The sequence below is a fragment of the Hirundo rustica genome, chromosome 4 (genome assembly GCF_015227805.2).
Source record: "Hirundo rustica isolate bHirRus1 chromosome 4, bHirRus1.pri.v3, whole genome shotgun sequence".
Classification (NCBI taxonomy): Eukaryota; Metazoa; Chordata; class Aves; order Passeriformes; family Hirundinidae; genus Hirundo; species Hirundo rustica.
The window spans coordinates 36,546,989-36,671,156 of record NC_053453.1 but is presented as its reverse complement, the minus strand read 5'-3'; the positions used below and the strand labels follow the sequence as shown (position 1 = coordinate 36,671,156).

General features: G+C 38.9%; 1 protein-coding gene across 1 annotated transcript; it reads right to left on the bottom strand.

Moving 5' to 3' along the window:
• Positions 1–17,540: 17,540 nt before the first annotated feature.
• On the bottom strand, positions 17,541–117,776 carry LGR5 (leucine rich repeat containing G protein-coupled receptor 5). Its single transcript, XM_040061939.2, has 18 exons — positions 117,559–117,776; positions 74,416–74,487; positions 59,640–59,711; positions 58,505–58,576; positions 47,429–47,644; positions 44,998–45,069; positions 42,564–42,632; positions 39,997–40,068; positions 39,110–39,181; positions 38,932–39,000; positions 38,731–38,802; positions 35,596–35,661; positions 35,327–35,398; positions 34,418–34,489; positions 32,425–32,550; positions 27,381–27,526; positions 21,792–21,875; positions 17,541–20,154 (listed from the first exon to the last, which is right to left on the bottom strand). Exons 1-18 carry the CDS (start codon positions 117,774–117,776, stop codon positions 19,064–19,066), a joined length of 2,733 nt encoding a protein of 910 aa, XP_039917873.1. The 3' UTR covers positions 17,541–19,063.
• Positions 117,777–124,168: the final 6,392 nt, after the last annotated feature.

Sequence of the window (124,168 nt, the reverse complement as noted above, 5' to 3'; positions counted from 1 at the left end):
AAAAAAAAAGAAAAATGCATTGCTGGGTAATATAGAAGTTCCAGGCAGGCTTTAGTGCTTCCACAGATCTGCCCTTAGCATCGTATCCTCTCCAGGTTCTGATATTCTAGTTAAGAGGGCTTTCTGTTCCAGAAACTAGGGGATTTCTAGCTCTCATTTGCAAAACTTAATTTACCAGGAAGCCTTTAATTTACCAAGGGTATTAATTTAATCTACATACTAGTCTTTCAAATTAGTCATGTTTCCTAAGAACTTCTGTTCTACAAGCAATTTCTGATTACAGGCAATGGTGGTGAAGAGCTGTGAATTAAGGGTAATTCCAGTCAATCGAGCAAACTACTAGCTGCTTAAGAGGAAAAATAAGGGGAAAGCACATTAATTTATACCATGAAGTCATGCTGCTACTTGTTCTGTGCTCAGAACAGCTACTTTATGAAGAGTGGTTTGATTATTTAGTTTTTAATTTAAGTCTCTGTGGAAATAAAGTCTAGATCTTTAATAGTACTGCACCAAACGACTCCTACGATGGTATTTTTCATTTCCTGGCTCTTGCAAAGGCCCATCAGTATGAGCAAAACATTCAGCTGCATTTATTAGGAAGAATAAATGGAAAATAGTGTTTGTTTACCTTCATGTAGGTCTGCATTGAATCTACTAATCTCATTTGGTGTTGGTTATTTTAGTGCTTGCTAGTTCTCATGGGACAGCTGGTCCTCTTACCTGTGCAAAGGTAAAACATGGGTCAGGAGGTCCAGGCAGGTGATCTTTCTCATCAGCACTGACGAAGCCATTCCTGCTGCCATGCATCCTAGTCTGGCTTCCCAGTTGAAAAGAGGTATGGAGTTACTGAAGAGAGCCCACTGAGTGGCCACACAGATAAATAATGGATGAACATCCCACGTATATGGAAAGGCTGCAAGAGGTGGGACTTCTCAGCCTGAAGAAATCTCAGAGGAAGAGTTTCTCAATTTATACAAAAAGGGAATGTAAAGAGCCAAGCTCTTAAGCTCTTTTTAGTGCTGCCCAGTGGCAGGGCTAGAACCATTGGGCATAAATTGAAATGTGGGAGGTTGTGGGTGAATGTCAGGGGACACTTTTTTTTACTGTGAAAGTGACAGCACTGACACAGGTGGCCAGAGAAGTAGTGGAGACATTAAAAGCTCCCTGGATGTGGGTCTAGGCAACTGGCTCTAGATGTCCCAGCTTGAGCAGGGGTTTGGAGCAGGTGATTTCCAGAAATCCCTTCCAGCTTCAGTGATTTTGCATTGCTGTCATGTTCCTGGTGTACGTAAACCTGTGTGTTTTGACCACCTTTGTCTTACCAACCTCACCTTCCACCCTAACTGTCTCTGCTCCTTTAGTCAAGGGCAAAAAGCACAGGGCCAGGCCAGCAGTGTTGGTCCTCTTTGACGATCTCTAGCCAAGGCAGAGCTGTGAGCATGTGATCTTTTGCACTTGTCTCACTTTGTAAACATTTACCTTAGTATATAAAAGAGCTGTAGAGCTAGCTATGGACTTTATAATGTCTTTAATGTTTTTACTGAGGTGTTCTACTGCAACTTTTATTTTATGTAGTCACTGCACTGATTGCAGTTACTGATAGAGACTTCCTGCCTGGTTTTATTAATTCGGGATGACAGTTATATTTCAGTTTGGGTTTTTGTGGGTTTTTTTGGTTTTTTTTATGTAAGTTTTTATTAAGTTGATTGTCAGAAACAGAAGAACGGACAGAAGATGAAGGAGGTATGTTGATCTTGTACAGCAGGTGTTTGAGAGCTTGCCTCATCTCTGAGAGGGAAAGGTGTAGAACAGTTTGCTTTCAAAATCCTTCAGGCATATTCCTTGTGCACCTTCAGTGCTACTGCTGTGCTCAGTAACTACTACTCAAAGAGGCAGCTAACTTCTCAACATATCAATATGGTGGGCAATATCCCACCAAATGTTAGAAATTCACATAATCTTCAGACAAATTAAGGGAAAAGGGGCTGTGAAAACTTCCACATCCTGCACCTTCCCTGAAGAGCCCAATACAGTCCAAACTCCCATACATTCACTGGTCTCTGCTGCTGTCCTGCATGTATACTGTGTCCAACTGCATGCTTGGATCCACTTTCACAATATGCCCAAGGTCAGGATTGTGTTGATACTGAAAGATGGGGTGTTTTTTCCTTGGCTCCCTTCTCTCTTGGATTTTGCTATAAATGTTCTGTGAGATGAGTTTGTGTCTGTGAGGATCCAGAATGCTCACACTGAATTGTTAAGGTTGGAAAATACCCACAAAATCAAATTCAGCCTTTGCCCTCATACCAGCACTAAACCGTATCAGGAAGTGCCAAGTCCATTCATTTTTTTGAACACTTCCAGGGATGGTGACTCCACCACTTCCCTGGGGAGCTTGAATCTCTCCTTATGCCCATCAGACCTTGCCTAAGCCCTTACCTCCTCATAGGGAATTTCAGTTCACATCCCATTAAATGTCATTCAGAATTACAGGGCGGTGAGCTGCATCTTACCTGGGGAATCTAGACTGTGTCCTTACATAACCTGCCATTTCACCTGAGATTGGGAAGCATCCTATCATTGATTTTAAGGAGCAGTCAGAAAGGTGGGAAGAACAGAAAAGGTTTGTTTCCTGCAACAGAGCAGGAGTGTCAGCTTATCCTTATCTGTAAGATGGCTTAATGTTTGCAGGGAGCCCAAGATCAAAATTTGGCTTAAAGAGGATATAAACATTAACTGCTACTTTTTTTTTTTTTTTTTTTTTTTAAATTGCATGCAACTATTTATTATTGTCCTACCAGAGTAGCAGATAATAAAGCAGAGTATGGCCTGTAACTGAAACTTAAACCTTGTCAAGCTGTTAGCAATGAATTACCAATGTGTCTGTTTGTTCTCTGTTAATGGGAGCATAAAATACCACCATAAAGTTTGCACTGCTGCACCTGGGGTACTGGCAGAAGTGACTGTATGATGGCTCAGTAAAATGTTGACAAAGATTAAATGGGAAGAAGCTTTTCAGTGCAGTCAGGAAGGCCTGATCTAGCAGAAAATAGCACAGAAAATACAGTGATGTTCTATAACTTGCTTTAGGGTGAGCTTGGAAAAACTGTATCTTTGGAAAAGGTAATGATTTTTAAGTAATTTCTCACTGCTGCCACAGCATGTGATGGCCACAGGTGATCTGTGAGGAACTGCTCTGTGAGATAATCTTATTGATTTCTATCTCTGTTTTCATGACAGCTGTCAATCTGGCTTTCATTTGTGACCCTTGGAGTTAGGTTTTCTGGTCAGTTTGAGAAAACTGTGTGGCTGAAGGGCTTTTAAGAATGGGTCTTGAGGGCAGTAATGTTATCTCTTGTACTGACCAGAGTTAATATAGCATGAGTAGGAAGACAGAAGAACTGCTTCTACTAGCTTTTATGAGAAAGTTGTGATTTTATGTCATGTGGAAATAGCCCATATTTTTTCAGCACCTACTTTCTGTAATCACATGAGCTCTCACCTTTCCCTCCTGAGGCTTTCTTTGCCCTCTGTGTTGTGATTTATGTCCAGTCAGCCACCAAGTACCACACAGCCACTTGCTAACACTGCTCCCTTTCCTGTTGGGTTGCCGAGAAAAACAGGAAAGAAGGTAAAATCCATGGGCTGAGATAAGAAAAGTTTAATAATAAATAATAGTTTTTATTTTATTTCCCTTCCTTTCTCAAAAGATTCTGCTGCTTAGTGCCTCACATGATTACGTCGTGAATATATTGCAGGTGTTCCAGAACATAGAAGGGGATCCCAGCTATTTTGTTCCCCACCCTCTAATTCCAGGCTCCTAGCCCTGTTACCCAGCATCCAAGCACTCAGGTGATCACCTGTTCACCTGGGTGATGGCTGAAATCTTTTTGCATATCCCTCTCAGAGATAGGGATTGAGTGGTTCCCTCTTGTTCCACCTCTTCCTCCTGTTCTTGCCATGGCCCTGCTGTGTTCTCCTAACTAAACAAGCTCTTTTGTGTCCATTTCTTCTGGTGAAAAGGGGTGACTGATACGGGCAGGGGTTGGTGCTCCGGTTCAGCCACAGGCCCTGGGTTCAGATTGGAGCAGCTGCAGTTCCTGTCACTTTGTCATCAAATCCAGGGAGATTCTTTTCCCCTGAGGATCCTGAATAGTGCTGAACTGGGCTGGGTTGGCCAGGACCCAGCATGTTGCAGTGATTTGTGTCCCTCTGGAACTGCCAGGTTGATGACATCCTTTTCCCAAGTATTTCCCCAGTTTTTCTGGATCCTGCACTTGTTCAGGGGGAAGTTCCAAGATGCTGGAGGTGCCCACTGTCCTAGGCACTTGCCCACACTATCCCACACACCCATTCACTCAGAGCTGTCCAATCTCAGTGCAGATCTCTGGGTGGTTTTTTTAAGTAGTTGTTCAACAAGACCTGGAACAGTCATTAGTCATAATAGTAAAACTGTTGGTTTGAACATCCCAAGGATATTTGAAATTTGCAAGAGTTGTAGTAACTAGCCTGAAGGACAAGAGGAAGACTTAGTAGATGTCTCTCCCATGGATTGGTTCTCTGAGGAGAAAAGGTAAAAGATATCATGTGAATAGTTTCCAATAGATGGCTCACAAAGTACAAAGATGACAGCAATGCTGAGTACAAATAACGGATTCGTTTCATAACCAGCAATTCTGTTATAAGCCAGCATTAAAGTACAACATGATGCAACTCAGATAACGAGCACAACAGCTCAGGGAGCATGTGAATCAACGTTGTGATCAGTGACTATTAATAATGAATGTTTATAACAGGTTTGTTTGAACAAGTTCTACTCATATTTGTCGTTATCTCAGCCCTTCATTGCCCCATGTTGGGCACCAAAAAAAAAAGGGACTGTAGTGGTTTAACACCAGCCAGCAACTCAGTACCATACAGCTGCTCACTCACACCCCCTGCCTCCCTGGTGCAAAGGGGAGGAGAATCAGGAAGAAGGTAAAATGCATGGGTTGGTGTAAGAGCAGCTTAAGTTTAGGAACATATTAATTTTAATAATTAAAATAAAACATGCCAACAATTACAATGACATAGTTATAATGGAAAGGGAGGGGGAAAAAAACCAAAACAAAACACCCCCCCCCCCCCAAAGACCAAAAAACCAGACTTCCCTCCAGACCCCCCACCCAAACTCCCAAGTGACAGTTGCTCATCACCCACTGATTGGTGCCCAGCCCATCCCTGAGCAGAGATCCCCTTGTCCTGACCAGCTACAGTTTTATTGTTCAGCAAGACACCATATGGTCTAGAATATCCATTTGGCCAGTTTGGGTCAGCTGTCCGGGCTGACCACGACAAGCTGAAAAGTCCTTGGCTTTGTAAAGGCATTACTTGGCATCAAACAAAACACCAGTGTGTTTTCAACGTTATTCTCATACTACATCCAAAACACAACACCATACCAGCTACTAGGAAGAAAATTAACTCTACCCCAGCCAAAATCAGGACTTTGAAACATTCTGTGAACTTTGTCTTCTAGAACAGATTTTAAGGCACCTTTCTCTGCCAGGATAGTTTGGATAGAGTTCACTAATTAGGAAAATTAACACCATGAGCTGCATTGTTCAAAACTCCATACAGTCAAGAAAAGTCAAACTTTGTCTGAAAACTCTTGTTAGGACAGCAGGAAAGAGTGGCAGTACATTCTTTACATCACCTGACATAGACCAAAAAGACTGAAGAATGCTTTCAAAAGGGCAGTGGTTCTAAACTGCAATTACAGCTGTGATACCATAACTTCTAAAGTGATTGAGAGAGGATCAACTAAGAATCTCTCTACTCAGAGGAAAAACTCCATGGTTAAATTATTATCACAAAACTCTTAAGATAGCTGAAGCTATGCGTAAAGGCAGCCATGCAGTCTGCAGAGGGTTTAATGATGGATGCAGGAGATGGTGTATTGCAAGACCAAGTCCTGCAGCAGGTGCATACTGTGCATACTACAGTGCTGTGTTGTCAGGAGCCAGATGCAGGAGACTTGGATAAAGCCAAAGACTGAACTATGGGTAACAATCTTGTTCAGACTACAAAGAACTTGGTTTTAGAATGCATCTGTTTGCTTCAGCTGAGAAATGCCAAGAAGTGGCATGTGGTGTTTGTGCACCAGCTCAGTGGAGTAGTTTTCCTTCATAAATAGGAAATCCCGCTTCCATATGTTTTCTGGCTGTAAAGCCTCAGCATAATCTGATGGATTGTCTTGAGATTATTGTGGAGAGAGAAAGATGCAACACCATATATAATGTAAGTGGATTTATAATGACATGATAAGAAAATTACCACTGGAATTCATCTGGGAGGAAAAAAGTAAATGTTTTTTGTCTGAAATCAGCACATGAGAGGGTCAGAGTCTGTAAAGTGGCAATGAAAATAAAGCACTTGCTTTTATCACTTGTTCAGCATAATCCTTCCAGAGTTCTATACTGAGTTAGTTTTGAAGGCCTTGCACCAGGGCTTAATCAGATGAACTGAGAACAAAGGTTAGTCTTGATTACTGTTTTTGTGTGTCTTTATGCTTTTTTTTCTGCCCACTTCTACTAAGCAGTCCAGGGGCTTTATGTAATGAAAAGCTTTTGTGGAAATGGAATAATAAAAACTGTTTCAGCCTGGCCTTCTCAACTAGCACTTAGAGGGGCATAGAACATGCAGGTACAATGCCAGGACCTGAGCTCACTTTGTGTACTGAACATTGATTTTTGATGTAATGGAAGTCCCAAGTTTTAATATGTAGAAATGGCTGCACAATCATCCATAGAAACCTGGAGTCAAGAAGCCTTGATCCAGTCATAAAGCACCCACTGACGAGGCTGACTACTGGGCCTCATCCAGCACTGGGTTTTGTGTTTCCTAGATTGCAGACACCTGGACAGTGGAGTGAACTGGAAAGTCTCTAAGCAAAGTCAAGAAATACATGTAGTTTCCTTGGGAATACTGTAGCCAGTTCTGCTGGACACACTGATATAGTACTAAACCTATACCCCAGAGCTTATCCCTCCAAACCGTTGGATTTGTGTCGGAAACTCCAGAAACATCGGTTGTATTAATGCGATTGGGCGAGACACAGACTTAAACTAAGTGTAATAATTCAACCTGCAGGCTCCCTGCCATGGGTTGGGCCCATACAGCATCTGTCACAGTTTTGTTTGGTGAATTAATGTATAGATCAGACACTGTTCCTGAGATGGCTTATGGACAAGACCATTCTATTTTGGGGGAAAGAAGAATTGAGTGTGTGTAGACCTGGATAATGCTTTGAGGGCAGACAATATCCCCAGACACTTTAATTCACAGCACAGATGTAGCCACTGTGTCTAGAGGCAGATGGCAGGTTGTGTGCTGGGACTCTGGAGCCAGAGGAGCTCACAGAACCAAGCACATTGACTGAAGCCTCCTGGCTTTTTGCTGGATGGAACTGGGATCCTGGAAGTCTTGAGTGCCCAAAATGCTGAAGAACAGATCTGATGCCTTTTGCTGGAGGCAGCAGCTGGGCTGCTGGCACTGCCCAATTGCTCTTTCGACTGAAGCTCTGCAGTGCAACTCCTATCTCTTCCTCTGACCTAGCATGTCAACCTTCCCAGGACTGTAAGGATTAAAGAACAAGTATATAAACAGTTATACAGGGTGAAAGAAGGGATGCTTTCCTAACAAAATTATTATTTTTCCATGAAGCCTATAGAAACTGTGGTGGTGGTGATGGCAATAAGATTCCAGCTTGACTGAGCAGTCAAATGTGTGCAGATTGAGGTACTTTCTAGGACATTTCTGCTCTTGAAGAGTGGTCTTACATCTTTACTGTAATTTGCCCACCTGCACGCTTGCTGGGCTGCAGGCATTTAGGTTGTGCACATGGGGGCAAAGTCAGCTGCGGTATTGACCGTCTCCTTGGCTTCTCCAGCACACTTTCTAATGTCCCGCCTGCTGTATGATTTTGGAATCATGAACTGTAACACATCAATAGATTCAGGACATCCCTGTTCCTATCTTCAGCCTTCCAAATTATCTGGATTTAAAGCTTACCTTTTTAGATAGCTGAAGAAAACAGGGATATGTGCCTTTCATAGAATAATTAATACATAGATATGAATAACAGTGTCAATACACTTTGTTTCCTTGATTTTCTGACCATTCTTCTGTATGGACATGGGAGTGGGAGTCCCCTGCACGTGATTTCTTAGCTACTGTTTTCCCAGATCTGCTTGGCTGGGGTCTGTTTCCTGTGCCTTTGACTTTCCTGATGAGATCCTTTTCTCTTATAACACTTGAGTCCTTGATTAATTTATCAGTTGATCTAGTCTTTGATTGTTTCCCTTCTGCGTGTAACAAGTTTTGCTGTGACTTGCAACCACCTTGCTGATCAAGGATGCTCTGTTTCAGACTGGAAAACCATTGAAGCCAAAGAGCTTCCATTGCCAGCCTTTTGTCCATCTCCACCACCACCAAGGTGGGAAAGGCTGGAAACATGCCTTCTGCCAGAATTCCTCAAATTTGCACAGGGAGTTATCTCAAACTCTCTCTCAGTGCCTTTCAGAAAAGGGAGGACTCGCTGAACCAGAAACTGAAAAGGAAAAGGAGTGTTTCCCAGCGGCCGTGAGGCACACTTGGGCACATGGTGGCACTAAGTGCCTGGCAAAAAAAGGCTGACTTTCTCCTGTCCTGACTGCCTGCGACCTCAGAGCTACATCCCTGATGGAAGAGGTTGAGTACTGCAGAGCAACACCAAGTAAGAAATCTAAGCTTCCAACAGGATATCTGGGAATACTCTCTTTGCAAGTGTCTTCCTCTGTCATCTCTCCTGCAAATTCTGCTTCTGGTCATATTACACCCTCAAATCCCTTGGGGCAAGCTTTTCCTGGAGTATTTTCTCATGTCTCCCCTGCAAATAAAGCCAGGGCACATTTCTGCTACCTTATTAAAAGATGACATTTATTGAAAATCTCACTCACATTTTAAAAATACATTATTTTTAAAAGGTGATGGCTTGCTTTTTAGTCCGGATCCGTCTGAATCTTTTAATGACTGGTTAACATCACATTGGCAGCCTAAACTTCTGAGCCGTAAAATGTGAAACTTTAAAATTTTTTCCTTATGACAGAGGTATTTGGGGTAGAAAATCTGAATGACACAAAAGAAAAAATTTGCCAGGGAGTTCTAAGGGGGAAATAGAGCTGAACAATCTTTTTCTAATTATCGTAATAAGAGAGCCATTATCAGAAATGCTCTGTGCTCTATTGGGAAAGAGAGCTATGTTAATAGGAAACAAAGATATTTGATCCTTCATAGATCAAAGCACTTTTAAGGTGCTGTGTCATTATGAAGGGCTCTTGGTGCAAGAATGGTACTTAGTGGAAAATAGCTCTATTGTTTGTTATTTATTAAAAAAAATAAAAATCAGAACTAATGTTTCATTTATGAGGGCTCAGATTTGATGAGAAATGCTTCACTCTACAATAAGGCAACAGTTTTAGGACCATGCTGTAGCTCACGGCCTACAAATGTGAGAAATTCCACTGGGCAAATAGAAATATTTGGTATGAGAATAAGCACTTAGTGAAATTCACTGAAGTGAAGAAAGCCCTTGGAAAGCTTCTGGATTCTACACTGCAAAGGTCTGTGGGCTTTTTTACCCATTTTCTCCTTTCTCTTTATGCTCACCTGTGTTCAGGATATAGCTCAGAGTGCTTCCAACTATGCTTTTTCTTTTTGTGTTTTTGCAATGTTTAGAGCAGTCAGTTTCTGATCTGAGACCAAAGCTCCAAAGTTCTCTCCTAAGACATATAATAATAAAAGTAGAGAGAAATTGATACCGAGAACAGTTCACCTATGGCTCACAAAATGGATTTCTTACTGTTGCTAAATCCTCTGGGGGTATGGGGGGAAATTGCTAAAAGACCTGGGAAGTCCTACATACACCCACAGTCAACATACACCCACAGCATGTATAAAGAATAGTGTCAAGAGAATGAGAAAAAGAGAGAGAATTTTTTCAAGAGGAAGGAAAACAGTTTTTCTAGGTAGAAAAACAGTATTCAGAGATAGAAACTAAATCATAAATACTGATATTTTACTTTGACTTGTATTTATTTTCTGTCCAGGCTAGTATTACCTATTCCTACTTAAGTGGAGTGAATAGAAGTGTGAAGCTATTTGAATTTTGAATAGTCTCTCAGTTCACCAAACTTAGCACTTGATGAACCCAAGAACCCAACAATTATCTATTGTTATGCTTGTTTTCAACCGTTTCTGTAATACCAATAAAAGGTATAGTAAAATCCTCCCCTGTGTCCAGCACATGGAGCCATACACAGTTTGCCCACTGTCATTTTGGTTTCCCTCTGCTGCTTTTTTGAATGAGAAACTTGATGACCGTGAGATTTTTTTAAGTTCTTTTGCTCTAGCATCTTCAAAGCTTGTCTTTTTTTTTTTTTTTTTTTTTTTTTTTTTTTTTTTTTTTTCCTTCTTCCCACAAAAAGAAACTCAATCTCTATAATACCACCTCTCTATGTTTGGTCTCTTAGATATAGGCAAACATGTTAAATGCTTTGCTTATGGTACTTTTAAGTGCAGAGCAAGGAGGGCTCGTGACTTTCAGTTGCAAAGCAGCTTTTTTCAGGAAGCCACAGAAGCTGCTTTCAACTCCAGAGGTGGCATTTCCTGAGGCAGATATTTTGGCACCACTCACTGCACAGACAAAAACCTCCTACTGGAGAACTTGGGTTGGGGAGCTGGGGCACTTTCTCTGAAGAAAACTCCAAAAGAATATTTTTCTGATATGCAGTCTCTATTTTTTTTGTAGGGTAATTGCACAAGCTTTCTGGCCCACGGTGATCCTGCAGTTTCCAGTCTGCTCTGACTTTACCCTCCTGCCAAGTCAAAGTGTATTTTTCTCCGACAGAGCACATTGACTCCCTGTCTTTGTGATAATGAACGCGTAAAAGTAATAGGGAAACTCTGCTGTCAGTGTTCCTAGCTTCCATCCTGTGTGCTTTATTGCCTTATTTCAGCTCAGCAAGAATGTCATTGTCCCTTAGAGACATATTCTTCCATGTCTTAGGACTTGGAGTCTTTAGATCTCCAAGTCCTCCAGAATAGGATGGAGAAGGCCTCTTGAGTGGCCAGGCTGAGCAGGACTGGCTACCCAGGGGAGTAGAGGCTGTTCCAGAAAATGTCCTGTTGTCCAAATCTACCAAAAACCCAGAAAAAAACACAAACCCCAGCAAAACCCCCCTAACAAAAAACCTATGGGAAATACCAACAAACTGGAGGATTATCTATATACTGGGACAAATATATATCAAATAAAGCAAATCTCCTCATACTTTGCATTCACAGTAAGGCATTCAGTTATGTCAGGAAACTGTTTTCCCACTTCATGCATTAAAATGTTATGCTGCAATCCACTCCATGCATTTAGGGGAATGTTGTTTGATTCACTCTGGATGGTGCACAGGAGAAACAGTAAAATTCGCAGGGGGTTCAATAACAAGCATTTGCTTGAAAACTTTAGAACATTAAGGTAGACTAAGGTACTTGTCACATTTTAAAACCAAATCCAGACAAAGTAATGAACTTCACAAACTTTAGCTTCACAAACTTAAACATAGCCACCTTTAATTTATCCAGTCATAAGAAGGCACTTAGTAAGGCACTGACTAGAAGTTTTTAGTCTGGCGTACAACATATTTTGAGAACAAGTTGGGAGAAGAAAGAGAGAAAAAGACAGTAGAGAGGAAGAAAAAGGAGGGAGAAAGGTATACAGTCACCATCCTTGGATGCAGTGATCAGACTTGATTCTTGCAATTTAGATGTCTGTTGGTTGCAGTGATGGTGGCAGCCTTGATCTGCCAAGGGTGGGGGAAGCCCATGAAACACAAAGTCCAGCATGTTAATATATGCTCAGGCTCAGAGGGAACGCCCAGGTACCTCCTCTAACAGGGCAGTTTTACACGATCTGATGCAACATTGTGGATCACGTGGCACTTCAGGGGTCTTTGATGGTTTATGACACCTTCTAAGACATGACAGCTGCCTCTCACATCAGCAAGTTGAGCCAATTATACCCCATCACAAGGGATGAACCTTCAGACCTACCTGTAAATGTCCCAGTATCTCTCTCAAAGGGAAGTTTTACACCTGAGCCAGTTATGTAATGTAGGACACTGGCATGATAAAAAGCACTACCCCATCTCGCAGGATCTGCTTCCTATAGGCCTCTTCCCTTCCCTTGTCTGGCTCCAACCCCTGTTTGTAACCTCTGGTGGAGGGTGTGCATCCCCTCTGCACCTCGGCTCTTCCCTTGCATTTCATCACCGGCAAAGTATTGGCTGCTTTTGCAAATGGCCAACAGTTTGAGCCATTCACCACTAGCATTTCAGTGTCTCACACTGAAGCACTGATTTCATATTCTCTGGCCACACAAAGCTCTCTGGAGTTCATTTTCACAGTCAACCAGTAAAGAGACCTAGAAGGACTTTGCAGAAGGCTGTGGCACTTCCTATGGGAGACGAAACACCTGCTTTGAGTAGAACAATCTTACCTATTACTTTTTTCTTAGAAGGCTGGGAGAACTCCTTCCTCCAGGAATAGATTCATTCATAAATGGGAAATGCTGATAATAACTGCAGTGACCTCTATAGATAGTCCTGAGAAGCTATTCTTACATATGGAACCAAATTAATAACTGCAGACACCTGTAAAAACAGTGATTATGTATAGAGAATGACACCAGATGCAGGAGATGTTTGAAACTTCCTTCAAGAATTAGTTTTGAGTCCTGAGACCTTCAAGGCTGGCTGCAGAAGACTATGGTATATGCATGCATAAAACTAAGTATTGAATATGGAAATATTTAGATTCATAGATGGACAGTTTTCCTCTTGTAAACAAAGCATATTTTTTACTTGACAAGTGGAAGTGTTGCCACCTGTGAAGAAATTAAATAGGGATTTTGAGTGGACTCTTTGTCTGTGACTAAGATTTTTAGAAATCCTGGCTATGGGCCAGCTCTCAAGAGGAATATTCTTAATGTTTGTTTTTTCTTATGACTGAGATCAGATCTTTAGATAAGTTTGACAATGCCACAACAAATTTTTTTTTATGGAGAGAACATTCTCATGTTTCCTATGTCTCCAGAGTCACTGGAGCACAAGTCTGTGATTTTCATTATATGAACAAGATGTTGCTAATGTTGATACTGCCTTTTCTTTCCAGTATATTTGCCAGGGTTAGGTATAACACATGGAATCTCTTCTGCTTTATATATTAGCATGGGTAAATTTGCATTTTCCTTTAAAATTTCTAATCACATGTAGCTGGGATTCTGTTCAAGCAAAGAGATATAAAGAGCTCAATCAGTCTTCTAGGCTTAGTTTCACGTTATTTTTCACAATGACATTGTCATAGAAGGACAGGCTTGTCCCTTGTTTGGCACATGTTAATGAATGAGAGCATGAGATGCTCATTGTGGCTGGTGGAGATACTGGTCCCTCTCTTGCCGGTGAAAGCAGTACAGCTCTCCTGGAGTTTGAGAGCTGTCTCCTGCAGCATCTGAGCATCTGCACAATTACTGTCCTCCATGGATCTGGCAAGAATTTTCTGACACTGTTGCTGCTGCTGTTGTGATCCTACTTCTGTTTTTATATTGTTAGCTTTTTGTATCCATGTTCTTACCCTTCACTACCTTGTCTTCCAGTGTTTTCCTAAAGGAAAACATTACTTTTGCTACATGTTTAGTTATTTGAGCCCTTCTTAAGTGATTAATCAATGAAATTTTCAGCACCTTACCTTTCATATAGCAACCTAGAAGACAGAGAAATGTCTGATCATGGTATTTTTATTACAGTGTTTAATATAACAGTCAGAGGAAATAAGTGGTGCCCCTGATAAGCTGAAATTCCTATTACAGATGATTTCGATAGGAGATAGTTTGATACTTTTTATGGTAGCAGCTTTTTCCCTGTCTAGTACATATAGGTCACTACTACTGTCTGGTGCATGTAGGTCATAGAGATAGGAAGTAAATATGGAACAGCAGCAACAGCAAGGACTGCACAAGTGGCTGGTCTCCATTTGAGATCAGTTATGATCACCAGATCAGGGATGTTCTCCTCTCTTTTGGGGCAGAGACTGAAGCTGCATGCCCACTTGGTACAGCACTGCTCATGTTGTGTCATTCTCTGTGCTTATCTGCTAGTGCCTGATAAGGCTTGGCCTTTATTCCCATCCATTATTTTACAGGCGATCCCATCTCCTTTATGGCTTTCACTGTCTCTCTGACTAGCTCTCTTTTCTTGGCCTTCTGCAACTTCTCTGAGGACTGAGTTCCCAAGTAAAACTCAATAATGTATCTAGTGAGCCAAAGTAGTGGCATGCTCTGTCTGGTCTCCTTAAATAACCTGTTGCACAAGCCTGCAGTAAACTCTCCTTCAGTTGTTACTGCAGAGAACACTACAAATCTGGCACGAGTGCTTTTAGAGAGAAGTCCCCTGTGCATGTATGCTAGCACATTACCCAGAACACTGAAGTTGTGACCTGAGGCACTACTGCTCACTATTTGGCACATAAATTAATAAAAATCTTTCTTCCATATATCAAGATGTATAACCTTGGTGCCTGTTCTTCCCTTCTGCATCAAGACTTTCACCAACCCACTCATTCTTCCTTCGTAGGTTCTCTTTCCCTTCATTACTAGAGTTGTACTATCTTCCTCCTAAAATAATGCAATATCATTCTTCTTCCTTATGGTTCCTGTCTCTAATATTGCTTACATTGTCTGGTGCACACATGCATGTGAATTCATCTTTACTTGCCTGTTTTCTCACCATTTCAATATCCTTAGCCATCACAACACTTCCATCTTTTTGTATCCACTCTGAGCTCCCCATCCTTCACAAAACTCCATCATGCTTTTTAATACTTCAAAAGCTCCACTCATTTGCATCCTGCCTCTTGAAGGCCTCTGTCCTCCCTGAGCTATGTCCTCCCCTGTGCTCTTTGTCATATTTCTGGCTTTTCTCTTAAAGATAATTAATGACTTTCTTATTCCCATTCTCTGCTGATCCTGTCCTATCCCAAGAAGACTATTCTAAAACTCACCCAACAAACTTATTTCTTCTGCACAGGACTTTCTGGCTGAAATGATCTTCCCCAAAGAAGCCTCATCTATCCTGAGAACCTGCATGCTATTCTAAAATCCATTTAAATACAGGACAATTCTACTTTCTTTTAAAAAAAAATTTGTAATTCATTATTTGCCATATGAATTCCTGACTAAACAATTGCTTTCTGAGTTTTTGCTTCATTGGTATTTTACCTCTTTCTCTCAAGTACTTCACAGAAATCACCGACCATCACCATCTCTGAAAAACCAAGCACATGTATGTAACTGTCCTGTGCTGCAGTCTCTTAACAAATATGCACACACTGTTTCACCCATTCTTGTTGTGTACAAAATGACATGGCTGTGCTTAGCTGCTGCTTGCCTTTAACTCAGCTGAGCTGGAAGTTCTGGTGCAGCCTGAAGAACTTGGCTCTTGCCAAGTCCTCTTTTAAGCCCCACCTTTCATTTGCCCTTAGCACCTCCATCCATTTGATACCTGATGGTGCTGCTGCCCCTCTGCCACGTATCAGGTGAACTCTGCCAGCTGTTTGGTTATCCTCTCACCTGCTTCACCTGCCAGATTAGGGGTCAGAGAGAAAATAAGGAATGATGTGGAAGAATTTGCTGTCTTATTACATGCAGCAGCCCAGTGCAGCTGAATTCTACCTCTCTCATGTATGGTGTGCAGGTTGTGGGTAACTTACGCCTGACCTGATGTACACCCCTGTCACACAGCTGGAGGAGCTGGTGTCACCTGTGGCAATTGTGAGAAGCCATCAGTGGCACACAGCAACACGCACAGGGAGCAGGATCCGCTCATAAGGGTCTGCGAGTGAAGTTTTGGTAAAAGGTTTACTTTGTGTTGAAATGAAACACTGCTATTATTATTATTATTGATTTTTTTTTTTTTTTTTAACAGCACACAACCTGTAACTTATATTTTGTAAAGAATTTCAGACACCTAGGGAGGTTAGTGTAAGTATTACAATAACTTGGAAAGGATTAATTGAGAATGCACACGATTTTGTGAGGTGTTAGGTCATGATTAAATACTCTTTACTGTGTAGTCACATTTTATTACAACTTACATATGTTCGGAACACTGATAGAAAAGAAAGCATGTCACCTATTTACAATCACTACACATTTACATTATATTATTTACAGATAATGAATCTAGTAACATATATAAGCAGAAAATATAGCAAATATCAATATGAAACTGTACAGGGCTTAATCTCATGTCCTTTACTATAGTTGCATTTCACTGTAATAATAAATACAGTTCTATATTTACACATTTTACTTTAAAAATCTATTAAATGAATTTTAACAATTTCAAGTTTAAAATATCTGATCAAAATATTTCAAACATGCTTATAAAAATAAGACACAAAGCTTTTAGGACCTTCTGCAAGCTAAAAAAGTTCTGATAAAAGAAGCTTCAACTAGTTTTTAGAATTATAACATTATTTTGCTTCTCAAATTTCTTTACAAACTTCTTAAATATAGCAAGCTGAAAGGAACCTCACTGACATTAAGCAGAGCAGCACAGATGGACCCCAGTTAAATTAAAGCTAAGTAAACATGGTAATAGGTATTGTGCAATGGTTGACTGATCCTCTGTTTAATCCAAAGTGGTTTCAGGCATCGTTTTTGCAGCTGTGTGCTGCACTGCTTCTAAAGCCACAACAGATAAAGGATTAAGATAAGTACCCAGCTGACTTTATCATACATAATTTCAGAATTGGTTCATTTTTTTCCCTGAAGGATGAACATGTCAGCCAAAGTCAACTGATGCCATCTGTTACTGAAAAACTAAAAATATGCCAGTGTGAATGGACAAGAAAATTAAGGCATATGCATAGTTGGCAGCAAATTCTTCATTGTGAAAATCCATCCTTGGAGTCTCAGGAAGTTTTATATACAGAAACAGATGAACAACAGAGATCATCTGTAACGAATTTCCTTAATTGCTGAGCCTAGCCTAACCTTCCTAATATTAAAAAAATTAGTCTCATTCACCTGGAGGTTGAGTGGTCATTAACTGAGCAGTGAATACTGGGTTATTAAATGTTACTTCTCAGGGAGTTCTTTTTAACAACAAAAATAGGTAAATTTGTGCATTTTTCTGTCTTAAACGATCAGCCTGCTTACACAAAAGGTGCCAGCTCTGAGAAAAGAATACTGGAATATCCCCTGATGGCTTGGATGAGGTCAAAGAATTACATTCTAGGTGGCTCTGTTGTCTGAGATATTTTAACAGTAGACTTGGCAAAGACCTGAAGTCTCTTCTTTCTAACTAGGATTCTTCTGATGTGTAAACATACATGCCTCGATTCAGCAAAGTATTAACATATTTAAAGTCAGAGAACTCTGTTAACCTAATCAAGCCTTTACTTAACTAAAGCCATCAGAAGTCCCTGAATTTCAACAGCTACTCCAGTATCTTTTTTGGCAATATATCCAATATGAATGTAGAGATTTTTGGTGACAGTATTTTCACTAGCTAATGACCATCTCTGTCAACTATTTTCACCTTTATTCCTATACTGCAATATGCCTAATATCAATATCCAGTTGACCATACCAGATTTTTCTCCTCTCAGATGAGTAGTCCTCTGCCTTCAAACTTCTGTATTGCAGAAGCAGCTACTTATAAACGCTGATCAAATAATTTATTTCTTAAGTTCTTTTAAATTTATGACATTCATACCCTCTCCAATTTCACAATATTCTTTACAACATGTGAATGCTATAAGCATTTGAAATATCCCGGGAGTGCTTGCATCAGTGCTAAGAACGCAGATTACACAATCTCTTCACTCCTACTTGATCTTGCCTTAGCTAAGGATATTGGCTATCCTTATCCAAAAGGACACAGTAACCTCTAAATCTTAACTGACTAGATACTATGAACTAGCAGCTTTCTAGAATCACTCTGTCTGATTCATGAGACAGAGATCATGCCATGAGCAGGATTACAGTTTTTGTTCCTAGACAAATTACCTTAAATGAACGTTTCTGTCTGAGTGTCTTTGGTGTCCTTTAATAGTTCTCAGCATGCCAATTTTTTTATATTGATGACTTTCTATGTAGTAATTTCCACCTTCAGATTAAATGAGTCATCTGCCAATTTTATCAAAGTAATTCTGGGAGTAATTTTACTGGCATGAAAGCAATTCAGGACCAAACTGTGCAGAACCTCATTAGAAAAATACTCATGTGACAATGCCTTGCCATTTACAATTATATTTTAAATGCTTAACAGGGTTTTGATTAACTTCTTTCACATCATGTTAATTTTTTAGCTTCTGCTGACAATTAAAAATGTTTTGTCAAGTTAGAAGACTTCCGAACCCCAAACCCAATGCCAGTTAAACCATTTAATCAGCTTTATCAAACATGGAACATCATCAAAGGGTATTCTGCAGAAACCTTTAGGACTTGACCAGGACGACTCTTCCGCTTAGATACTTTGCTGAACAAAGGCCAAACACAGATGCTTATAAAAAACAATCATGGCACTGAAAAACTATAATTAAAGCCAAATTGCAATAAACAGGGAAAAATAACCCAACCTCTGAAAACATCAGGTGATGCTTTGAAAAAATGTTACAAATTTAATATGCTATTTTTGTTCTTGACCAACTTGATGTCCTTTCTGAGTAGTGCCACTTTAAAAGAGAGCAGCTGATACAACTGCACAAACTTCAGCAGCTTTCATTTCCTCTCTTTATTTCAGCATTTTGGGAGCAGGCTGAGCAGGCTCAAGTACTGGATTTTAGGCCTGCTGCAAGTTTTGTCATCAGCTGTTTTCTGAGATGTGTCAATAATTTAGAGGCACTCTCTACACTCATACGCACACATCCACGCTTACTTTTGGGATTGAAAATTTTGTAAACAGAGGTATTTTCTGTACTGTTTCTGCAACTAGCGACAGGGAACAAATGCAACTGACGAAAGGTTGCAGCCTTCTGTCATTTGATAAGTGGGTGGCATTAGCGAACTGCTGGTGGGCATGTCATATGATATGCTGGCACTAGTGAAGGTTACCAGTGCCTGTGTTGAGTCACAAGATTGTTTTTCTATGTCTTCTGAATTCACAGAGATCAGACTAGCATGTTTTGATCTCCTCCATATCAAAGTTTGCTTTCGCAGACTTCCCAAATCCTCCTTAAAATGTGGATTGAAAAGTATATAAAGCAGTGGGTTTAGACATGCTGGCAGTGGGACAATCACTAGAAGTATTGACTTAATCACTTCTGGGCTGATAAAAGTGAGGTTTAATAAGGAGGAAAAAGATAAGAAGGCCACAGGGCAATAAAGAATGCAATTAGTAAAAAGTAGCAAGGCTATATGTTTGACCATAGAGCAATCCCAAATGTTGTCTAGTTCTCCCTTTTCTAAACTACAGTAGAGCTTTGTATAAGCAACAGTCATTACCAGAAAGCAAAGGGAGTTCAGCAATACCAGTGCTACCATGTAGCCCATAGCAGTGGACTCGCCGAACGGGAGTGGCAAACAAAGCGGAGAAACCCCATACTCACTTCCAGTGAGAAGAGGTATCACCGCAATGATTAGTGCCAACATAAAGCAAAAGAAAATGGCAATTTTTACACTAGCAATGGAGGATTTTGTTTCAAACTTTGTAGCATGCTTTACAGAGAATGCACGTTCGAGCGCAGCTAGGGTAAGGAGGAATATGGAAGCCTCTGAAGCAAAAATGGAGAGAAGGCCAGTTATTTGGCAACCAATTCCACTTTCCCACTGTGCTCCATACCGAGCAAAGCTACCAAAAGTGGATGCATCCACACTAGCCAGTACTCCGCTTGCCAGACCCATCAGGGCATTTACAATGGCTATTAAACCAATCAAAAGTTTTATGGAGGACATATACAATGGAGATCTGAAAACTGTAGCAGACACCAATGCATTGCAAATAAAGGTCAAACCCACTATGGTCCACACTCCAATTCTGATCAGCCAGCTACCAAAGAGATGGTCACAGGGTTTGAAGGGACCTGAAATGCCAAAATAAAAAGGGTAAGGGAAGCCCATGTAAACAAAACCCCTTGTGTTTTCTAAGACACTAAAGTTCATCCTTCTTGCAGATTCTCAGCACAACCAAAGAATGAATTTTAGTCTAAAAAGGGAGCTGGAACTTTACTCTTTCTTTGGAATAATCTGAGACCTTGATAACATGCTGCTAAACGTGTGATGCATATTGACTCATGTGCACATGAGTCTTTGCCCCTCATGCACGAGTCTTTGTCCTTCAACACGAGTAGTCTGTGGGTTTCTTTGTGTGCCTGGCAGTACTCCTGCAATGCAAATGTCAGCTCTTGTAGTTTAAGAAATGCTGTGATATTTGTCAGTGTGTGAAAAAAGCTGAAAATGTTACCTCTCACTAAATTAAAACAGGTTCCTAATGAGTCCTGGTGAAGCGTGATGTAATGGATACAGACAGGATTACTTTGTCTACCTTATAAAATGCCATTACACAGTCTAAGAAAATTGTGTCTCTCTTTGCGTTTGGGAGTGCTGCCTTTTTGGATCTCCTGTGTCTGAAGTCAGGTCATTCTGACTGAAGTTTGCTATCATTCTCATAGAATTAAGGTGCATATGCTGTGCAGTTGAAGCTGACTGCCCTGTGGTCAGAGAAAAATTACATGTCTTGGTATGAGCCAGGGGAGCAAGCCCCTCACAGTAGCCTGGGCTTTTCCATGAAGACATAAACCCTGCAGCTGGAATGACAAACCTATAACCATGGCTGTTGCCATTAAGTAAGCATAAGGATCTATTGTGTCAGTTTACAAGTTTTTCTAAGATACTGTTTGAAAAATCCAAGCTAAAATTTCTCTCTTTACCTTGATGACAGCAATGTCTTAATGAACCCAGAACTTATATTTAGGCCTTTGGAGAATATGTGACAGTCAAATAACTCTTCTTTGGCTTCCTGCCTTTTTTATTCCTCTTTATATAACTTTAAAAAATTACTATTAGTTACTGTTGCAAACAAGAATCATAGCTTAAAACGAATGCTGAAGTACAAGTTATCAGTTGGGGTTTTCTTGTTCATGTTTCTCAATGAAAGAATGGCTAGTGAAAACATTTGCTGAATCAAACAACCAAAACTTATGACCATGACTGGCTATAATCTACAAAGAAAATGACAGTGCTGGGTGTCCTTTGTGAGGGACTGTGCACATCAGTGCAGTAGTATTTGGTATTTCCTAGACATAGAACTAAACTGTGTGTTGTTCAAGTTGCTCATGTGTGTTGAGAAGAATGACTTTAGCTCTGCAAAAGACTGAGAGAACAAAGATTCTGCTGCCGTTACAATCTGTATCTTAGAACAAGAGTCTTTCCTCTCTCATTTTCTTGACTGGGTATCGATTCTGGTTAAGAGTGGTCTAGAGTAAGGATCTGCTTGGTGACTGGGCCAAACTTTTACTACATGCATACAGGAATATAGTGGCTGAACAGTCTTCTGGAATTCAATGCAAAACTGCATATTATTGTGCAATGTATTTGTATTACACTCATCAAATTACTGCACATCATGTTGCTATCCTAGTACCTGATTCACAGCTTGTTCTGCATCTCGAATATCTACTAACACTGTCCTTGAATTCCTATCTGTCTGGCAGTTTCATACCTGGGGAAGGTGAACATTGCACTGAATGGTGAGATTTCAAATCTTCTTCAAAGTCAAGAAAAAAGTCCTCAAAATCACGTTCATCTATTGGGGAGAAAGAAATGTTACTGTAATTTTCAGGTAAAGTTTTTTTTAGTAAAAGTTGCAAAAATGCCTGTGGTATTTAAGACCTGTTCTTGTCAGTTTGCCTGCCAAACTGTGAGCAGAAGCAGGCATATGCCTACTTGGTTTTGAATTACTGTACTCGAGATTACGTTAAAAGTTGGCATCTTCACTTCTCTGAAAATAATCACTTACAGGTACATTCTCTATTGCCTAATTTGCAGTGTGATGACTGCCTAGGAAGGAGTTTAAAATATGAATTCTGCTGTTGTACCATCCTACTAAGAATCAAGCAGGTGTCATGGGTTGGCACAGTTTTGTTTCTAGTTATGGAGAAATGTGGAATGTATTTCCTGGTCAGGACCTGGGAATTGCTTTTGAAAGGGCAGGGACCTATCAGAAGGTTAGCTGGAATATTGGCCTCTGTTTTGACCACTAAAAATATCAAATGCGACTTTGCGAAGTATCCACATAAAACCCCCTGATTTCCTGCAGGTCAGCCTCTTTCCCTTTGGCCAGAGAGACAGGTAACATCATACAGCAGCCAGGGGTCGGCCGGGCCCCGCTGCCCTGGCCGGGGCGGGCTGAGCCGGGCCCAGAGGAGCGGCCCTGGCCGGGCTGTGCCTCGGGCCCGTCTGCTGCCAGCACGGGGCCGGGCAGGCTCTGCCGGCCGGGCCCTGATACCAGCTGCGGGCCTGGCTGGGCCGGGGCCCACCCCGATTTACACTGAGGGGTGGGGAAAAAAGGCATTTATGATCCTGCCTGGTTTTTTTTTTTTTTATTCTGGACTGCCCTGGTACTCTGATCTCTGATGTTTCTGCTTGAGTTCTTTCCCCAGTTCTTTCCACCAGCACGGCCTTGAAAATCATAACACCATGAGCTGCAGCGGGAGAGAAAAAGACTGCAGATATAACCCTTTCCTGGCAAAATGAAGCTTCCAAGGCCTAACCCTTCCCTGAGAGAGAAAAGAAAGGGACAGAGAGAACATAGAGAAGAAACAGCATGAAGTCAGTGGAGCAAGAGTGAAAAAACTATTGGGACAGGGTTGATGAGTTTGTCATTCCATTCTTACTGAGCCATGGAAATGAACTTTATATGTAGATTATCCCTTTAAATCATGGAAAAGATATGCATTTGGGGAGATGATTGTTAAGATTTGTATGTGGATTTGAGCAAAGGTGTTTGTGATGGACTAAGTGATATTAATCCCATAAGATGCTTGAACAGAGATAGAGATGAGAAGCCCTGTGAGCCAGTGAAGAAGTGAGAAGATATCTCTGTACCTTGAGATGAAGAATCCTTTGCCTTTGGAGTAATTAATCTTTAAAAGGTGACATCTGAATATTCAAAAGTCTAAGACCCATGACCCAAAAGCAGCTTAGGAGACTGCTAATGGGATGGGTCACGAAAGCAGATTTCCCCAGGTGGCTGTTTTCGTGACAGTTAAAACCCACAAGAGAACTGTTCTAGGTTGTCAGTGGGATCCATGACTCTAAGAGAAACTCCTCTCCTAAAGATTGGTCAAAGACTGTTTTCAAATGGTGAAACTGACTGAAAATCACAAGTTTTGTCTCTTTATCACAGAATCACAGAATTTTTTAGGTTGGAAGAGACCTTCAAGATCATTGAGTCCAACCCATCTCTAATACCTCAACTAGACCATGACACCAAGTGCCACATCCAGTCTTTTTTTAAACACTTCTAGGGATGGTGACTCCACCACCTCCCCAGGCAAGCCACTCCAGTACTTTATCACTCTTCCAGTGAAAAACTTTTCCCTAATATCCAGCCTATATTTCCCTTGTTGCAGCTTGAGACTGTGTCCTCTTGTTCTGTCTGTTGTTGCCTGAAGAAAGAGACCAACCCCCAGCTGACCACAGCCACCCTTCAGGCAGTTGTAGAGAGTGATCAGGTCACCTCTGAGTCTCCTTTTCTCCAGGCTAAACAACCCCAGCTCCCTCAGTCATTCCTCACAGGGTTTGTGTTCCAAGCCCCTCACCAGCCTCGTTGCCTCCTCTGGACACGCTCAAGCATCTCAACGTCCTTCCTAAACTGAGGGGCCCAGAACTGGACACAGCGCTCAAGGTGTGGCCTCACCAGTGCAGAGTACAAGGGAATAATGACCTCCCTGTTCCTGCTGGCCACACCATTCCTGATCCAGGCCAGGATGCCATTGGCCCTCTTGGCCACCTGGGCACACTGCTGGCTCATGTTCAGCTGCTGTCACCAGTACCCCCAGGTCCCTTTCCTCCTGGGCACTGTCCAGCCACACCATCCCCAGCCTATAATGTTGCAGGGAGTTATTGCAGCCAAAGTGCAGGACTCGACACTTGGACTTACTAAACTTCATCCTATTGGACTATGCCCATCCATCCAGCTGTTCCAGGTCTTTCTGCAAAGCCCTTCATCCTTCCAACAGGTTGACACACGCTCCCAGCTTAGTGTCATATGCAAATTTACTAATGAAAGACTCCATGCCTTCATCCATGTCATCAATAAAAATATTGAACAGAACTGGCCCCAGCACAGACCCCAGAGGGACACCACTGGTGCCTGGCTGCCAGCTGGATGCAGCACCGTTCACCACTGCTCTCTGGGCCCAGCCATCCAGCCAGTTCCTAACCCAGCGAAGAGTGTTCCTGTCCAAGCCACGAGCTGCCAGCTTATTTAGGAGTATGCTGTGGGAGACAGTGTCAAAGGCTTTGCTGAAGTCCAAATAGACAACATCCACAGCCAAATAGACAACATCCTGCATCCACCAGGCGGGTCACCTGGTCATAAAAGGAGATCAGGTTGGTCAAACATGACCTACCTCTCCTAAATCCACCCTGCCCATCCTGTAAGTTCTGTGTGATGGCAATTAATATAAACTGTTCCATTATTTTGCCAGGTACTGAGGTCAGACAGACTGGTCTATAATTACCAGGATCCTCCTTTGCACCCTTTTTGTGAATGGGTATCACATTGGCCAGCTTCCAGTCGTCCAGAACCTCACCAGTGAGCCAAGACTGATGGTGGATGATGGAGAGTGGTTTAGCAAGCTCATCTGCCAGCTCTCTCATCACTCTGGGATGGATCCCGTCTGGTCCCATGGATTTATGGATATCTGGGTATTTCAGTAGTTCTCTGACTGCCACCTCTTTGATAATGAGGGGACCATTCTGCTCCCTGACACCATCTACCAGCACAGGAGGACAGTTGTCTTGAAGGCAAGTCGTCTCCTCACTAAAAACTGAGGCAAAGTAGTCATTAAGCACTTCTGCCTTCTCCTCATCTGCAGATATTAAGTTCCCTCCCTTGTCCAGTAAAGAACAAAGGTTGGTCTTACCCTTCCTTTTAGCATTAATATATTTGTAAAAACATTTTTTATTATCCTTTACAGAAGTTGCCATTCTAAGTTTGAACTGAGCTTTGGCCTCCCTAATTTTTTTCCTACATGCTTTAGCAGCTCCCTTAAATACCTCCCGAGAGACCTGACCCCCCTTCCAAAGCTGATACATCCTCTTTTTATTCCTAAGTTCCTCCAAAACCTCCTTGCTCATCCAGGCTGGACGTTTACCCTGTCGACTTACCTTTCAGCACACAGGGACAGTCTGTTCCTGTGCCCTCAGAATCTCTGTTTTGAGGCAAGCCCAGCTTTCCTGAACTCTTGTTTTTAAGGGCTGCTTCCCAAGGGATGCTCTGAATAAGTCTCCTAAACAGGCCAAAGTCTGCCCTCTGGAAGTCCAATGCAAGAGTTTTACTGGTGCTCCTCCTGACTTCACCAAATATTGAGAACTCTATTATTTCATGATCACTTTGCCCCAAGTGACCTCCAACCACCACATCTCCCACCAGTCCATCTCTATTTGCAAACAGCAGATCTAACATGTTGTTTTGTAGGAAAGTTAACAGTTTGTAAGGGGAGGGAAGAGTATTTTTGGAGTTTCATTCTATTTTGTTTTATTTTTTTGCCCAACTTTCTTTTTCCATTCTTTTAGTGAGTGTTAATAAAACTATTTATTTATTTTTAAGCTTGAGCCTGCTTTGCTTTTCTCCTAATCTCTCGCCCACAGAAAAAGAATAAACACTAAGACCACTACAATAAATTTGGCAACCAGAATTTGGCGAGCGTGAAACCACTACATTAATTAATGTTTCCACCCAGGAAAATTGAATCAAAACCATTATATCAGGTTTTCTGTGTTCCTTATGTCATCACTAGCTTCTTGCTGAATTCTGAGACCTACTGGTTTGCAGGAGTAGAGATAGCACAGAAAGTAACAGGGTGGTGTAAATGTATGTGTACACCTACATAACAGATCAAGTAACGGAGAACACATGCACTCTCTGGTGACTGTGATAATGTGCATAGATTGGGGAAGGAGAGGCTGGAGAGCAGCCCCACAGAAAGGGACCTGGTGGCCTGGTCCATGGCAAGTTGAATGTGACTCAGCAGTGCCCTGGCAACCAGGAGGGTCAGCCCTGTCCTGGGGGTATCAGGCACAGCATCGCCAACCAGGCAAGGGAGGGGATTGTCTTGCTCTGCTCTGAGCTGGGGCAGCCTCGCCTCGAGTGCTGGGGGCAGGTTTGGGTGCCACAATATATGAAAGATATAAAGCTAAAGATATTAGAGAGCCTCCAAAGGAGGGCTACAATGATGGTGAGGGGCCTTGAGGGGAAGTGGTAGGAGGAGCTGAGGTTATTTGCTTTGTTCAGTCTGAAGAAGAGGAGACTGAGGGGAGTCCTCATTCGAACCTTCAACATCCTTACAAGGGGAAGCAGAGGGGCAAGTACCAAACTCTTCCTCTCATGACCAGGGACAGGACTTGAGGAAATGACATGAAGCTGAGACAGGAGAGATTTAGGTTGGATATCAAGAGAAAGTTCTTCACCCAGAGGGTGGCTGGGCACTGAACAGGCTCCACAGGAAAGTGGTCAGAGCACCAAGCCCATCAAAGATGAAGAAATGTTTGGACAATAGTCTCAGACTATTCTTGGGGCTGCCCTGAGCAGAGTCAGGGAGTTGAACTTGATGATCCTTGTGGGTGCCTTCCAACACAGCTTATTCTACAATTCTACGATTCTATGAAAAAATGTGCCAAAGTAGCCACATATTTTGGCTGTTACTCATCCTGAAGTGTGTGGGTAAGCCTAGGATGTGTTCCATTCTGAGGCTGGCAAGAAACTACATCTTTTCTGGCCTGCTCTTGTATGGAGTTACATACCAGCTGAACCACCCTGGCTCTTATATAAAGGGAAGATTTAATTTACCACATTATTATAGCTATTATTTGGATGAAAAGATGAATGCGTAAGTGAGTGAGATTTTTGAATGGCAGACCTAAAATAATGAGTTTGCTAAGCACAGGAATACTTAAATAACATATTATTGAGCAAGAGACAGGGAGAGGCCACCTCTGTGACTGCAAAGATTATTGGATTTTTTTAAAATCAGAAGTTGATCACAGCCTTCCGGTAGTCTTAAAAGCCTAAGATGATGGTTACCTTGAATTTGTAACAGTCCAGCATCCTTTCTATGAAAGTCATCAATGCTGCTATTATCATCTTTGTTCCATTGGCTGGAGATTCTGTAGTGGTTCTCACAAGCTCCAAAGGCACAGCATTGATAGGCATAAGGCATTTCCATAACCCTGCAGAAGAAAGAATAAGGCAGCATTCCATGATACTGGTTAAGCACTGGAGTTACTGGACTGTACTGCTCCTATAGAGTTAACACAAAGGAAATAGTATAAATATACACAACCAAAAGTAAAAACAACTCTAGGTAAAAATCAGTCCTGATAATACAAAATGAGGATTAGCAAATAAAATTCCTCATTGGAAATGCAGGTGTTTTCTAGGCCAACTTCAGAAAAGGCATACTGAAGTTTTCTTATGTGTTTTCATAGGAGACATGAAAGTGAGAGATCTATGTCTTGCTATTGAGTGAATGTTACTCAGAGCTGTATTTCTGTTTTTATGATTTTCAATGATTTTTCTGTGTAAATCAATGGTTTCTCCATCAGTTACTTTCTTAATGGTCTCTCTCTCTCTCTCTTTTTTTTTTTTTTTTTTTTAAAAAAAAAAAAAAAAAAAAAAAAAAAAAGCAGCACATCCAAAGATCACAACCTGCCTACCAGGCAAAAACAAAACACTTCCCAAACTGAATTTCTCCACTTCAGGGAGAACGAGATATTTTGGAAACCAAGTTTTATTCACCTCTTTCCACATTCAACTCATTTCACAGTAAGATGGAAAAAAGAAGACTGTTTCTTGTGCAGAAGATCAAGAAAGCAAGTGTTCTAAACCAAAAGGTGAGTGAATCAGGCACTGTGTGTCAAATGTCACTGAGAGAAAGGTTTTGCTTTATTAATTGTCTTAAAACTGAGAACAGTCATTGCAGGACACAGGATACTAACTAAATTCTTTTAAGTTCACTGTTATTCCTAAAACATAACAATATATGCCAGTGAGTTCCAACAATTATAAAGGCTCCTGTTGTCAGAAAATTGCACATTTCTGGTAAACTGTGAATTTAATTCCTTTGGGCATGTGCAAATTCTGAGGGAGCACAGAACTATCTGAGTTCTATAGACTATTTTGGTTCCACAGATATATTCTATGCTTTGGAAGTAGAGCTATTTAATTTGCATAGTTCACCAACACAGTAAAACCTAACAACTCACCTTAATTCCAAAAGCCCAATAAACCAAAAAGTTCAAAGATAAAGAGGTGATTAGAAGTTATTCTGAATTAACTTAAAAGGAATAAATTAGAACTAGATCCTCCTATCAGATTACTTTCGACATGTTAGTCATGTAAATTAACAAAATGAGTGTAATAAGTAATAAGCAACCTCCAACCCCCTGGGAAATCTGCAAAGAAATCAAGCTGAATCAGGCCCAGTGCCAACAGGACTTAAACTTGTGCACTAGCCAAAAGTTTGGTACAAAGGGGAACAAATGGAATCTTAAGTTCTAAAGTGATTTTTTAAATTAGTGCATGGTGGGGCATTTAGATTCTAAAACCTTACATTTCTGTTGGAAATTAACCACAGTAATCTGTACCCTTGTACCCAATACAAAATTTTTAGGGTACTCAATAGAAGTTCAAGATAACCAAGATCTAACTGTCAAGCAACCTCAGGCAAGCAGATTTAAATATTTAATTTCTAACTCATTCATCTGCATGCCATCTTTTAACATAAGAAGAGTATATTGATTAAACATTTTTGAACACATTTCCCAGAAGCCCTTCTTAAATAAACTATTATTAAACCCATTGATTACTAGACTAGCCCATAGCTAATCATCTGGAATAAAAGCTATCCCAATCCCCAAAGAGCAATTACCTTCTTTTTTGGAACAACAAAAAAAAATCATCAAAAGTAACACTGACAGTTCTGCCAGGTGATCCCTGCAACTTGTGACTTCAGACCTTTGGAAGGACATTGATATAGCTGGGGGAATGAAGAGTTAGTGGATATTTTAGGCACAAGAGACTGACAGAAATGTATTCTATTTTCTGATTATTCCAACAGCTCTATGACAGATTTCCAGATGTTCTTGGGCTTCTCCCAGCCTGCTGGCCTGTCCTATGCTGGAAATGTGGACTTCCCACATTGTACTGGTCTGCAGCTTTGATGATGTTTAGGAAAACATCCATGGCTTTTAAAAGATATTTAAAGAGCAAGATTCCCATTTCTTATCCTCTCTGTACTCTAAGCATCCATTTTTAAATCTGAACAGTTTATGCTTGTTTTTTCCCCCTAGCCTGTGTTATTAGGATATATATATAACTCTTAAATCAGCAAATGCTGCTTAATCTGTGTGCAAAAGCCCAACTCCACACAATGGCTGCAACTCAGACCACAGAAGACAAAACATACTTTTAAAGCAGGGAAATAAGTATCAGATCTTCCTGGTGACAGAGGAGTTTTTTCTCTTCTCACAAAAGCTCCATTTAGCACAAAAACCCCCCAAAAAGCCAAACAAAAAAAACCTCTCAGGTGTACAGTGCTGGAGGCAGTCCTTTTTATGGCTGGTGCTTATTTGATGTGGGCGATTAGATTTGGACTTTGTCAAATTAAACTCTCTTAGAAACACTGGCTAACTTTATTTTTATATACTCCTTATCTTACTAATGATATCTGTATCCTTGATAATTTTTCTTTTCCTTCTAGCAAGGAATGCCTCTTTTTTCTGTTTTCAGATTAAGCAGCAGAGAACACAAGGTCGTTCTCTCCCTCACAAAGGTGTGGAGTTAATGGTGAACAGGAAGGCACAGTTATGATGAATGGAGCAAAGCACTGAGTTCTTTTCAGCACTGAATCAAAGCATCAGATAAAGAAGGAAGGAGTGGCTGGCAGCCTGACTTTGCTCCCTCAAGGCTTGCTGTAATAGGCTGGGCTCAGCTCTGCAAAGTGTACTAGTGCTATTGCTGATGATGGGAAAGGGGATGCTCAGCTCTTCAATGAGTCTGCTTGGAAGAATTTAGATGAGTAGAAATTTTTTATACAGGAATTTGTCTTTAATGTAACCACTGGCTAGTTACAATTGCAAAGGATGAAATTTCATTTTGTTTTAGATCTCTGTTCAGGTTTAGTGCTTTGTGCATTATCTGTGCAGTGATCCTGTGTGAAATCCTGACCTTATTTGGATTTATGGTAAAAGTCATGCAGGCTGTAGGTCAGGATTTTACCCTATTCTCTCCTGACTGGGTATAATTTGTTCTTTCAGATGTTAATTAACTCTAGATATCATACTTTGAATACATTTTTAAAAACAATTAAGTTAGTTTGGCACATCCTTGTTAACAATTTGCCCAGATGAAATACACTGTACTTTCATTTGAGTAATGTACACAATTTTGTTGATGAGAAATTCATATAATTTTGAGAAAAGAATCTAAAAATCTTAGTTATACATAATTCAGTTGAATAATGGATTGTTCTAGGACTACTGCAGCACCTCTTATGCCTTTAAGTCATAGTATATGCATTATTATATATTTGCCAGGTTGGAGTAATCATTTTCTTGTGTTTACATTCTTTTAAAGAAACTTCAGTTGTTTTAGAACTGTCACCTGCCTCAGCATTTGGGCAAAGCCAGTGAAAGAAGAAAAAGTATGGTATAAGCTCAGTCTCAGCCAATCATGATTTTAACGGTACTTGCTCCTTGGCCTCTGAGAGTTATCTCAAGATCTCTAAAGTAAAAGAGGTTTAAGTCCTCTAGTACTTCGAATGTTAATGTTATAGTATCATGCACTTGATGAAGTCACTGCCTAATCTCTGTGACCAACTACCATTTTTGGGTTTTTTAAGACCTTTAAGGCATTGTTTTCTAACCTTGGAACCATTTTTTGCAGCTGTTATCTCAGTTTATAGCAACATGCCATCACAGAAGTGCTCTAGGGTGGATCCTTCAGAGCTGCACACAGAGCCTTAATCAGCTCCACACTTCTGTTCATCATCCCCTTATTGTTAACTCCAAACACTCCAGTCCTTTTTGTTAATGGTCACATCTTGAGCTGTCTGCCTGCTAGGACTCTCGGGCCATTTCCAGTGCACATCTAGTGCAACCATAAAGATGGACTCCCCATCTTTGCAGATACTCAAAAGCTGTTTGGATGTGGTCCTGGGCAATGGCCTCCAGGCGCTTCTGCCTGAGCAGGTGGTTAGACAAGACAGCCTCAAAGGTCCCTTGCAATCTCAACCACTCCGTGATTTTGTAACTATGTGTGCATTGTTTAGGGTTTTTTTATATTTTCTGATACCAAAACTTTACAGTAAAGCATGATGAAGTATATGTTGCACTTGGCATCTTCTAACTAAAATATAAAAATGAAAGAGAGTTAGGGGAAACTCCCAAATATCCTGTAGTCAGAGACAAAACCCTCTTTGCTGTGACCCCGCAATTAGTTTAGTTGGTTATAGCACGGTGCTAATAATGCCAAGGTCATGGGTTCAAGCTCCATCCAGGCCATGGTTATCCAGTGACTGGAAGAGCTGCAAATAATCTTTAGAGGACACTTCCTTCCTGCATCACAGAGGACCCACAGAAATTATTAGTATCAAAGTGTATTAGTAATACTTGCAAAGTATTATCTGATTCTTCATCAAAAAATTACAGAAAAATCATGTTCAAATAAAAGAGGTGAAATCTTTTGGTCTTTCAGCAGTATATTCTTCCCTTGTATTTGCTGTGTTCTCATTACATATAATGGGAGTTCTGTAAGCACAATCCAGTAGAAGAGGGACGTATCACTAAGCTGCCAGCAATATTGTTTTAACAGCTTTTGAAACATATCACCAGGAAGCAGATGTGGCTCGTACTAAGCAAGTACTGGGGTTAATATTTCAAAACCTTCATGGTTTCTTCAGTTGAAAGTGAGCATAATAAAATAAGTCTATCATTTTTATCATATTTGCTTTAGTTTTAATGGCACAGATCAAAGACTGACAATACGAAGTAACATACGTTACACACTGACACACCTTCCATTGCACATGAACACAAATGTGGCTTATTAGTTTTAATGATATACTCACTTGAGTTCTGGAAAATTTTCAGATGTTATCAAACTTTGTAGGGCATGATTTCCTGTTAATTTTAAATGAGTTAAACCATGTAGCCCCGTCACAGGAAAAGAGGACAAAAGGTTGGATGACACATCCCTGCGTAACAGCAAATAAAAATCAGCTTATGGTTTTCATTTTTTTTTCAGCGCTAGAAGTGTCACATTGAAAAAATAGGTTAAAGTTTTCTAACTCAATAAAAAATCACTGTAGTAAACAGAGGCCCCACTGAATGCAGAAAAGCTGCAGCACTGCTCAGGAGTACTCACCTTTATGTCTAGCAGAAAGCTAACAGTAACTACCAGCAGTTAGTTGGGTCTCTGTTCCCAAATTCTGTCTCAAAACATAGTGCCCATTTGGAGACGAGCAAATGAATTTAAAATCTTCTCCCTAGACTGTTTAAATTCCAATGAGCCAGAACAGCTTCCTATAGTTCAAGATTCAGTGGGATGCTACAGGGCATGGATGCCCTGAAATCTCCCCAAGGAGCAGGTCAGGTGTGTGGGGAAGATGTGCTTTTCAGGAAAGGACAGGTCTGGGCTGGAGCAAAGGGAGATGATATTTCTGAGCTGAAGTTTGTCTGAGTGGCTGAGGGGAGACAGAACAGTGCAGATAAACACAGATAGGGTAACTTAGGGAAAGTAAAACAGGTGAATGAAAAAGTGGTAAGTGATCAAGGAGATAAAGCAAAGTAGTGAAAGAGTGAGTTCAGAGGTACTGCTTTCTATTTTGCTCTCTCTCTCTCTCTCTCTGCCCCATTTATTCAATGAAGTCTTTTCAGTCCTCCTCACAGTTATCTACTCTGCAATACTTCAGATGGCCAACAGTCAAGGAGGAAGAGGCAGAGTCTGATGCAGTTGAAATGCTTTTAAGTCCAAGGTTGAAGCGGAGAGTATGGACTATACACTAAGGCCTAGGTATAAAATAAGGTATGTTGATGGACTGGGCTTCTACCTACCTGGTTCAGTGTGTGTTTTCTTGCACACAGCACCATTAAATACCAAAGGTGAAATTCGGGTCCTACTGAAATGGTAAAAATGACCACTGACTTGTGTTGGACCAAGGTTAGAGACTACCATTTGAGGAAACAGTGGTACACTGTGTTACTGTGTTTGTGTTCAAGGGGTTTTTTGTTTAACCCCCTTTGACTGTTGTATGTTATTGTCCAAAGCTACAATTCACTGCTCACCTCACAAAGTAGGTAAGTTCTGAGAAGGGCCCCAAAAGGGATATTATAGACAAGATTGTCTGTGTGGGCATATCTCAGTGCACCATTCAGAGGTCTCTGTGCATCAACAGAAATTAATACCTCTCCAAATTTAGGTTTAGCAGCTACCAGATTATCTGTGAGCAAATGCCCAGCATCATATTTTTGTGACAACCATGCAGCAAGATGACTCCAGAGAAATTTTTTTCACATCTTCCACATACACCCAATGCCTCCGGGATTCATATTAAAAAAGCATTACAGTGATAGCTGGAAGTAGGAAAAAAAAAATTGTAAGCATTGAGAACACAGCCTGCAAAACTGGCTGTTGATGTTTTGACCTCTAACTGCTCTGGCTGAACTTACTAAAGAAGAAAAACTATTTCATCAAATGAGGAACAATAAAATAAAGATGCATTCTGGAAAAAGTTTCTTATTTAATTTTTAATCCAGTTCCTGAGGCCTGGACACAACTAACAGGAAATATTCACTACTGCTACAGCAGATTAACTGCTAATAAATTGATGCACTGATAATCTTCATGGACCCCAAATCACTACACAGTGATGCAGCTTTGCTGTAATACCTACATGAATTGGGGAAGTGCAAGAAAGCAGACATTTAGATATGGATTCAACAGGCCAGATGATTAGAATAGAGAAACCCTCAATTTCTGCTCAGGCACCAAGTTATTAAACTTCTGTATGCTCTTGCAAGAAAAATGCAAAAACTGAATGTGTAAGATATTCAAATACTTACAGTTTGATCAGAGATGGTAGAGAGGAAAAGGCATTGGGGTGAATAATTTTAATTTTGTTCCAAGCTAAATCCCTACAAGAAAAGAGAGTAGAAAATTGCATACCCACTGAGTCAATATGGAAGTTTTCAAACACTTGATTAGGAGGCCCAAATATTAAAAAAGTATCAATTACATGCCAATATTTTCAATAAGCTCCTGCCTATCTCATAGTGCAAAGTATTTTTTTCATTTTTTTGTTAGTCAGTTGTGGTATTATTAAACTGACAACTTAAAATGCCTGCCACAGCCCAAGGCATTTCAGTCTGCTTCACAATCTCCTAAGGCAGCAGAAAAAAGGGTGGGTTATATGAAATTCTTTCATATGACTAAGAACAGCAAACCCATGGTCAATAGGCTTAACTCCCTAATGTCAATTTTTACCACCCCAAAAAGTCAAAAGGACTGAAAGTAACTTAAAAAAATGTATGGCTTCAATTCTTCAAAAAATTACAACCATGAGTAATTTCTTGACAAAATCAGTCCTCCAGCACGAGTCTGTGTGAAAACTGGAAACATGCACATGACTGGACTCCACATCTTAAGACGCTGTTCTCTGTAAAAAGATTTCCCCTAGAGCTGATTATAATGTGACCCTGCCAACAGATACCAGCTCTGGCTCAGGAATTCTCTCCTCTTCCATCAGAAACATTTAGAAGCGACAGTTTTTACGGCTCTAAGCTTATATATTTTAATTCATTGCTGCGGATGCTAAAATTCACATTTGCTTTCCTTTTACCGTTATGAGCTCACAGTGAAAGATCATAGTGAGGAACAACTGAAGTAAGGATCTCTTGGCGTACATCACGAGCAGACATTATACAGCCCATGTTTTTGAGAACCTGTGTGAATGTCTGTTAGGGGGTACTCACAGAGACCGAAGAGCAGCCAGCTGCCGAAACGTGTCTGCTTTGATTTCAGCGATTTCATTGTGATGCAAGTCACTGAAATAGCAATAAGGATCTCCTCAGTTTCAAAAGACACTTGGAAAGCACTTAGGGGTGTTTTAGATTGTGCTTATGATCCACTTCAATAAAGTGTATCTGGGGTACGTCAAATAGGCCAGCAATAACCAAGTTAATTACACTCAAACACATATAAATGCTTCTTTTTAAGCTTTTTAGAGTGGTTTAAAACTTACATTTTTTGCAGTTTTTTACATGCAGTAAAACAGGGTAAATCTTCCAGCAGGTTATAAGACAGATCTCTGAATTATACAAGAAACAAATAGATTAACATCAAAGGAACATTAAAAGAAAAATAGCTTTCATTGTGTACCTTCATGCTCAATTAAAAATAATTTAGTTTTATCCACAGTCACAGAAGAATAAAAGAGTACAAACTCATTTATTTCTCATCTGTCACATTTTGATTTCTGAAGAGTAGAGAGGAGGGGAGAAGGCAAGATATATTAACTCTATATCCACATTTGCAAATTCCTTGCATTGTCTGCAGATTTCCTGCCTGAAGTGTAGACTTCTGCTGAGTGTTTTACAGCAATGATATTGGCTATCTGGATTTATATCACAGACTTCATATTTATCATGTTTAAATTCTGATTAATATTTAAACAATTTAAAATAATCTACTAGGCATACATACTCATATTTTCTCAGAGAAGATCCTGTATTTTTCTGATAGGAATCACAATCAGCTTCCCATTCAACACTTTTAATTAAGCAGTATTGCCTCTGATCCTTAGACTGCTACATCTTATAACTGAGGGAAATGGTCAAAAAATATTGGAAATAACTTTGAAATCAATCACTACATGGGGGGAAACAACTTAAAAAGACTTGAGCCCAAACTCAACAAATTACAGAATAACTGAAACATCTGGACTGATTTACAGTATAATATAACTAATCAAAACCAAGCCCAGGCAATTTTCAGAAACTGAAGGGGGGAAAAAAAAAAAAAAAAGGAACCAAACACCAGTCCCCACCACCCAAGAATCTCATCCCATATATATGTATGTATGTGTGTATGTATGTATGTATATATGTATATGTATATATGTGTATGTATATATGTGTATATATGTGTATATATGTATATATATGTGTGTGTCTGTGCGTGTTGCTCAGGGAAAACTAAATGGGAAATTTGCATGTGAAAAGAACAGAGAAAAAAGCTTAGGCCTAGAATTAGAAAAAATGTCATTTTTCACAGTTATCCAGTATTATCATATGAATGAGATTCACTTTTTACTTTGTGAAATTCTTCTCACTTGTCAAATACTCTAAAACTGGTTCATTTTGACCTATTTAATGCCCCGGTACATCTGCATTTTCACTGTTATTGTTCCGACAGGGGCATTTGGACTATTTTATATTTGATTAGTGGAAGTAGCGCAAGTAATGACTGTGTGTGTCTTTAAGGTATTCTACTCTGATTTTACTCTGTACAAAAAAAAAAATCAATATGTTTGGTGGGTGGTGATTTTTTTTTTGTTTTGTTTTTGTTTGTTTGTTTGTTTGTTTTTGTTTTGTTTTGTTTTAGTGCATGTATGTATGTCTGTGTGTTATGTTTTGTGTACAAAAGAAAGGTATACAGTGGCCCAAATCAGACATTACAGGGGAGGGTTCAAGTGAGCTAGAGGCTTTTAGGCCAAGGTAAATGATGTTTTGTATGTCTGGCTGACACTGGCTATTCTGTCATCCACAGTTTTATCACTTAGGTCTTCTTAAAAATATATTACCAGTTTGAATTTTGTACATACTGACACTCCCTCCTCACATATGGAAAATACTTCTGAACCTGAGACCCTTCTCCCCCTAGTTTCTACCAGAACTCTAGGAAATATTTTATTTGTTTATTTTTAAGGTATTTTTCCCCACTTTCTTCATACATGAGGCTCTTGGCAGCAGCAGAAGGCCAGTGGTTTTGTTTTGTGTCTTGAGGTGCACCCCATCTGTGCTGAAGGCAGCCGCCCAGAGGGCCGCTGGGACCCTGTTCTCACATACACTTTTACTGCAGGTGTACACACACCCAGGGAGCCTCATGTACATTAATCCACACTTGGACCTACTGGTGGCTCAGTAGGATGCACAAATTGCCTTTCAAAGCCATGTGTGCACTTGTATTGTTTGTGAGTGTGTCCGAGCCAGGGAGTCCCCGCAAGGTCACAGTCTCCAAGCAAGGCGTGGGTGGGTTCAGGGCACCATTAACCTCCATGGCACAGCCAGAACTGATGTGCAAACTGAAATGGGGACTCAGCAGGCTTGTTCCAGTCTGACAGCAATGGGAAAAAAGCAGCTCTTGAGTACTTGAAACTGCCAATAAATCAGTTCGCTCCTTTTTTAAGTATCAGCTCTAATAGTATAGGGTAATACTCTAAAAATGTGAATTTCCAATGGACAGTCCTACTCTACTATGAACTATGTAAGTTATTAATTGCTGTATTATTTGTTTGCCCTCTGTTTTGAGGTTATTTGTTGTTTTTGAATGTTACAGGACATATTTAAACTTAATGCTGTGTGTGGATTTTTTTCTGGCAGCAGACTGTCTTTTATCATTCTGGAAATGATTATATTGATCTATTAACTAAAACTTAACTTTTTCTGGACATGTTCTTGACATTCGCTTTGGTATTCAAACAATGCATTATAATTAATGCTATTTCAATGATGGCCAGAGAATTAATACCAAATAGATTCCTAGTGATGTAATACACAGAGGAAAGTGCTCTTGGCTCATTCTCAAAGAAGTGGACACAATGATTACTTTTGTTAGTGATTAAGCAATTTCCAAGGAAATTTCCAAGCTAAAATAATATTGTATGTTTAGTATACCAAATATGCCCAGCTATGTCAAAGAATAGTCTTTTAAAATTTCAGTCAGCTACTTATGTCTGGTTGGTAAAGAAACTAAAAGAGGAGCATAACAAGCACTCAAAAATGGCATCCTTATTTATATTTTCTATTCACTTTAATGAATTATTTGCCTTAGTGAGAAAAAAATCCCAAACTACTGAAGGAGAGACAGAATGAATGAAAATAAGGCAGTTCTGTCTCTTTAAAAACAAAATCAAGAACCTCTTTATCTTTTCCTAAAAATATGCTAAGTAATTATCTTTCTCATTTCCCAATGTACGGGAAATCCCGATTGCTAAATGCGTTGTAAATTTATTTAATAACACAGGAGCCAACTCCCTGACCTGAATTCCTAAGACAGACAGAAATAGCAGTAATTGGGTAATTTTGAAATGATAATAGTTTGATTTGTCTATTAATCTCTTGCATTAATGCATGTTAATAATCTTACTGAAACGTACAGCACTTGGAGATTAGGTAACTGGTCACAAGCTGATTTGGGGAGAGAGGTGATCTGTGCTCCTGTGAGTGTCCTGTTGAAAGAATTTATGAAAAAAAAATAGTTTTTGAAGACTGAACCCCAAAATTTTTTAGGACATTCTTTACAATTAGTCATTATACAAGAAAATAAAACAAAGCAAAAATACTTCTCTAGCACTTACAAGCTCTCCAGGCTTGTAGTCCCTGTCAGATCAGGAAACTCTGTTAACTGTGAAGCACCATTTAAAGTCCTACAATTAAAAAACCCAACAATTTCAATAAAATTACAGTGATGAAACCGTGGGACAACTCTAGTATTGCAATATAAAAAGAAAACTAAAATAAAAAGTAAACACATACAGAGTTCTTAGTTCTGGTAAGTGTTGAAAAGCAGATTTTCCAACGAGCTGGATAGGGTTATCATAAAAATGTCTGGAAAAAAGGATAAGAAGACATTTAATGAAAAATATTTTAAAATATTGTAAATATATTATTATACTATAAACAAATGAGAAAACTCTGTATGATGGATCACAGACTGTGCCCCTCTGGTTGTGGTAGGGGTGAACTTCTGGGCTTTTCTCACCCTCTAATCTATATTCACCAGCCACATGTCACATTTTGAGTATTCAAGTAGTCAGTGTTTTCCTGTTTTAATGCCAGAAGCCAGTCAACAAAATATTCTCTCTTCCTCCCAGGTTTGCAAAGACAAAATTTCACTTAGGAAGAATTTTGTTGTGACCTGAGACAAATTTAAGGATAGCACATGAAGAAGTCAGAACTACCCCTATTCAGAAGAGGTTCCCTTGCCCTTTTGAAGTCATGCTGCTTTTGCTCATGGAATATTACTCAAGATGAGTCATTATTTATCTTACAGTTATTTTGCAATTTTTAAATTTGAAGCTGTCCATTAAGTGCATTGTCATGTAAGACGATGGGAATTCAGACCGGAGTCCATCAATAGCAATTTTTACCAGCTTTCACATTGCCAGTAATGCTAAGAGATTTAGAAGTAACCATTCAAATAAAAAGTCAAAGGCTAGAGACCACTGTTTACTTCCCCTAAACAGGGCTTGAATACTGCCATTCTTTCCATGGAGGTGGAAAGATATGAGCTTGTTTGCATCCATGATGATGTGCTACAAAGTGTACTCACAAGAAAAGCTATGTGACAATTAGCCACAAATATGATACTTAGTTCTACATTCTCTAATACAAGGAGTCATTGAAAAATTCTTATTACTTACATTGTAATAAGTGAAGGATTACCCACAAATGCACGCTCAGGTATTGACTTGATGTTATTGCTATGAAATCCCCTACAAAGAAAAAAACATTTATACAGTAAGAAAAATAAAGAAAGAAAGAAAAAAACAAAACAAAAAGTGAAGACTCAGTCTGTATTCACAATGCACAGTGATTTTTTTTTTTTTTTTTTTTTTTTTTTTTTTTTTTTGATAAGAAAAGTGTCAGTATGTAAAGATTTATCCTTGTTTTCTGGAACAAGACAGAACTGAAAAAAGCAAAAGAAAAAAAAAAGAAAAGAAAAGAGAAGAAAAGAGAGGGGAAGAGAAGAGAAGAGAAGAGAAGAGAAGAGAAGAGAAGAGAAGAGAAGAGAAGAGAAGAGAAGAGAAGAGACAGCAAAATTGCTGAAAATCTGCACTTCTCTGAATGAACAAAACCATTCAGATGAAGTAAACTTTAAAATGGCATTTTAAAATTCAGAGCATATGCATGTATGTATATAGATATAATGTAAATATACACGTTTATGCACCAAGAACATCAATAGTTAGATATTAATAATTCAGTAGCAATATACAGCTATATTTATATATTGCTATATTTCTATATAAAATATATAGAAATATAGCAATATATTTCTCCCTGTGCTTGTTAAACTGCAACTATTTCTTTTGCTGGATGGCAGGAGTTTATCAAGGAAATTATTTTATACACTATATTGTAATACTGATCCTCCCACAACCACCTTTTTGTTGAGATATTTTAAATATGGACACAAACAAAATGTAGTTGTGCCTGCTGAATAGGGAGCCAAATCGTTGTCTCATTACTGGATTTCATTCATATGAGTAATTCTCCATTGTGAAAAACAAAAGGAACAACTAAGATTTCAAAAGAACAATGATGATTTGTGTGGGAAACTCCAATTAGTTCAGTCGGGTATGAAGAAGGCTTCGCAGCTTAAATTTATGCATTACTAAGCCTCCAATTGTTCACTGATGCAAGCACACTTGGCCATTACTTGAACAGGTCCCACACTATTGGTTTCAGTTGTTTAGGCACTGTGCTACTGGTGACGAGCTACAGAGCAAGGTTTTACATGCAGACCTTAAGCAAAATGAGCATCTCATCTAGAACCAGTAAACAGATTGGTTTTGAATGGGATGCCTTGCATGGCAGAAAAAAACCAAGGAGATGGCATGACTACCTCCCAGAGCAAATCTGCTACTAGCTGTGCACAGAAAGGTCACAGTTTGTGTTTTCAGCCCAGACACAAACTCTGAGAGAGACACAAGGTCCCACCCAGAAACACCCTTACTAAGGTGGCCCTGCAGTGAGCACTGGGGTCTCTGTGGGGTTGGGCTCCCGTGTGGGTCTGTGGAAGGCATCGCATCCTTATAAGATCAGCTGCCAGGTCCCACACAAAGCATGGAACCGCATGGTCTCATGATCTGTGCTGGATTTGGGATGTCAGGTTGCCATTTCAGACCCCAAATGTTTCTTGCACGTAGCTGATAGTCAGGTGAAATCCTGCGGGGCCAGTACATAACACAGGTACATCAGGGAGTTTGCTGGTGCATTTGGTGCTAATTGAATTACCCATTTTCAGCTACTGACTCCAGAGGTTATCAAAAAGGTGATCCTTTGAGGTCACTGGATTTCATACCAATTATTTTACGGCCTAAACAGCAGCTGAGAATGTTTGGGCTGTGAAACTCATAGTCCTGCTACCTTTTTCAGAGCTGCATTCTGGCAACACTGGGGGTGCTGAGCAGGAGTCCACAGTATCTGGGGGTACCTGCTCTGCAAAAAACCTCAGGCGGCTACTTAAAATTGGTTTTTAGTTCAGTTTGTGATGTAACAGGGGTACAACCATGTACAACTAGTATGTGATTACTTATTTTTGTCAAAAATCTATGCTGATAGTACCACTAACATGGTAAATAAATCAAATGGAAAGAATTGTGAACATATGCATTAATGTGTACATTGTGTGCATGATGTGTGAATGTAATTTAATGATTTTTAAATAATTCAACCGATTTTCAAAATAAATTTGAATAATTTAATTTCATTGTTGATTTTCTTGACGCAAACTACGCCTGTGCGTACAAAAGTGTTTTATTCACATAATACAAAGAACTGACTATATATATTGAAAAGAAATTGCTCTAATTTAATAGCGGTGAGGGAGGGAAGTTGGTAAAATTTAATTAAACCTGATGGACTAATAAAGATGCCATGCCTTCTTAGCTAGAAGACTAATATCTTGGGTAGTTTGCAAAATATAACTCTTGTCTTTGGAACTAAAAGTCAATTAATTGTGTTTGTTATTTACTGCATTCCAGAGAGGAAGTTCCTGGAAAAGACCCACTGTGCAAGGCAGTTGTCAGAGCTTGAATGGTCTAAACTGAACACTGAAAAATCTTTTTTTTATGTATGTTGGCATGCTTATTGGTTTTTTTCTTGGATATCAGTTTTTAAGGATTACTGATAAAATCACCAGCCTTAAAAAGAAAAATTAAACTAGACAAAACATCCTTCTTCCTAATACGAGCTCAGTACTTACAGTTCTTTTAGGTTTGTTAGTGTCCTGATAGCAGTGGGGAACTCGTCCAGACTGTTGTAATTTAAATCTCTGTATGAAAATAGATTTTATTATTTCAGTTATGCACTGCATAACAGATAACATAGCATTGCTGGCATTTGTAATGAACTATCTTCTTCTACGCATTGAAGAAATACATAGAGCAAAAAGACAGGAAATCCTCAAAAGTATGGATATTTTCCATCAAAGTCTATTTAGAGCACATTATTGTTCCTACTTTTTATCATCATTCTATTTTTAGTTACACTTCAGCTATTCTGTAACAAAAAAATGTAAGTAAATTTGAGTACTACTAAGGGATTTGCTGTTTTATAAATTGCCCATCCTTTGCATTACATTAAAGTATTAACAGGGAAAAAAATCTTTCAAAAGAATATTCAATGACTTTGGTGATCTGCGCTTTACATGTATAATACATTTCTCTATGAAGATTTCTAACTGTATTGCTAATTTTAAGACTTGACAACAGTCAAGAGAATACTAACACACAAATTGTAAAAGTGATAGTGTAGCTACAGTAGTGACCTCTGCTTTAAGAAATGCTCATGCTGCAGCAGTAATTAGACTTTATTCTGGTAGGCTGAATGGATTATAATCCTACTTCATGCCCTCAGCATGACATATGTATCTATTAGCATTTAGGAGATGGCTGAAACTAAAATTGAGATATGCCAGTTTACTGTGATGCTGTCTGGCAATGTTTTGGAGGAAAATAGTCTGAAAAATTGGAGCCAAAGCCTTTTTAAGCAGGCAAAACCCAAGCCACAGTTTACAACAGATTGAAATTGAAATAGTATCAGGCTGAAGTAATGCAGGCAGGAAACTGCTGTCTGAACTCAACAAGGCTTTCCTTCCTGCTTGTAAATCTCTCCAGTTTATTGACAAAAAGAGATTACAGGCATGTACCGTTTGGTTTTGCCCTCTAGTGATATGTGATTTCCAGACCTACGCCTCAATGCAAACAAATTATCTTAAAGCTGGCGTCCATCATTTACAGCAAGATCTCTTCAGATTATCTTGAGACTATCTGGGAACTGGTCTATACATTATGCAATTACTGTGCTTGAGGCAAGTGACACTGTCCTGTTGCAGGGAAGTGGCTGCACCTACATTTATTCCCAGGTTTGTGACTGTCCTCTGTGTTTTCATCTCTCTCATGCCAGGTGGCTGGAACTGGGTTTGCAATTACTTATTCCATTGTTCTGTTTTTCCCCATTTGTGACCAAGTGCCATGTGAATATCACTTAAATAAACAAACCAAACCATTATATTTTCCTTCTTCCTTTCCTGTCCCCCTTTCCGGTGTTACACAGAGAGACTTCCTCGCAACTCACAGGCGGCTAAAAGTCCAAATTGTAAAATTGCAACTCAGTGGCAAGGGACCAATGCAATCAAACTGGTGATAAAAAACCCAAAGAAGTCCAAACCTCCTTGCTTCCTAATCTTAATGAAAGATGAAAGTGGGCAGTACACATGTTTGTGGATGGGAAAGCAAACAGTCACCTTTAGACTAGAAATATCCGTGTCTGAAACTATTTGTTTCTCATAAATGGGTTTTTAACCTCTGTCCTGGTTGAGTAAAACATCCAAAATCACTGAAAACAATGCAGCTGATTGCAGCAGGTGCAGGAGGAAGCACATGCAAAGTTTTACTGTCCCTGTGGCATTTCCGGGGTCTGGATGACCCCAGCGGACAACATCTGTATTTGACTAACTGTAGCAAAATAATTTCTGCTAACCATTAGCACTCTCTTCGTGTTTGGTATTTTATGTAGAATATTTTTTTGCTAGAAAACTCAAGAAAACTTGAATTGGTCTAAACAGAATTACAGTGAAAACTTGAGAAAGTTTCAGTCTTTACCAGTGCTATTTTTTATGAGAACTCTCAAAAAACAAGAACTTGGATATAATGGAAACATTTCTCCCACTTGTAAAGCACGTGACTAATTTGACTACCTAAACCTTTTGCTTTTTCCAGGTATAAAAAATAAACCCATCTAATTTTATAACTCTGCTCTAAGGTAAGACAGTTTCTTTATGTTAAAGCTTTTCACTGTGACAGCTTCCCAATCTAGCTATTAGCTTTATTGATTGAACAAGACAAAAAAATACTAGGCAACCATAAGTTCATGAATAGTCACTTCTTTTTCTATGCTCAACACAGTTTTCAACCCTCTTTCAAACAATTTATCAATTGACAATGCTTATTAAAAAGGCAAACTAATTTTATAGTCAAAAATAGGATTTACTACATAGAGTCATTGTGAACTATCACTTAGATGCTGTAGCGATTATGCAAGCCCAAACCCACATTTGGCTTTTGGGCTATTTTTATTCTTTCAGAATATTAATGAAAACACTCTAAAAAAAAGAAACAAATAAGAGGTCAACTCACAATGTCTCTAGGCTGTGGAGCCCATCAAAGCATTTCTTTCCCAGGGAATAGATTCTATTGTTATGGAGATGTCTGCAGGGGAACATTAAGCATTCAGTCAGGAAAGCACACTGCATACAGTGGACTAAAGTAAAACATTCTGATGGTTAAAGCAAAATTAACTTATTTTCAGGCAAGCATTGATTATATGCAATCATGCTTTTGCAAGAGCATGTATAGGAGGCACCTCTACCACCCTCCACCCATTCTCCCAATACCTCTCCATTTCGTGTCACAGAGGTGATCTGTTTTAAAACCACCTTGATTGTTCAAAAGTGTTACATCCTGTAGTTCCAGGCCAGGGTTTCCATAATGAATAGACATATTCTCAATGATAGCTAATTACATAAGTAACATGTCTTAAATCTGTGTGTGGGGTGTGAGGTGCATATTTGGAAGATGTATATTCAGAGGGTGTTAGAGGGTATGGCCCAAAAGAGCAGCCACTGAGGAGACTGGTTACACATCAGACAGGTAAGGGGCATTAGGCTTGCAGAACGCAAAATGACACAAAGTCATAACAAAAAGTTGTAGCTTCCCTGAGATGAGTAGACTAAGTAATCTTAGAAGTGCTGTAACTTGCATTTCTTTGAAATTATGAAGATCAATAACTACTTCCTAAAATATTTAGCAATTGAAAGTAATTTTTATATATTGTAACCAAATCTACCCCCCTACTCCCACCCTATCTCAAGACTCTGAGTTCTGCCCATTTCTATCTTTTAGACTGACATGGAAAAAAACCACTCTGAGTGAAGCTCATTAATGTGAGTAGATTCAACTTGTAGACACTTCAGGTCATTTAATTTAAAAATAATGCATTTTCCCCATATTTTTCCTTTTATTTTTTCCTCAAAATCCTACCCCTGTAGTGGAGGGAAACTAAGGGAGAAGAGCTTTAAGAGAAAAGAAAGGCTGTGAATGACTGGCTGCCCAGCCCTTGATTATAGTCTGAAAATATTGTTAAAGATCAGAAGCCCTCTGAATGCTCTGCAGAACCTAGAGAAATTAAGTCTACCTGTCCATGAAAGGCAGGGATTCAGACAGCAAACTAAAACTTTTCTCTGGGTTTTTCCTTTTCTAGGAAGAAACCTAACCAACTCTATATTTTTAATGATTACTCTGACCTTTAATGTTTTAGTTAGCGTGAAGAATGCATCTTCAAATTGCAGTTGTGTTTGGATCTTTAATTATAAATGTCTTGACCTGCTCCAATTGACCATGCACTTTTGCACTGTGTTGAAAATATGCCATACTGTATAGAGTAGCAACCCAATGAAAGCAGAACCACACACAAAGATTTTGATGAGCCAAAACCATCAGCTGTTGTAGGTTGTGATGAATAATTAAATTATTAATCACTATAAAGCCCAGATGATTAGAAATAAGCAAGGCAGAGCTTAAATAAGGAAACCTAACAGAGCAGAAGCAAGCATAGCATGAGAAGAAATTATTTTCTCCTGCATTTAACTGTCCTCTTACCACTACATTTCTGGCAGGGGTCTAGAGAAAAATGTTCAAGACAACCTCTTGTCTTTTCCATTGCTGATATAGGTCTAGAAGGTCAATCAAATCACAAGTCCATCCATTCTTTAACTTGAATGGGATTGATATTCAATGTAAAGAAAAGGCAAAGGTTTTGCAGCACCAGTCCGCTGTTAATCCCCATTTTTGGGACCCCAAGGAGGCAGAGATAGTGACCACAGCTGTCAGTGAAGAACCCTGATGTGTGCCAGGTTCAGTGCTTACACTGGGGCTAGAGTATGCTACAACATGCTTAGTGGTGTACTTAAGACCATGGTTTCTGACTGCCTGTAAATCTTCACCATATAATTATCCCTTTAATAATGCTAATGTTTTCCAAAGCATCCAGAAATTACTTCTCCACTTAAGTTTCACCAGCCAGTCTAGCTTTTCCCACTTTGTACATTCCAAGAAGATAAGAAGCTGAAACCGTGATTCATAGTATGCCTTCCAGATTTTGGTGCCAGCTGTGCATGTTTCAGTTAGTTGAACCGGTATGCAAACATAACCAAATATAGAACTACATATACTTTCTATGACAGGAAATGCATATTTTTTCTACTGGATGGCATTCTTTCCAAGTCCCCCAGAAAGATTTCCATTCATTTCCTGTTTCTAATCTTCCCTCTTTCAATCTTAGACAGCACACAATGTATCCCTTCCTGTTTGTTTTGCTGACCAGATTGGGTGATTTTCTAATTTGCTTGAATATTTTTTTATTGAGATGGAAACTTCTAAGCTAGATCAAAACAAGTAGTTTAGCAAATGCTAGTCAAACTGTACAAAGGATGCAATAAAATCTGTTTCTCCAAGAGGCCAAAGCCCTGCAAGAAGATGTTGTTTATAAAAAGCAATCAATAAAACTTACAGAACTACCAAACTGGAGAGGTTTCCAAAGGCATAGTCTGGTATGTAATGAATTTTATTCAGCGCCAATGTCATTGCCTGAAGTGCTGGTAAACTCCTAAAAGCTTGGACAGGGATTTCTGTCAAGGAATTATCGTCTAGCCACAGGTGTCTAAGGGAGACCAAGCCATTGAAGCAGTTGGGGGGTACATAGTTGATGTGGTTGGCATCCAGACGCCTAGGAGAAAAAGAAACAGAGAAAATTGACTTCAAGGAAAGTGGCTTTGCACAATGGCTGTAAGAAGTTATCACTATGAACATAACCCCACAGGACGGACATGGGTTGCCACTCCCAGTTTTCCTGGAGATTCTACCTTCCCACCCTGCTTGCAGCCTCATCCTTGAGATCTCAAATCATGTTTACACATCTGCTTGACTCAGCTAACTCTGCAGAGACAGCTCTCCTTTGGAGCCATCAACTCACTGAGAGCACACACTGATCACTTTTGAGCAGAGTCTCTCTAAAGACCAGGTATGACTTTGTTTCCTTTTGCAATTGTTTCAAACTATTGAACAAAAAAAGTGCAAGAAACTCATCCAGAGATTCTCTTCCAGAACCTACACACCACTGAGCTGAAAGATAATTTGGATTTCCATATGCTAAACACCCATTTCAAGACCCATAAATAGAACTCACTTCTGAGTCTCTGGAGGTTCCTGATTTACCTTTTCTTAAATATTACAGAGCTACAGAATCACAGAATAAGCTGTGTTGGAAGGGACCCACAAAGATCACCGAGTCTCACTCCTGGCCCTGCACAGGACCATCCCCAAGAGTCGTATCATGTGTCCAAGAGCATTGTCCAAACGCTTCCTGAACTCTGTCAGGCTTGTTGTTGAGAGCACTTCTCTGGGGAGCCTGTTTCAGTGCAAATACTGTTTATCATAATGATTCTTATGAGAACTGAAGTTCACGTATTTATAGCAGTGGAACTTTGTAATGTAATGTTTTTTACCTAGAGATTAGTATTGTCAATGTGATGGATTTGTGATGAATAAGAAGTTATTAAATGCACTTCAGTTTCTCCAGAGCCAACAGAGGGAGCTCAACCACACGTTGTACCTTTGCAGAGTCTGCAGGTCATGCTTTATTTGCTTTATTCTCACACTTGTGCAATTAAGGATTAAATCCAACGAACCTTTTTCAGATGCAGTGCTACAAATATAATGTCATCTACTTACTGGCTTTTGTTTTTGCTGTGTTTTGCTTTTTCATTTTGATTCTTCCAGGGAAAGATTTAAAAGCGCACTTCAGATTTCTGAAACTGTGTGTTCTGAAACACACAGCTGAATATGTGGGTCCCAATACTTTTTCTGCTTTATTGGTTGTGGTGACTTAAAACTTTTCCATAAGATGAATGCTGTGCTCTAAAATTTTTCATTAAATGTTTAGAGAGGAGTAACCAATTGTAAAACAGAAATAAATTTAAATAGATGTTTGAAAATACTACAGAACAAACAACCACACCTGGGGTATAAAGAAATAATTCTGTACAACCTAAATTCAGTCTATTTGAGAGAAATGCAATATTCTTTATGGTGGGCATACTAATCTCTTTATTTAAATCTGCTTCCTCATTTACAGCCATGTAAAATGTCAGGTCCATTCTATCTCCTGTTCCATGCTGGCCCTACCTACTGCATGAGAACAAATAATGACTGCTAAGGCTCCGTGCCAGGCTGGCAAATAACTGAGACAAGGTCAGTTGGAACAAATTTATAAGGTTCAGTGTCAAAGCCCTTGTACAATTAAATTTTCAATATAATAACTGACATGTCAGGCAGCAGAGACAGAGCTTCCAAAATAACTCAGTGGTCTGTCAACAAATGGGTAAGGCTGGAAATGTTTAGAAATACTCATGTTGTTCTTCCTCCTTTCCCCAGGCAACAACGATGTTGTGCCTGTGTTTTCAAATAAGGTATAATTTGAATGAGTAGATGAGGTTTTTTTGTGTTCAGAAGTAAATTTCTTCCCAGGGTGATGCTTGTATGTAAACTAAGAAGTTACAGTTGCCTTAGTTTGACAGTTTCACTGATTAAAGAATGGAGGCTTTATTCAAACTACATGTGCTGCAGTATTGCAGTTAACATCTTGTTCAATAGGAAGCCTGCCTGCACAGCCCTGATGTCCCTGCTTGCTCCGCAGGAGTCACTCACAGGATGCCTGGCTGTGTGGAGAAGCCAACAGTTACTTGTTTGTATGTGACCCTGTGGCTGAAATGGCAATACTTCTGTTCTCGTCAGTGAGACCGGGATTTTTATCTTACCAATATTTCGTAGCAAATCAAGGAACTGATTTTTTCTTTTTAATACCTGAAGTTTCCAAATATAAACCCACCATTGGCTATGTAAACAAAACCCACAGAACAGAAAGAAAAACAGAACTGCTGTACTGTAAATGAAATCTGAGATAGTTGAATATTGTTTAAATAAAGCTTGGAAGAAACAAAAAAGCTACAGTGATTTGTGCTTCAGGTTCTGTAACTGTATTACGTATCCTGCAAGTACTTTTAAGAAGTACTGCCTCAAGTGCTCTTTTGTTATCTAATCTTTTTTAAATTTCCAAGCACCGTTTTCCCTCTTGCAGATATTAAAAGGTTTCAGTAGTGGTTATGTTTCCTGTCATACTGTAGGTAATGCACACTGATGTATAAAGGACTGATCAAAATCACCCTTTTCAGCCAATTGTTTTACATGTGTTGATCAAAGTTTTGGCACTTTGAGAACTAAACCCATTAACTCACAAACATGACCCTATTTATAACTGAAAATATATGTAGATAACATGTGGTGAGTTTGAAAGCTGCTATTATATTCCACAGAGAGCTAATTTAGGGAAACAGAAATACTTGATCTCTTCTGATAGGCAGCATGTAAATAAAGCAGCCACTATGAAATTCACCATGAACTTGCTTAAAATGTCTAAACCTTTCAAAGCAAATGCTTGAGGTATGTGGACTGTAACCCACTAGTATTTCCTGTGACACACTGTGAATTCTGTGACCATGTGCATGAATTATGAAAAGATATTGTTCATGTAGAATGAAAACCTCATTTATTGGTACAGACAAAGGCAGATGTTTGAAAAATATTTGATTTGCATTTTTAAATCAATTTAATATGAATGGAAGCTAAGTTTCATGCCAGTGGTAGGTTTCTAAGGGAATAAATAAATAAATAAATAAATAAAATATTTTTCCCCATTTTCTGTATTACCAGCTACAACCTGGGTGTATCTCACAATCAAGAATTTCCTTAATATCTTCTTGAAGTGCCTTGCTCATTCATTCAGGTTTAAATCAAATGCTAGATAGCAGATCAGGAAGGAGTTTTCTCACAAGCCATTTTTCCATCTGAAATGAACAGCTATTACATGGATTGCCTCATCTTGAATGGATGAGGGCCAGAACACAATTAAAGGACTGAAGATGGAAGCCACAAAGATGGGTAGAGAAGTCAAGGATAACGTGTTTCTTTTGATGCTCAAGTTTAAAGCAGGAGAGGTAAAACCAAAGGAAATGGGACTGTAGGTAACAGGTAGGGGAGGCAGAGAAGTGGGGACACAGAAAGACTGATTTTAGGCACGGTGGATTAAAGAAGGAGTGTACTTTTCCCTCTCATATCACCTTTCTCTTCTCCTGACTCAGCTCTGTTATTCAAGGAGCCTCAGTCAAGTCTCTCCATGAATTATGGAGCAATGATAGGCAAGGGGTTATGGACAGGGCCTGTCTGGGGAGGGCATAAAGGCCAAGAGAGTGTCTGTCACTTGCACCCCACCATCTTTGTTAGCGTGTCAGCAAACAGACCCTCTCAAGGGTTTGTTCACAGGATTGAATAAAGTCTCATTTAAGTAATGGCAAGTGACATCTAAACTAGCTTCAAAAGGTGGATGTAATAAAAATAGAGCTGGCTTTTGTAAGCCATGTTTTTCAAACCTGTTTTTTTAAGCAGGATATCCCCTTCAGTCCACAGGGGAAAATGCTGGGACCATTGTAAAAAGCTTAAGTACAACCCAACAGTCCATCAGTTCTCACATCTCACTTTTACAGGACTGATAGAAAGAACCCTGCATAGAAACAAGAAGACCAAAAAAGACAAATCCTAAGTCATAGTTCAGGAGCATTTGTTTCTGTCCCACTGCTCAGTTTTACATGAGGAGGCTTCCACACTCCTGTGAGTTTCTCAGTCTGTAGTGTTTCTCTTCACATCCAGATGTGCTGCTCAGGGGTACTGGTAACCCTGCATTCAAGATGATGGGTGCTATCACACTGCATACAGACAAGAAGCCAACTGCACTGCTGTTTATACAAAGCTTGGCACTGATACTCGGCATTTTCAATCCCCACAACCAGGAAAAAGCAGGGGCTAGCAGTTGTTGGGTTATCCCAGGAATCTGGCTGCAGATTCAGATCATGACCCCACAGATAGATAGGTGTGTTTGATGTGTCTGGGAACACTCACAAGTCCTCAGCCAAATGGCTCAGAGTAACCTCTCCTAAACTCCCAAGCAAGGTGTCACCTGCTGGGGACAGTCCCAGGGGCATGTCATCTACCAGATGAACCCCAGGAATTCATTCTCCAGTTCAGGGCAATGTTATTTGGCATGGGTCAAAAGTGTGCCAGGGACCCTGGTAACAGCACAGCCGAGCGGGCAGCCATGGCCAGAGCCTGGGAGCGCTCTGAAGCACTGCCTGCTTTGCTTGGCTGGTTGTGATTACCACAGCATACCACTGTATGGCCCCCAGGACCTGACTGGAAATCTGGTGTAAGTCCCTGTACTGCTGAACACTCCAACAGCAGCTTCCCGGCCTCCCACATATCCTGATGGGCTTCAACCATGCAGGATGATTTCTGACTCAGCAGTTCTGAGTTTGAGAAATCTGTCTTGTCTTAGAGATGTGATAAATCCTCTCTCTGTTGAAATTACTCTTAAGACAGGAAAGAGTCAGAGCCTAGTACCTTCTGTTGGATGAAAAAAAACGTCATCTGGTGGCCTGGAACTGCCAATCTAATACAGTTTCTTTGCACCCCACTTTGAGAGCATCTGGCTGGTCGAGTTAGGGACTGCCCATAAAAATAGTAGCAAATGCTTTTTAGGTAACCTTGCACCTCTACCTTCCTCCCCTTGGTTATGAATGCAGAAAAATGTCTGTGACTGAGAGCAGTGGTCTGATACTGTACTACTGCTTGATGTTTCAGTCACTCTTCTGTTGCCCAGATCCCTTGCTGTAGCAGTCCCAGGATGGTAAAGCTGTGCAATAAAACAAGGAGACTGCAACAGCGAGTTTTGAGATGTCTTTGTGTATGTGTAGACACCTGCATGGGTACAAACAATCTCAATTTCAAATGTGGGAAATTCCTCCTCTGGTACCTCTGTGGGTACCTGTTGAAGTACCAGATTTCTTAAGAAGTATAATACCTTCTGTAGCCTTCATTATAATGGAAAACCACAACTAAGGTTCCTGTCTTTTCATGAAAACAGTTCTCTGGAGAGAATATAACTTCATCAAAGTTGTTTGGTCTTTCAACTAAAAATCAGGATTATAAACAGAATGATCAAGGTGGAAAATAATTGTTCAAATTTAACACTTCTGAGGGAGAAAAAAAAAAAATAGAAGCAGATTCTTAATTTTAAGCCTGAACTGGAAGAATTTCAGAACTCTTTGTCCTCAAAGTCTTCCAGTGCTTGTTTGGGCTAAGCATGGAAACTTTTCTTGAAATGTCAAACATTTGGGGAGTGGGGGAGTAGGGAGATGATGAAAAATCCATTTGCTGACCTGTTCCAGACGGGCAACTACTTAGAACATCTGAGATGAATTCTAAGTAATATTTTGTGCAAAACCTGGTGTCACCATCAGGTGGTCTACAAATACTGAAATACTTTATAAATAAAATATATGAAATCTACAAATTATGTTGGAAAATTCTAAAAAATTTCATTGATACTACTTCATTGTTACTTGTAAAGTCCAATTAATTTGCTTCACTAAATTGCAGCTTTGCAGGTTGTTAAGGGAGAAGAGATAGTTTATTTTTTCCATTTGTCAACTGTTTAAAGTGCTTTGTGGGCTATATCGTCTTCTGCCCTATTTTCCACTATCAAAGTAAAAGTCCTTTAAATTTCACAGGAATGAGAGCAGGTGATACAGTAAATAATGCTTGCTTTGAAATGTTCTTCATGACTGGTGTGGCATGGGCAGTGAGATAGCACCGGACCTGTTTTTAATTCTGACTATTTGTGTGTCTATTTGTGCAGTAAGAGCTGCTTATTAACAGTGACGTCTAAACAAGAAAGTAAATGGAATGAAGCTTCATCTATAGAATTCATTGCAAAGTGTTGTGTTACAATAATTCCAATAAAAGAATAGCAGAAGCATTGCTTTTCCATCTGCAATGCCAATTTCCCTTTCCTTTTTTGTTTAGCAACATTTGAAAATGGAGATCTGCAACTTTTCAGTGGCTAGTAATATAAAATATATCTTAACATATTAAAAAAAAAGTTCAGAAAAAAAGTAAAAAAATGTTTTTGATATGTCATTGCAAGTTTTTGAACAATCCCTGTTCAAAAATACTGAAATTATATGTCAATTCTGGTATATAAAGGGTGTAATTTAAACCAATATGATTGTACTAGAGAAACAAAGATACCTATTTAAACAAATATCTGCATTAAATGAAAAAAGTTCAACAGAAAATAAGCTGCTAATTAAAAATGACACTTAAAAACATATCAATATACCTATGTAGAAAGTTTGGGAACTATACATATATATATATTAAAAGTCACTAAAAATTTTCTTGATTTAAACACAGAATGGAGATATTGATGATGTGTGAAACACAAAACTCAGAGATTTCCTGCTTATAGTCTATTCTAAAGAAATACATTTGCTCAAGGTGGCTAATAGGGATGAGAGCATTCAAGTGACTCTGAACCCTGCTGCCAGGTACTAAGTTGAGACACATCAGTGATTGAGTGTTCCTCCCTTGCAATCAAGGCATCTTCACACTCTTTTGTGTTTGACAGAAATAAATGCCATTTGAATTGTTAAGACTAGCAATCTGAATAATTTGTGTTCACACTAGATTTCAGAGGAAAATTATAATCTATACAATAACGCATATACCCTTCTGCTCAAAACCACATCTCAAAATCAGCATGTGCTCGTTACTTCCTTAATTCTTCTGCCATATAGGGAACTAGAGTTCTACGCAAACATTGCCAAAGCTCTGGTAGCTGAACTCATTTATTAATCAAAGCAGCACATTGCTGATTTTGACTACTGAACTACAAGGCTTATAAAATGGGAGAATATTTTAATATTGTTCAATCTTATTTTTTTGTTTCAGTGACAGAAAAAAAAAGTAATTTGTTAAGGATTTCTCATATATTTTTCCTGTCAAAGGTGATATTCACAAATCTTATGTGTTTTTGGTTAATCTTTGTCCCTATTTCTCATTTTATATTAATTATTGAGTAATATCTGCTGTCTGAATAAGATTGATCTAAAGGTAAGTGAAGCCTTGAGAAATTTATGAATATTTGTCACTCAAACCTGTCACACCACTCTACATACTGGCAATAGAACAAGTTGGTCAATAAAATGGAAGAAATTGTTGCCTGTTCCTGCAACACATCAGCTCTTGTTCTCTGTACGACAAGCCATTTAACATCAGTTAATGGTTCTATCAATATTGACACCTATAATGTCATTTTTTAGCCTGGAACTGGGTAATAGGGTGAGCATATCATCCAGAAATACCCTGGATGCAAAGATTTGTGATGAATTTGCATTATGAGTGGACGTGGAATATTAGTGTGTGCATATGTACATATTGTGCTCACATGCGCAATTAGACACAGATACATCTATAAAAAGGATTTTAACATAATCCTCATCACATTGATTAAGGTATCAAGGCAGTTGCTATGGTTTGCCCCTCTGCATGACTGCCTTTCTTTAGTAAAACCACAAAAGGAAGAGATCTGAGTCCCATCACCAGCTTTTTTTCCCCCTGTATATATGCTAACTCAAAGCAAAGGGTTAATGAGGCTTTGAGAAATCATGCTACCTGCAGACCTAAACATAATAAATAGAAGAAGTTGTTATCTTATAGAAACTCCTTTTGAGAAGGCTTTTAACCTCTTAATTACACTCTTGAAAAGACTCCTGCCATTAAAAAGGTTTCAAGAAATAATTCCTATTGTAAATCAGAAACCAATGCAAAACAACCTTGTGAGCAGAAAATTCCTAGACTATATGAAACAAGAAATTGAATCTGTGCACACTTTTATCTGGCAGGCACAACCCCTTTTAAGCAAACAAAAGAATAATAGTTTTCTTTTCCTCAAAGAGATTTCTTTTGCCAGTGATCGTTTTTCAGGTGATAGTAGTTTTTCTGTACAAACCCGTATCATTCCCTCTTGGGTCTGCTAGGCAGCTGTCTAAAGGTTTCTACTGACCATTCCTATTCTCCCTCTGCTTTAATTCAGTCCTTTAAATACACTGCACAAACTCCAGTTTACTTCTTCAACTTCTTCATCCAAGGAAAAAAATATTTGCAACAAAGCCTGAGTGAGACTGTCATTTTGTTTAGAAACTGTACTGAAAATTCAACAATCTCTTTCAGAGTAACAAAGGAGCTCTTGTTGGCTTGGCTTATCATGTTTTGGTCCAGAATGTGTATAGAGTGATGTGATCTCAGCAAGATTTTTTTGTTTGTTTAGCAGAAACAAAACCTAATATAGTCACTAGACCAGCATTTTCTCATGACTTTTTCAAAGATCAAAGGAAAGAACTGTAACCTCAAAAGTATACGGCTGAGATATTTCTGTCTGTGTCTGGTCAATAAAGAAAAAAGGCACTGACCAAATAACAATTATAAGATAATTAATTCTTAGGGGTGTTTCACCTTCAGAAACCTTAACAAATGCTTTGTATATTAAGGAGGCAAATGTAGTTCAAGACAAGCATAAGAACATGGAAGCTATTACAGTATAAAGTGTGTCTGTGTAGTGTTAAGTTATACACAGATTACATGATTTTTCTGAAAATAAACTAATTTAATTAATTCTGGTCTTCAGATTTTGGCTGAACAAAATGTATACAAAATGAGTTAACCTTCTGGTGGAACTTCTTTACCTACACAAAAAAGAATAGTATTTTCAACATAACACATTTCTCAACCAACCAACATCTCAACTTTAACCAGATTGGTACAGATGCTCATTCTATCTTTGTCAGTGTTAAGACTTTTACCTGTGATATTGGTGATCAGTACACAGTGTAGAAACATTTCTTGTGAAAGCTAGTTGAACTTCCAGATTGAATTCTCTATTCAGATCTTGTAAAGTTTTAGGAAAATGATTTTCAGTCAACTAGATATTTCATACCGCAGATTCAAAATCAGTAGCTCCTTTAGAAAATTTTCTAAATTTTTTTTCTATCAGGTGAAAATACAATTTTGTGGGTAGTTCAGAAACTAACTCAATTTAACACAACCTGTATTTAGACAGCAAAAACATCTGTGGTTTCAAAATATGAACTGCAAGTGCAGCAGAAGAAACTCCTGATGCCAAAGTGCCTGAACGCTTGTTCATGGCAGATGAAGTTCCATATAGATAGGTGTAAAGCGAGGCATTGAGGGTAAAGGCAATTCAACTTTACAGGACAAGTTCTTGAGAAGCTACTAACAGGCTAGAAAGAGGCCTTGCAACGGCAATAAGAATGAAAATAACAGCTCAGCATTCAGTAAAGGTTAAAAAAATTCAACGAAACAAAGTTTTGAATTAGGAGGAAAGCAAACAAAAACCCATCTATTTCTTCCCTCTATAAACCCATGGTACACAAGTACGTCAAACATGCTGTAAACATGCTCGTCCCTCCTTCACTCATCTTAGAACAAATACATGAGAACCAAAAACAAGTTCAGTAACATGACAAGGATGACAGAGAAATGGAATAGCTTTCACATGAGAGACAATCCTAACAGACTACATCTGAAAAACTGACTAATGGAGATACAGGGGATGTATATAAACTCAATGTACATGAATACAGAACTGCTGCTTTCACTTTCTCCTGATGCTGCAAAGAACATCAAATGTGGTGAAAAGTTCCAAGTAAATATCAGAAGGTACCTCACCATGCTACACAAGCTAGCTGATCAGCAGACATGCTGTCACAAAAAAATCATGAATGTTTCACTGGTTCAAAATGCAATTGCACAAACACTTAGAAGAAAACTCTTGAGATATCAAAGCCACTTTAGACTCAGTGAGTCCCTGACTGCAAATCTCTGGCTGCCAGAAGAGTTTGCCAAAGCAGTATTATACACTTTGCTGCACCATCTTGTTTTGCTTTGGCATCTGTTATTGCAGGCTGGATGCTGGGCTAGGTCAGCTTTTAGCCCAACCTGGTACAACCATTCTTATAGGGCAGAAGCACACCAAAATAATTTCATTCACACCACAAAGCAGCCAATCTTCACTCTTAGTCTAGCAGTTCTGGCAGGAGTTCTATTAAAACTGAAGCTTGTGGATTGAGTCAGCACGGACCGCCAAGAACTATAAATACAGAGGCCTGCCTGAAGCACAGAATGTAACTGAACATCTTCTAGTACACATTGTTTCATGAGTTACTACTGTTTTTCATACTGCTTAAAAAGAAAAAAATTACACAAAATGAAAAAAAAAAAAAAAGGGAGTAATTTGGGATTCCTTCTCTTTCCTAAAAAAGAATACTAACAAGATACCATGCTCTTGACAGAAAGCATTGCAGGCCAAGGAGTGTCTTCTCAGATGCTGAACCAGTTTATAATGCTGCAAAGAAGCTGCCAGTGTGAGGAAATTGCTGGAATGAAATCAATCACTTTTGATGTCTAATTGAGAGTACAATTCTCTTCAAAAGCAGCTCAAAGAGAATTAAAAGAAAAAGTTGATTCAGCACATTACAAAGTAATATGAACAGGTAATTATTAGGTAATCATATATTAATATTCATGCAAGGTTGCAAATTGATTAATCAGGTATACTCACAGAGACTGCAGGCTGCGCAGGTTCTGGAGTGCTTCGGTAGGAACCTGGCGTAGCTGGTTATTCTGCAGCATCCTACATTTTGGGTAGCACAAAAGCCAGAATCAACACAGTAAAGATAATTTCTTTCTACTACAAATTTTCTTCCAAGCTTGCCTTCTTTGTACTGGTCCTACTTCAAGATTACAAAGAAAGTTACACAAATAATCCATTCCCCTGCCCCTGTCAAAGGCCCGCTCTCTTCAAAGCAAACGAATACCTGTAGCAACTAGCTTTGTTAACAGCTAGACATCAGCTCTGAGCAGGAACAGCAGCTAAGGAAGTTAAAACAATAAATCTCATTTGCTTCCAATAGGGGCTAATAACGTCCTAATTATCTCCAGGGATTTTGAAATTTTAATTCTCATGTACTGATATTGTTCTTCTGAAGTGATTTTCTTCTGATAAAGCTGTGAAGGACTGACTCCTGAAATTCTTACTCAGGAAAATGCAGCAATGACAAATCAGCTCTTAACTGTGTGAGGCATTTAAGATAAAATTTTATCTCTATAAATAAACTGTTAAATTTTTTCAGTGAAATAAATTTTCTCAACTCAAAGGCTTCTAGCAATGAATTGACAAATCTTTTTTCTGAAATATCACATCATTTACCTTTCAAAGATCGAAAAATTACTTTCCACTCCTAAAGAATATTTTCTTCCTTTTGAATATGGTTTCATCCATACTACCTAACATCCTTGTTTGGCATTGTATACAATAATGTTTTTCCCCCATGTCTCTCAAGGAAAGGAACCCCCCAGTCTTGTGTGATCATGAGAAGTTCAGCTGAAATCAGGAGTTTTGAAATAATTAAAGAAACTATTAACTGAATCAATTTTTACCTTTGATATTGTACAGACATCTACTTGATGAGCAAATTGTTTTTAGAATGCTATTAATGTTTTCCAACTTTTGTTTCGGATACTTTCTATGTGAAAAAATCAAAGATTTAATGATGTTCATATGTATCTTCAATGGAATTGTTCAAAATGAGCTGATCAAAATATGTAATTTACTTGATCAAAACTTCACTGGTTAATTAGTTCCCTGGAGCATTTAGGAAAACAGAAATATATCAAACAACACACAGTTTACTTACAGCACTTTAAGACTGAAAAGGCCAGCAAACGCTCCCTTAGGAATGTATGTCAAGCCATTTCCTGCAAGACGTCTGCAAAGTTTGAAAAAGGAAAAGAGTGAATAGTTTTTCTCTTCATGTGGAATTAATTTGGTTGCTAAAAAGTGCAACACAGCTATGTTTGAGCGACTGATGCCAGAGGCAGTAGTTTAAGAGCCTACTTTAGTAATTAATACACTTTTAAAAACAAAAAAAAAATTAATAAAAAAAAAATAATAAAAAAAAAAATAAAGAGAAGCCTGTAACTGCGGAGTTGATCCACTGAGAGCTGGACTGCAGAGAAAACAATTCAATTTCATTGCAAATTTAGCTTATGGTTTAGAATGTACATTGAATTCTTCGTATTCTTTTCAGGATTTAGAACAATCCCAGCAACTAAAATACAGACATAGTGACAACCAGTAACATAATAGGATTTACAGGCATGCACTTTCGGAATTGCGCATGTGTGATTTCCGTGAACATTTCACTCATTTGCACAAATAGAAAAATATATCCACACAACAATTATTAGAGCTCACTTTGAAATAACTACACATAAAACTGCTGTACTGGTGGAATAACAGTTTTCCCTGTGAGCAGATGTGTAATAGGCTGGCAAAAAGTCTATTTGTTAAAATTTGTAGGACTTTTTTCTCCTTTCTTCTATTGCATCTTGCCTGAAGGTATTTTACAGACCTAGATAAGTACAGCAAATACCTCTGTAAAGTGTGTTACTCTGACAAAAAACAAAAAACAACCAAACAAAAAAAGACTGCATCATTCTGTAAAGTTTGTGTCTACTAAAGAGAGAATCCATTTGATATGAAATAATGGCATTTCCATGTTCCCCACCAGTGCAACTGCAGAGGATCCTGGAAATGTTCAAGGCCAGGTTGGATGGCGCTTTGAGCAACGTTGTATAGGGGAAGGTGTCCCTGCCCACGGAAAGGCGCTGGAATTAGATGATCTTTAAAGCCCCTTCCAACCCAACTCACTCTACGATCTTGCATTCAGCCTTCGACATCACAACTCAGCCTGAATTTGCACTGATACCTGTACCCGACCTGGAAATCTAACTGCTGAGGGACAGCTTCCCAGTAAAGTTACTTTGAGTCAGCACCACCCCAGAGCGTGCTCCTAGCTGACAAAAACCACAAACTGATATGATGTAACCCCCTTTGCAGAACAAGTTAAGCCAAGAGGAATTGTATGACCCATCAGCCAAGATATTGCACACCAGCATTGCAGAGCCCACAGCCCAGCTGATGTGGTACCAGAGCTGACATTTGATTCAGCCTCTGGCTCCTTAGGAAAGAGCACAGGACTAGTTCTAGGAAGTTCCTTAGGTACCAAGCTGCCAGAGAGAAACATACAGCACTGAAACAGGCACCAGATTTTCCAATACTATTCACTGAAGGGTGAGTACTTTTAACTGGAGTCCCAAAGATCCAGCACTGGCTGGCCCTCAAATGCTGTATTTTGGGGTTGAGTTTTCCCTGAGCTAATGACAGGGTCCTGTGCACACCTTGTTTCTAGTCACTGCTTTCATACAGAAAATAAAAAGATACATTTGTCTATATGTTGGAGGGAAAAAGAAAAAGAAAAAGAAAAGAAGAGAAGAGAAAAGCAGAGAAAAGAAAAGAAAAGAAAAGAAAAGAAAAGAAAAGAAAAGAAAAGAAAAGAAAAGAAAAGAAAAGAAAAGAAAAGAAAAAGAAAAAGAAATGATCTAGATTTTAGCTCCAGAGACTTTTCAGGAATTTTCAGTTAGTAGAAAAAGTCTTTTTCCTGTACAGATATCCCTGCTGAGCTACGTAACCTGCAACATTGAGCTAGCTCTCTCTGTTCCACGAAGGTAATTGTGCTCTGCAATAACAATCAGCACCAGACAGAGCAGCTGGGCTTGTCTCTCACTGCAGAATGTAGTGGAGTCTTATCTCCAGACATCTGAGAACTGGGCACATGCAACTGAATCCCTGCAGGTGGATGTGCAAACCCAAGCCGGTTCACTCTTGCTCCAAGATGAGGCACCCATGGCTCAGATGTGAGGGACTTTTTTCACGTATGTGAGGGCCCTCTGCAAGCTTCAGCTTTCATTCTCAACACAAACGGCAATGGCTTTTGGGTTGTTACTGGATCAAGCAGGCATGTGCTAGGTGAGCCACAACAGACTGTGTTCCTGAAAGTAAATGCCTTTTGTGGATCATTAACCAGTAGAGGTTGAGACCTGTCTAATTCTGATTTCAGTTTTTATGATATGGTTGTTCAAAAGAAAACCTAACGTCTTATTCACCCCCACAGCACTTTTTTGCTCTGCCATTTAAGTCACTTGATTGGACACAATTCTGGACATGAGCTTGGCATGAACCAGAAAGTTGTGAGTTTGCAAAACCTGATTGGAAAAAAAAATAAGGTGCAGGTATTGAGATTTTCACTTCAGTTACTGCTGTGTGTCATGTGGAAAACTTGAAAAAGAGCAGAGAACAAAACCCACGTCTGAAGACTCAAGAGCGTGCTCTTTCAGGCCACTACCCCTTCTTCACTCATAACTGAGGCAACGCAAACTGCCAAACTAATTACATGTTAATATCCCCTGTTTGAACTTAAAACCCTTCATGAAATGGGCTAGCTGAGAAAATTAGACCTATTTAAGAGCTCCTGGAGAAGAGCTGTGGAAATTACCAAGCATGCATCACCCGGCTGTAAATGCACGATGGTGGCAATGTGATTGGGACACTGTGCAGCTTTAAAGTTTTATTTCAATGTCTAAACACTCAGTTTTCCCAGCTTTGGAGCATCTTTGGGGCTCTCCGCAGCAAGCCTTAATGTACGGCATTTTTTTGAAAATGTACAGCCATGTTCCTGAGCTGTTCTGAGTGGTAGTTACCTGAACTGTTAAACCGAAATGTAATTTTTAAAGCTTGGGGTTTTTTTCAGATTCCAACCCTTGTAAAAAAATTTGCTTCTTTTTCTTTTAGATCACAACTTCTTAATTATTGAGAATGTCTTGTACTAACACTTTAGATAGATGTAGAAACAACATGTTAAGCTTTTGGTAGGCACAACTTCTGTATTTTCTCCTTACAAGTTTTTTTCAACCTCAGGTCATCCTTGAAGTTCTGCTTTGAATATTTTTCAATTTGGAAAGACCTCTCACTAATGTTAAAGACAGTACTTAGAACTAGCTTATATGCTATTCCTCTGCTTAAGCAGCAGCAGATTATGCTCTTCATGCACAGCCCTAAGTATTTCAGCATAGGGCTAAATCAAGTATACCGCAGATGCCATGTACGGATATCTATGTCCTTGTAGTTTTCTCACCAAGCAACCTGACAGTACAGAAAAGGCAGTCATCTGGCAACAATTATTTTGATGTAATGATGTTGTCTGACCTTCATTTACCATGCTAAACACTTTTTCATGATGTACTTTTCATGATTTTCTCTGGAAGGAGGTCAGCAAAAGCACCTTTCTATTCCCAGGACGTGCTATGAAACCACTTCTGGCACAATAGTAGCATCTTCCCAGCCCATTAGAATTCCTCAACACTGTAGTATTTGGTAAAAATCAGCAAAAATTTTTCACTTGGATGGTTGTCCAATTATTTTAGTATTCTTGGATAAAAGTTAACAAATCAGTCCTTTATAGTATGCCGCAAAGCTCAAGAAATTCAGATTATTTATTCCGGAGAATTTTGAATGTCTTCCTTCCAGCATTTTCTTGCTATTACTGAGTTTCTATTCTCAGCCTCGGCATAAGGGAAAATTCATCCCTTTGCTGACACTACAGTATGTATCAAATGTCTACCAGGGTTCACTCTTCTCCATTTCGGGGATTTTGTTTTCCATTACCTAAATTATTTGAGGGAAGCTGCCCAGTATTTTACTGAGTTTTGGATGTACTTTGGCTAGTAATTTTAGTCTGAATGGGTAAGTATAATTTTCCCTGAAAAAAGGAAAATGGACACAGCCCCTGTCCCTATACCTGAGTATTTAGTTAATAGTTTCTGAGAGAAGGAATGAAATTGTTTGTTTTTAGAACTTACATAATCAAATGACTGACTTCTTTGTTTGAAAAATTTTGAATATCCATTTTTAAAAGTTCTTTTATTCTAAGCATTTCTGACAGCTTAAAAATCTCTCACAGATATTAGATATCAGAGATGTTCAGGTTTAAATATATCACATCTCTTTAATGAAGAAGTAATCAGAAAGGGTCCTACTTTTTGCATAATGTTTTAGATTTAGATTTTACTTGCACTGATTTGAGTAATCTTGCAAATTAGTGGAGGCTGGAAAAGTTTACAGAGAAGAGCCACCACATATCTCCTTCAGCACTTGTTACTTGCTATGCTTGGAGTCAGGATACTTTTGGCTTAGTTTTAGGCATAGTTTTTATACTACTGCAAGTCTCTTTCTAAAAGATGTAAAATAATTGTGCTGAGAGAAAAGCAAGTGGTCTCCCTACTTTTAAATGGCAGTAATTTATAAAACATCTTTCAATGCCACTGAGCAGCACTGGCAATCAGTGATCACTGTTGGAATAGTTGTAGTGCTGCAGGTCATGCTCATGGCCTGTGGTCAGATCTAAGAAAAGGTGTGTCTGGTTCTCCTTTGACTGCTCCCTATCTGTTGACCCCTTTGACATATTCTGACCTCTCCTGCCGTGTCATAGTTCTGAGAAACGGTGGTCATCCAGTCAAAAGAACATTCCCAGACAGAACTGAAGATCCAAAAATTATTAGAAACTTTTTTCTTGTTTTGTTTTGTCTGAAAAGAAAAACTTCATTCATCAGAAAGAATCAAATAAATATGAGTTGTGACTGAGAACAGTCAACTTTACATTTCTAGTACAATAATTTTTCTTTGCCAACTCAAAATGGCTTTTTGTAAAGATGTTTTCTGCACCGATCTCCTCTATACCTGCTGGAATGAAGGTGAATTTGAAACATTAAAAAGGTCCTTTCTATACATAAAACCCTGTCATTTAATAAAGAAAACACATTTCCACTAACTGTAGAAAGAACCTATGGGAAATGTAACCAACCTACCTTTCAGTCTGCAGAAGACAGTGACAGTACAATATTGGTAGTGGCTGCTTTCCTTCTCTGCTTAAGTAAGATTTAGTCCAGCAAATGCTGATCAAGCATCTGTGAAGTGTATTTCTAAATCTAGTAGTATCAAAACTAGAGAAAAGACATGAAAGCGAGGTAACTGTCTCCTTGGGAAAAAGCATATGTTTACATTGATCAATATTGTCGCACTCTAACAGGATTAGCACAATGGAATTTTCTGGGACAAGTTACTTATCAAATATTGCAAGGTGCTGAAATGTAGGAGAATAGATAACACTGAATGTCAGCGTTATCCCCACATGAAATGGGGATAAGCAATGTAAAAGGAGTCAAGCGTCACTATTACAAAGCGAAAACGCAGTGAAACTGTTGTAATATTTTCAGAACAGATACAATTAAGTAGAAATTCATTATACTCAAATTTCTGATATTTGACTCTTAGTATTTGCCAGTACACTATGATATAAATACCAGTCTGACTCAATGTTTCTAGACTAATGCCAGTGCATGCCCTTGAATACAGATTAGATTATATATCATTGCATCACTTGTGTTACATTATATTTAATGAGTTCCCATGTAGTGCAATATCCTATACAGAATGGAATTGTGAGTGCAATGTGAAATCATTCTTCAGCTGTGCAAAGATACAGAGGGATTACTACAAGAATAATTCAGTAAACTAGAATTCTTTCTGTAGGTCTCTGAATCTGCATTTCACTTTTGTTCACTGATTGGCTTGCTGATTTTATTTAAGGCATGACAGCAAAGACTGCACATGCTAAGACATATAAACATGGATGTACTTATATCTATATATCTATTTCTGTATCTATATCTATATATATATGACTATGTCAATATCAACATAGTCACAATCCAGTCAGTTTTATATTTGTAGGTTTTCTTGGAAAACAGGTGTTTGTTCTAGTCATCATTTACTCCATTATATGCTGCAGCTAACAACCTCTCCAGACAGAAAATTGAAAATAACATTTTTTTTGTGAATATAAATTGAACGTTCAGAAGGCCTGAGACAGTGAAAACCCCCAAAAGATGGGACTGTTCTGCTGCGTGTGGTACCTTCCTGAACTTGGTGCTAAAACACTAATACGTAGAAAATTCCATTAAAATTAATGAAATCATGGACTGTGTCTTTTATACCTTGTGTACAGCTAAGAAACTCTCTTTTGTAATTTGAAACTTCTTTCTTAAAAGCCTGACCTGCCTCCTCCAACTACCGTAATTGTTCTGAATACCTGATAAAGATCCATGGTGAACTATCAGTCTCATTGAAGTCTGGGGAAAAATTTGTGCTGACACAAGTAGAAATGGGGCTCTCATTTGCATCCTGCCACAGTATCGTATTTGCCCATATTTGCACAGTATCATATTTACATATCATATCAGTAATTTACTTCTCTCTGAGGAGCTGCACCAATAACACTACTATCAATCCTAAACCTACTACCCCAATCTGTAATGGAGGAAATGGCTATTTGGGGAGGAACAACATGGAAGTATAACCAAAAAACATAAATTTCCAAATATCTTTCTAGAACAACTTGTTCTGGTATAAAAAAATTGCCTTTGTTCAAGGAAGATTTTACCAACCTTGAATCTTGCCTCAATTTTGTTTCCTGTCAAACTTCGTTAAAGGTACACAAGCTCACAACTACACATATATTTACTCCACTTATATAAATATATAGCCAATATATAATTTATATGTATTTATTTCTAGTTTTCTTCAGCTTACATATACATTGATATAAAGGTAACATGAAACGTTCCTGCTACTTACATCAAAAGAGCTTTGACAATATGGATATTCATATAGCACTTAACCAAAGTCAACTAAAATTTTGATATAAAAGTTTAATTTTATATGTATTAATGATTATTCTCAGGCTTATGCAATAGAAATGTATGAATTAATGGGTGATTAATTACAGTGTTAATAATTCACAGATTATATCAGCACATATTTCAAAATGTTTTTTAAGAATTAAAAACTCTGGACTCTGCTAGTCCAGGAATTTAAATGTTAGTCTGTATTTTAATTATCTTTTTATATTTCAATCTGTCATGTAATTAAAACTATAAAATTACTGTAATATAAAAAGAAATGTGAGTCAAATGATCTATTAAAATTCTGATGCTCAGAGAGATCAAAGAAAAAAATGTAAAGATATTCTCCTTTCTTTAAATAGGGGGAGGAGAGTGTGCAAGTCATAATTGTGCTGTATGCTATATTTATTGCTACTTACACTTTAGCTGGAAATTCAAATATAACACAGTCTGCTCTTGCTTTACGGCCTAATTGCCTTCCAAAATGTTTGTGCCAAATTCTCATAGGGTGTAAACTGGAATAACTCCAACAGACCTAAAGCAGTTGGAATGAAATCAGTGTGTATTTGATCTTGAACTGGCTTTGATGAAACAGATCATAGATTTTTGTCAGTTAAGAATATGGTTCAAAACATACTGTTTCTTTTTCCACTTAGAAAAGGCAAAGACTCTTTCTGCATCTGGCACGGTTGTGATCCAATCACTGCTGAAGACAAATGATCTCTTCCTTTGTGAAGCTGTCCCTAGCCAGTGCTGACAACAAGTGAGTCCTTCTGCTGAACAGATATCCAAGTACCTGCCTTCCAACTGCAGCAAGGACAACTCTCAGGAGGGCCTCCAGCATCAGCCAGGACATCCCACACTGATTCCCAGCAGGGGATCCCATGGATACAATCATTAAGAGGCACTACTTTTGTGTTTGAAGAATGTTGTCATCAAATCACAACTCTCAGGGCGATCTTAAAATCGTTAAAATTTCTTTCTCAGTATTTAAATATTACAGCAACATGGAGCAATAAACAGTGGATCATATACATAATATTTCCTAGGCTGGGTCTCCCAAGTGTCATTTACACTTCTGATGCGGGTTTTGGTTCTATCCCAGTAGTGTCACTACCATCAAAACAGGCAGGAAATAATAATCATTAACCGCAGGAACTGGCTGCAGTGTACTGCAACACCACACAGTATGATCAAACTGAAAAAAATGAAAAATGTGTTAGCTGTTTAGTCATTTCAGTGTGATAGGCAAAGAACACAATTTGTGTAGATCCAGGTTTTGAGATTGCTGCTGTTTTCTGAGTCGTTCAATGAGGCAACAGCTATGAATTACTGGAGGAATTATGGCTACTCCTCTTTGGAAATTCATAAAAACAACTTAGAGGGAAGAATTTGGTTCTACTGTGCTTGAGAACCTATTAGACATAAATGTGATGTGGTCTGAATTCCTTACCCATGATCCTAAGCAAGTGAAAAAAATTGATCCAGGTAGGTACCAAAAGTCCTCACTGCACTGAAAATAAGCAGTCTACAAACAGGCTTAACTTCCACTGACAAAAAAGGGAAATTATTTCTCCATACTTGCTACTGCAGTACCCACAGAATGTGTAAGACTTAAATTAAAATCCTGCCTCAGGATCTACAGATATATAGCACGCTTCACCCTACTTTAATTAAGTGTAATGTCACTATCTGTATTGATCGCAAAACACAAAAAGCACTTCCAATGACTCTTTTTGATGTTCTAAACTGGTTCCTAATGAATATTGCTGGATAATAAATTACAAGTACCAGAAAGCATTTATAAGCTACATGCCAAAACCAAACTTCAACAGACACTCTTATTAATAAGAGTAACGCAGCAGCACTGACAAGGTTTCCTGGATATCAACCTAGAACATTTATTGCTTCTGCTTGCAAGCATGTCTGAATGTTTTCAGTTTTCTTTTATCTTTTCTCCTACCCTGCCATCTCCCCCTCTTCCCCTTCAACCCACAGATGCACAGCAGTTCCAGTGTCAAGGTTGACCCGTGCAATTTGCATTAACATTTCTAGAATAAATATCTGTCGGCACAAGCTATTCAACAAGTAATGCAAGCAGCTCTGATTTAGTAAGGCATTCGCTCTGTTGTTTTTTTCTCTCTCTCTCTCTCTTTTTTTTTTTTTTTTTCCCTCATCTTGTTATTCTTGATAAGATAACAAAAAGAGCAGTTTGGAGGATGTCAGGCTGACACATCCACATGGGCAAGTTCTTTGTTGTTACTCATTTTGGTGGCATCAAAGGCAGTGAGAGCTGCAGAACACCAGGGCCCTCGTTTTGTGGATGTAAAGGTTACAAGTTGTAAGCTCATATGGTGGGAATCTTCTGTGCTTGGGTTTCCTCTTTTCTAGTAAACCTAAACTATGTGCATGCAAAAACTAGGGGAGAAAACTGTTGTCGTGGTTTCAACTGATTAACTAGGTAAACTAGGTAAATCCTCTTAGCGTTTTTACCAACTTATTTCAAGACAACTGGTGCACTTCCGTCTGTCAGGACTTTGAGTGCAGACCTATATTAAAGCAAAGCTGGGAAACTACAGTTCTCAGGTATCAACAAAATCTGTCTTGCAGCAACAGATTTTACAGCATGCCATGGGCCATTTGCTGGGTTGGCGACAGATACTTCTCGCTGACAAACAGCACATATTGAACACAGTGACACAGTCTGATCCGCATAGATGCACACATGAAGTGAAGAAACTAAATTTGCAATTTATATGAATAAGCTGAATTCACAACTTAGGTGTTAGATTGTGCACTGCTCTGAAATTATCTAGGGGATCACAAGTTATTTAGAAGTGACAGTTCTTGAAACTTTAGCTGATGGAAGTGACACAAACCAATTTCCACCAGGACCAGCTCCACTAAACTCTGCTGTGCAAGAACTGTAAAACTGGTATTGAAGTGACATTGGAATGTGTGGACAGTTTGAGACCACTAGATGACACTCTAATTATTATTATTATTATTATTGTTATGATTATGATTATTATAGTTCTGCATGTCTTATTCTTGCCTTAGAGGTTTTAAAATTTATGCAGATTAACCTTTTGGAAATATTTTAGTATTTAATGATAATGTTCCAAGACTGTAGAAGTAAATTACATGATTCTCTCACTCTCTCAAAAGCTTTGGACTATGGCTGCAGGACTTTCATGTTTTCTACCAGCTTACATTATAGTTAAAAGTACAGAACCTGCTTTCAATTCTAGTGAATATGCATACACCAGTATTAAAAAAACCAACCCCAGACTGTACAGGACTCCAAGAGCAAATGCTCTCAGTTTTCAAAAATGTTCATGACTAGAGATCTCAGTCCCACAACTCAGGGTCAGTGGGGAAAAGAACATCTAATTCCCACTGACCCTTTGAAAACCTCTTTGCAGAGAGAAAGAGCAAACAGAGAGAGAAGAGAAAAAACCAGCTCATAATGGATCATGCCTTGTAATTTCGTACTTCATTTTCACATATACAGTAGTTTCTTGACCACTTATGGAGTGTAATGGGATTTCAACACAAATCATGGTAAGATTCCCATAATACATCTCTTATGTATTGAATCTGCAATTTTGCACTTCTGTATTACAGCAAATTGTACTTCTAAAGGTACTTCTGCCTGAGAGACCACTATAATAATGCCAAGATTAATCTAAAATACTTTGTAGATATATTTATTTGATTTTAAGATAATTTTAAAATATCCACGTGTCAGAAAACATTCTTGTATGTAGATTGCAAATAACTTGGGGTGATTTAATTGCTTGATTTTGTAGAAAAGAGATTATCTGGGGCTGCTCTGCTCTGTAGTAAAGTAATCGCAATACAGCAGTCTTTAGTCACTGTTTTACTAAAACACCCAATTTCAGTTGCTAAAAAATAGCAATTTACTAAATATCACTTGAAGCTTCGCATATGTATGGAAGGTTCCTGTGTCTAAAATTAAAATAAAAACCTTATATATGTGGATGTGTGGGTGTCTATGCATATATTTATGCATATATATGTATATGTGGATATATATCTAGTAGGATAGATTTTGTAGGTAGGACTGATTCAAATAGTTTTAAATTATTATTGGCTTTCTTCCTCACATTTCATTGAGACATTAATTTATAAAATAAAATCGTTTCAGGCACTGCTTTGAAGTGTAACTAATCACAAAATGTTAGGTCTGCACTCAGATGTAGTTGCCTGTAAAACTCTTAAGAGTCCCACCCTTTCGATTTTTAAAAAAACCCTTTTTTCCATGCATTACACTAATTCGCTGTTCTATTAGAACTGGCATTCTACACATCCTGTATAATGACATATGTCTAGAAATAATCCACATGAGAGTGAGTCTTGGATTCGGTCAGACTGATAAATATCTGCAGTTATTTTGAATTTGTAATGAAGAATTTGACTTAATAGTGTTGTACAAGTTCATGCAGAGCAACTTGCTGATAATCAAGCAACTGAAACATACTTCTTTCTTGATAGGAGTTCTGTCATATATGCTTTAAGAGAAAATTAAATCTGAAAGGCCCATAATTTTCACAAATAAAAGATTTTGCTCAGATTTTTTGATTGTTTGTCTGAGAGTAACAAAGTCCCAAGTATTTAAAAATTTTTCAAAATTTTCCAAGTTTTCCAAAATTTTCAGAGGAACATGCACCTCAAAAACACTTTCTATTTATATTTTACTTCAGTGATTATCATCTTTGGTTAAGAATAAGTACCAGTCATGATCATATGGTTTACAAGAATGCTGCATGTAGAGGTGTCTATCCTTGGCTGTAAAAGTGGATCAGATTCAGCCTGGAAGGTCATAACTGGCTAAACAGACCTGTCTTATACACCACTGTTTTGGAATCAAAACAATTAGTTTAACCATTCTAACAAAACCTCAGTTCTTTCAGGGTAATCACTTAATAGGATTGCCAAACCAGGCATTGAGGATGTAACATCTAAGCTAAAATTCAGTGGTTCAGTCATGACCATTTATCAGATGTTTGAAACAGATCTCTAAAAAAGGATCTTTAAGTAAGACTTAAAGTAAGACTTTTTCTCTAGTAAGACAAGAAATACCCTAAAAGCTTCATTTCAAGCTCCTGCTGTTGTGCAAATAAAGAGCAAATAGACAATTCTAAGATGGATTTTAATTTTATGAATTGATTTAGTAAAGATCTCATAAAAATCTTATCTTAACAATGTCTGAATTATGGGCTAAGTTACGTTTTTCTAGAGTACCTTTTAAATGAGGCACACAAACAAAATACAGATTTCTCAGGTAAACTAGAAAAAAAAATCATATGGCAATGCCTGGATGGGAAAAATAATCCTCATATATATAATCACTGCTTAAAAATTAATATAGGGGAGCATGAGAACTACAATGGCTGTTCTCCCCTACTTCAAAACTGAATAAAATCAAAAATTCTCTTCCATTATCTATACCTTTTTCTATATAATACTAGGCTAAATTGCATTGCATACCTCTGAACACCAAACAATCTCTCAGCACAATGAGAAGTTGCCTCACATCAGTTGCCTCACATCCTGCAAGGCTTCAGTTTTTCAAGCTTATTTTAAAAGTGAATAAAAACTATAAGGATTTCATGAAACAGCATTAAATTAATGAGAAATAGAAGTGATTGACTAGTGTGAAACAAAAGAAGAGTTGACTATGTATATGTAGAACAAACCATAGTAAAAAAAATAAATAACTTGGTGGTATGACCAGCAATGAAAAATTGGAATTACTTGGTTTGGAGCAGAGGATTGTAAGATAAAGGTTTAATATTTCCAGTGAAAAAGGTAGGCCCAGCACAAGGAGAAGGCAAGAACACTTTTAAAGGTCTTGATCAGGAAGATGACACACACCACAGGGCAGTTTCTCAGGCAGTGACTTAAGTCTTAAAATTTGGGCCATTTATCTGCCCAGGGAGGTAGAGTCATCATCTCTGGAGGTGTTTAAAAAAATACTGGATGTGGCAGTAAGTACCATGGTTTAGTTGATAAGGTGGTGATAGGTCATAAGTTGGACTTGATGATATCAAAGGACTTTTCCAACCCAACTGATTCTGTGATTCTGTGATCTAATCGTAAAATGAAAGACTGAAGGTAAACTGGCTGTATTAGAATTTCCTTCCAGGAAAAGCACAAACTTTTGTTTAAATTCTTTCCTCTCTCCTGACTGGAAAGCAATTGGGTTGGCAGGTTTTAGTAGGGTTATTACAATTGAGAGAAGATTGGACAAGCAAACATGAACATAACAAAGAACTTCACAAGCAGGGGTTTCGAGGCATGATTCCCTCCATATGCACTTAATATTGTTAACACTTGATATGTGACATCCCTCTGTGTTATGTTACTGTTTGTTACATTATTTGAAAGTTGCACTAATGGTAAGACAGATATTAAGAACCAAAGAAAACGAGAAAGTAAAGGAAGAGAGAAAGAATAAAATGAAATAAAGCTTTCCAAACAGAAACACTGAGAGTAATAAAAAAAAAATAGGAAAGGAAAACCTGCTTGCAAATAGGGTATTGTCCAAAGTTAGCACACAAAATGGTTTAATTTTTTTGTTGTTGTTTAGTTTTTGTTGTTGTTGTTGTTTTTGTTTTTGTTTTGTGTGGGTTTTTTTTTTTCCCCCTTTTTTTGGTCGTTGTTGTGGGGTTTTTGTTGTTGTTGTTTTTTTAGGTTTTTTTGTTTGTTTGTTTTTTTGTAGATGGAACAACCAGGTGGCAAAATCCAACTGAATGTGAGCTAGGACATTGAAAGTTGTCAGTGCAGTACCCAGCTAAATTGTAGAGGACTGTACACGTTTCATAGCTTAAAACAGACCATATCTTTGCAAGAAGGGTAGCACCATGACTTTGCACATCTTATCTGGATTTTATGGCATGTTAGCAGCTAAACATGCTAAAAAAAAAAGCAGGTTTTTAGTTCTAAAAACTTAAAAGCCGCATTTCATAAAAGGCTGTTAATCAATACTTAGAGGTACTTATGCAAATACAGGTGCCAACTTTTTTCCACAAGATCTATGGTGCATCACATATAGGGTCTCCATCACTCCTCAGAAACCTAAATTTTCTTTTAAACCTGGGCCATTATAACTAGAGTCACTGCCAAATCCAGGTCTCATGAATGCACAATACTTTTCACTTTTGGTTAGTCACCATAACTTGAAGCCAACATTCCTCTTTTGATGTTGAGCTTGATCAGCTAGTTTTTGCAATGCACTTTTCTCCCACAGTGAATGTAGTAGATAGCTTAACTAAGCTTTTTGCAGGATTCTGCACTCTACAGTCAGCCTTCAAAGATGCTAAGTTTAAGAGTAAGGAAACAGCAATTAAAAGTGATTAGGACAAGAAGCCTCCATACTATGAAATGTGGACTCAATTGTCCTTGACACTGGCTGAACAAGGCAGCAGGTTTTGGTTTTGATTACAGCTTTACTTGGGATTTTAATAAACATGAGCCAGCATTCAAACTTTTAATATCCTGCTGCTTAACTATTTCCAAAAAGCAATCCAGCTCTTTTAAACAGTCCTTGTTTAAAAATTTTAATTTGTTTGGCTCTGTCTCTGCTTAGAGAAGTTGTAGCCTCATGGTAACTCTTTTATAAGTTCATTTCCAGAATCACAAGCAAATGTTTTTTTTTTTTCAACTAAGTGTTTCCGCATGTACCAAAAGTGTCAGGTTGACAGCTTTCCTGCACCATTTTATCTGGTTCCCACAGTAAGTATGAGAGACAAACACAGGAATGTGTCTAGTGCTGACTATGCCCATCAAGGAGACAATGATACTTACAGCTCTTCCAGGAAGCGGAGATTGTGCACAGGGTTTGAGGGCAGCTTAGTAATGTTGTTCATACTGAGATCACTGTAGGGGAAAACAGACAGAGACTTAATATGGCATGCCACAACTGTGGCATCCAGCTGTTCGTTCCACACATTTTTAAGTACTACATTAATAAAAATTAGTTCCTCTGCCAGAATTGATGAATCATTTATCTACTTAGCAAGTTAAACATTCCTTTTCTGTACGAACACAGCTTTGTCAAACCAATACAGGCTGTAGCATGTTCCTCATTTCCAGAGATTTTGGAATGTTTTATCACGCTCTATAAATCAGCCGGAACACTAAACAACACTTTTAGTTGACATAATTTTAATAAACCACTGTACTGTATTAAAATTTACTTGGAGTAATAAAGGAAAATTACTATGATTTTTTGTTGTTGTAGCACTGTAGTACACTTGGTTTACTGAAGTAGACAGGCAAAAGCAAACAGATACAAAGTGTCTGCACCATCCTTAAAATTTCATGAATATGGAACTGCTTTGCTTTTGCAATACAGCCTGTTGCATGGTCATACTGATCTGCCTTGACTCACACAGGCACATCAGGTGTCCCCAAAACCCAACTTGACTTATAGAAATGACATATTTTCAAATAATAAACATTCTCTTTTTGAGTGCTCTTTTGTTACAGGTACCCAAATAGCATTAAATAAGTGAAATGAACCATAAAACAAGGGTGTAATGTGATCCTGCTCTGTAACACACTTCCTGGTGGGGTTCCATGGTAGTTCCTGGTACAGGAAACTACCAGCAATATCAGCTCTGTCAGAGATCATTCAAGCTATGTCTTAGACTAAATTTCATATAATACCCTTTTATTTTAACTTGCCTTCTCATTGTTTTCCCCTGTCTTCCCCATGCCCTACAGTACCATTATAATTGCTTTTCACTAAGCACCAAGACTGTAAACAGATTGCATAATAAAATTCTGCATGGAAGACACAACTCACACAACCGTAATCAAAATTTCTGTAGATTCTTATAATAAAATTAGGAGTGATCTGCATATTTTATGCAAGCATTATACAGTAATTTAAAACTCCTCACTATTTAAACACGCACGCATTTGTCGCAGTGCTTATAGTTTCCAGCTACTTTGGGTACTATTTAGATAACTTTATTTCTTCCAGCTGTTGAGAGCTTTCAAGGTAAATAAGTTATCTGTACTTTGGTGGGTAGGCATCCTATTCCTACTCCATCTAGTTCTTATTATTCACAGTCTGTTTCACATTACAGAATATATGCTTTTAGTCAGCATAGTTAATTTAGATGTTTGATCTTTTTGGTGAATTTTAAAATGTATAATTTAAAAACATACTTCACATAGAGATTTTGAAATAAAGGAAATGTGTTAATACTTTGCAACAATTATCAAATCACTGTTGAGTAAGGTTTCTGCATTCACTTCAAAATCAAAGTATAATTTGAGAAATGTGTACTTATTAAATTCATTTTTTACTCTAACACTTTATCACCTAATTCTTTCATACTGTTTAGCAGGTTATTGCCCTTTCACTTTGATAAAGGCTCAAAGGATTTATTCTGGCAAAGGAACAAAAACATGGATTTATTTGGCAAATGAAAAACTCATCCAGGTAGTGAATTATATACTACTGAATATTAAGATAAACCCAATATTTTAACAAGATAATTTTGATTATGATATTTTCAACACATCTTAATGGGTTTTTGAAAACATGCCAAATCACATTTTAGACTTAAAAGCCAGCCCTGGTGGAAGATGGGAATGATTCATCTTCAGATACACACATATTTAGGGCATTCTACAAACCCAGCACTAACCAGCACTCTGGCTGAGGAGACACACCTGAAGTCTGTTTTTCTAACATATTAATTTCTATTACTAGTAGGCAGTACTTGTCTGCTTGTATCACCCACCCATAACAAACCAGTCAGAAGCAGTCTACCGACCAGACCCTACTATCATAAAAGGATTAGAACAAGAGAAGGTGGCTTTCATTATGTGCTTTGATGCCCAAGGAGAAAATCAACAATAAGTGCAATTTCCTTAATAACATCTTTAGACCCCAGAAGTAGATTTGCCAATGGTGAACTGCTATGTTCTAGTCTCCTTTCTGGACTCCCCTCATGTGGTAAAGTATGTGTCCCACAGCATATGATGGAGGAGAACCTCTCCTTTTCCCCAGCGTAAAGCACAGCAATTTCTAACTCTTTTTAAACATACCAGTTAAATAATTTCCTTCCTGTTAGATTGGTTACTTTTTTTTCCCTATGATTCTGTTCTTGGAACATAGCATACAAAGGTGTTTTTGTGCAACCGAACTACTAAACATTACCTACACATATTTCACGGAATCATGGAATTGTTCGGGTTGGAAAAGACCCTTCAGATCATCCAGCCCAATCGTTAACCCAGCACTGCCATGTACTCATCACCAAACCATGTCCCTAAGTGCTACATCTACGCATCTTTAAAATACTTCCAGGGATGGTGGAGGTAACTGAAATTATTCCCCAAGCTTGCTTGCTGGGTGTTAGTTTTTGTTGTGGTTCCCCCCCCCCCCCCCCCCCTTTTTTCTCTCTGTAGAATTTTTCCCCATAAGTTGCTAAGAGACTAAGTACTGATGCTTAGAGGGTGCTTGACCAACACAGAAGACGTGGACGAAAGTCAGAAGGGGGAAGATCACACGAGTTTTGGGGCAGGAAAAGGCCAGGGCTGGGGGAGCTGGGGGCTCTTCTTGCTCTCAGCATCGGAGAGAGGACGGCCAGGCTGCTGCTTGCTGCGGGAGGAGTCCGCTGTCAACAGAAAGTCCGGTCCTGGGAATTCTACCATCATCTGCTCGTGTGCCCAGGAATTCTGAGCCCCTTCGCCCGCCCTGCTGGAGCTGGGCCAGCCCTGCCCGGCCATCGCGGCTTCTCCATCGCTGCTCTTTGTGCTCCGCTGTAGCCCCACACCCCCTGCCTGCCGGGACACCCCCTGCCTGCCGGGACACCCCTCTGCCTGCCGGGACATCCCCCTGCCTGCCGGGACACCCCCTGCCTGCCGGGACACCCCTCTGCCTGCCGGGACACCCCCTGCCTGCCGGGACACCCCTCTGCCTGCCGGGACACCCCCCTGCCTGCCGGGACACCCCTCTGCCTGCCGGGACATCCCCCTGCCTGCCGGGACACCCCTCTGCCTGCCGGGACACCCCCTGCCTGCCGGGACACCCCCCTGCCTGCCGGGACACCCCCTGCCTGCCGGGACACCCCTCTGCCTGCCGGGACACCCCCCTGCCTGCCGGGACATCCTGCTGCTCCAGCCACCAGCCCGGGAGCTTCCACCGCTCCAGCTTGGTGCTCTCGGGGTCCCAAGAGATCAGACTGCCCCAGGCTTGTGAAACAAAGCCCCTCGAGGTTCCTGGTTCTGTTTATTATTAATGCTGTAGTTGTTGTTGTTTGTTTGCCTTGTTATATTTACTAGTAAAGAACTGTTATTCCTTTCCCCATACCTCTGCCTGAAAAAGCCCATTAAATTTTCTAAATTATAATAACTTGGAGGGAGGGGATTGGAATTCGCCATTCCTAGAGAGGCCCTGCCCCTCCCTAGCAGATACGTCTTCCAAACCAAAACATTGCTCAATGATCTCTTTTTAAATTAGCTTTTAACATACCAGCAACTAATATACAGGACATTACAGTCTATGTTGGCAATGTGCTATTCTGGTAGCTGTAAGGGTTTAAGAATATAAGGCAGACTATGGTAGTGAGAGGTAATATTTGATGAGGCTAGCTGATACAGTTGGAAAAACTGAGAAACTTTCAGGCACAGAAATAAAAACTCTCTACTTCTTCCAGCTACACCAGTTGGCTAAATAGGTGACATTATTTGTCCCTAAAAACCACATCCCTTATACTGCAAAGCAGTAGTTCATCTGTGCTCACAGTTTTTAGATTCACAAAGTTTTTTTGTTTCAGAATTACATTTGTATGCATTTAATCAAACTTTTTGTTCACTGGAATGACTAAGAGAGAGAAGTGCCATGGCCCTAAGTTACTTCTGGGGAGATGTTCAGAGAGGTGAGACAAACAAAAAGAGTTAATGCAATGCAATGAGTCACTGGGTCTTGTGTGAGCAATACTGTAAAATTTGGGCTTCTGAACAGAAATTCCTCACAGTGCTCTAGAGACAAATAAAGGAGGTTCTCAGCATTTTGGTTTGCTAGCATTTTGGACCATCCTGACAAGAAGACATGGCTAGGATGAGATTTACAGAAATTAGCTAGGTCAAGCACAGCTAACAGCCAGAAACAGCTAGGTGGTGAACCCTACAGTTACATACTATTACTATGAAAATCAGTAACAATTGCAGTGGTTATGTCTTATGTCCTGCATATATGATGATTTTTTTCCTTCAAATGCATTTTCTGATTTTTCCTTTCAGTGCTGGCCTGTAAAAATTAGCAGTTTGCTCTCTCTAGGAGCTTGCACATCAGCACTGGAATGTAATGCTTAAAAATATTAAAATCAAAGTACTGGAACTTTAACTATTCAGTGGAATGGTTCTGATTTTGTATCAAATCTTGGTAGACTCTTACAAACTACAGTGATGAAAAACACAGAATTATTTGAATACTGAAAACCTTTAAATAACTCAGTGTAACAGAACTACTCCTGTCTCCTAACATCACAGCACATACAAACCCCATTGATGACAGAAGGAGCAATATGGTAAGAGTATACCCTAAGTTTACAAATGTTCTGAATAGAGGCAGCCATAGTCCCACATCTGCCTCCGTGAAAACTACCATGAGCTGCCATTTTGTACTGAAAAAGGTCATAGGCTATTTTGAAAAGTGAGATGAATGCATTGTCTCTTCTCCCATCAGCATTCCTGCAGCCTGTTTCCAGCTGCTCACTATAAAAGCAATATACCAGCAAATGAAACTTTCATCTTTTCAGAAGATAAGAAGCTTTGCTTTAGCAACTGCATTGGCAACACGGCTCACTATAATGATACCTTAATTATACTCTGTGCCAATCAATCACCATGCAGTGTCTCTGGCGACTTGTTAAAGGAATCCTAGCTCTGATTAAATCTTTGAAGACCAGAAAATATTGAAAACTGCACCATGCATCTATCTGTTTTTTTCTGGGTGAGTAGAGCAAATTCTGAGCATTTGCAAAACAGCATCCAAGAAGGCAAATACAGCAGGTCTTTGTTTCCCCCAGTTTTATTGCCCATGCATAAATACACTGAAACAACATACAGTTACCATCTTAAAAGTGAGTAGTTCACAATTAATTCCAGAAAGCCAGTAAAACAAGTTAAGTGAACTAGTTCTTAACATATAATAGATGAGTCTGCAGGCCATATTACTAACATTTTATTAACTGTTATTACAAGAGATGTTTCAGTGACTATTCATCTTGGAAGACCAGTTTTTCACATTATATTTATGTCTTTTAAAGGAGAACAAAATTATGCCTAGGGATACATGCAAAACTTCTACTAGGGCTACATGTCTATTATACTGAATGGTACAAACTTGTCTACCCATTCCAGGTCTAATACAATAATCCAATATTAAAGACAATTTTGTAGCCTATTTTTTAAATAGTTGCAACCTGTTTGGTTTTTTAAAATTTATCAAGACTTATTATTAGCATTATTAGTTTTGATTCTTCTAAGCTTGCTTTATCCAAGATGTATTAACAATTCTTTTTATGGAAGTCTTTGAAAGATAAAGCACTTCATAAAATATTGTCAATAGACTGAATGTAGTCCCTTAGTTGTTACCAGCTGAGAACAGTTTCTAAACTAAGACAATTTCCCTAATTCATGTACAGCAAAATTTGACACTAGCTTACATGTAGTAACACAAAATAATGAAAACAGATGAATCCTGCTCTGCCCATCCTTTTAACACAACACTCTTGTTTCTAGTACAGGCAGAATATAGCTAGTATTAGCTCCACTGTATGATGGAAGAATATGTTGGCTATTAACTGTGTGCCATCTACTAATGCAAATGCTTCATACTTTATGGAAAATATCTTTGTATGCTACAGCTACACTAAGGAGATAAATCTATTTGCCAACACAATAGTAATAGAAACTCCTGTTTCTTACAAATAAATTACTAGAGATGTTTTCATTTGAGGGTATCAATAAATAAATAGAATAATAATTACCATCATTTTGCAGACAGGAAACTAAGACACCTAATGGCTAAGTGACATGTTCACAGTCAAACAGATTTTATACTACACAGAGGAAAATGACACTGATGATGAGTTGTCCAACACCCTTTTCATTAAATCACATTGTCCAATCATGGCATTTGCACAAACTTACCGAAGTAAAATGCATAAGCTGTCAATAGACTAAGAATAAAAGACCAGATTTTCATTTTAATGTTCCTAGATTACATTATCTTTCAAAGTCAACAGGAAAATTGCTAGTCATGTATTTGCATGTTCAATACACCCACGTAGAGCAGCACAGGGCAGAGTATGAGCATGCATAAATAAGCATAGTGTTTTTTGACAATTAAACTGTAATACTTCTTCTCATAACTAGATTCAAACTTCATCTGTGATTTTTTGAAGGGTACCATAGTAAGCTATGAGTAAGATATGAATTTCCACTAAATTATTTACATTTGAAGAGTTCATCTCTGTATTTGGAAAAATCTGGAAGAAGAAGTAGTAGATTAGCAGGAAGAAGCAGTAAAGAGAGCCATTGTAGATAGACAATACACAGAGTAGGAAATCTCACTATCCAGGTATTCAAGGTAAATTACAAGTGGCAATAGTATGGATATTTCTGCCCTTCTGCATTTTGATAATGATAAATGCTATTATTAAGTATTCAAAAATTCATTATCCTATGTAATATTACTTGCAGTAGCAAATTAACAGCAACAGATTCCATGCTACAGGTTTATATGGAAGGGATGTAAGAATAAAAGAGGCTTGCTTGTTACACATTTGGTACAGGAAATTTTTGTTACTTGACATTGAAGCTCACTCTTTCCAGAGACCCAACTCCCTTGTATTAAAGCATGCCCTGAAAAAAGCAAATGATGTTGTGTGGTCACGTGAGAACAGACCCTGCAGTGAGCCTATGTGCCTGCACACCTCACAGAGAGTTTTGTTTTATGCCAGTAAATGGACAGTACTCTCTCTGCCCCACTCACGCCTTTCACACCAGTGGTTCTTGTTCCAGCCATTGCAATTTTAAATAGTGTTGGGGGTTAAGTTTTCCTGTGGAATTTCCCCCCCCCCCCCCCCCAATAAGTTGCTAGGAGACTAAATACTGATAGTTAAAGGGCGCTCAACCCGGACAAAGGAAGTTGATCACTTAGCTTTGGGGGAGGAAAAAGGCTCCCGGGAGCTGAGGGTGGTGGGCACACTGCTCTCGGTTTGCCGGGGAGCACAGATCGGGCGACTGGTAGCTGCGTGGAGTCCACGGTTAATGGAGGAGTCTGGTCCTGGGAATTCTATCATCTGTTGGAGCGCCCAGGAATTCAGAGTTTCTTCGCTGCCCTGCTGGATTTTGGGTCAGCCCGGGTCCAGCCGCTGCGGGTTCTCCGGCACTGCCCACTTTGCCTGCCAGGACACCCCCTGCCTGCCGAGAACAACCCACCGCTTCCAGCCATCAGCGCCGGAGCTTCCACCGTTTGCCCCCGGGGTTCTTGGTTCTGGTTTACTGTTATTATAATTGCTGTTGTTGTTTGTCTGTCCTGTTATAGTTACTAGTAAAGGACTGTTATTCCTTTCCTCATAGCTCTGACTGAAAAGTTTTTTTTAATCTTCCAAATCATAATAACATGGAGGGAAGGATTTGAATTCCTCATTCCTAGAGAGGCCTGCCTCTCCTTAGCAGACACCTGTCTTTTCAAACCAAGACAAATAGATATATATGGTGAGGATCAAGCACCTTGAACTTAGGGAAACCTCAAAGGTGATCCAGTAAGGTCAGGAGGTCTCTGTCTACATCTCTTCTGTACTCTTGTGAATTGGCCCATGTAACACTGGATCCTGGCAAGCCAGGCTGATAGGTCACGTCTGGATTCAACACAAAGAAACAAAATGCTTTCACCAGACTTTTGCACTCCCAGCGCCTGTCAATAAGTTCCTCTGATGTCACAGACAGCAAAATTTGGCTTATTACCACAGAAGCTCTGTAACAGAGTGATTTTAAACACTATGCATTATTCCTGAACATAGGCAATTCTGCCATATAAACAACCATAAAAGTCTTACTTATATCTGGACTGCAGCACATTTGTAAAGCAAACAGTACGTGCATGATTAATCTTTTCAGGAAACAATTTTGCAATTCAGTTTATCCAAGACTCCAGCAGAGGGAGCAGGTCAGACCAAACAATTAGGGTCAAAAAAAGAAAGTAAAGATCAAAGATTAGATTAAATGCACCCAGTGCTGAATTAATCTGACAAGTATCTGACACATCATTTTAGGTAAAATGATTCTGGCTCTCTGCCTTTTTTTTTTTTTTTTTTTTAAATATCAAATTAATGATGCTCACTAGATGAAATTAACCATTTCCTTTCAAAGCTGATTCATGGCTGTTCATTTGAGGCTGAAGACTCAGTTTGCTAAGGAATAATTACCAGGGTAAGTTACAAAAACATTCCAACATGTCAATCATTTGCTGTATTTAGCTCACATATTAAAAAACTTTAATAACTAAAGGAGTATTTTACAATACAAAAGCCAGCAGAGGCAGTTAAAAGATGACTGAATGGAATTCCTCTTCCGCCCATGCCCACAGATTGTACTAGTACATTTTCACTTTGTGAGTTATTGCTTGTTTCTGCTGCACTAGTTCAAACATTATATGAGTACTGCATACATGATTAATCTTGTTCAAATACTGAAACAATATGCCGCAGGAAAATAATATCAGATTTATTGTAATTTATGAAGACAACTACCAGCTTGTTTACTGTGTTTTTCATTACTTGCTTATTTATCAAGTACCGTTTATCTTATTTTGATGAAGAACAGCACAGTTAAATTGACAAGAGATATTTATTAGATGTGACCAGGACTAGGAAAAAGAAACCCTTGGTTTCAGAATATTTTCTGCCACTCCAGATGTTGTTTATTTTTACAAATATTTCAAATATTTGCTACATAAATGACAAAAATTACCTTTTTTTCCTTTTTTGTTTGATTGGTTGGTTTGGGTTTTTTCCCCTTCTCCTGAACGACTGGACACATTCATCCATTTTAGAAACTACTGAGGTTCCAATCTTCATCTAATTCCCTGTCTATAATGTCATCCTTATGGCTTCAATGAGGTTGTTTCTTAATTATGGTTATTTACATGAGAGGAGAACATGCACGAAAAGCACAGCGTAGTTTTTTTATTGACATGCTACACCTTGTCTAAAGCAGAAATGAATTCAAAATATATCTAATCATAAACAAAGATTCAAAATATAACCCTAAAGTTATAAAGGGCAAATTTCTAAATTTCTAAATGAAAATATTATGGCTCACCAGTAGTGAAATGGTCTGAATATCAAACCATAAATTGTGTACAGCAAAGATTATATGTTACATGAACCGATTTTAAAACTCATCTTCACCAAAATACCTTCTTTGAGGCTGCTGAGGTTGAAAATTAATCATTATTAGCCTGATTTCATTCATAACAAGATACAGTGTAAGTAACTTATTTTGTGGATCTTAATTTGCCTCAATTCCACAGCACGGATTTGAAGAATTTAAACGCAAACAGCTTTGAGAGCACCCACTATAAACACACTTCAACAGTGATGGTGTAAGCATGAGTATTTGGAGATCTGTGCACAACAAACTTGTATTCAGGGCAGGAAATACATCTCCTACACTGCACAGTGCAAAGCTCCCCAAGGTACAGATGAGTGAGCTGGGTCCAGAGGTGGAAGGGACATTACCATGTAAGGTACCCTCAGAGAGACTAATTATCCCAGGTACAGCAGGATGATGCTATGAGTGTTCCAATTTCACAACACAGGATCTCTGCACAATGCCACTTTGTGTGACATAATGTAGCAGATATCGTGCATATATACAGTGGGTATTCCCAAAATAGTTAACTGCAAAATACATATACTCTGGGTGAAATTCTGGTTTGGTAAAGGAGACAGCAAAAATAAAAGTCAGCAAGACAAGAGTCCATGTCTTTGATCTCAACTCTTTTTTTTTTTTTTTTTTTTTTTTTTTTTTTTTTTTTTTTTTTTTTTTTTTTTTTGTCAGATGATTTAGCAGTAAAATGCTGGTAAGTTTCTTCACGACTCTTATCCTGTAAGTTTCCATTTTCCTGTGCATTGATGCTGAAACATAGACTCAGAATCATAGAACTGTTTAGGCTGGAAAACATCATTAGTATTATCATGTCCAATCATTTTAGCAGAGCATTGTCATGTCTGCTTTTATTACCGTTGAGTTGTACCTTGTGTTGTTGAACAATAATTGAAGAGTTTCAGCAAAGAAAATGATGCTATGCTACATTACACCTACTAGAGTTCTACTTTGAAGTACTAATTTGATCATTTTTGTGCTGTTGCTTAGCTGAAATAATTATTTACAGAATCTTCTCTTTATTGCATGGATGTCACATGGATGTCACATTATCAACACACTCAGTTTCATTCAATGTTGTGACCAAAAGAATTTCTCTGATCTCTCCCCTAATCCAGAACTGCTCATTCCTTTTAAAGATGCTGTTTAACCAGAGTTGGCAACTGATCTGTATTTAAAAAATATATTCAGCAGGAAAAAATTTGGGAATTAATTGAAATCAATTCCCTGTATTGGTTCACTACCTTGGTGTTTGTAAGCCCAAATACAGAGGAGAAATAAGAAAGGTGAAGGAGAACTGGTTTATTTCAGTTGGCAGTTTTGGCTTGGACTACTGCAGGCTGATGTTATACCTAGGACGCAAATTTTGTAAACATTGCTCAGATATAGGAAGTTGCAGAATTTTTTTTATATGCTCATCTTCCCTTTATGTCTGACAGAGCTTGCTTGCTGAAATACAATAGGCCTCTAGATCTGCCAGCTCCTGGCTGGCTGACAGCCTCTTCCAACATTTCCCACAGAGCTCAGAGGAATGACAATGCTGTCGGATTTTTCCCTGACTGGTTGAACATCTAAATTTCTGCAACAGTAAGTGCCAAGAAATATGTAGCTTGACTCTTACAAAGATAATGCACTTGAAAATACTGTATTTCTCCATCAGGTAATGATTTTTTTTTTTCGTAAGTAATCAAAATTCACTTCTGATCATGGGATACCTTCACATAGACTGGTGTAAAACAGTCTTAACGTACATACATACCAGGTCCTTAATCTTATACTGACATTATTTGTATCTAGTCTCCACACATTTTCTTTGCTTGTGACTGATCAGCTTGCCTTTCAGATAGGCAGAATACTGGAACACCTGAGCTAGCTTTAAACAATTCAGGTGAAGGAGCAGGGTTGAGATGTTCTAAGTCACCCTACCAAGGAGAAATCTCCAGTAGAGAGACTTCATGTGTTGTATTGGGCTGGCTCATATTTTTCATGTGCTTATACCAGCATAATCACACTAGAAAGAGCTACACTCTTTCTAGTATAAAAATACTTTCTCTTTTGAGAAATTATTTCCTTTTACAACTTAAATTAACAGGATCAGAGCTTTACAATTAATATGTGGAGGCAAAATACTTCAGAACTATTTCTATTGAGCTTAGCTGGGCTGTTCAGAGGATAAGCCAATATTTAGTAGGAGCAGAGGCAGCACTCTATCCAGAAAGATGATCCCTATTTCCTTCCTTTTATTCACAGAGTTTACATAGTCCACTGTTTGACAACCTCATTTTGAGGGCAATGACCCACACTTGTTGTGATTGTTATGATGATCAACAGAAATTCTCTTCAGGGCAAGCAATTAACCGGTGTTGTTCAGCCAAATCCTCTGCCCTGCCTCTGATTCAGGCTTCAAATATGAGTTTTGGATCTTCCTGGAGACAATATTGAACAATATCACAAAACATCAGGAGCCAAAACAAACCTTTACCAAATGTAAACTGTTGCTGCCAACTGTATTGCACCTGTGTGCATACGTGAAGTAGTGTGTCCTTAGACTGCACCTCTCTGGTTCTGCCTATTTTGCTCACAAAATGAACTTTCCAAGATCTCTTTTTCTGTTCCAAATGTTATAAAAATGTTGGAAACAATCAGTTGCCCTATTATTTACAAGTCTTAAAACCTCTAATACAGCAAGTCAATGTCAGCACTAGAACAATGCCTGGGGCTAAACACCTGGCTCCACTGATGCTGGTAGCAAAACTCCCAGTGACTCCGATGGATGGAAGACATCATCCCAGGCCTACGAGTTCCTCATGCCAGGTTCTACCCAACAGGTAGTATTTCACAGTTGTGGAAATTACACAACAACACACTGGTTTGCCTGAAAGAGTGCATGTAGTACTTATAGGTTCATGGGGAAGTTTTCTATGTATTTTTTTCAGGCATTTTATCATTTCTAAAGTCTGTTGAGTTAAAGGCAAGATGCCATGTGAGTCACTAAGGAGAGGAAAGTGTGGCATTTTCTGCTGTTACAGCCTTTCTGTGTTTTCTGTTTGGTCGTTATTCCAGATCAAAATTTTTTGGTACTTAACTTTTCATTCCTGGTGTTTTTTCAAAGTGATGAGCTGATTCTGCTAACTTTTCCTTTCTCACCCTCTCTTTTCCATAGTCTTTGCTCAATTTAACATCAAGCTCAGGTTTCCAGTCAGCTCTATCAGAAAAACAGAAGGATTACTCAGAATAATGTACATTATGATGAAGTGAGAGACTGAAATGTTAATGGCTAAAGGCTCAAACTGGCCATCTGCAAAAGCAGGGGGTGTTTTGCTGACAATGTGCAAGGTAACAGCCCAGGTGCAGCAGGTGTGAGCACCAGAGGATGACCACCACAAATCAACCTTTGTTAAGCAAGAAGCTGGGATCTGAGCCAGGTAAGGGAAGAGGCTGATAAGCAGCAGATCGTGGGAGGCAGGGTAGTGCTTTTTATCCTGTTGTCCCTTATGCAACTGGCTCAGGTGTAAAGCTTCCCTCTGGGAGAGATATTGGGACATTGACACGTAGGTCTGAAGGTGTTCATCTCTTCTGATGGGGTATAATTGGGTCAACTACTCTAATGAGAGGCAGTTGTCATGTCTTAGGTGTCATAAACCATCAAACACCTCCAAAATACCCCAGACTAATTTCTAGGTCCTTCCACCAGAAGATTGCGCATGATCCATGGTGTTGTGCCTGACCGTGTAAAATTCGGCCCCTCACCCCCAGAGGAGGTACCTGGGCATTCCCACTTGAACCTCTCTATATCTTAACCTGTTGAACTTTGTGTTTCATGGGCTTCCCCCACCCCTGGCAGACCAGGACTGTAACTATCACTTGGATCAGCAGACATCTAAATTGCAACAGTCAAGTCTCATTGCTGGATCCCTGGGTGGTAATATCTGTCTACTGTTACTCTTTCTTTCTCTCTTTCTTCTTCCAACTTCTTCTCAAAATATATTGTGAGCTAGACAAAAAATTCCAGTCAATGCCTTTTAAGTGCCTCTGTATGTCTGGATAAGCTGAAGTTGCCAAATTTTATATAAAAATTTATTTAAAAAAATTTATTTGGTGGTGCAAAAGTTATTTTATTAGGTTTTTAAGTGTTTTATATAATTAATTTACAGGTTTTTATAAGAACTTTTGTAAAATGGTTTGTTCCCTGTACCCCTGTGTCATAGTTTTAATTACAAACTGGGCAGAAACACTAATTAATGTAGTGGTTTCACGTTCACTAAATTTTGGTCTTGGTACTTACTCTTTCTGTGGGAGAGAGACTAGGAGACAATCAAAGCAGGCTCAGCCTTAAAATTAACAAATAGTTTTATTAACATACACTAAAAGAATAGAAAAAAAAGAAAGTTGGAAAAAGAAACTAAAATGGAATGAAACTTCAAAAACACTCTTCCCTCCCCTTACAAACTGTTCACTTTTTTACAAAACAACATAAAGAGACAAAACTTGTAATTTTCAGTCAGTTTCACGATCTGACAATAGTTTTTCATCAATTCTTTAGGGGAAGAGTATCTTCTAGAGTCATGGATCCCACTGACAACTTAGAACAGTTCTCTTGTGGGTTTTAAACTGTCACAAAAACAACCGCCCGGAGAAACCTGCCTTTGTGACCCCTCCCAGGAGCAGGTTCCCAAGCAGCTTATGGGTCATGGGTCTTAGACTTTTGCATACTGGAGTGTCACCTTTTAAAGGTGAGTAACTCCAAAGCAAAGGATTCTTCATCTCAGGGTATAGAGATACCTTCTCACTTCTTCACTGGCGCAGGGAGCTTCTCATCTTTATCTCTGTTCAAGCGTCTTATAGGGTATTACTTAGTTCATCACAAACACCTTTGCTCAAATTCACACACAAATTAAAACAATCATCTCCCCAAATGCATATCTTTCCCATGATTTAAAGGAATGATCTAAAGATAGAGTTCATTTCCATGGCTCAAGTAAGAATGGAACAACCAACTCTTCAACCCTCTGTCCCAACAGTCTTTTCACTCTTGCTCTACTGACTTCATGCTGTTTTTTTTCTTTATGTTCACTCTGTCGTTTCTTACTCTCTCAGAGAAAGGCTAAGCTCTGGAAGCTTCATGTTGCTAAGAAAGAGTTAAATCTTCTTGGAGTCTTTGTCTCTCTCTCTGTAGCTCGTGGTGTTAGATGTTCAAGGCCAAGCTGATGAGGGAGGAAGAACTCACAGAAACATCAGAGATCAGAGCACTCAGGCAGTCTGGAATCACAAAAATACCCAGGCAGGATCATAAATGCCTTCTCAGCCCACCCCTCCGTGTAAATCGGGTTGGCTTCGGCCCGAATGGTGCCCATAGCTCTTATCAGGGGCCCAGCAGAGATTTCTCCCTGCTCTAGAGAAGTCTGAAGAAAGTAGCTGCTGCAAAACAGCAACCTCTCCTTCCCTCCCCTTCACCTGGGAGCTGATGGAATCCGGCCAGGCCTCAGGCCAGCTCCCCCCAAAAAAGGGGGGAGCAGCAGACCCAATTCGATGTTACCTGTCTCTCTCTGGCCAAAGGAAGAAGAAAAAGGACCCACCTACAGGAAATTCATGGGGTTTTATATGGTACTTCCCAAAGTCGTAGCCACCAATTTCAGAGGTCAGCATTGATGCCAGTATTCCAACTAACACTCTCATAGGTCTTTGTCTCTTCTAAAGCAATTCCCAGGTCCTGACCTGGAGAATTATTTTACATTTTTCTATAACTAAAAAACTAAACTGTACTAACCCATGACACCCTGTTCTTCCCAATGGTTCTTACCCCTTCTATTGCTGTCAATCCCCTCTCTCTCCTTGGGTGCCCTGTCTGTCACCTCGGGACCCTTCCCCAAATTCTGGAAAGTTCCAGGGAGGGTGTCAAGTGATAGGCTGGCGCCCGGGTGTCATGGGTTAGTACAGTTTGGTTTTTTAGTTATAGAAGAATGTAGAATAATTCTCCAGCTCAGGACCTGGGAATTGCTTTGGAAGAGACAGCGACCTATCACAGATTTAGTTGGAATATTGGCATCTGTTCTATCCACTGAAATTGTTAGCTGCAACTTTGGGAAGTACCATATAAAACCCCATGAATTTCCTGTAGGGGGGTCCTTTTTCTTCTTTCCTTTAGCCAGAGAGAGACAGGTAACATTGAGCTGGGCCTGCTGCTCCCCCCTTTTTGCAGGGAGCTGGCCTGAGGCCTGGCCGGATTCCATCGGGTCCCAGGTGAAGGGCGGGAAGGAGAGATTGCTGCTTTACAACAGCTACTTTCTTCAGACTTCTCTAGAGCAGGGAGAAATCTCTGCTGGGCCCCTGATAAGAGCTATGGGCACCATCTGGACCAAAGCCAACCCGATTTACATGGAGGGGTGGGCTGAGAAGGCATTTATGATCCTGCCTGGGTATTTTTGTGATTCCAGACTGCCTGAGTGCTCTGATCTCTGATGTTTCTGTGAGTTCTTCCTCCCTCATCAGCTTGGGGACCTGCTAATGGGAGGGGTCACAAAGGCAGGTTTCTCCGGGCGGTTGTTTTTGTGACAGTTTAAAACCCACAAGAGAACTGTTCTAAGTTGTCAGTGGGATCCATGACTCTAGAAGATACTCTTCCCCTAAAGAATTGATGAAAAACTATTGTCAGATCGTGAAACTGACTGAAAATTACAAGTTTTGTCTCTTTATGTTGTTTTGTAAAAAAGTGAACAGTTTGTAAGGGGAGGGAAGAGTGTTTTTGAAGTTTCATTCCATTTTAGTTTCTTTTTCCAACTTTCTTTTTTTTCTATTCTTTTAGTGTATGTTAATAAAACTATTTGTTAATTTTAAGGCTGAGCCTGCTTTGATTGTCTCCTAGTCTCTCTCCCACAGAAAGAGTAAGTACCAAGACCAAAATTTGGTGGACGTGAAATGACTACACCGGGAAATCCCCTTTGCCCCTTGGCGGAGTGGTTCTCCTGTTGAATGTTTACATCCCTAGTTCCACCCTGAGTTAGCCCGCTTGGTTAATCTGTTGTTATTACCTCTTGTTCCTCCCCCATTTAAAAGTTACTACCTGACCATTGTACGGGGTCCCTCTTGAGTAGCAGTGGTCAGGTGTGGAGCTCCCGTTTGGTCTCCCTGTAAATAAAACCCTGTTAACTCTGCTCAGAGAGTCGCCTTTCTATTCGTCGCCGTGGTCATGACTATCAACAAGTCTGTTGCAGGGTGTGGGGAACCAATATCCCACAGGGAGGAGAGAGCTAGTCGAACTAGCAAATCCTACCTAAAGCGCGTGTACCGCAGTGTGGGACTGAGCTAGCCCATGGGCCAGCACTTCCATGTGCACAGTGGACACCACGACACTTATTCTATCTTAATGTTCTAAAGTTTGCAAGTAAAAGTCTGGTCCTGAACGTCCTGAGAATTTTGCTTTCTCCCACACATCACTTAGAGTAAATCAAACAACACTCCCCTTAAGCTGTGGAGGGGAGTGGGGTGTAACAGATGGTTCATTCTGGGTGAAGAGGCACCATCCTTTTTTAAGAAATAGAAGCATTAGACAACCTGGGAGTTCTACAGGCTTCGTTTGCTTTGCAATGAACAAGTAGCACAGATGAACACCACAACACTCAACTGCTACATGACATTGGTTTCTTATGACCACTGGTCACCTCGTACGAGACAGTACCCGCCACATGCTGTTACTGCTGCTCTCCTTCCCCAAATGGTGGTAAAATGGACGCCAGCATGAAAATGGTGAAGATAGAAATGAAATATGGACAGAAGTAAAGTCAAAGCCTCACTAAGTAGAAGCAGGTCTTCTGCTGAGATGTGCTGTCCTATTTTCCACATTCTGTAGAATCTGGTCAGCCTTCCTTTTCCCTCATGAGGAGCTTGGTGAGATGCACAGTGATGTTCTTCACACCACACACCGGGAATAAAGAGACTACAGCTGCACACATCCTGGCTTTGTTCTCCTGACCCATGTGAGGAGTGATGTGAAGATCAGAGGGGAAGGATGCCTCCTCAGTCATGGACTTGGCATTGGAATCTCAATTTTCACTTACTTGTGACAGACTGGAAGACAGCACTACACGGTTTTACATGCATAAATACTGTTGCTGTTAGAAGGAACACAGAGTGGATTTTGTGGGCAATTGTTCTGACTGAAAACCACAAATCTCTCAGGAACTTAATGAGTAAAGTCCTAGTATACCACTGCATAATCCACCAGGGATTTCAGAGATCCCTTTTTTCCCAGAACTGTGCAGCAGGTTCTGACACCTTTTCGTTTGTACGATTTTATTAAGCTCTTCAGAATTTTTATCTTGAATCCTGTTGGTTCTGTACAACATGGTCAATAGCAAAGACTTCAAGCCATCCTGATCCTGAATTATACCTCCTTTAACTAAAGTATGATCATCTAATGTTCATCATCTTTTTTTCCTGACTCAGTCCCATAATGGATAATTTTTAATAAAAGCATACAGTTTGAAAACGAGTTTTTAAATAACCAAAGAAAAGAAAGAACATAGAAGCAGGTTTTCAAATATCTGTGGAATAAAGGACATTAGTTCAAAAAATTAAACTCGGTGATCTGTCTTGTCACATGTATAATGTATGAAGTTCCTTTTCTTTGAAAGCCATTTTTAGAGAAGGATATGGTAGCATGGTTAACAAATGCTATAGGGCAGAGTCTTTCTCGGGCAATTTTTCAATTCACTAGAATTTTTCAATTCACCAGAATTTTCAAACTCATATTTCGCCATTTCCAGCTCTTATATTAAAAATCTATTAGCAGAAAGCCCATTGAAAAACTGATCATGAGCACAAGACAGTTTTTTTGGAAACACTCCTATTCAATTCTCATGCCTGAACAAAAGCAGATTGGCACATTCAGTTATATACAAATGCATTTCAAAGGAACAACCCCCCCCCCCTTTCCCATAGCCACGCGTTTCAGGGCTCTGTATGCTGAAGGAAGCCAGTGAAAGGTTTAAATGGGTGCCGAGACCAAGAGCTTCCACTGAGATCCTTCAAAGTCCTCGTTCTCTATAGTGGGAGGATTTCCCTCTAAATCCCTTTCAATAGCATATTGATGGCTTTGAAAGCTTAAATGGCATTTGTCAACCATCAGTAAATCTTGAAAACTGTTTCTGCAAATAGCCCAACTCCAAGACTCAGATTTTCTCATTAATCTGTACGTAAGGCCACTGAAGACTTTTTCAGAGCCTAGATAATGCCTAGATTAAAAGGTCTATTCAGAAGGGAAAACTTTAGCATTCACCTTGTGTACATAGCCATTTCACCAGTGGTATTCATGGGTTGTTATTTCAACTCTGCATTTGTCCTGCAAACAAGACATTTTGCCACAAAGACTTGGTAGAGACATTCTTCAGTGAATTACTGAAACCTAGCCGCACTATTTGTCATGGTTTGTTATTTTTATCAAATGTAATCAGTTCAAATAGAAACCCTAGACTGACAGCTTTACAATTATGTTACTATTTTAAGACTGGAAGGTATGTTTCTTCTAATTCAACAAAGAAACTGATTAAAGCACAACCTGATTGCTTTATCTAATGAAACAGTCTAAAATTTCCCTTAATCAGATGTCAAAAGCTTTTTGTTTGTTTTATATTTAAAGTACAGACAAGAAATTGGTATTGATCCTTGTTCAACATTAATAATTTATGGTATTTTATAAAAACTTTATACAGTTAGAATGTTTAATAGTTTCTAACATGTTACATACTGCTTTGTGTTTGTCTTTTAGGACAATACAGTTTTAACTTAACTTTCTCCAAATAAAGCTAATGGACAGGCTTTAAACCCTCAAAACCTGTGCCCCTTACACACACAAACTTATTTTAGGCTGTTCTTACATTCCAGGGACATTTTTATTCTCTTTTTCATTTTTTTTTTTTTTTTAAATTTTGTATCCAATAGCTTAAACCAGAGCCAAGGTATGAGCTACTTTGACAGGCACAAGGCATTGTTATTATTATTGTTATTATTATTGATGTTATTAACGTTATTAATAATGATATTAATGTTATTACTGTTATTATATTATTATTATTGTTATTGAAATAATATGGTCAAAATATTTAGGCACCACAGAAAAGAAGAAAAACAGAACAACATCACACATTGGAGACCTAGACAATGTCTGAGATGCCAGTGATGCAGTGCTAGTTAAATTTTCCAATATTAGAAAAAAAAAAAAAAAAAATTCAGACCCCTGTCAAATTTCCCCCAATCCAGAAAGATCACATTACTTGAACAAATCGACCTTTCCACCATATAAGAAAATTTACCATGAATATCAGGAACACATAGCCTGGGGCTCAACAAAGTTCACTGGACAACCCTCACCAGGGTACATAAAGATTGTCCTTTCCACTAGAGATTTTGAAAAGGAGAAGCTTAGTCAAGTCCGTCCTTCCTTCCTTCCTTCCTTCCTTCCTTCCTTCCTTCCTTCCTTCCTTCCTTCCTTCCTTCCTTCCTTCCTTCCTTCCTTCCTTCCTTCCTTCCTTCCTTCCTTCCTTCCTTCCTTCCTTCCTTCCTTCCTTCCTTCCTTCCTTCCTTCCTTCCTTCCTTCCTTCCTTCCTTCCTTCCTCCCTCCCTCCCTCCCTCCCTCCCTCCCTCCCTCCCTCCCTCCCCCTTATTCAAAATCAACAAGCACGTGGATTATACTGTAAGATAAAGGACTAATTTATACCAATTTCCTGCCAAGAGCACAATTTACTAATAAAACTTTGTAAGTTTTTGCAGACCCTCTGACTTCTGTCATTCCTTTTCAACCATGGGCACCTACAAATATTGAGTGCTCCCTTTCCATCAGGGGTAGGGTCTCACAAAGTGCCACAGTTTTTTTGCTACCAAAGGAAGAAACCTTGTAATTTAAATTTGAAAACTCTCTGCAGCTTGGATATGGTAGAAAAGATCATCCACACTCAGCCCAACTCACTGTAATCCTTATATGAAGCCTGTCACACAAATTGAAAAAGGTGTTCTCTACTCCAAATCTCCCCCTTCGCATAGGTTACAGTGTTAATAATACTCTGTGTCTCTTTAAGATTTCTGAGGGAACTATGGCATGGCTCTGGGCTGACTAAAAGTAAACTAAACTGCCAGACTGTTTTAGCTGTGCTCCATCACTTCTTGAGATCACTTGCCTGGCTCCCAACCAAAGCTGTTCCCACAGCAGAGGATGCACTTCCTGTAGACCCCATATCATGTGTATCTCACAGAGATACCTCAGATAACCTGGAGTGTCTTAAATGGCATAAGGCAGGTATGGGTGAGCAACTAAATTAGAAGACAAAACGTATGCACAATGTTTATATTAGTAGTAGAACAAGGAAAGTAGATGAAAAAATCTGATTCCTAATCTGCATCAATACAAGTTTTCTGACATCAGAAGTAGACTATAATGCCTGGTTTTCTTTTAGTGAAAGAAACTATTTTTCTTTACATGGAAAAGTGAGAAGCTATCTTTACTTTTATCAGTACACATTAAGACTTGTGACTTGATTTTTGGGCCTTCTTTTATAAAATATAAATAGGTAGATCTTCCTGGAAATACAGAAAACAGTATGGAAGATGTAATAAACATTGGTAAAACCCTAATGAAAGTGAATGCAATTTAGACTGTAACAACAATTAAAACACTTTTGAAATCTTTCATCTCTGCACATCAGAATGTGTCTCCTGAAAGCAGAGCTTAGAGAGCCCAGTTTCATGTAGGTTTCAATCTTGTAGTCAGATTCCTTTAAGCTCAATGAGGTGGAACAAGTTTCTCTCCGATGTAGTTTCTTAGGTGTCTCCAGAAAAAAAACATCCTTTTTGGTAAGGTTAGTGCTCAGGTAAGGTCAAGCTCAGTGCTTTGCTGATGGTTTCCAGATGGCTCGGAACCAGGGCAGAGCTTACGCATATCTTCCTAAAAAAGTCTACATAGATCTGTCTTCATATGTGTGTTGAACGCTTTAGGACTAGAAACAAGTGATATTGCAAAATTGTGAAACTTGTAAAACTGTTTTTCTGCATAATTTTCACAATTGTGTATTTCCATTTTTTCACAAGAAAATGGTAATAGCTCAGTCTCATAATGAACAGAACACTATGGAAGAAGGACAACATTCATAATTAGAGCTAGTGTTTTCCTTCTGTAAGAGTTACAGATAGTCTGATTTCCTCATGCTTTTCATGTCGAAAAACTCTAAGGATTTAGAAAACTAATTTCTGAGCAACTGAAAAAGAGGCATAAAAGCCATATCCAGTCCTTCCTCAGGTTTGTGAGTAACAGCTGTAGAAATCTAAACTCTAGCTCACATCCTACAGAAAATTGATGTAATTCAAAAGTCTGAAACAGAATTGCTATGTCTTCTCTTGAGAGGGCCAGGGGAGCAACTTCTGCCCACCCATATGCAAGAAGGATGTTTATTGCCAACAGGTGGAGAGAATTACATGCTTGCGGTATTTTCCGTCCTGCACGTTTTGTACAGCAATATCCAATTTATGCAATAATTTTCAAGGAACAACATAAAGAGTTAACTGCTAAGTAGGAGTTGAGGAGACTCTAGAGTGGGAGACAATTTTTCTGTGGTATTAAGCAACTATATAAGGAAATGAAAATATAGGTTTGAATATCAAATCAATGCTTTATCTATGAGGCGGCGCTGCCTCCTTAAGCAAAACAAATAAATATTCCCAGGCTAAATACAACTCTCAGTGCTATTTCAATGAATGCTTCTACTTTTTTATAACTCTTACAACACTTTTTATTTTTGCTACCATGTTCTCACATTGAAACTAACATAGCTTTTGCCATCATACAAACACTGGAATACAAACATTGCAGATTATCGCAATGTCAACATATTTTAGGATGTAGAAAGACAATGGAAAAATTTGTTATATGCTTCAGTTTAAGACTGCTATCATACAGGAACAGAGCTTTTATTTTTCCTCCAAATATTATTCAATGCATCTTGCTGGCAGGGGAAATTAATTTTCCGAACTCTGTCTTTAAAGGATATTATTTTTTTAATAGAAGTGTCTTTGAGATAGAACACATGCCCCTGTTTCTCTGTCCACACCACAAAATGTTTTTCCCATTCATCACCAATAGCTGATTTTTTTTTTTTTTTTTTCCCTATGAAAACTTTTATAGAGCCTGCCCCTATATTTTAGCTCTTCCTGACATAGTGGATCCACAATCCCAATTATGGTTGTGGACTACAATACAACTGTAAGATATATGATAAATAGAGTCCTTAAGCTTATCTGAATTTTTAAATAAAACTTTGAAAATACAAAGAGGTAGGTGGACAGAATTATTAAGCAAGCTGGTTGTAACTGCCTGTTGAACTAATCAATTCATATAAAGATGAGGAAACATAGGGAAAGACAGATATTAAAAATTAGGTATTCTGCAGTCCATGGAATTCAGTAAGATCTGAATGAATAGTTTGCCTGGATAAAGATGGCATTGCATTGTGTCTGCATATTAAGGAGTTTACTGTGAAACTTTTGTAAGACATCTTGATTTATAGTGAAGTAGAATGGCCAAAGCCAAGGAGGACTGACAGCTCCCAGGAAACTCAGCTGAGGCATCCTGCACCATAGCACATATGTCAGGCTAACAGTCACAGTTCAGGCCCACAGAACCACGCAATTGTTACCTAATAGAATCAGGAGACTGGGATATCCAGTAATTTGGCTTTGGTTATGGCTACAGGGTTTTTGATGTCACGATTAAGGCCTCAGAAATCCTTATCTTGAAGTTTTATGGTAGCAGCAGATCCTTACATTAATGAGCCACTGAATTATTCTAATGCAATTGTGGAAAATATATTAAAATGCCTTGTGAAATCAAACAGCATCCTCTCAGAATGGCAGATATAGGGTTTACATGGAATATGCTTTTTCCATAAAAGGGAACAGAAGCTAAATACACTAAAACTCATGTGAAATTAGTCTTCAGAAACGTGTAGCTGCGTAACATTATAGATCATGGTGAACAATGATATCCCAGCCCAAAAGAGCACCTTAATCAGGGCCTCTCTCCTATGCCACCATCCTATTCTCAATTAACAACGTTTTCAGATGAGAAAAGGGGTACTTTGCTCCCACCATTTTAATTTCTGCTATTCTTTTCTTTACCCTTTACAAAAGCATGAAAGCATTGGATTGCTAATTACTTTTATCTAGCCTATAGGAAAATTAGTTTATCTTCCTGATCAAAGCAAATTAGGCAGATCATGGCTGATTAGAATGCAACAGTAAAATCTCCATACTTTCTATTCCACCCCCTTTTCTCTCAGAAATGGGGCCTGTGTCAAATATGTAGGTATTTCCCACGACCAGTCTGGACTCGGTTTCCAACGAGCTCTGGGGCTGGGACAATGGTTCTTACACAGACACTGAAGTTCTTTAGTTCAGTCATTGTGCAAGGAAGAACTGGTAACCCCTTAGCTAGCATTTGATGAAACATCTAGATTTACATATTTCCCTAATTGCATTTTTTGAATGTGAGTGAGATTTATCTAACCAGAATTAAATGCCTCCTTTATTATACTACTGAAAATGCAAACCTATGCTCTCCAGGCAGAGTTGCACTTGGTTCTAATTCCGACATTAAAACATTGGTTTCCTCTACACTGGGACAAAGCAATGTCTACCTTTACTTCACAAAGCACTATCTAAAGAATGCTTGACTACTTGCTTCCAGGGGGGCTGCAGCATCACATTGCAAAACTGAATGCCACTACTCCTTCTAACTAACTGCATTTTCTATCAATCTAGTATTTTACCCTTCACTTTTTACCCTTCATAACTCATCCCCTTCAGGTTTGTGTTCTATGGCTTTAATAAGTGAAAGCCAAGCTATACGGCCACTTTATTTATAACCAATTACTATAAATTAACAGTAAATCTCACATTTAGCTCCATTTAAACATCACTATGCAGCTGCCCATTTGAAAATAAAATGGTTGCCTTCTTTCACTTCAATGGGCACAATACAAAACATCCATTGAGCTTTTCCTTTATTGCAGCTGCCAATGCCCAGCCGACTTTTAACAAACCAACCAAGCGGAATAACAATGCAGCTGCAACATTTTATGGTATTTCTGTTAGTTCTCTTTTGAGACTGAAGGTGTTAATTAGGAATCAAAGAATACAACCCTACCAGCTTTCTTTCACAAACTATACTCTGGCCTTTCCAGTTTTCAGAAGGAAAATAAATCTAATAAAAGAACAAAAATGTTGTTTGTCACACCAGTAACGTGTATTTAAGATCCTTTGATCACAAGCTTTTTATGTAGGCTTGTCAGACAGGCTGAAAATATTTTTTCCTCTCTTTTCTCCTTTCTTCAGGCTTTTCTGAATACTGATTCTAGGATTGTCTGAAAAGGTGAAAAAAAGATTGAAACTGGAATGCTTGATGGGTTAAAATGGGTTTGCTGAGAAAGACAACTTTAGATCAAATAAAATAATTGCTCAGGTTTTTTATTCAGGTGTAAGTTACTTTGAAATATAAATCATCTGTTCCTTTTACAGAGTTTAGTAATTCTGCAATTAAAGAATATAATTTAAGATTTTAAGCACTTAAATATATGTAGGTGTTTTAATATTAGCACATCACCTGTTTTGTGGAATCTCACTTTAAACCCTGAAATATTGAAAAATATCTGTAACATACATATATTCGCATGCCCCATACAATATATATTCACTGTTTTAGTTACTGTTATTAACCATAATCATGTTAGATACATTCAAAGGTAGCAGCATGTGTCACTATCTTTAGTCAAAGTTAAAACCTTAAAATAGTTTTATAAGGTTAGCACAACTGAGAATTAGTCAAGCTTGCTAGCTTACCCACTGTTAAATACACAAATCATGCCAAAATCCATTAATCCTGCCAGGGAATGGCAGGAAGATCTGGTTGTTGATTTAATAATAATCAATTGAGCAGGCTCTTAAGGCTACCTACAGAGTTTGCTAAACTGTAAACCAAAGTCAATTTTAATGAACACTTTTTACAGAAGTGTATGTAAGTTTTCTATGCCTTAAACACCACATAAGAGAAACGAGAGTCTAACATACAGCTGTACTTACCTTGTTATACATTTAATATAGTTTTATAATGTCAAGTATATATAGAAGGTGGTGATCCTAAAATATATTTGAGGATTTTGATATTTGATAATCCAGAAATATAGAACTGCCTTGAAAATGTTAAAATACAAACCTTAGCTACAAAAAGTTCTGATGAAAGTTGTAATGCTGTATGTCTCATGTAAAGTGCAGTTTCTGGCTACTGTAAGAGACTCATAATGAGATGATTCAGTTATAAAGGTGAATTTTCTTTAGTCTCCCAAGAGACTTAACAACTACCAAAAGACTACTATTTCTTACACTCTGAAATTTTAGAAAAGCAAAACATAAAATTGGAAGACTTAGGTGTAAAAACAAACAGGTTTGCCTTTTTTGTTGTTTATTTGTGATTTTGGTTTTTTTTTTTTTTTTTTTTGTTTTTTTTTTTTTGTTTTATTTTTTTGTAAAGGGATAATTTGAGATGATAACCTATTAATTTGGATGATTATCTCTTTTAGTTACTGTGCATTGGTTGTGAATGCAGAATTTGGTTGATTTTCACAGCAAGCAATGGTAGCTGGAAGTTGCCTTTCTGGATATGGAATATGGTAAATCCAGCAAATATATTTAAAACTGGCTGCTGCAATCACTTTTTAAAATTCTTTTGTTCTCTTATTGTATCATAATAGTGCTATGGTATCCAAAGGAATGGAATTATTTTTTTAGATGTCAAGTATATACAGATAAGCCATACTTCTTTCTATAGGGTTAATAATTATTATCAATGTTAATAATTTGTTCTGGATGATGTATTTCATGACTTTTTCAGAGTAAGGTGACATTTTCAACAGTAAGGTCATATCTGATGAATCTTTCACTTTCTTAAATGTGGCCTTGTGAGCTCTATAAGCTAATTTTATATATATATATATCTGGGATGAAGTTTATCTGCCACTAGGCAGAAAAAAAAATGTTTTCCCTGTACTTCAATATGGAATAAAGAGGATATTTTTTTTCTTATTTAAGGAAAAAGCTTTTTTCCCAGTCATTATTTTGAAATTATCTGTGTGTATATATATGAAATTTGGTGTATATGCTTCACATTTACTAGACTCACAAATTCAAGAACTGTGACTTTCAGAGCTATGTCTGGGAGAAAATTTTTCTCTTGGTTGACTACTAAATTGAAGCACTGTAAATGAACTCAGATTCTCAGAGAATGTTCAGCTGCTCAGTTTTGCTGAATTCTAGATTCATCTGGGATACTCTGAAGAATTTATATTGTGTCTGTTATAAGCATTGCCAATGAGATTTTTACAAAATATTGTTCATCAACTATACCAAATGAATCAAGGAAAAAGACTTTTGCTAATGAGCACATGACTACAGCTAAAACAAAGATAAGAAAATCCTGTCCTTATGGTTTTCTGTAGGGTCATTTTTGCATAGGAATCTGCGACAGTGCAAGGGCACTTGAAAAGTTTTCTGATCTTCTTCATCTGCTTGCTGAACTCCCAATCTGTTGTCCCTGCCTATTCAGATCCACTGGTTTGGCTCTTTCTGCGGCTACGTTCTAAAGAGTATCAGTGAAATGAGATATATTTCAACCAGAAATGTGTTTCTTTTTAAATTACATGATTTCACAGAACTGTTTTAGGAGCACAGTCCAACAAAGAGCTGAGTCAGCACAGCTGAAAGAGAGGGAGCCTCGAGCAAGAGTGTGGGAACAACTGGCTCCAAGGGCAGGGGAAGGCCAATATGAACTTCTAAACATGTCTCTGTTTCACAGGGACTCTTAATATGGAACCACATTTTTTCCTGAGTTTGCTCTTCCAACTCAAATCTTCCAGAAAATTTTGAACACTATCTTCTCCCAATTCTATGAATTCAGAAACTTGACTAGCAAAGACAAGTAAATCCTACACAGGGAATTCTGCTGCAGAAAGCAAGTTCTTTTCCCAGTGACCTGCCCTGCTAAGCAAAATCATCAACTGCAATTGAGCCAGGACTTTCAGGAGTCAGCACACATGTTGGCACCTTGGAAGCTCACTTTTAGTGCTCTACTTTTTCTAAATTGTTTCTCCTCACAGATCTAGCCAGTCCTAAATCTGTTTCCTTTCACAGCTTGGAGAGAGAGCCCATTTTAGTTTCTTCTGCTTTTGAATGCAGAATTGTGGTGCTTATGGGACCAAAAGTGAAAGCGTATAGATTAAACATATCAGAAAATAAAGCACACAAATCATGCTTTTCCTGCCTTCTCTCTCACACCTTTCACTAAGGCACTAATGCTGTAAGAACTCATTACATACCCTCAAGTGCAATCTTTGGACTGAACCCTACATGTCCACAATGTCTCCATTCTGTTGGCTTTTTTTCAGGAAGAGTAATTAGAGCAAAGAGCAAATTGGCTCTCAAAGGTAGCTTATGCAATTGTGGCACTGATTTTGATTACTCTGTATTTTTTTTCATTTTCAAAAGTAAATATTTTTTTTTAAAACTGTATTCACTAGACATTCACTATTTATTTTCAGAACTTTACTTTAAAGGAATTTAAAAATCCCAATCAGTTTACCATAAGAGCATGCTACAAAATAAATATTGTAAGGCTCAAACATATGCTAAACATATGCCACAAAGCTCTTTCCCAGCCTGTATACAAGCACACACAGTATCTCTATGCATTCCATCAAGTGCAACTTTGAAAGGAAATAGTCTTCTTTATTTTATCAGGTAATGTCTAAAACAAGTAAGACATCTAATTTAGATGCAATAGCTACAAAAATCTTAGGAAAAGTCTCTTCCTAGGTCTGGAATAGTAATCTGTGAAGCTTGAAAAAGCTTTTTTTCCTGGCGTAAGGCATGAAAGATTGTAAGAATAAAGGTTTTAAAATCTGCGTAGGCATGTAGAGATGCTGTCCTAGGTTACAATGTAAGATGTACCCAAAGTATGTATTCTATCACCATCTACGTGAGATGTTGAAACTAGGTTGGGCGGTGTTTCTCTTGTCCCCCGCCTCCAGACTATTTTCTGTTAATGGCCCATCAATGCCCTGCTGCATGACTCATAGATAACTCCCTCCAGGAGCTATCTCTGTTTAATGGGCAATCAAGGACCCATTGCAAGACTGATAAAATTATATCAGCCCATTGTGAGATGCTCCGCCCAGGGGGAGGAGCCAAGCAGTCCCACCTGGATATAATCTGGGATTTGGGACAGCACAGGCAGCCTTACCCACTGGATTCCCAGAGGACAAGAGCTACCAGACCTTTCTGTGGGAACACTGCTTCAACAAGACCCCTTTATCTGGACTGCTACCATCACGGTTTCAGGTTGTATTCTGACTCTGTCAGTGATCTTTTGTACTATTGCATGTGTTATATTTTATTTTATTTTACCTTTTTTTCTCTCCTATTAAATTGTTTTTTTCTGACTTGGAGTCTCTCGCTGGTTTTGCCTTCAAGCCAGCACAGATGCAAAGGGCAAACAGACATACTAGGAAGGGACCAGGCACTGAGTAGAAGATATAGAGGTAATAGTCTCCACAGACGATTACCTGATGTCAACCCAGTTACAGCACAATCCATCTTTCCTTCCATACACAAACCAGCTAGGTCAACAGCTGTATCCAAAATAATGTAACTGCCAGATTCCCATGAACACAGGATACCTTTGTACCCAAAGAAAAATGTAACGTACAGCTGAGCAGTATTTCCACTTTGACAGAATGAAAGATTCAGATACTGAGAAAATATACACTGATTTTTGTATCTTAACATATTTTACACTTGAAAGACAGGACTTAAAGGGTGTGTGGAGGCACTGCAGCTGAAATCATTGCCCTGAAGATACATACATTGGAATTAGCCTACACTTGTTTATGACTCCAGAAAACAAAATATATATAATAAATCAAATCATTTTACTGGTGAGCTTTACTTAGAGCTAGCAAAACATGTGGCTATATTGTCATGTCTTCTGCATGTGATAGTTTAAGAACATAGATGCTTTTTTTTTTTTTTAAGATCCAAGAATAGCCAATGACTTAAACTGCTGAACTAGACTTACAGTTTTGACAGACCATTTTTAACAGAACTGAGGAAGAGTGGATCAGTCTGGACAGTCCTCATCCGCCTCTAGCCCTCTTGGGACAAGACAGTGGTATATGGCAAACTTCTTCAGAAGCCAAAGACATTTTACATTCTCTGCTTGACAATTTTGACTAGTGGAACAATTCCCTATCTATACATGAGCTGACTGCTTTTTCTATGAAGCAGTGTAAGGCCTTTGTGAACTGTGTCACTGTCTTAAGTAACCTACAAAGGAAAATACTTTAAAATAGCAAAATATACCTCTAGCCACCCCTGCTCCTGAATTTTAGAAGCAGCATAAACTCTACTCCAATATCCCTTACTGAATTCTTCTTCGTAAGTAGTGCAGTCAACGGCATCACATGCTCTGTGAAATACTGATAGAGTAGCATGAGGGGCAGAACAGGTATTCAAACTCGTAATCAACCTTTTATTAATTTTAATATCACTCAGCCTCATGCATATACTTACCCGTGACAACCCAGACTTGTTTCTCTACAGCAGGAGTCTTGGATTTTACTAATTTAGCCATAGAAAACTGCACATCTATTTAATGTCAAATGTTTGAGAATGTTATTCCATTAGTGTAACATGTACTTTTATTTGTCTGGTTTGAATTTTTATGCATTTATATTGTCTCATGTTAATTAATATGTTAGTACTCAAAATATTATGTAAATACAATTCATTCTCTGAGTGCTTGATAATAATTTTAAAAGTTAGTTTATAATGTCATGCCATCAGTATGTACAACCATTATCTTGCCTGTCAAAACATTTAATTACACATTTTTACTAAAACTGGCAGTCAGAAACAACTGCATGAACAAGACCATTATGAAACAGAAAGAAATAAAGCCAATATTCATAGGAAATAAAACTCTTGATTTTATATGATCTGCATTATCTATTTTGGTGGATGACATAAAAGGGAACATAAATATCTGAATGTTGTCAGGGTTTCTTTTTATGCTTTTAAAACCCCGTGTTACTGAAATCAATCTCTGTAGTTCTTTCTTTATGCTTCCCCTGATACAGAACAAAGTATTCAATATGTCTTTTTTAACTAGAAGTGAAAATATACATATAGTACATCATTAAAATACTAACTCAGGAATTATATGCTCTGAACCAGTGCTGCAGAATCATCTTATGATGCCACTTCAAAGCTTCTATCTCGTACTCTAACTACTGAGAAATTCCACCCCATATTTTATCTTCATCAATAATGGTGCCATAGTATATAAGGAAAAATTTTGAGCTCCCTTTGTCCTCTGTCATTTTTCCACTTGGTGCAGGCCTGTTTGTTTTGGGTCAGCTTGCACAGCCTTGGACCGTGCATTCCCAAAGTGCACCCAGGGTCACTGCAGGAGGAATAGGCTTGCTCTAATGGCACCTGAGGGGACTGACTTGGACATTTGCTTGTCACTCTGCTTGAAGACTTCACTTTGCCCAATGAGCCAGGAGCTGCTCAGAGAGTTAAACAGTGTACAAATACACCAGCTACTTGCTCTACTCCTTAGAACAGTCTTCTGAAATATCCTATTGGTTAATGCTGGCCCAAGGCATTTCATTGTAAACAGACTCAGCAGAATAGAGGAACACTCAGTTATTGTCTAAACCTGCTAATAAATGTTAAATTACTAAGTCTTTTAATTTCTGGATTTTTTTTCTGATAAGCAACACCATTTTACAGACAGAGAAAAAACATTTCTCTTTAATACTAGTAGTGACATTACTAACTGAAAGAACATAGACATAATCTTTTGTTGGTAAGGTGTATTTTTTTTCCTTTATGTCTTTCCGTTATAATTCTCCTGTGGCTGGGACATCCATCCATTTACCAATTTCATATTGATAAATGATGATACACAGATTTCTTATTTTCATTTGGTTGTTCATTATTGAACAACCACCTCCATACTTCTTTATAAAAACTGTGAACCCAACTTAATGGAAGCTCTTCATGCTAAGATAATCCAAACCACTAATGAATGTAATTAACAATTAATTACTGCCATTGATACTTCAGTAATTACTCACTCACTAGATTTAAAAAAAAAAAAAAAAATCTGCTTGTGTACTCAACATACGGAGATATTTGGATAAAGAGTGAGTAATTTCCCTTAGATTTGACTCATCACGTCCCAACAGAATCCTCTACAACAGAACTAACCGTGATATACCAGGGATTCCATCCACATTATTGAAAGGAATTTCAGTTCTAGCTTCATCGGGAAGCAAATTGGCTCATAATTAGTTTTCACATACCCTTATCAGAAGGGATTAAACCAGCAGCACATTGAGAGCAGGCAGCACTTCTTTATATGTTTCCCACACAGAGATACAACACTGCAAATAATACCATCCAGTAAATCTGGATATTACAAATTCCTTTTGAAATCTGATGCTCTTCCAGCACTGCTTTATGGAAAGATAGGCAGGAACTTAGAGCTGTGTGGCTACAAGATGCCATATTCATGATCGATGATAAATGTAGAAAACAGACCACATCTGGATTTGGGTTTATGGGATTCTTCACAAATTGACCAGAGACAGCCATTGAAGGCAGAACAGCTGAGGCACCAATACATACAGAAATGTGATTTTGATAACTGTATTTGGTATGACAGATGTCTCTCTCTGTAAGTGGAATGAATGTACCACAGCACTGTGTAAGCATCCTCCAAAAAAAACCCAATCCTGTTGCTCTGTTCACTTAATGCTATCTACAATGGCTGGAAAAGGCCTGAAAAACAAAACAAATTCCTTCCTTCCTGAAAGTCCTGCAAAATCTGTACAGTTGACACAACTCACCTGCCAGAGTCTGCATCCTGATACAAACAAGGCAATAATTATGATCACTCAATGGTATGCCCAAAATCTTTTTTTCAAAAGAAAAAACTGACTGTTGTTTATTTCAAAAAGATGGACACTGTGCATACTAATGACAGACCAGAAACTTTTCTGTCAAGAGTTGGCATTTTAAAACCAAAGCAAATGCTTAAATTTAATTATATTAATTAACACTTTTCAAAAATCTTCAAAATTTTCAAATTCAATTTATATTAGCAGTATCAATTCCACAAAATTAAGTTAGTTCCATCAGTATAAGCATAGCAGAAACTATGTGAAGTCTTCTTGGGCATAAATCTACTAATTTACCTTTATGGAATGGCACACAGAAATCTGTGTCACGAATGGGTGTCTTAGGTTGTTCGAAGAATCACTGGCAAAACAGTTTTAATATTAAAAACATGTCAAAGCTCATTGGCAAGGTTCAGTCTACTCCTAATTAGATTGTTAAAGGACACAGAAAAAAATCAGACTAAAATCTAAAAAGCTACAAAAATGATCTCTGTGGAGGCTGAGGATGAAAAAAAGGGTAAGGATTAAAAGGAGTAAGAGAGACTCTTCCTCTTGCTCCCAAAGTTTAGAGTAAATCTGCCTGCCAAACTTAGCCCTAGACTTGACCAATGGCTTACACCTGAAGATTCTAACCACATTTAAATTTAGCAGCACTTAGTCTAATTTAAACAATTTGTCAAGAGATTCAATAGAATTTACTACAAATGCAATAGCAATTCATTTAAAGAGCTACCTTAGGAATCTAACCCACTTTAAAATCGAAGAGAGAAACATTTGCAGCACATCTGCTACAGCATAGTCACACTCACACAAACACCTAAAGGAGTATGTATGGATGTGTGAAAAATTCCCATTTAAGTTCAGTACTCATATCAGATGCCTTTGCATCTTCTCTACAGGTGAAGGTTTGAGCCTCAAGGAGTGGGGATATTGACCCAGATTCTATGTGTGGCATTTAGCAGTGATCCTCAAGTACAGCAAGAGCTGGCTGGCTCTGAGAGGTGCCCCATGCAGAGGGAGATTCCTGGTCACAGCCTGCTGTGAACCAGGAGAGCTTAAAGGGTCTCACTTAGGTCTGTTGTTTATAGGGTCACAAAAGAGTTGGCTTTCATCACAGTTATTTTCCACCATGGTCACAATTCAGGTATAGAACTTTCTTTGAAAGTTTAATAACAAAAATGTTTTTCCACTTGGACTGTCATTCAAGCAAGAAAAATAAGTTTCCATTGCTGTTCATTAGAAAACAGGAGCTTATTAGACAGAACTAATTCCTGGGAGCAGACAGAGTTTCTGGTAAGAAGAAAAGGAGGTTAGCCCAGGTGCTGTTCATCAAGGCTGAGGACTAACAAGTATTTCTGAGATCATGGTGCATATTCAGTAAGCACTTTTTATTCTAAAAACATGTACCTCAAGACTGTGTTCTGTACTGTCGCTGGCCTCCAGGTTGTTAGGATGTTTCAAAGTGGTTGTCCTGGTCTTTCTTTTCACACTTTCTTGGCCCAAAGGAGGTAAAGTTCTAGCACTTGACATTTTACACGACTTCACATATGTGCAGGCAACAGGTATGAGACAAAGTGAACCCTCCATATGCTGAGGAATTTACAGTCTTCCCAGATGCTATTCTCTGATCAAGATATTTCACATAGTCCCTTTTCAGTGCTAGGCCTAAAAAAGACTACATGAGACCCTTTTCCTGCTACCAATCACTCTTCCACAGTGCCTCACACTTAAGTTTTAAAACCACCTATAAGCAGTACTGCACATCCTTACTCTTCACCCCATCACAACTATATCCTAAGATCTTATCTCCACTAAAGAAACAAATGTTTCTGATAATACCTCTGCCTCAGTAACTGTATGCTACAAAGTCTTACTGCATACACATGGCACAAATGTGAATTGTGAATTTAGAATTTAGTGCTAGAGTGACACTTCTCCAGAGGGTTTAGAATGTTTAAAATCGGTTGAGCTGCCTCATGAGAGGTACATGTCTATGACACCAATACAGGCAGATTCCCAAGCAACCTGCTGTCTCTTTGCTTTCCATGTACTTTTTGTTGCTTTGTTAACTTCATGTAATTGAGTGTGCCCTGCTGCAGGTTACAGTCAATACAGTGAGACTTTACGCAGGGACACTCTAGGACAGGAACGTACTCCCTGAGACCCTTGTCACATCACAAAGTTGCACCTGCACCTCTTTTGGACTGCTTCCAAATCCTTGTCTTTGTACAGCTTCAGCACAAGTGCAGGCAACACTTCCATATTGCACTAAGAGCGTGGATCCTGTATTTCCTTGTCAGCAGGTCAAATATTGCTGTCAGATGCCTGTGTAGACTTTCCTCATTCCAGTAAGAATCTCATATATCACAGAGTTCAGGTCACATAAACAGCCAGGATCAAAACTGAAAGGTAGATATACATCCTTGTGGAGAGAAGAAAATTCCTTGGGCCTTCCCTTATTTTACCATGTCATACTCATAATTAGCACCTAATTAAGTATTCTTAATCTACAGATCTCCAGCTTTTTTCAGCCACCACCAGGTTAGTCAAATTCAGATGTAGGTAGTTGTCCCAGCCACCCCATATAACAAGTATGACTACAGAAAAGTCACGTGATTTACTTAAATCCATAAATTACTATATCCAGGAGCAGAACTTAAAGGTCTCTCTACCTGAATCCCAGTTATGGCTAACTGATCATAGTCCCTGTTCACAGAAGCAGTTTCTTCCCTATTCTCATTCTTCCAAAATGTCAATCTCTATGATTAGGGTGTTTAAGAAACTTTGGTTTCTATGCCTTCTATAAGGATGAATCTTATTTCTGGGAACTGGACAACTTGGTGTCACCCTCCACTACAAACATAAATGCAGCCTCATCTTATGCGAGACCAATAGGAGAAATATTGAATTTCTGAGGTGGCCTCCACACCAAGCTGATTAAAGATCAAGCTGAAAGGCAAGTTAGTCATCAAGGTGGTGCAAAACAGGTAACTTTCAATCGTGGAGGAGAGAGAGCTTTGTCTTATCTTACTTGCTTCCTTTGCCAGCTATGACCTTTTCCTCCCCTCAGGGTACACAGAGACTCATTTACAAACTCAGTGAATGCCAAATCAGTGCAGCTATACTTCCCTTTTGCTGACATCATCTCACATCTGTTCTTTCATTCACTTACACTAGCATTTTTATTATCACAGGATCCAGAAGAGATGGTATAACTGGCATCATAAGATGCCTACTGCTGCAGAAACAGGGGCTAGAAAAGTCCTACTTCTGCGCAATATCAGTGATTTAACTGTTCTATCCTCAAACAAAGCGAGCTGAAGTATTAGGTAAAGAAATAATAATAGGAAAAAACCCCACAAATAGTAGTACCGAACACCAGCTTTACTCTTCTACCTCCTACCTCCCCTTCATAAATATCAGCACTAAATAGTTGTACACTTTTAATGGGAAAATCTGTATGACATGAGAACAAAAAAAGGGGTTAAGTTCATTCACAATTATTATGCACATTAAGTCCCAATTCAAAAAATACTTTTGCATCACTTACGTAAATAATGCTTAAGTTTAGTAATTTCACTAAGCATGGTTACTCTCAATAAAAAAGAAAACATTTAATCAAGTGTCATCAAAAGAGGGGAGAGATTCTGTGTGGTGAGAGTAATAGTTGTTTGCGCTACTTTTGACTGATAGATACTTTTTAAAATATGTCCAACATCTGTCTATACACAGACATCTCCATGCACACAATATTATATCACCTGTAAGAAACTGACTATACCTCTGAAATATAATGCAAAACTGTTAGCAATTTTTAATCAAAAGATGCCCTTAAAATTATTTCACTGCAAACCATATAATTTAATACTGTTGGAAGATGGTGCGTTCCAGATAAAACTAAATATTCAAATCAGTCCAAGATTTTGAAAATTTTTGAAAAACAATTGTATTAAATGACTTATGATATACATAATGCTTTAGGCTGTGCAACGAGACAGTGGTGCAGAACTGCTTAATGAAACTATTCCCCATAAAGAGAATGGGATAATTGTTTTAGAATCATTAAAGGCCTTGATTAACAAACATTTGTACATGTGATTTCAGTGGAACCATTCCTGACACTAAAGTTAAGTATCTGGATAAGTATTTGCAGGACTGAAGCCAAATCATACAATTGGACCCAAACTAAGAGCCCATTTGTTACCAATAAAATCCCAGTTTGGGAGTGGCTGATTATTATAATTATAATTTCTGGATAACACTACACTTCAGATTAATTTTTTTTTTTTTTTGACTAGACATGAAAATATAACTAGTCTTTTCAGGGAATGACCTCAGTGCTGTGGCCACAGCCCCTAAAACCCAAAAGACATAGCTAAAAATTAGTAAAACACAGGGAAAGAATAAAACTGGAAGGTGATACAGAATGTACTGTCCAAGTGAAGCCAGATAAAACTGCACCAGTCCCTGGGAACTTGCATTGCAATCCCATTTCGTTACTGCTTAGAGATCCAGGGATTGCTGGTGCTTAGTAAAATATGAGCTGGCTGGGGGTCTTTTTCCATCTACATGGCAAAGACATTCCAGGACAGTATGTCTATTTGGGTGCTGCTGCTTCTTCAATACTCATTCTATGGTCTCTAATTCAAAAATTACCAAATACTGAAGGCAGACTTTCAGGAAAGATGCACTAGGACTAAGTCAGTGGTACCATGAGTTGCCCTCCTATACAGCTGAAACAGTTCACTATCTTTGTAAATTTTTTTATTTAAACCTCAATTCTGAGAAATAGAAGGTAGCACTCCTTCAACAAATGTCAGCAATCTCATTTCAGGCCCTACCCCTCCCCAGCCACATTTATTTCTTTTATGATTCTCCAGGTGATAAATTTCTCGCATCTGATCAGTAAAATTGTACAGGAGATCCTCAGGTTTTCTCAGCAAACAGTACAGAGCATATAGCATGTGGATTTGCCACATGAATTGCTAAATCTCTGAGGAGTAAGCATGCTTTGATCACATCTTATTTTTTTTAAAGATGTTAGGGTATTTTCTTCTAACTGAAGCCTAAAGCTGTTCTGGTATGTCAAAAACACCACATCATGTTCTGCCTTCAATCAGTTTACTTAGAGCCAAAGGAACCACACATTATTTACCAAGATTTTTACTGGGAAAAGAATCAGATCTGCTGGACAGTTCAAGTAAAGAAGTCAGGGAAAACACCATAAATTGTATTAATCATGACCATTTAAATAGCCAACAGAGAATTAAGAAAGCAGTGCATGCAGATGAAATATTATCTTGGCCAACAAACAGAATAAAAGAAAGTGATCTGGACTACTGAAAGATTGGTAGCAATTTTAAGCATTTGAAAGACAAATGACATTGCAGAAAAGACTGGGTTAACAAGGGAGCACTTGAGGGAAGTCTAATCTCCGCTGGCATGCTGACTGGGAAGGTCAGCCTGGTGCACGCGTTCTCAGCTGGAGTCAGGCTCCCTCTGCCCGACCAATTGTCCTATGCACTTCAGATACCAAAGTGAAGGTGCCTTCACTCTGTCAGAGCCTCATATTCTCCCAGTTTAAAGACAGCTTCCTTTTCCCTGTCAACTTATGCAGTGTTTCGACAGAGAAAATGCTAAAGGAGAGAAGTAATGTGTGAGAGCCTTTTTTTCCTTTCTGAGCAGCAAAAGGCTCTTCAGGAAGCAGTGTAAAGAGTTATTTTCAACACTGTATTCTCAAGTGTGAAGAATGATATTTCAAAATACATTTTCCATCTAATTTTTTTCTCAAAGAAAGGGACTTTTACTTGACACACTGTTTGGAAATTTAAAGCAAATCTCTTGAAAACTGGCAAACACGATACTTTACGTAGCTTGTTACTTCTTCAATTTTTGTTTACCTCTAATTTATCTGTGGGTATATTTTACCTTTGCATATGTGCTACTGCCTCGAGTAGAGAGGAAATGTTATGTTTCTTTTTCAAAAGGGAGATTTAGTACTAAATTCTAAATCCAGAACCTGGATTCACCTTCATCCTCAATCAGGACAAGATTCAGATTACTAACTAAAACCACATGACAATAAGTTAATTAAATGTCTACAAAGTTTGTAACTATGTAAAGAAGTACTTTCTAAGAAGAGACAGACATTTTATGAAAGACCTAACTCCTAAATCTTGTCAAGGGATCTGGATGGTGTGAGACTTTATAAGTCTCACTTCTTTGTAAGAAGATATGCTGCTGTTTGATCTCTTCGAAAAACTATGGTCATTCCCAGAATACCTGTGATGAAGACACAGACAAGACCTGAATTTGCACTGTGAGATTAGAATGACTAAAAGGATGCAAATTTACGCCAAAAGGTTCGTCTTAATGATTTTGGGTATTCCTGACACAGAAACGACTATATTTCTTATTTCAGAAGCATTGTTAATTTCTGGGAACATACTTCTTTACCTTCAAAATAGTAAGTAATCTTTTTAATCAGGTTAATTGCAATTTTTTCTTTTAATTTTTTATGTTTAATAGTCTTAAACACTTTCAGAATTTTTTTTGACTGTGCTCTACAGGAATAGCTATCATCAAATACAATAGTATAGCAATGAATGAAGTGGAAGGTCAAAATTTACTTGAAGATTGATAGGTTTGAGACCTTATAATAGACACTGATTTCTTCTTCATGTGTTCTACCGTAATAATATCAGTTATTGAAGTTTTGAGAAATAGTTTTTCTTAATAAATCATTTCTATGAAAAGTTAAAAATTATATGAATCATATCTCACCAAGTGTTAGCACACATGTTTACAATGTACTTAAATTTAAACATTTTAGGTAAACTATAATGTAAAAGGGAACATACTGCAATATTTACGTTTGTATTCATGCATGTCTCTGTCAATCTATGATGTTAACATTTTGTAAACATTCTGCTTGCAAACATTGACAGGCTTTGATCACAAACACAGCATACAAATTGTTAGACAGCTCAGGCAGTTGTAGTAAATCTACTTTTTTGTATTGTCCAGGCCCAAACCAAAACCCCTAAAAATCTATGAGTGCTGTCCTCTATATTGTAATCACATGAGACTGAGGAGAAAATCTGTTTTCAGTACTTGTCATACTAAATATTCTTGAACAGGAGTTTCAAGATTTTACACAATTTTTATGGATAATTATTTAGGTAAAGTAGGTTAAACATTGGAGTTAGGATTTCTTTAATGGCTGCCTTTGTCATAAACGTTAGCTCTAACTTTGAGGAAGCCCTTCTCCATCTCAGTTTTCCACATCACAGCAAATAGTAACAATATTTCACTAACTCATGGGTTTGGTTTGAGAATTAATGAGGGTCCCATGTGCAAAAGACCTGTAGATTATGGCTTCTTCTTTCCACTGTGAACTGATAGGAAAGTGACCTGTTCTTAATTTGAAACAGAGACTCAGTGCTGCCCTTCACCACCACATGGAATTCTCATTTATGTCAAAAGGAGTTGCATTGAATACACCAAATACATTACTTAGCCTAAAAGTAAATTAAGAAAAAGGAATGGAAAGAAACTCATGGATTCTCCAAGCCTGCTCTAAAGAAGTCTAACAGTTCATGGCAGCAGACACATAATCATAAATAAAAATATTTTTGATGGGAGGCAAGAATTGCTGCCTGGGATTACAAATGAGAACGGAGATAATTGTAGCAGGTCCATCTGTAAAGTACATTTAGCTCTGCTGCAAGAACACCATCATAAAAAAAAATGATGGTACACGCAAAATTCAGTCACCATAATATATCATGCTCAATAGACATTTGTTTTAAAATAAGACAAACCTTTAATGGCCTCAGCATTCCAGCTTTTCCCACCATGTCCAGTGTACACCAAGAAAACAGTTACCTTTTTCTCCTATGTGAGTGTTAAATGAAGATAAAAAGTTCAGAATTTTAGAAAAAAAACCCCAAAGCTTTAAAAGCTCAAACTTAATCCAAGGCAGTACTACACACTGGTTTTGGTCAAATATATCTATGGTGCAAGAACAGAATTGACTGAAGAAGACTTTTTTTTCCTGGAAAGTGATTAAATATGTGTACACAATTTTAATTTCTTGCTTTGATTTGATGTAAAAATTGTCACAGCGGAAAAAGATGTTTTTGGGGTAAAAAACCAACCAACCAACCAACCAACCACAACAACAACAACAAAACCCCAAACAAACAACAACAAAAAAAACCAAAAAACCAAAACAACAACCAAAAAAACCCCCAACCCCCCAAAAACAAAACAAAACAAAAACCAAAGAAAAAACAAAACAAAACAAACACACACACACACACAAAAAAACCCAGAAAGGAGAATAATCAAGAAGTAGCTGGTGGGCTATTACCAGGCCCAGGGGGGCAAACATGCCTATAACAAGCAGGCATGTTTTAAAATTTGCCATTGCTTAGCCATCTACAGAGAATGAGACTTGACAGTTCTTTAGGGAAGGCAGGCAGGAGCTACAATTCTGCATAATTAGGCAATAATTAATCAATCCAAGGATAGCAGCCTTGTAAATTCAGAAAATGTTAAGTGTAGCTGCCTATGTGTATGAACTAGTCTTTTATACTTTACACTGCCGGCATGCAGTCCTGGTCATTTAAAAGTCTGCCTGTCCAAATAACATTTTTTCACTTCAGGGTGTATGTTACTGAACAACAGAGGATTTTTGACTGGAGAAAGACATTCCTTCTGAAGGACAGAAGGATTTAAAAACAAAAGGGCAGACTAGATCACAATCCTCCCAAGAAGCAGGTTACCAGAGGCAGAACCCCAACGACAGTAGTTTGACATCACAACACATATGTTCTCTTTTTCTTCATAAAACAGTCAAACAGTAGGTTCTCTCACATTTTTCTGGTTTTCAGCATTCCTCCAAGCAGTGAGGAATTTAGAGGCTCTACTTCTTAACACAGGAAATGTACAGCTTAAGCATGCCTTTATACCATCGCTATCTACCTTTTGCTTAATGTCTTTCCAAAGCACCAGAAAATATTGTATCTTATGTATACCTAAAATCCTGACCTGATACTTTTGTGTATGTCTTAAGGACTGTATCTTCATTACACATAGCCAAAGTATTGCTCTACTGTAAGTGGTCGTTCAGTAATGCTGACTGCTGACTCCTGCCTCCTAACATTATCAACAGCTTTGACTTTGAAATGTTTCTGATAAAATAAGCTAAAACTGATCTTAAGAAAAAATTCAGAATCGTATTTACACGCATAATATATATAAAAAAGTCTTTCAGCTCACCCTCTTTATAAATATTTTCTTTAAATGAGGCTTTCCCCTAATATATACTTAGATTTAGTTGGTTGCACTTAATTTCCGCCTTGTCTATGTTGTCATGCCAATTCTACCTCTCGTAGAAATCAATTTCTAGCTTACTTTATTCTATTTTTTCAGATGTAAGATATGTTTTATGCCCTTTGAAGTATGGTATTAACAGAGAAGTGTGCTCAGAATGATTACTTTAGTACCCCAGACACATAATGCCGTGAAAGCATCTTCACAATAACCATAGTAGCAAGCACGTTAACAGCATGTCAAAGTACGGAGCCTGGACAAGCACGCTCAAACCCAGACATACTTTATGCTGGGTACGAAGGATAAGCAGTAAATTAACAACCACTGACCATCCAACCACAAAAAACTATGGAATCAGTAAGGACAACACCAAAGGAACACTTAGAGCACCAGCACTTTCAACACGCTAAATCACGAGAGGCTAAAGGACGAACATTGAGCCAAAAATAAGGAAACAAAGAAAGTTTCACCACAGTTTTGGGTGGGCTTTTTGCTAATACAAAGTTTCTCCGTTCTCGCCGGCTCTGTCCCTACGCGTTCTAACTCAGCGCGCCCGAGGTGCAGCGCAGTTCGCAAGCACCGCTGCCCGTGCCGGCGGGGATGCCCCGTTAGGCGGGCGCTGCGACGCCCGGGGGAGCCTCCCGAGGGGCGAGGCGCGCCGGCCCGAGTCCGGAGCTGGACACGGGCACCTGCCCGAGCCTGTCTGGACACAGGCGCTCCGGTCCCCGAGAGCTGCCCGCCCCCCGGGAGCGCGCTTTATTCACTGCCTTTGCTCCCCCCGTGGGGAAATCTGTTAACGATTTAATCAGCGGCGGCCGCAGTTCAAAGCCCTGTCCCGGGAAGCAAAGGTGAAGATAACGTCCCCGGCGGATGGCATCGAGTTTCTGCTGTTGCAATCGCTTTTAATTACCCTGCAAACGGCACATCACACAGCGATCCTCCGGGCGCCGGATCGGGCACCTCGATAGTCAGATACCTATAAAACCTTTACAACACGCCCGCTGATTAAAAAGCGATTAGAAACTTATTTGAAGTCGGGCGTTCTCTCCGGGCACGGAGCGCCTCCTGTCAGCGCCGGGGGCCGGCCCGACCCCTCCCGCCGCCGCCGGCGCGCCCTGCCCGGCCCGCCCGCACTTACAGGTAGGAGGTGAAGACGCTGAGGTTGGCGGGCACGGCGGTGAGGCCGCGGTCGGAGCAGTCGGCGCGGAGCAGCACTCCGTCCAGCTCGCAGCGGCACGGCGCCGGACAGCCCCGCGGGCGCTGCCCGCCGCCCCGCGCCCCCCGCCGCAGCGCCGGCGGGCACAGCAGCAGCAGCGGCAGCAGCAGGAGGGCGCGGGCAGAGCGGGTCGTCGCCATGGGGCCCGGGGGGTACCTAGAGCCGCGGGGCGGCCGCCCTCACGCCCCGGGGCGCGGCGGGGGCGAAAGGCGGGCGCCCGTCTGGGCTCGAGGAGCTCCTGCGGCCGCCGCCGCCGCGCCGCTGTCTGTGGTAGCATCTCAGCTTACACGCTGCTTTAAAGCCCTGGAGCCGGCACCGCGCGCCCGCTGACGCCGCCCCAGCCTTGCCCGCCGCAGCGCAGCGGGCCCTGCCCGCGCCGCCGTGCGAGCGAGCGGGCGGGCGGGGGCGGCCGCGGGCCCGGCGGGCAGGCGGGAGGAGGGAGCGGGGAACGCCGCCCTCCGCCTGCCCTCAGAGCGGGCCGCGCCTCGGCGCTCGCCTCGGGCCGTCGTCTCACGTTCACCGGGCGGGCCAGGGCGGAGGGGACCGCAGTGGGTCACCCGGACCAACCACCCTGCCCAGGCAATCATCCCAGAGCACATGGCACGGGATTGCATCCCGGCGGTTCCTGAATACCTCCGGTGAGGAAGACTCGACGGCTTGTTCCAATGAGTGATCACCTGCTCAGTAAAGAAGTTCTTCCTCGTAATCAGGTGGAACTTACTGTGCATCATGCAATCGTAGAACCATGGAATAAACTGAGCTGGAAAGGACCCATCAGGATCATCGAGGCCAAATTCTGGCCTTGCACATGACACCCCAAGAATCACACAGTGCATGAGAACGTTGGCCAACTTCTGCCTGCTGTCTTGTGTCCTAGTGGTTGGCACCACTGAGGAAAACCTGCCTTCACTTTCTTGGCACTCCCTCCTGCCCATTGGGTATTTATATGCATTTATGAGGCTCCCTCTCAGTCTTCTTGAGGGGGAATCCCCCTTCAGGGTAGGGATGCACATGGTGAGCATTTCTAGAAGGTGGGAGAACAGGCAGTTGTGGAAGTGGGGGTATGGTCGTGAGACCATGGTGTGAGGGGTGGGTCTCTGGGGTGATGTGGACAAAGGCTTGGGTGGTCTAGTGGGCTGGTAGGGACATCTAACCTCTAAGGCCTTATGTAGTTGGTCGGCGGTCCCAGCTGCAGACCATGGCCCTGGTCAATGATGGGGATCCACTCTCTTCCCTCACCACACAGTTAAATCACAGGCTTGCCAACAGGGAACAATTTTCTAAAGGAAACTAGCTGCGGAGGGAAACTGAGTTCACGGTGAGGTTGCCATTGAAAGCTCTTGAGATGTCCCTCACTCAGATCCTTGCCAGAGGTTCTCCTCAGATAGTGCACAGACTTCCTGTGTGCTATGTGTCTGTGGCTGAGTGAGGCAAAAGTGAGGATGGCAGGGTTTTTAAAACCTTTTTCCTCCAAATCCGTTTTCAGTGTGAACAAAGTTGGCCACAATCTCCAGATTTGAGACAGCTCACAGTTGTGAGTTTAGGAACGCAGTCCCAGCCCAATTCCTGTTCAGACTGGTAACTAAATTGTTGGTCAGCCTACTCAATATGCATTGGAGAACATTAGTTAAAGGTTTTCTGCTATACTCTCTTTGAATGTAAGATTAAGTCTGAAATGAGAGCCTAATGAAAAGGCCAGCAAAATACATGCTTTTATATTCTACCCAGTTTATAACACCTGTTTTTACCTCTGGACCATAATCTGGTATAATCTGAGCTGCAGAACAATCTTGTACTGGAACTCAAGTATTTTATTTGAAATAATAAAAAAGGAATCTGCTGTCTCGCTAGTTAGACAGGCCAAAATGTTTTGGCCTGTGGGGCTGCTGTGAAACTTTTCTCCAAGCATCACCTTGTCCTAAGATAATAACAGCAGTTGTTGAAACCATAAAGTGCCTGTGAGAAATGCCCAAAGAGAAAAATTACCTAGGAAGAGGATTTTTCATTCTGTGTCATGATATGTATCTAGGAGACCTTTTTCCCCAAAAGTTCTGTCTTTTGCCCATGTCTATAAGTTTATATTTTTCATAAGTGTAGTGAAACAGTATTTATGTAACTTGAGGCTTTTATACACTTCTTTTTGCTGTTGTTCTAGAAAGCCAAGAGTATATTGTTTCTTCATTTTCTGTTGAGGATTTATCAGCTTGCACAAGATACCTGAAGTTAGACAGACATAGATTAATTAGTAGTGAGGATTTAACTGTAAAATTCATCCTCTGAATGTTATTTTGCATAAATACATTTGTTGAGCTAGTGACTTTCTTTAAAATACTTAATGTACTTCTACACAATTTTACTTAAAGATTTTTTAAAGTAAAATAGCTTGAAGATTAAAAGATGGATTTTGTAAGAATGGATATGGATAATTCCTACCTTTGTACATTTAAACTAGGCTGTACAGTTTTTTCCTTTTCATGTTTCTCACAGGTCTCTGGTTCTCCATAAAGGGAAAAAGAAAAGCAAGGGTCTGTTTGGTGACTTCTCTGGGAGGTGCTGTTACTGTTCTAAAAAGGCCATTGGGACTGTAAGATTTCTGCAGGTTCTAACACTTCACCATAGTGTCCCAGTCACTTGAAGTTAACATCCATGGTACAGCCATCAACAGTCTTTGGCTTTCATCAAGGCAATAAACAAAATCTCTCAGGGATCTCAGCAGAATATTCTGTTGAATCTGTCTTCCTGATACTCAGGATTTTGAATATGATATAAGATGTGATGATGCTCAAGCCTAAGGTTTACCAGTATAAAAGGTATCTTTATGAAATATTGCCTACAAGTCAAATAAATTAAATGTTGTGTTATATATTCTTAGCACACTGAAAGTGTAAAAATTCATATGTTAAGAATGCAGAGCAGATATATATTTTTATATATATTATGTGTATATATATATTTAACATCATTACTTACAGCATGACATATTTTAGATTTTATGTGAAATTTGGGGTTAAAATACAGGACTGTAAAAAGAAAACTGTCTATCTAAACTATTCACTGTCATTTCTGTTTTGTAAACTTAAACTCAATAAAATTATTTTTAAAAAGTGTGACTAAAACATTTGAAAATGGAAAATTATGCTTAGTCCTGAAATGATCAGTTGTCACATTGTCCCAGCCAAAATGGAGTTTAAAGCAGAAGCATTAACAGATCTTGCACTAGCAAAGGTACTAGCTAGTTTAAATATTTAGGCAAGTCCAATACAGAGCCAAAGTAATAAGCACAGCAACAGAGAACACAATAGTTTATAGCTGACTGTAGCATGTTTTTTTCCTTTCCTGCCTATGGATGAAGGATAGGTTCCTAGAAGGCAGTAAGTACAACTGTGAGTTTAGACTGTGCAGAAAACAAAGATCCTGTGCAGGGTGGCAATTCTATTTCTGGCAATTTGGATAAGAAATTCGTCATTGAATGTGTTGAAATCCTTACATTGAAAGGATTCAGTGGGCCAGTGTGCAGCTCCACAGCCCTGAGACTGTTCTGCTGGAGAGCAGTACAGCAACTGCCCAGTGATCTAAGCAGAAGGATCCTTTCCTCCTTGCAGGATGCCTCATTTGTCCTTCTATCCCAGCTAGACTTGGAGAATGGTGCATGCCTTAAGATTTATCACTATAGAGACTTTTTATACATACAGCAGCAGGCTATTTATGTGCTGTGTTCACCAATTTACCTATTGGTGTATGTTCCTGTTCATTTGCATCACGTTATCTGTCCCTTTTATGGAGGGCCTTGAACCAACACAAGTATTTACATCCCTTTATTAAGCCATAGAGTGTTCTTCAAACCAAGGCAGATGGTACTGTTTCTGTTTTACATAGTGATAAGAGCTGGTACTTGAAATGTAGGGTGGTTAGGGTAGAGTTGCTCTCTGAACCAGAAAGAAATACAGGATTTTCAATTTCCCTGGCTCAATTTACCACCTTCCTACAGCTTTTCAGTCACAATAATACTATGGATGGTTTTATTTTATCATTGGATGGATTTGTTTTTTTAGGTTTTCATGCTATTTAAGGCATGCTATGTCATGCCTTATTAGAAACAGTCAATTTCATATAGATTTTTAGTTTGGCACACTGCCATCTAGCTGCATGCTTCCCTCAGCAGTTCTGTAGTCAGTGTGGTGGAAGGACTGAGGTGAAACATCTGATGGCTAAGATTTGCTTGGATTCATCTGAAATATGCTTCATTAGTCAAGTTTCTAATGGGAAGAAGGGACAAAACTAGAAAAAAGATATTACTGTTACAATTCATACAGTGACAGTTGGCTTGTATGTATAATTTTGAAGCAAATGAACACTATTTTTTGCCTGAAAATATCTGATAATAAAGTTCACAACATTAGTGCAAAAGTCAGGATTACCCAGGCACATTTTAATAGTTAGAAATTTGGGAAAGAAGCAAGGGAAAAATGTAAAAATGTGGTCTGTAGATTTACTTACTCCTTCTTTGGAGGAAATGAAAGAAGATTGTTACAATAGTTTTCTGTTTAGGAAATAAATTCTGTGTGTTAAGGTGAAAATGTGAGAATAATGTATATGAAGAGAATCTCCTATTATTTTGAGTTTGGGTGGATGTGACATTATTTAGAGTTACAGCCAGGCTGCAAAGGCATTAATTATTTCACCCACACAGAAATCATGTGCTTTAAACTTTACTTTAAATTAAGCTTTTAAACTCTAACACTTACTAGTCTGTTACCTTATCCCTGTATGTCTCAGGTAATGCCAAAAGAAGAAAGAGGAGAACATTTAAGCTATGTTTAAAGATGCATGAAGAATGATAGGCATTAAGCAAGGAACAAGATTTTAACCAGAACAACTAATCTTTGAAAATGAAGAGCTCCCTTTTTGGCTCACTAAATATTTTCTCAAGATATATCTAACTGCCCATTTGAAGTTTGTCTCACTTGTAGTCCCAGACAATCCCTGTTTCCTGAATTGCATAGTCATGGGTCTCTACTTTCTCACCCCACAAAAGTAATCAATAACTACCTGTTGCTTATAGTAGCAGGTGTGAGAACCAAACATTTGGAAATTACCTACTGAGCATTTTTGCACTGTAGTTAAGTTCAGAGAGCTCTGTGTTCTGCAGTGTTTGTCAGTGGGACTTTGAGGGAGGTCTTCAAAATATTGCACACTTAATGTAACAAATGTTCCTCACTCCAATGGGAGTCAATACCTCCACTTCTATGAGGAAGTTAACTCCTCTTCGCAGAGGGTTGCAGGATTGTTTTTGTTTCCCTTAAATGTTTGTAAAATGTCAAACCTTTGAATATATGTGCGTGTGGAGAGGCATGATATATTTCTGTGTCTTGTATGTGCTGTGTTAATCTGCATTCTGCTCTGGGTAAAGACGAGTACGTGTACATGAATAGAGTAATTTTTTAATTTAGCAGCACCTATAGAAATACTGTCCAATTCTTTCCTCCTTCTCCCACTGTGTCTGTGTGGCATACACCCTGGGGTTCCTGTGGTTTTGAAATGTATTTGCATGATACTGTATAATGAGTGATTACATTGTTTTGCAATTGTTTGAAGGAGGTCACAATATTTTTTTATTTTGTACTTCTTTTTCTTTTTTGTGGTGGTTGTAATAGCTTTAGTCATTCTGGGATCAGCTCTCATGCAAAAGGAAAAAATGTATGTAAAAAAGAATCACCTAATTGTGACAAATTGTCAGAAGGCTTTAGATGTGGTGTAATACCCTGTTTTCCTGTAAATTCCCATCCAGAAGGAGGATGAATTTTTATTTCTTTCACTGTGTATTTGTCATCTGAGGTGTGAGCACAGAGAAAGTAAATTTCTTTGCAGAGAGGGAACTCAAGATTTTTTGTTGATGAGGAAGACTGAAAGATATCAAACATCTCTGTCCTCTTGGCAGCAGAGCTTTTTCTATTATTGACTGGAACTTCGGAATAAATCAGAAGGGAAATGCCTTCAGTTTTTCAAGAAGTTTCTGAAAACTCATTGCATACTGCCCAGTGCAAAATTAATTCCCAAAGCTTTAGAGTTAATCAGAACATTTGTTGGAGTGTCCTTGTTTCTGTGGCTCACGTGCTTCATCCACACTTTGTACCATGGTGATAATCTGTCAGGATACGTTATCCACCTCTGTTGAGTCTCAAGTTGATCCAGTCCCATCTGCAGTAGTGTAAAATAACACAGAGGGAGAGAAGGAGCAAAATATTTATCTGTGACCTTCAGCCCGTCCACAAAGCCTCCACCAGTGCCTGTCAGATATACATTGATGTATAAGAAATGTTATTTCTTCTGCATGGCTGGCAATCATGCAAAACCCTTACTGTAGATGGAGGAAGGGAAGTGGTCAAGAATTTTGATAGACCAGCTATCAGAAGGAAAAGTGGGATCTCTACACCTGCCAAATAGCTGAAGAGAGAAGGAGCTCAGATGTCTGATTGCAGCTCAGATGTTTATAGGAAGATGAGAGTGAGTTGGATGAGCCTCTGTTTTAAAA

Bases quoted from the DNA above. Each gene is read 5' to 3' on its own strand.
- LGR5 (XM_040061939.2), bottom strand. From the start codon at position 117,776: ATGGCGACGACCCGCTCTGCCCGCGCCCTCCTGCTGCTGCCGCTGCTG. The intron at 39,001-39,109 runs GTATGTGTTTAC...TTTTAATTGTAG, and splicing joins TTACCAGAACTAAGAACTCT to GACTTTAAATGGTGCTTCAC. The intron at 21,876-27,380 runs GTAACCATCATC...TCTCCCCAATAG, and splicing joins TGGACTGTTACAAATTCAAG to ATGAACGTGATTTTGAGGAC.